This window comes from Cetorhinus maximus, chromosome 7 (genome assembly GCF_964194155.1).
Source record: "Cetorhinus maximus chromosome 7, sCetMax3.hap1.1, whole genome shotgun sequence".
NCBI lineage: Eukaryota > Metazoa > Chordata > Chondrichthyes > Lamniformes > Cetorhinidae > Cetorhinus > Cetorhinus maximus.
In genome coordinates this window covers 69475442-69619620 of record NC_135885.1, presented here as the reverse complement: position 1 = coordinate 69619620, position 144179 = coordinate 69475442, and positions in this window count along the sequence as shown.

Below are 144179 nucleotides of genomic sequence, written 5' to 3'. Positions count from 1 at the left end.
TGGCCCCTGATCAAAATCTTATATACAGATTGTAAATAGTTAAGGCCCAAATAATGATAATTGCGGTACCCCGGTTAAAATTCAATGAACAATGGCAATTTTTACCGATAGGGAAAGAGAAAATAGGATATAAACGTAAAACCTGCCAATATACCCTGCCAATCCAAAAAAGACCCATTTATTCCTACTTTTAGATTTTTGTCTATTAGTCAATCCTCAAAACAGATCAAGTAGCTGATTAACTAATACCATGGGCAGAATTTTCTGCCCACCGGGCGGGCGGGCCCAACCCAATCTCTGGCAGGTGGGGAGCCGATCTCCGCCCGAGAAGCGGGCCCCGTCGCCATTTTAAGTGGGCAGGCCAATTAAGGCCCGCCCAGCGTGACATCCGTCGGGAAGCGCTATGCGTTTCCTGTGCGGGCGGGGGGGGAGTCCCCAAAAGCGAGAGTGCGTTCTTTCACGCATGCGCATGAAAGAGCGCACATCTCCCTGAGGCTAAGTGCTGCCTCAGGGAGATCGCTGAAAGTTGTTCACACATTAAAGATAGAAAAATTAAAAAATCCTTAACGTTTCCCCTCATGTGACAATGTCACACAAGATGGGACATGTTAATAAATTTCAGTAAAACTTTATTAAAGTTTTTTAAACCCTACATGAAACCTCATCCCGCCGGTGGGTGAGGTTTCATGTTTGTTCAGAAGTCTGCTGGGGCTCCTGGCCTGCCCACCAAGGTTGGACAGGCAGGTCCTTTAATTGTTTTAATGATCCTGTCGATGGCCTCAATTGGCCATTGATAAGTCGGCGGACCCGCATCTGATTTCGCTGTGCCCCCACCTTGCTGAAGATTTAAATGGGGCGGGATGACATCGGGAGCTCCCCCCGACATCATCCCACATCATTTTACGCATCGGCGAGCGGGCCCCACACCCTGCTCGCCAATGGCAAAATTCAGCCCCATGAGTTTTAATTTTGTGTAATAATTGCTTGTGTGGCAGCTTATCGAATGCTTTTTTGAAAATCCAAATCCACTATATTCACTGGTTCTCTTGATCCATCCTGCTAGTTAAATCCTCAAAAAACTTTAACAGACTTGTCAAACACAATTCTCCATTCATAAATTGATGTTGACTCTGCACTATCATATGATTATCTAAGTGCCTCATCATTATGTTCCTAATAAATTCTAATATTTTCCCTACAATTGATGTCAGGCTAACTGGCCTTTTTTCCTCCCTTCCTTCTTCCTGGAAAAGCAGGATAAGTTTGCTTCCTCCCAATTCAAAAGGACCATTCTAGATACTAGCAAATTCTGGAAGATCAAAATCAGTACATCTTGGTAGCCACCTCTTTTAAAACCCTGGGGTGCAGGTCCAGGGAATTTGTCAACTTTTGGTCTCATTAATTTATTCAGTACTATATCTTAACTAATATCCTTATGTTTCACTTTTTACTTGATCCTTAGTTCCCCATTACTCCTAGAATGCATCTTCTCTCTTCTACCATGAAGATAGGTACAAAGGGCTAGATCGTCAAAGTCGTGTCAGGAACCTGACACCCAGGTGAATTCTGGGTCGCGACCCCAGGCCTCAACTCACGTTTTTAAATTTAAATGCCCTAATTGGCCAGTAGGCAAGCTTGGCACCCAACTACTGGTGCCAGCAGATGACAGCTCTGTTGAGGGCAGAGAGCAGGCTGCTCCTCAGGGTGCCAGCAGCATAAAAGAATGAAATGGATGGTGACTTGAGCAAAACTGAGGTAATACGTATCCTGGCGCACAGGATAATTTTAAACATTTTTAAAAACCTTTTCCATCAACCTGCAGCGAACTTGACAACTGTGCACTCATATGCAGACTGTTCAGTGAAATTGGAATTAAAAATTGCAGTACCGAATTCCCCAGCCCATTCAACAAGTTCCCAATGAACCTTAATGGGCCATTAATTTGGAGACGAACATGTTCCCCTTTCCCTCCACCTTATCAGCATTCTAACAATTGAAAACTGTCCCTGAAGCATCAGGGTCCAGAAATAATCACCAAGACCATAATTTTTGAATGGCACCCACACTGTGTCCATACCCAACCAGATTTGAAAATCCAGCCCAAAGTATTTGTTTAATGTCTCTGCTGTTCCTTTATTATCTGGCCCCACCTCTAAGGAATTCATGTTTACTTTCACCAATCTCTTCATTTATTTATTTATAATAATGGTTATGAGCTGTTTTTATGCCTCTAATTAGTTTATGCTCATACCTATTTTCTCTTTCTGGATCAATTTTTTGCCATTGTTCATTGAATTTTAACCCTAGCAACGGCTGTCAATTTGGGGAAGACCGTGGCTCACTTCCCTGGTGCCCTGCCTCCATTTCCACCCTCCCCAACTGCGCACCCCCCCCCCCCCCCCCCACCCCCCAGCTGACCCCGGCCACTAACTGGGTGCCAGACTCATCTCTAGAATCATTAAGTACCGACCCCAAGTGTTATGACGTGGCAAATTATATGCGCCAGGCAAACTAAATCCACAAGGGAAACCTGGGTATGCTATCACAATGGTTTTGCAATTTGTATTTATTACGAGAAGATTTGTGCACTGAGTTGAGAAGTAATGAGTCCACCAAGACCTTTAAAGATTTTAAAAATTAAATTATTTGTCAACAAGATGAAACATTTCAAGCACATGCATAAGACTACAATTACTTAATACTATAATAACTCCTAAAATTCCTAATTAACCTGACTCCCAGTTACACACCTCGTTTAAGGCAGCGGTCCAAAATAGATTTTAATTTTTTTTTTAAAAGCCTACAAGTTACCACAGCACATACTTACCAGTGGAATTCCAAATGGTTTTCTCCAACTTAATTTACTGGACACAGCAGACTTATGCACAAATGGCTCGAGGCTTCTTCAAGACTGTTTCACAAACTCCTGATGTATCTTACATGGCCCCCCAACATAGCCTTTCATTCTCCTTTATATATGTTTCTCTCTCTTAAATATGTAAATTTCATTGTTCCATAGATCTTTGGAACTGTACCTTCCCCATAATATAGAAACTTTCACGTTGCTGATATGGTTAGTAATCTTTGGTAAAAATAAACACACTCCTTAATCTTGCCTCTCTGGTTAGTTGTAAGCAGACTAACATCCCTTTGAAATCCAAAAAATCCCTTCACTTATCTAAAAATGCAAATTCCCTTCCCACCTTACATGTTAAGACCCCATCCATGTTTACTCATTAGCATTTCAAGTACATTTCTACACCTAGTTTCTTTTGGTGATTTCAAGCTTGCAGTCTACCTGACTCCAAATGTAATTAAATCACACAGACAGAACCATCTACACTCACACCCATAAACCTGCTTTACAACAAACAATAGAAACATTATGAAAATGATTATACTTTTGTAACACATGAAAATCACACTTCACGGCATGTTGGAGACGAAGACGGATTTGCAACCTGGAATCAAACTCATTTCCCAATTCTCGCCTTCAATGGGAAAATCCTTCCCAGGAGTACTCCACCTTTTAGTCATATTATAAACCACTTCTTTTCATTGAATACTATCTTTAACCTCTCTTGTTAATCACAGTTGGAACATTTTTTCTGTAAAGTTTTTATTCCTTAAGGGAATGCACAATTGCTACAAATTATGAATTAATTCCTTAAATGTTTGCCATTGCCCATCTACTGACAGATCATTTAATTTAGTCTCCCCACCTTGCTCCTTAGCCAATAAACCCATCATACCTGTGTGGTGTGTTTTGTTCAGATTTAAGACCCTAGTTACATGCTTAACTAAATCACTCTCAAGCTCAATATACAAATCTATCATATTACAATCACCTTTTCCCAGAGGATCCTTTATCACACGGTTATTAATTAACCCTGTCTTATTGCATAAAACTAGGTCTAATATAACCTGTTAATTCCTTGACATACTGATCAAGGAAACTCCCAAGGTGCCTCTGAGTTAATATGAGGGCCATTGTGTCCGAAGTTAGTTCTTTTAGTTTTTAAGGACAAAGTGGTTCCACAATATGAAAGCACAAAATACAGTAGCTGATAGATTACTCTTGCAATTGAATTAAGGGTATTCATACTGAATGAAGAAAATAATAATAGATTTCTCTGGCAGTGAAATGGCTATATTTCAGAAGTACTTCATTGGCTGTGAAACACTTTGGATATCTGAGATTGTGTAAGGCACTATATAGATGTCTTTCTTCTTTTCATAATATGTGTATGAACATGTGCAAATGCACAGTGCACAAGCCCCAATAGTGCATATGATGATAACGAAGAAGCCAAATGCATCCACTTGTAATTTTTCATTCACTGTCTTCACAGATCACAAACAGAATCCAGTCAACCACATCCAAAGAAATTACACACAAACTATCACCACCCTGACTTAAAAACTTGCACTGGAACAGTCCACTAGATCTGTGTATTAATGAGAAAGCATAGAATGAGAAACTAAGCACTGATGAAGGAAGGTGGCAATGGTAATGATTGATGAATGATCAGCTGGGCAAAAACCAATATACTATATAAGCCTCCTGATTTATACTGGAACATGAATCTTAGCAGGCTTTCTTTGAAATGGAGCACTACAGTAACAAGACAACACTGAAGACTCATTTGTCTGCCTGCACATAGTTTTGTAAGATGGTTTGGGTAGTTTAGAAGAGTCTAGCACTACATATACCATATATAAATGGAAGTCTTTCTTTAGAGGTGATGTTCTGGAGCAATGGTTGTCTACACTAAAGTTTGTTGTTAGTCACAGCATCAGTGGCATTATTAGCAGAGATTTCAGTTACTAACAAAAATGGATGCCTTTCTAATGGATTCTTATGCTTTTCAACTGTGGTCAAAACTCTAAGGTGCAATTGTGGCCATTTTCAACTTGATTGGAGAACAGTTAGTGGCAGTAATGACAGAGATACCACAGAAACTCAGTTGGCAGAAATTTTTCAGCCCCGTCGTGGTGAGACGGGGCCGTAAAATGATGTAAGCTGTTCAAAAGTCCATTGACTTCGGCAGGACTGGAAAATCCCATCAGGAGGGGCCGTAAAATTCCGCCTGGTGTTATTTGCTTCTTTAGATTAGTGAACATTGTGAATAGGTGCCTCACATCTGTGGTGTGCATGGAATAGCACAGGTGTAGTTAATTGTCACTCATGCAGTGATAGTTTTGTGCTATCATGTAGCCAAAGCAGAAGTGACAAAGCACAATCATTAGTCCCATAATAGTTACAGGCCTAGAAACCACTCACACTTATGGAGTTTCTTCTAAAATGTCTCCTACTACCTGGCTGAAACCAGTTAGCTCAGAACAAACTAAGAACATTCGTGGGCTGGATTTTCCCCTCCCACACCTTCCCAGAAATGAGTCAGGAATGGGTAAAATGAGGCCCGAGTGCTACCTCTCCATTACCAATGCACGCCATCTTCACCAAGAACGGTAACATGCCGGGTCGCAATCCCACATACATGTCCAGACACCTCAGGGTCCCCATTATAAAGACCTAGAGGAAATTTGAATTTCAACCTTGATGGGAGAGATTTGGAAACCAGTGGGAACCTCCCACCAGGTAAGTCAGTTTATGAACCTTGGGGGAAGCCTGCTCAGGAGATGGGAACAATTTGACAGGTAGATTTAACAGGTGTTACCAATGCCCCCTCATATCCCCGTGCCGTTTCATATGCCCCAAGTCTCTTCCGTGCCCCCTTATATCCCCTTCATACTTTCAACACACCACATTGCTCCTATACCCCTTCCATGCCCCTCATGCATCTTCCATACTCATTCGTCCAGTAAGTACCATGTACAAAACGATTGAGTCATATAATAAGTGGCAAGTCTTTGAAATGTTTGCGAGACTGAAACAATAAGCAAAGAGTTTTTAAAAATCTCCTCTGCAAAAGAAAACTGCTCCTCTTAAAAACCCTTGAAAGTGCCAATCAAACATAGCCATCTGGCAATTGCATGAACAGGGGAGTGCTGGCTATGTTTGATTAACAGCTTTATGAAGTTGCAATAAATTAGTCTTTCTTTGATGTGTTTTTTCTATTCTGTTTGTTTATTTAGACAAGATTAAGAGGTATTAAGAGGAGTAAAGCTTTATTCAATGATACTGCACAGACAGATGTAGTTTGAACTTATAGCCAGGCATCTGTTTTTCCACATAACCTCATTATGAATACCTGACTGAGCTCCAAAAATGGCGTGTGAACCAAGCTCAGCAGGTGTTTATTTATACAGCTAGCAAGAGAGTGCTGACTATGTTTGATTGACAGCTTTATGTGGTTCTGATAAGCTTGTCTTTCTTTGATGTGTCTTTTCTATTGCCTGTTTGTTTATTTGGGCAAGATTAAGATGTTTTACAAGCATTGCAGCTATATTCAATGATACTATGAATGGTTGTGGTTTATTGACACTCTTTGAGGTTGTAAGAGGAACAGTTTTTCAAAACCTCTTTGGTTATCATGTTGGTTTCAGGTGCAATTCAATGACTTATCAGGCTTGCCAATGGCTCATTGGATCTGTACATAGTGTATACCAGGAGAGTGGGTATGGAGGGTGCATGGGGTCATGGAGGTAATTGAATGGGTATGGAAAGGGCATGGAGGCATGGAGGGGATATGAGGGGGCAGGGAGGAGGCATGGAAAATATGACAGACATAGTGGTGGGTGGGAGGGATGAGGGCTAGGAGGCCTAATGGCCATGCACAAGACTGGGATAATGTTCGAGTGAACTGAACCTTCTAAGTAGCCTGCCTCACTCCCCACACATCTCCATTACTGCATTGGGCCTATTTCTGGAGGCAGCTGACCCAGCCTCAGCCCAACCCCAATTCCTGGAGACCAGTGAAGTTCCCTGACTTTCATAAATCAACAATGTGACCCAACCAAGGTTCCCAACTCTAAGGGGGAAATCTGGTCATTGGTATCCATTCTACATGATGAATTCTTAGGACATATAATTTTTGTAGGTTTAATAGGGTGATATCCAAGGTTTAGGTTCAAAATCATTTCCACATGAATGTATTACTTCAGTACATTCTTCTAAATCATCAGATGTACAGCAGGTTAACACAATAATGCTGAGATACAACATCCCTGATACAACTCCCGGTTATTTATAACTTATATCATCAATGTAAAATAACCTCATTGCAAAGTTGAAATACTACTTCTTTGATACTGTATAACTTTGCTGTCTTCTTAACGAAGAAACCAAACAAAAACTTTTCTGTACAAGGAGAAAGCTCAATATATTTTGCATGGTTTTCAACAGCAGAAATTCCTGTTTTTGGGTCTGTATGTTCAGCAGTTATTTTAACCAAAAGACTGCTGTTCTTCGTTATTGTAATAAGTTTGGAGATTGGCTCCAAATGCATTTATAATTGACATACGTAATACAACTACTGAACAACAAATCCTCAGAAGACTTAAATAGAATTTAGAGGTTCTCAATATTTCAAAGTGCAGGTAAATTATGACTGACAATAAGAAATTATAATTTACACTTCCAACCTATATAATGATTATTTTCACAACCTAATGTCAGTGCTATATATTAGAGCTGGTTTCCACCCTCTGCTGCCTTTGTTGTAATTATTAGACAGAATTGATTGCATGTCATTGCGCTAGAGCTTCAGAACGAAGCAGTGTAATTTAATTTCCTGCATCATTTCTGAGTTCTGCTGGGTGATGAAAGCAGGCAGCAGAATTAACCTCTGCCTGGTGGATGGTTGCACATTGATATAGCAACAAAGAATTGCACACCAGGATTCTCTTCACTCAGTTGGAATTGACAAATCTTTAAATTTCCACACATCAGGTTCGGTAAGTGAGATCAGAGGTTGTGATGGGCTGGGAGATTTGTGAGGAGACTGCCAAAGTCACTTAAATTAATTCTGGAAGTTGGAGGTAGAGGGGGGTCGGGGGTGTGGTTGGGGGTGGGGCGGGGCAGAATTACTGACATAAACTGAGCTCATTTTCCTAGGAGAATCCAATATTGTAAGGTGATGAAAAACCGTGCTGTGTTCTCACTCCAGCAGTAGTCTTACCCATGTACAGGCCTAATTAGATGGTGTATCAGAGTAGCATAAAAAGATCACTTCTGAGAATGCATGCTGAGGCAGCAGGGGCCTGATAAAGCACTTTCACTGGATACTGGCTTCGCAGGTCTAGAAAAGGATTGTTCCTGTGGCCACATGTAATGGGTTGCCAATATTATTATCAATTAGTTGATTTCAAAGGCAAATGATCCAAACTGGCAGCTCACTGGTTATCTTTCCAATTGGCTAAAATAGCCAACTAATTTTTAAAGAGGTAATGTCAGGATTTTGATAAATATGACTAATTGTTTTTTGCTTTCTCATTCTGTCCTGTGTTTGTTGCTTTCTCATTTGCTCCTATCACTCAGTCAGTATCTGATATCTAACTGCATTCAGTATAAACAATATTTCTAACAAATTTACATGGAAAAGCCATGACTTTTTTTGGAAGGAGTGTTATGACTACATCTGATGTTATTCACTGAGCAAGCCAGATCCCAGAGGGAAACTTGTTTTACTGAACACAACATTTTTTCTATTTTGAAAATGAGGGTAAAACTAATACTTCCAGAAGCATAGAATCCCAGAAGCATAGAATTCCAGTAGCACTTTTAGGATTTTGAAATGTAAAAATGTATTAACAAGAAGAAAAAACTTAAATACACAAGTTTAAAATTACACAGTTAAAACAGACTTACAATATATTCCCCGCAAAAAACCCACTTGGTCAGAACACACAAGTAAACTACTTGCCAATAGTTCCCTTATGGATTTTAACCATAAAAATCCAGCAATATTACCCAAGGCAAAACTGCTGTCACTTTAGAAAAGGTATACCGCATAATTTCTCACTCTCTTCCACTCTGCTCTGTAAATTCAAAAGGAAAGGAACAGGCTGCTTTCTGAAAACAAAGGCTTTTCTGGCTTGAAACCAGACGGCTGCTTTAAATTCATAACTTTTCTCAGCACAGAGCTGGTCTCAGGACATCTTCCCCACACAGCCAATGTAACTCAATATAAACATCTTTCCTTAAATATCTTTTTCCTCTTTGATCTTAGATTCCATTGTTCTAAGCACCTCTTTAAAATCATTTTTTTCCAAAATATAAAAATCTTTCATGTCTCCCTATTGCCTCCACTTTCGGGTAAAATAAAATTTCATAACATTCCCTTTTTTACTTATGAAAGCTTTGAAAGTTGTAAATGTCCTCTGTTACTTCTAAACTCCCTTCAAAACTTAACAGCTGAAACATCAAGTCCTTATCTATCATCTAATGCAAATTTTAAAACCCAACTTATTTACTTGTAATTCCACTTCACCATAGCCTCTCATTACAAATGCAAACAAAATACAAAATGCAAAAGGTTGTACCTTTGTTCCAAAAGGGATAGACAGAATAGTTACAGATCAGTCAGCCTGTCCTCAGTGGTGGGCAAATTATTGAAATCAATTCTGTGGGACAAGATAAACAGTCACTTAGAAAGGCATGGATTAATTAAGGACAGTCAGCCTGGATTTGTTAAGGGAAGGTCGTGTCTGATTAATTTGATTGAATTTTTTGAGGAAGTAACACGGAGGATTGATGAGGATAGTGTAGTTGATGTAGTCTACATGGATTTTAGCAAGGCTTTTGACAAAGTCCCACGTGGCAGACTGGTCGAAAAAATAAAAGCTCATGGGATTTAGGGGAATGTAGCAAGCTGAATACAAAATTGGCTCAGTGGCAGGAAACAAACGGCAGGATTTTTCAGTCAGCGTGCAGGGGCCGACAAGTAAAATGACGCATGATGACGTCGGGCATGCTTCCCGACATCATTGCACTATCTCGCAATGCTTTGTTAGGTGGGCGTGTGCTGGAGTTGGCTGCGCGCCTGCCGATACACAAATGGCCTACTAAGGCCATTAAGGAAGTGATTAAGGTAATTGTTAATGCTGCATGTCCAACTTTAATGTTGGCGGGCAGGCGAAAAGGCCAAGCAGCCTTTGCGTTTTTTAGGAAACCTCATCCACGAGCGGGCTGAGGTTTCCCAAAGCTTTTATTAATTAAATTTTTTAAATTTCCGAAATATAAAAACATGTCCCATCTCATGCGACACAGTCACATGAAGGGACATGTTTAAATAAATTTTTAATCCATTTATTCATTCATTATAATAGTGATTCAATTTCCCTGAGGCAGCATTGCATACGTAAAAGAGTGCTGGCCCCAACTCTCTCTCCTCCTTCCACTCGCACAGGTAGCACTGAGCACAACGGCTCGCGTCTTATGCCAGGCGGGCCTTAATTGGCCCGCCTGCCTAAAATGGTGGTGCAGAGCCAACCGCGGGCAGTGAACAGCTCCGCAACCGTCCCCGCCCGCTCCCGCCGAGCCCGCCCGCCGCCTGAAAAATTCAGGCCAAAAAGTAATTGTTGCTGGGTGTTTCTATGACTGGAAGGCTGTTTCCAGTGAGTTCCGCAGGGCTCACTACTAGATCTCATGCTTTTTGTGTTATCTATTAACGATTTGGATGTAAATGTAGGGGGAATGATCAAGAAGTTTGCAGAAGACACAAAAATTGGTTGTGTGGTTGATAGCAAGGAGGATAGCTGTAGACTGCAGGAAGATGTCAATGGCCTAGACATGTGGGCAGAAAAGCGGCAAATGGTATTCAACCCAGAGAAGTGTGAGGCGATGCATTTGGGGAGGTCAAACAAGGCAAGGGAATGCACAATAAATGGGAGGTTACTGAGAGGTGTAGAGGAAATGAGGGACCTTGGATTGAATGTCCATAGATCTCTGAAGATAGCAGGGCAGGTTGATAAGGTGGTTAAGAAGGCATATGGAATTCTTTCATTTATTGGTCGAAGCGTAGAATATAAGAGCACAGAGGTTATGCTGGAAGTATATGAAACATTAGTTAGGCCATAATATGGGTACTGTTTGCTATTCTGGTCACTTCACTGCAGAATGGATGTAATTGCACAAGACAGGGCACAGAGGAGATTTATGAGGATGTTGCCAGGATGGAAAATTACAGCTATGAGGAAAGATTGGATAGGCTGGGGTTGTTCTCCTTGGAACAGAGGAGGCTGAGGGGAGATTTGATTAAGATGTACAAAATTGTGAGGGGTCTGGATAGAGTGGATAGGAAGAGACTATTTACATTAGCAGAGAGGTCAGTAACTAAGGGGCATTGATTTAAAGTGATTGATGGGAGGATTAGTGGGGAAATGAGGAAATCCTTTGCCACCCGGAGGGTTGTAGGGTCTGGAACTCACTGCCTGAAAGGGTGGTAGAGGCAGTAATCCTCAATTCATTTGAAAGGTGTCTGGATATGCATCTCAAGTGCCGAAACTTGCAGGGCTACAGACCAAATGCTGGAAAGTAGGATTAGGCTGGGTGGCTTGTTTATCAGCAGGCACAGACAGAATGGGCCAAGTTGTCTCTTTCTGTGCCTCAAACTTCCTATGATTCTATATTTGTGATAAGATTACATTGTAGCATCAGGTCTCACAATTATTTCACTTCAGATTAGCTCTGAAATGTCTTCCAGTAATTGAATTTGGATTCATATCTGAAGTTCTAAAATTGCTAAATCAAGACAGTTGAAAACTTGTCTCTCACACACATCTTTCTCTTATGGGATAGGATTTCTTAAAGAAGTGAAAAATCTACAGTAGTGAAGGAAATCCTAATGCAGTTTAATATTTAAGCTGACCTAGATTGACTGTATTAGATGTTGGGATCAATACAACACTGACCCCTAGTGTTAGGTGGACCAGAGGCTCTTGGTAAAGGTGTGGTAATATGTCAAAAACTAAGACCTGAAGTTAATTTTTTGACAGAGGAGAACATTTTTCCTCAGTATAAGCTAATTTTTGATATGTCAGGAGCAATCATCTTCGGAATTTTTGTTTTGTTGATCTGATCCACAAATACTGACCCAAGACAAATAAGACAGAATTGGCTTTGAAGTATTTTGGGAAATGCAATTGACTCTCAAATTAAAATCCAAGTAAGGTAAAAATGGTTGTGCTCACTTCTGAAATAGGGGCATATGCACAGCATTACAAAAGGTGCAACTTTAAGCTCCTTATTTGGTTTAATACATATGAAGATTTGGATAAATGCACTATACTCTCAGTTCAAAAAAGTCTGTAAAAATATTTGAGCTGGGAATAAAACATGAAGCAAAAGTTGTCAAGAACTGTATTTTGTTGTGAATATTTCCAACAAGTTGCAGATCCTTTAGTGGTAAGCCAGCTTCACAGTACCATGGGAGTGCATAGTTGCATAGAGGCAGGGGCTGAAGAAAATGATTGAAGAGTAATAATGATAGGAAATTTGATAATGAGGGGAATAGGTGAGTGCTTCTGTGGCTGCAGACGTGACTCCAGGATGGTATGTAGCCTCACTGGTACCAGGATCAAGGCTGTCACTGACTGACTGCAGGACATTTTGACAGGGGAGGGTGAACAACCAGAGATCGCAGTTCATATAAACACCAGTGACAGAGACAGAAAGAGTGATGACATCCTTAAGGCAGAGTATAGCGAGCTAGGAGAGAGATTGAAAAACAGGACTTTTAAGGTGGTAATCTAGAAATAACTCCCAGTGCCATGTGCGGCGGGGCACAGAAACAGGCAGATAGAGCTGATAAATACGTGACTGGAGAGATGGTGCAGGAGGAAGGACTTCAGATTCCTTCAGCATTGGCTCTCTTGTCGGGATGGTGAGATCTCTACAAGCCAGATAGGTTGCACCTCAACACAGCTGGAACCAATATCCTCACTTAGGAGTTTGCTAATGCTATGATGGAGAGTTTAAAACAGCTTGGCATAGGGAGAACATAAGAATATACAAAATAGGAGCAAGAGTAGGTCATTTGGCTCCTCCAGCTTGCTCTACCATTCAGTAAGGCCCCATAGCTGAACTGATTATGGCCTTAACTCCACTTTCCTTCTTGTCCCCCATAACCCTTCACTCCCTTGCAGGTCAGAAGTCTGTCTAAATCAGCCTTGAATGTATTCAATGACCCAGCCTTCACTGTTCTCTGGGGTAGAGAATTCCAACATTCACAACCCTCTCAGAGTAGAAATTGCTTCTCATTTCTGCCTTAAATGGAAACCCACTTAATTTAAAACTGTGCCCCTGGTTCTAGTTTTCCCCAAAAGAGAAAACATCCCCTCAGTATCTACCCTGTCAGGCCCCCATATATCTTACATGTTTCAATAAGATCACCTCTCATTCTTCTAAACTACAATGAGTATAGACCCAGCCTGCTCAACCTTTCCTCAGACTTGTCCGACTTTAATCCCATTTGTTTTCCCCCTGTTGGGGGGGGGGGGGGGGGGGGGGGGGGTGTTGTGCGGGGGTGGGCACGAACCCAATCAACGCCCCTAATCAGGGCCTGCACTGCCAGTTTACGTGGGTCGGCCAATTAAGGCCCGCCTACCGTGACGCTCGCCTGGAAGCGCTGTGCGCTCCCTGTGTGGGCAGGAGGGGATTCCCTGAGTCGGGGCCGGTGCTCTTTCGCACATGCGCACGAAGGAGGGCAGAAATCTCCCTGAGACAGAGTGGTCCCTCAAGGAGATATGTTTGATATTTAAAAACTGAAATCATTAAAAACTTTTAAAACATGTCCCTCATGTGACAGGAGCTGGGACATGTCAAAGAGTTATTTTAAAAACTTTTATTGAATTTTAAAACACTTCTTGAAACCTCATCCCGCCCGTGGACGAGGTTTCATGAAAAATCCGAAGGCCGCCTGGGCTGTTCACCTGCCCACCAACCTTAAGGTTGGACAGGCAGCTCATTTCATTGCTCAAATTAGCTCTTAACAGGCCTTTGACAGTTCAGTGGGCGCGCAGCCAAGTTGGCTGCGCACCCGCTGAACTGGAAATCTAAATGACACGCAGTAACATCAGGACGCCCGCCCGACATCACCGCGCGTCATCTTACGCGCCAGCGAGCGGGCCCCGCCTCTGCTCGCCAACTGGAGAATTCAGTATTTTTTCTCTAGTGATAGTAATTGTTTGAAGTTGTTCCTGCCCTATTGACCCTTGATTTACTCCTATTATTATTGGTATGTTTTCAGCACATTCTACAATAAAAACAGGTAAAAAATACTTGTTCCGAGCCTTTGTTATTTCCTCATTTCCCATTAATAATTATCCAGCCTCATCCTCTAAGGGACCAATGCTCACTTGAGCTGCTTTTCCTTTTTGTATGCTTGCAGAAGCTCTTACCATCTGTTTTTATATTTCTTGCTAGTTTAGTCTCATATTCTAATTTCTCCCTCTTCATTATTTTTCGTCATCCTTTGCTGGTTTCTAAAGTTTTTCTGAACTTCTGGCCTACCACTAATCTTCACAGCATTGTATGCCTTTCCCTACAATTTGATACCATCCTTAATTTCCTTAGTTTATCACAGATGGTGCATCCTTCTCCTACAGTCTTTCCTTCTCAATGGAATATATCTTTGTTGAGAGTTATAAAATATTACCTTAAATGTCTGCAACTTCTTCTCTACCATTTTATCTTTCAACCTATTTTCCTAGCCCACTCTAGCCAACTTTGTCTTCACACCTATGTAGTTGTTTTTATTTAAATTTGAGACACTAATTTCAGATTCAAGCTTATCACCCTCAAATTGAATGTGAAAATCTATCATGTTATGCCTAGATGATCCTTTATCATGAGACCATTGATTAATCCTGCCAAGTCTAAACTAGCCTGTTCCCTGTTTGGTTTAAAACACATTGTTCTTAGAATAAATTTTGGACAGTTTCTATGAATTCATCCTCAAGGCTTCCTGTACCAAGTTGGTTTGTCCAACCTTTAGACAGATAAAAATTGCCCATGATTATTGCAATATGTTTCTTGCAAGCATCCATTATTTCTTGACTCCATTGTTACTTCCAGCAGTGACTTTGTTCCCTTGCTATTTCTTATTTCAACCTGTTTCTTATTTCAAACTGATTATGGATCTTGATCTTCTGAGTCAAGATCATTTCTCACACTGGACTGATCTCATCCCTTATTAACAGAGCTACCTCACATTTAAACACACTCACATTTGTTTCCTTTCTTCCTGTATTTTCAAAATGTCAAAACTTTTGAATATTCAGTTCCCAGCCTTGGCCCCCTTGCAACCATGTCTCCGTATTGACTATCATGTCATATCAATTTATTTCAATTTGTGCCCTTAATTTACCCAACTTAAGACTGCTGTGTGCATGCAGATATATAACCTTTAATTCTGCCTTTTTACCATTTTTCCTTAGGCTGATCCTACTTGCTAGCGCATTCTTAAGTCTGTATGCTCTGTCCATTCCTGTAATACTCTGGTCATTCCCTGTATCCTATCCTGCACTATAGCCTTGTCCTTTCTTGTTAACTTTTTAAACCTCTCCTCACATGAACCCTTGCCACCATTAGTTTAAAGGCCTCTCTGCAGCCCTACTTATACAATTTGCTAAGACACTGGTCCCAGCCTGGGTCAAGTGAAGATCATTACAACTCAGCTACGGCTCAGGTACAGCTCCCTCTTCCTCCAGCACTAGTACCAGTGTCCCATGAATTGAAACCCATTTCTCCCACATCAATATCTGAACCATGCATTTAACTCTTTGATCTTATTTATCCTATGCAAATTTGATCATGGCTTAGGTCGTAATCCAGAGCTTATTACCTTTCCGGTTTTGCTTTTTAATTTAGGCCCTAACTGCTCAAACTCCCTTAGCAGAAAGCTTTCTCAGTCCTACCTATGTCACTGGTGCCCACATGGACATGACAAATGGATCCTTCCCCTCCCTTTCCAAGTTTTTTCTCCATCCCCAAGGAGATGTCCTTAACCTTGGTACTGGGCAGGCAACACAGCCTTTGAGACTCGCACTATCAGCTGTAGAGAACAGTATCTATATTCTTAACTATACTGTCCCCTACTACAACTATATTCCTTTTTACTACCCTCACTTGAATGGGCCCCAATACCATGGTGCTGTGGTCAGTTTGCTCATCTCCGAGCAGTTCCTGCTTTCATCCACATGGGCTACATAGATGTTAAACTGACTGGCCTATAATTGCCAGATTTATTCTTCTCCTTTTTCATAAACAAGGGTATAACATTTGCTGCACTCCTTTGGCATCACCCCTGTATCTAAGGAAGAATGAGACATTGTGGTCAGCATCTCTGCAATTCCAACCTTTTCTATCAACCTAGGATCCATCCTTTAAGAAGAATATCTCATAAGACATTTTAAGTTTGTTCCAGAAGTAGAAAATTGAATATTCATAATAAGCCCTAATTAATTACTGACTTATATTGCATCAAAGCGGCTGACCGTCTAATTTATCAGTGAAGATGCTATGAGTGAGCAGTTCGGTTGATTATCAACAATGAAGAGTAAATGAGTGTTTCACTGTGGCTGATTGTGTATCCAATCCAATTCAAAGCAAAAAACTGAAAGTGAAGAGAAAAGATATTTTTACCTCAACTTGATGACTGGTTCTTTGTTAAAGCAGAAGAACACATCATGATGTCATGGCAACAAGGACATGCAGAATATACTCTTGTAGTGCACATTTTACCTGACTACATGAGTGGTTTTGTAGTTGTTTCCTTTAGTTAACATTTTTCCCAACTTCTCTCCCCGCCTGTTTTTCTTTTGAAAATGATCGCCTCAATTTTCTTTCGTTGGAAAAATCTACACAAAAAATGACTATTGGTTGGATTTAAAAATGATTAATTGAAACTTAACACAAACACCCAGGTTTGCTATATCATCTTATTTTCATAATTTACCATACAGATTTAGGTGTGACCTAGGAAGTATATGAGTGTTGATAGTGGAATGTGTGAAAGTGAAATTTGGACTGAAAAGAACAATTAAAGGGGAGTGTTACAATAAGGAGAACAAAAATTGTGAAAGGCTTTGAAGAGTCTCAGAGGCATTTACACCCATTTGCCAAACTTCAAGCTGCAGGGACTAAGAACCATCAGACATAAAAGAAAAGAATCTGCAGATGCATCCTTGATTCTGCAGGCCAGTGAGAGTGTCACACGACTCCTTCCCCTTATTTAACTGTTTCCTGCTAAAGTGGAGATATATATGTGTATGAATGGATGTGGGTGTACCACTCCATAGCACTATCCTTGTATGATTGCAGCATGCAAGCAAGATGATGGAACAATTTACAGACCACAGCTGTCACTGTCATAGAATCATATAATACACAGAAGGAGGCCATTCAGCACATCGTGTCTATGCTGGTCCTGTGAGAGAGCAATTCACTTAGTGTCACTCCCCTGTCTTTTCCCCATGACCCTGCAATTTTTCCTTTTCATATAATGATCGAATTCCCTTTGAAAACCTCGATTGAACCTGCCTCCATCATAGTCACAGGCAGTGCATTCCAGATCCTAATCACTTGCTGTGTCAAAAAGTTTTTCCTCATGTTACCATTCCTTCCTTTGCCAAATACCTTAAAACTTTGCCCTCTGGTTCGTGATCCTTCCACCAATGGGAACAGTTTCTCCCTATTTACTCTGTCCAGACCCCTCATGATTTTGAATATCTCCATCCAATCTCCTCTCAAACATCTTTTCTCTAAGGAGAATGGTCCCAACTTCTAAAGTCTCTCTACATAACTGAAGTTATTCATCCCTGGAACCATCCTTGAGAATCTTTTCTGCACTCCTCTAATACCTTAACATCCTGCCTAAAGTGTGGTGCCCAGAACTGGATGCAGTACTCCAGCTGATGCTGAACTACTGCTTTGTATATTGCAAGCTTATGTGTATGAGGTGGGGCTGGGAGATGGATGGGGGTTTTGGGTCGGGCTGGATTTTGTCAGGGCAGTGGGGGCAGTTCCACTCTAGGACTTATTGACCAAGGAAGGAGCATTTGTGATGCAGTTCAAGAGGTTGATAATCAGCCTGCTAATCCTTCCAATACTTTCTCACTATTCTCCAAAGGGAGAAAACAAGTACATGTAGAGATACAAAACAAACAAACCAAGGTAAGTGATGTTGGAGGTTTGCCAGGGCCAGTCAGGCAGACCCTGGTGAGGTGTGGTGGGTTGGCTGGTGAGGGCAGGAGGGATGATGCTGCAGAGCAGCCATTGCCACCAGGGAGCACTGGCCAATTAGGAGATGCCCCACGCTGCCCCTCTCAAGCTCACAGGGAGGCCACCAGTGTTCATCAAGCAGTCTCCCCGCATGATGGCAGGTCCATTCACTGCTGCTAAAATGCCAGCGGGAAGAGGCCTATAATTGGCCACTTACGTGGTACAATTTGCTTCCAAGCTGAATGGCCATCCTCCATGTTCCCTGTCGCTGGCAGAATGCAATGGCAGCAGCAAGATAATGGCCCCTCCTCCCCTGCGAACTCTCACCTCCGCCCCCACACTCCAACCCCACACGCAACCTGCTCCTCCTCCATAGGTTCTTCTATTCTTTAAAACATGTCATTGGGCAGTAAATTCCCATCAGTGCCAGTGATGATGCTTCAGCTACTATAGGTCTCATCCACTGAAGAATGGGCCAGCCATAAAGTGAGTGGGAATCTGGGAGGATACTTCTGCCATTTCCTGTCTCCAGCTGTCTGAATCCTGAGAAATAAACAAGGCTAACTGAGGACCTCATTCGGTGGTTTTACTTTTTTTAGTGTATTTGCCCTTTGTGAAGATCCAGTAACCAAAATGTTGACTCATTCAAAACCCATCCATTTGCACAGAGTTAAAATCAGGCCCAGTGAGGCTGGACGTATATTTATTTAGGCCAAATCTTGAAGCAGTTAAGTAAAGATAGAGAAGGTTCATGGCATTCTATCAATGAAGTTTTTTTAAAATAATTAATTGATAAAAAATCTTTGCTTATGAAATGGCTGCTTATATTAAAAATTGTACCTTGACCCATATGGGTTACTTCATACAATATTTCAGACTTACTGAACCTATGAACATTGTTGCTTATGAAAAGTTTGTTTTCTTAAAGGTTAACGCTTGTGTTTTCTAAGACACTTATCAGGACCCTTAATCTGGCACTGATTCCATTGCTTCATGTATGTTGTTTGTATTGGTATGAAGCTCAATATGATCCATAATTGCCACTTCATCATTCACTGTTGACAACTTATTTTCTTGTTTCTGGCAAAGCAATAGACAACATAAGATGTTTAAGTAGAGGGAATCTAAAGAACTAGCTGTTTATCAAAAGGACAATTAAGCAGGAAATAACAATTTACGTTTCAACAGACTGTATCAGATTTTGATTACCCAGTATGTCTTTCCACCTTGAAGTATTATATTCATATGGAAGACAGGTAGACATGTCTGGATCCCTTACCTCCAAAATCATAACATTGAACTCTGCTTCTGGTCATATCAGAGGTAAATAATCACAAAAGATTTCACTAGCAGTTGGAATGCAGTTATTGTTCAAACTGTGGAGTGCCAGTGATGGATATTTTACTTAATTATCTGTTGCAATCTGCCATCAGCATCTATACTGCCTTTGTCCACAACTGGTTTTTGTTGTAATGTGTTTATGTTTTTATAAATAGTTTGTGTTAAAAGGATAAGATGTAAAGAAGCATGGTGTCAAAAACTGTAGTTCTTATGCATTTTGTCATTTATAATTGAATCAGAAATGTTTAGAGAAAATGTCTGCATTTTTAACATCAAAGGGATAATTATACAACTATCACTGGAGGTTTTAAGCAATGTTTTAAGCAGTGTGGCAGCTGGCTTGGATTTAGAGGAATTTAGTTGTTATAAATTACTTATTTCAATTGCTGTTTTATTCATATGCTGTTTAGTTATGTTTGTGTTTTTCATAACTGGCTTGTGACTAAAGACTGAGTGACAGATGGTTTGTTATTGCTCTTGGACTCACCCTAATGAAATATTTTTTCTTTCTAATTCTAGTAATGCAGGCTATTTAACATCATTATTATTCAATAGTTATGACTTTTTGAAAATTTGTAGCACTTGTCAAATCAAATACATGTATTATATCAAACAACATGTTCCTCTGAAATAAAGCAGAAAATGCTGGAAAAACTCAGCGGGTCTGGCAGCATCTGTGGAGAGAGAAACAGAGTTAATGTTTCAAGTTCATTTGACTCTTCTTCAAAGCTAAAGGGAAGTAGAAATGTGTTTAAGAGAGGATGGAGCAGGTGGAGCAAAACAGGAGGTCAGGGATAGGTGGGAGCTCAGGAGAGATTGACAAAGGTGTCATGGACACAAGACAAAGGCAGTGTTTTGGGAACTAGGGATAGTTTAAGTAAGTTATATTTGTATTTGTGGGTGTTAGGAATGAGTTTTAGCTTTAAGTTTAAGTTTGATTTTTGTTTCTGTATTGGTGTGTAAAGAAAGGGAGGAACTTGAGTTTTGGTTTCGCTTTACAAGGTGCTTGCATTCTACTGAGATTTCATGACTCTTGAAGGGAAGTTAAAACAAGTACAAGGTAGAAAAACTGTGCTGTTGCCTAGCAACAGGGTCCAGAGAGAGGGACCCACAGAGACAGAGAACAACAGAAAAGCAGTTTTAGTTCCATTGAAACCAGGGGCAGAATCTTCTGGTTGGTGTGTGGGGGTAGGCCCTACATGCCGGCGCGTAAAATGATGTGCGGTGGCATTGGGCGTGCGTCCCGACATCACTGCATGTCAGTCCAATCTTCAGTTCAGCGGGTGCGCACCGGAGTCGGCTGCATGCCCACTGAAGTGTCAAAGGCCTGTTAAGGCTATTAATAAACTAATTAAAGTATTTGTCAGTGCTGCCCGTCCAACCTTAAGGTTGGCAGCAGGCGAAGAGCCCAAGCGGCCTTCGCATTTTTCATGGAACCTTATCCACGGGCGGGATGAGGTTTCATGAAGGGTTTATTAATTTAATAAAATGTTTCATGTAAATTCATAAACATGTCCCAGCTCATGTGGCAATGTCACATGAGGGGACGTGTCTGAATAATTTTATCTTTTTATTTTTCACATCTTTATGACTTTTCTTAATTTCCCTGAGGCAGCTCCATGCCTCAGGGAGGTTTCTACGCTCTTTCGCGGGTGCAGGCCCGACTCAGCCTCTTCCCCCCGTGTGCACAGGGAGTGCTCAGCACATCTCGTTAGATGGGCCTTAATTAGCCCACCCACGTAAAATGGTGGTGCGCAGCCGATTGTGCGCGGCGATCAGCTGTGTGCCCATCCATGCCCGCTCCCACCCAGCCCGCCAGACAGGGAGAAAATTCTCCCCCAGGGGCCAGGAGCTGCTGGACAGGAGAGGGAACTGCAGAAAGCAGATTTCCCATAAGAACAGAGAGAATGACCTGAAAACCAGGCAGCAGTTCCTAAAGGAAAGAAACAAAAGTTCAAAGAAGACCTTCTAGTCAAAGGAAGAATTGGAAGCTGGAAAGGATCCTGTTAAGTGAAGTTAAGAGTGAGGAGCAGAGGAAGGCTCCAACTTAAAAGGAGAATGCTGCAGGATGCAGAGTTAAAGCAAAGTAGGCTTGTGAGAAGCCAGAAGATCCAAAGAGATAGCTGAAGGTCTGTGACTCTTTATTATGGGCATGTGAAGCAGTTGGCATGGCTGAACATTTGAGAGAGAATGCGTGGAATGCAAAGTTTGAATGTACATGGCAATCCAGGAGAGGAACATCAGAAGGAGAGATCAAAATCCTGGACGTGGACCCTTGTGGAAGACGTCCAAGTGAAAGCATCATTTGGGAGAAGATTCCAAAGTGAGTTCTTCGAGAGTGGAGATTGGAAACCCTCATGTGAGTTCAGTGATAATGGTTGGCTCACGGTGTAATAAGCATCTGGGGGGAGTTGATGAGAGATCCATAGCATCTGCCTGGGGTGGCATCTGTCACTTGGTTTCATAGTGTGGTGTGTCTGACCACAGGTCACCTATTGTTTACATGGGCTGTGTATTGCTGTGAACATTAGAGTATAAGATAGCTTTTGTAACTTATGTTATCCTTACAAATCTGTATATATCTGTAAAGGTATAGTTGTGGGTGGAGGAGCATTGTAATATAGTTCATCTTATCTTACTTAATAAATGTTTTATTCTTTTATTAAAAGTTCATCAGCGGACTCTTGTGACTCTGTTCAGTAGCCGCCCTCCACATTTCTAAGCAAAAAATAAAAGCTAGGAAAACTAGGATCTATCAAGCCAGGTTCCAATCTGGGATCTGGCTTCTCCAGTAGTAAAGCCGGCTGGGATCATAACAACTGTTAATGGTAGTGTTAAAGACTAAAGAAGGTATTGATAGTGGCATAAAGGTAAGATAGGGGAATGCATTAATGGCAGAACAAGGGTCAGTATTCTGTGAAAGCACAACATAGAAACAAGTGACAAGGGGGTAGGGGTGAGTGGTTGGTGGTGGTTGGAAAAAGGATAAAAAAATGATTAAATAAATACATATTTTTAATAAAAATTTTAAAAATGGATTAAGAAACGGGTAACGCTGGAGGAGAGGGATCATGGTCTGACATTGTGGAACTCAGTATTAAGTCCAGAAGGCTGTAAAGTGCCTAATCAAAAGATGAGGTGCTCTTCCTCCAGTTTGCGTTGGATTTTACTGGAACACTTGACAGAATGTGGAGTCACTGGCAAGGCCAGCATTTGTTGCCCATCTCTCATTGCCCTTGAACTTGAATGGGCAGTTAAGAGTCAATCACAATGCTGTGGGACTGGAGTCACATGTAGGTCAGATGGGATAAGAATGGCAGATTTCCTTCCATAAAGGATGTTAGTGAACTAGATGGGGACTTGCTGGGGCAAGGCTGACAGGGCCCGATGAGATAGGTGGGGGCATGTTGGACAGGGCAGGGGGGTGGTGGGGAGGGAAAACTGTGGGCAGAGGCCTCCGATTGGCACTGGACTAATTAGATAACTCTTTCAACATGTCAGCATAGGCACGATGGACTGAATGGCCTCCTCTATAGGAGTCTATGATTCTTTGAAAGAATAAAATTATGAATGATGCAGTTTTTATGTTTTGTCATATTTTTACTATTCAATTTTGGCCACAGACTACTCAACTTTTATGTCATGGTCAGATAGCTTGCCAACTCCTACCATCTAGGCACAAATGTGAAGAATGGCCATTTAGCCATGTTTATTGTAAATCATAATCATATGCTAATTATTGATTTGCCTGATCATCTTTTGTAATACAATCACATGATAGTTTAAGTAGATCTGATGTGATGTTATTCCACTTTTGGAGACTGTTAGTCATAGAAAGAATTCGGATAAATTAATTTTAAGCCATTAGCAGCTGGTGTTTATTTCCCAGCTACACTATTACCTAGATTCTAAAGTAAGAATAACAAACTCAAACGTTATGGGAAATTGGACTCAACCACAAATTAGCTCTGAAATATAAAAGCTAAAATAATCTAAGGTAACATGTTTAAGACAGACTCAAAATGTGATGAGGAAATATGCAAGAATGTTCTTAAGACAAATCGTTTTTTGTGTATAAGGATGGAGACTTGCAGATCAATTTCATCATGACATATGGCAATGTATTTTGATGATATTTCCATGATCCAAAACAAAAAAGGTAAGCAAATGCTTTTTCATAAAGGCAGTGCCACTATCATGTAGATCAAGTCATTAAATAAATCTTAATCCGACATCTCTTGCTTACAAATTGTAGACTTGAGCTTTTGGTCAGACTCATATACCGTACAAGTAGAAATATTGAAAAACAACTCATGGATTTTCCAAATGTTCTGTGCTTTGACAGACCTTGTAGCGTCCCATTATTTATTTGTTGTTTATGCAATGAATGAATTAATACCCCTATTTTATAAAGATACTGGGGAGGTAATAAGATATACATTTATTTACAATAACCTAACATAACCGCAACACCTTGTATTTCTCGAGACACAGCAATTCAAAAAGCAATCGGAAACTCTAGTTACCCTATGGCATTTTCTTCACTCCTTCTGTATTTCATCTTTGTATTAATTTCCAGGTCACTTAACATGGCTCTGTCAATTGTAAGTAATCATTTTCCCATATTTGTGGGAAGAGAAAGTGTGAATTCAAGGTCTGAGTGCTATAAGATGCTTTCCCTGAGGAGAATGCTAAAATAAGGCACACATAAACGACAAGCAGCACGAAACATACCTCATGTCAGTACAGAGTAACCTAATGCACCAAGGCAAAAAATCACCTTTAATTTTCTGGTAGAGCGACTAGCATATCTTTACACCTCCAGAGAGAATTTGGCAGAATTATTAATCATTTATATGTGTGTTTTTAGTATGCCATTTCTTTTTGGTAATTCTGAACTGTAAATAATTGTATGTATAAAGTAAGAATTCTGTGGATTTCTCAAAGTCTTGAATACCAATCCCACAAATTCTAAGTTACTTTAAAGAAATAATCTAGCAATAATTATACAGAAAGAAAGTTATAATTTATCAGTGATAGGTTCTTGTGTTAATTTGACTATAGCAGAGGACAAATTTTTGCAATTGTTAAATACATAACAAAGTAAAAGTAGAATGTGCGCTAAATAAATATTCGTGACTTTGTCTTAATATTGTAAGATTATATAATGTGCCCCTATAACGTACTCAATTATCTCTATACTGACTCAAATTATCTTTCCTGCCCGGTCAGAATAATATTGGTGATTATAGATGCTCCCTCAGTTCTAACTGGGCTTTACATCAATAAAGTGCATGGAGAAGAATTTTCACAAAACAAATGTGCAGGCTCTGAACTATAAACAGATACTGCTGCAAACATACTCCGGGTTATTCAGTGTCATTTTTGAGAAATTTGAGCTGAAACAATACATTTGGTGGGGTAAGGAGGTGTAAAGCAAAATTTGGGGAGAAATGCCAAATCTTAATCTAAGAATTCCAATTTTCAATCAGATACATACACCATAATGTAACAATGAATGTTTTCCTTTCAGTGTTTCAATCATCCCATAATAGCCATTGTTAGTCAAAAAATACGTGACTAGTATAACTGAACTAATGCAAAGCATTTATTTTACTTAGGGGAGCATTTTACGGTCCCCCACCATGGCTACCTGTAGGTAGGGGGAAGGGATGCTGTAAAATTTTCTAGATGGCCTTTTCGCCAGCCTCATGCCTGCCCCCAACCTATCGACAATTATGTGGGCAGCGGACGTGGCCAAGGACAGATACATTCCCCACTGACTCTTCAGGAAGTGGGCTGGGATACCCCACCATCTAAAAAATCCTGCCCTCTGACTCTGTAAAATTTAACAAGTTTTGGTTAAGTTGTACTCCACATACATAATGAAATATGAAATATTAATTCCATAAATTTTTCATTCAGGTGGTGTGCAATTGAACAGATGTAATCAACTTAAGCATTGTTTTTAGCATTTTTTATAATTGTTCACTTTTACTCAATTTCATGATAGCAAGAATGCAAGTCTCATTGCATTGCAGTTCTGTGTTACAGGGAAACCTGCCCTGTTGCTATGGTATGATCTTCTGTTTCTATTGGTAACCCAGACACATGACTTCATTCCAGGACTGTTATGTTAGTGCTATTATTTGTGTTTATTGATTTTTAATTGCATATTTGAACTGAAATATATAGATGGAATAATGTCATATAAAATACCAAAACAAGTAGGGGAAAGAAAAATCTGTAATTTCATTGACATTCCCCAGTATTTTCACTGAAAACTCAGCTGTGCATTTTTAAAAATCCATTTTACTATTTGCACCTTCACTGTTTATCACAGCTTCCTTAGTGCGTGTGCCCAGACTTATTTCAGACATTTCTTTTCTCCCCAATTTTCCCTCCTTCTGGATGTATTTTTTTCATGCTTGCAGTAATGAAGATGGGTCACATGCTCACACCTAATGCTATTCAGGGATTGTAACTGGATACATTGGAGAATACACAAATGCAGATTGTTTTGTTATAGAAAAATACACCAACCCAATTCTCCAGTGGTTTATTTTGCATTATTATGGATCTTATACTATGAATGTGTGTGCAGCACACTTGTTTTATTAAGTTAACAAACATCCTTTGACCATAGATGTTTTCTCAATTGGATGGATTGAGTGAAGTGGCATTTTTAAGAAAACATTACTGAAATCATGGCCCCGAATTTTAGACCTTGCCGGGGCCAGGAATAGAAAGTGGGCAGGCTCTAAAGATAGCGCCACTGGGCTGCATTCTGGTTCCCCGGCTCCATGCCACACCCGGGGCACTTTTGCAGAGTCGGATGGGGGAGGCGACAGGAATACCCACCCACATATGGCAGCTAGCCGATCAGGCTCATTAAGGGCCATTTAAAAGAGCCGGCTGGGATATTCCAATCGGCCTTCAGGTTCCTGCAAGCAGGAGGATATTTTAACCTCCTAACAGTAGGCCGAGGAACCAGTGCTCTATGCAGGCCTGGAGGCCTTCCCTGCCCACTTGGTTGCAGCAGCAACTGCAGGCTGCCCTGTCGAGTGGAAGGTCTGTAATTAGTCTTCCAGCTGTGAGAGCCAGTCTGCCAGCTTGCCACCCCTAATTGTCCAGCAAGGCTGTCCTCTGGCCACTAGTTGGCCCTCCAAGGAAAAACACAATAAGTGACTATTACCCACAAAGCGAAGGCTACTGGCCCATATTTAAGCCTGACAGTAGGGTTCAAAAGCCTCAGGGAAAATCCAGCTCCATGTCTGGTGCTAACAGAGGATAAAAATTGTTCTGTTTGAGTACATCACACAACCAGTTCTTTGTTCCTCTAGTCCCCCTTGTCCATCTGGTATATTTAAACAGCTTTTGAACCGACAACCTCAAGGCACCTCAGCTCATCTTCATCGTTTGACACAGAAATTGCTGCTGACTCTATACCACTACACGTCCAGCAATTTAGAGTGTTTTTGGCATTAGGTAGCTTTTGTTTCACTCTCAGGCAGGTTTATTATTGCTAAAACTCAATGCAGCCACTCACGGAGGGACATAGTCACTCCTAAATTGTGACATATTGTGTTATTACAATGATTTAATACCATTGGCTTAAAATTATAATTGCATCCTTCTCCGGCCCGATTTTTATGATTTTTTTTTGTTTGACTCTCCCTTGCTTACTATTGATCCATCCTACATCCTGGTCACTCACCTTTCCGGACTCGTTACTAGTTACTAGTCCTCTCGACACACTGTTCCACACACTGTACTGACAACCTATACGCTACAATCTCACCATGAGGGATCTGTCTGCTTACCAACTCTTTACTTCAGCACTAGCTTGGCACTGTATCTCCAAAGCTCTTTTCACAGTCACCATGCTGCGTTTTCAACACTTATTTCTGATGCTGTACCTTTGTTGCGGTCTGATCAAACAGTCGAAGGTTGTCTCATGCTGTGTAGCACTATCTAAGGCTGTTCACCATATCATAGCTGTGTTTAATCTTGCTGCCACCTGTCTTACCACAACTTATCACCATGTCGTGTTGTTATAATGATATAATACCGTGGGCTTATTTTCTGCACAAAACACAAGGCACCAATCACTCAATATGGAGGGAAAAATTAGAGTATGAGAGAAAGCTAGCTAAAAATATATAATCACAGAATCACAGAGTGCAGAAGAGGCCCTTCGACCCATCGAGTCTGCACTGACACGTGAGAAACACCTGACCTACCTACCTAATCCCATTTACCAGCACTTGGTTCATAGCCTTAAATGCGATGACGTGCCAAGTGCTCATCCAGATACTTTTTAAAGGATGTGACGCAACCCGCCTCCACCACCATCCCAGGCAGCGCATTCCAGACCGTCACCACCCTCTGGGTAAAAAGTTTTCCCTCAAATTCCCATTAAACCTCCTGTTCCACACCTTGAAGTTATGTCCCTTTGTGACTGACCCTTCAACTAAGGGGAACAGCTGCTCCCTATCCACCCTGTACATGCCCCTCATAATCTTGTACATCTCGATTAGGTCACCCCTCAGTCTTCTCTGCTCCAACGAAGACAACTCAAGTCTATCCAACCTCTCTTCAAAACTTAAATGTTTCATCCCAGGCAACATCCTGGTGAATCTCCTCTGCACCCCTTCCAGTGCAATCACATCCTTCCTATAATATGGCGACCAGAACTGCACACAGTACTCCAGCTGTGGCCTCACCAAGGTTCTATACAACTCCAACATGACCTCCCTACTTTTGTAATCTATGCCTCGATTGATAAAGGCAAGTGTCCCATATGCCTTTTTCACCACCTCACTAACATGCCCCTCCGCCTTCAGAGATCTATGGAAACACATGCCAAGGTCCCTTTGTTCCTCAGAACTTCCTACTGTCATGCCATTCATTCAATACTTCCTTGTCAAATTACTCCTTCCAACACTTTTAAGGGTTAAATTCCATCTGCCACTTATCTGCCCATTTGACCATCCCGTCTATATCTTCCTGTAGCCCAAAACACTCCACCTCACTGTTCACCACCCAGCCAATATTTGTGGGATCCGCAAACATACTAATCCTACCCCCCACATAGTCACCTATGTCGTTTATATAAGTAACAAATAATAGGGGACCAAGCACAGATCCCTGTGGTACACCACTGGACACTGGCTTCCAGTCACTAAAGCATCCTTCTGTCATCACCCTCTGCCTCCTACAACTAAGCCAATTTTGAATCCACCTTATCAAATTACCCTGTATCCCATGTCCATTTGCCTTCTTTATAAGTCTCCCATGTGGGACCTTGTCAAAGGCTTTGCTGAAATCCATATAAACTACATCAACTGCACTACCTTCATCTACACACCTGGTCACCTCCTCAAAAAATTCAATCAAATTTGTTAGGCATGACCTCCCTCTGACAAAGCCATGCTGACTATCCCTGATCAAACCTTGCCTCTCCGAGTGGAGATAGATTCTCTCCTTCAGAATTTTCTCCAATAGTTTCCCTACCACTGATGTGTGACTCACTGGCCTGTAGTTCCCTGGCTTATCTCTACAACCCTTCTTAAATAGCGGAACCACATTAGCTGTTCTCCAGTCCTCTGGCACCTCCCCTGTGGCCAAAGAGGAATTTAAAAATTGGGTCAGAGCCCCTGCGATCTCCTCCCTTGCCTCCCTCAGCAGTCTGGGACACAAATCATCTGGACCTGGAGATTTGTCCACTTTTAATCCTGCCAACACCTCCAATACCTTGTCACTCCCTATATCAATTTGCTTAGGCACCTCGCAGTCTCTCTCCCCGAGATCGATACCTTCATCCTCATTCTCCTGGGTGAAGACGGATGTAAAGTATTCATTCAACACTCTAGTGATGTCTTCTGGCTCCACCCATAGATTGGCCCCTTGGTCCCTTATGGGCCCTACTCTTTCCCTGGTGATCCTCTTCCCATTGATATACTTATAGAATATCTTGGGATTTTCCCTACTTTTACTAGCCAGAGCTTTCTCATATCCCCTCTTTGCTCTCCTAATTGCTTTCTTAAGCTCCACCCTGCATTTTCTGTACTTCACTAATGCCTCTGCTGATTTGCTTCCCTTGTACCTGCTAAAAGCCTCTCTTTTTCTTCTCATCGTAACCTGAATATCTCTGGTCATCCATGGTTCTCTGGGCTTGTTACTCCTTCCTATCACCCTAGAGGGAACATGTTGAGCCTGTACCCTCCCCATTTCCTTTTTGAATGCCCCCCACTGCTCCTCTGTAGATTTCCCCACAAGTAGCTGTTCCCAGTCTATCTTGGCCAGATCCTGCCTTATTTTACTAAAATCCACTCTCCCCCAATCCAAAACATTTTTTTGCAACTTGTCTATTTCTTTGTCCATAACAAGCTTAAACTGTACCATGTTGCAGTCACCTTCACTAAAATGCTCCCCCACCACCACCTCAGCCACCTGTCCGGCTTCATTCCCAAGAATTAAGTCCAGCACCGCGCTGTCCCTTGTTAGACCCTCTACATATTGACCTAAAAAGTTCTCCTGTACACATTTCAAGAAACCCACTCCATCCAAGCCCTTAACACTATGTCTATCCCAATTAATGTTGGGAAAGTTGAAATCACCTAATATAATTACCCTATTGTTATTGCTTTTACACACCTCCGCAAATTCTGCACATATTTGCTCCTCAATTTCCCACTGATTATCTGGGGGTCTATAATAAACACCCATCAATGTGGCTGCTCCTTTTTTATTCCTAATCTCTACCCACAAAACTTCATTCGATGGCCCCTCCAAGATATCATCTCTCCTTACTGCAGTAACTGACTCCTTAACTAATAATGCAATGCCTCCTCCTCTTTTACCCCCTCCCCTGTCTCGCCTGAAGATTCTATATCCCGGAATGTTGAGCTGCCAATCCTGCCCCTCTCTCAACCATGTCTCAGTGATGGCTACTATATCACAATTCCACATGTGAATCCTCATCCTTAACTCATCCGTTTTACCTGTGATATTCCTGGTATTAAAGTAGAGGCCATCCAGCCTTGCCTTACTCCCTCGAAACTTAATGCAGCTGTACTCCCTCCGACTTGATTGTTTTACTGTATTATGATGTGTCCCTATTCTGCTAACATTCTGTGTCCCGTCGCCCTGCCGAATTAGTTTAAACTCCTCCCAACAGCATTAGCAAACCCGCCTGCAAGGATGTTAGTCCCGCTCTAGTTCAGATGTAGCCCGTCCCGCTTGTACGGGTCTCACCTTCCCCAGAAATGGTCCCAGTGATCCAGGAATTTAAAACCCTCCCTTCTGCACCAACTCTTAAGCCACGTATTCATCTGCACTATTCTCCTATTTCTGAGCTCGCTAGCACGTGGCACTGGGAGTAATCCAGAGATTATAACCTGAGAGGTCTTGCTTTTTAGTCTAGAGATGGATAGTAAGATTTTCTATCAATACTTAAATAAGGAAAGAGTTAACAAAGTAAGTCTGGGGAATTAGTAATGGAAAGTACGGAGATGGCAAATGAATTGAATAGGTATTTTGCATCAGTTTTCACTATAGAGAGTACAAGCAAAAACACAGAAATAGCTGTAAATCAGGAATTGGAAGGGAGGGAGGAACTCCAGAAAATTACAATCATCAGGGAAGTTGCACTGAGAAAATTGTCGGAGTTGCAGGCTGACAAATCCCCTGGTCCTGATGGACTTCATCCTAGGGTCTTAAAAGAAGCGGCTACTGAGATAGTTGATGCATTGGTTTTAATTTTCCAAAATTCCCAAGATTCAGTGTCATGAAGGGATATTAATGTATATAATGTTATTGGAAATCATTTTTTTTTAAAATAGAGGTTTAGTCTGTGTCTGTGAGTGTGTGTGTGGGAAGAATTATCCCCCCGTCGGGGGGGGAAGTGCGGGTGGGGGCAGGCGCGCCTCTGATCGGCGCCCCCAATTGGGGGCGTGCCACTATTTTATGTGGGCGGGCCAGCATGACGTCCACCAGGAAGCACTATGCACTCCCTGTGCGGGCGGGGGGAGGGGATTCCCTCAGCCGTGAGTGCAGTCTTTCGCACATGTGTGCAAAAAAGCGCACTGATCTCCCTGAGGCTAAATGCTGCCTCAGGGAGATCGGCTCCAAATGTAAAAATATTAAATAGACAGAAACAAAATTTCCCTGACATGTCCCCTCATGTGATACTGTCACAGGAGTTGGGACATGTCCATAAATTTAAGTGAAATATTTATTAAATGTTTAAAAACCCTCATGAAACCTCATCCCACCTGTGGATGAGGTTTCATGCTTTTTCTTAAGCCCACCAAGGCTCCCGGCCTGCCCGCCAACCTTAAGGTTGGACGGGCATGTCCATTAATCATTTTAAGTAGTTTTTAAATGGTCTCAATAGGCCATTGACAGGTCGGTGGACGCACAGCTGATTCGGCTGTGCCCCTGCCGACCTGAAAATGGAAATGATGCGGGGTGACATCTGGAGTTCCGCCCGACATCATCCTGCATCATTCTATGTGTCAGCGAGCAGGCCCCACCCCCCGCTCGCCGACCTAAAGATCCTGCCTGTGTGTTAATTGGATTAAAGCTAGCTAGTCTGGGTGCTTTGGTGTATAGTAGTTTTGAGATGTTAAACAGTAAGGAAGTTAAGGTAAAGTTAGCATTTGCATTTTGTTGAATATAGTATTCAAAGACAGGGGAGTGAAATCTTGTGCCTAGCTAGGAGACACCAAGCAATATGTTTATATTACTAATAAAATTGGTACGATGAAAAGGGCTTTATTGTTAGAAGAGGCGGGGTTCAAAAGGCCTGGTGATACCATGAGAATTTATGTTCAAAGGGGAATGCTGGGTAAAACAGAAAGGAATTTGCAGGTCAGAGGCATGTAAGATCTCAGCCTGTAAGCCTACAACTTTCTGCAAAGGAACCAAATTGAAAGGAACCTCATTTTGAATTTGTAAGGTGTAAAATGCTTTGCCTGGTGTCTGTTTATGTCAAATGGTTATCGTTGCCTTGGTGGAGATTAATTTGGGAATTTATTAAAAGTTATGATTGTAGTAATTCACAGCCATGTGTATGAGTTTAATTTGTTGTAAATTCATAAATGTTTCATTTATTTTGATATAAAACCTCTCGAGAACTGGTGGCCTGATTCCTGAATTTAGAGCTGCAACTCAAAACATACCAATTGAAAACAAAAATTGCTGGAAAGCAGCAGGTCTGACAGCATCTGTGGAGAGGAAGGCAGAGTTAACGTTTTGTGTCTCTTTTGCCCTGTTCACCTTCATTGCTTTCCACTTCTCTCCTGGCGTTTGACAAGGTGTTTACTAAAACTCGCTTTCACAGCCATATTTCCATCCTTAGTGACCGTCTCCATCTCTGACTTACCCCCTGTGGATTCCAATTGAATTTCCATTCTTCATGTTTTGAACCCACCCAGGATTACAGGTATCTCCGGGACATACAATGCTCCTCGGACTGCTGCTCTCGTCGTATCCTGAGATCCACACTCAGTGCCATGCGTCGCTATATGAACACACTCGACCTCTCCCTCCAGCAGCACTGACTCACCCTATCTCTAAGCTGTCCTTGCCCCCAGTTTCATTTTATTCTTCATCTCATCCGACGCCTTAACAAGAAACTTTGTCTCTTTCTTCAGGTTCAAAGGAACGCAAGCTCCAACAACTCATCGACACCAACACCAACACCCATCCAGGACCCTCCACCCCTGCCCATCCCTCTGTCCCCATCCCATCTTCCAATCCCAGCCCTAGCCATGTATTCACCATACCCCCTGACCTTCCCCTCTCTGATACTGATTGTTCAGTGCTCAGCAAAGGGCTCAGTTTCATACCCTGGCACCCTTACCTCAATGAATTTTGGGCTCGGCATGATGCTGAACTCTTCTTCCGCCGCCTTCGTCTCCATGCTCACTTCTTTGGGCAGGAGTCCTCCCCCCGTTCAACGGATCCTTTTACCCACCTCCAATATTCTCCCTCCACCTGGACCCCTCCCTCTGGATTCTTACCTTCTCTTGATCTTTTCATTGAGAACTGTCGGCGTGACATTAGTTGTCTCAATTTCTCTGCTCCACTCACCCATTCTAACCTATCTTTTTCTGAACTTGCCGCACTCCATTCTCTCAGGTCCAACCCTGACTTTGTCATCAAACCTGCTGACAAGGGTAGTGCTGTTGTTGTCTGGCGTTCTACCTCACAGAGGCTGAGTTCCAACTCACAGTCACTTCCTCCTACCTCCTCCCATGACCCCACCACTGAACATCAAGCCATTGTTTCCAGGACTGTCACTGAGCTCATCTCCTCTAGAGATCTTCCCTCCACAGCTTCCAACCTCATAGTCTCTCAACCACGGATGGCACGCTTCTACCTCCTGCCCAAAATCCACAAACAGGACTGTCCCGGCAGACCGATCGTGTCAGCCTTTTCCTGCCTCACGGAACTAATTTCTCCCTATCTTGACTCCATTCTCTCATCCCTTGTCCAGTCTCTTCCCGCCTACATCCGGGATTCCTCTGATGCAGTACATCATATCAACAATTTCCAGTTCCCTAGCCCCAACCGCCTCCTCTTCACCATGGATATCCAATCCCTCTACACTTCCATCCCCCACCGGGATGGTCTGAGGGCTCTCCGCTTTTTCCTTGAACAGAGGCCCGAACAATCCCCATCCACCACTACTCTCCTCCGTCTGGCTGAACTTGTTCTCTCACTGAACAATTTCTCCTTATACTCGTCTCACTTCCTCCAAATAAAAGGTATGGCTATGGGTACCCGCATGGACCCCAGCTATGCCTGTCTCTTTATGGGGTATGTGGAACATTCCTTGTTCCAGTCCTACTCAGGCCCCCTCCCACAACTCTTTCTCCGGTACATCAATGACTGCTTCGGTGCCACTGCATGCTCTCATCTGGACCTGGAAAAATTTATTAATTTTGCTTCCAATTTTCACTCCTCCATCACTTTCACACGGTCCATCACTGACACTTCCCTTCCCCCCTTCCCTTCCTTGACTTCTCTGTCTCAATTTCTGGTGATAGACTGTCCACCAATATTCATTACAAGCCTACTGACTCCCACAGATACCTCAACTACAGCTTCTCACACCCCGCTTCCTGTAAGGACTCTCAGTTCCTTCGCCTCCGTCGCATCTGTTCCATCTCCCGCACATTCGCCCTCACACTTTCCTCTCCCTCCCAGAACCATGATTGGGCCCCCCTTGTCCTCACTTATCCCCCCACCAGCCTTCGCATTCAAAGGATCATCCTCCGCCATTTCTGTCAACTCCAGCATGATGCCACCACCAAACACATCTTCCCTTCACCACCCCCCCACCCCCCCCCCCCCCCGCCCCACTGTCAGCATTCCCTAGGATCCGTTCCCCCTGGGACACCCTGGTCCACTCCTCCATCACCCCCTACACCTCAACCCCCTCCCACGGCAGCTTTCCATGCAACCGCAGAAGGTGCAACACCTGCCCCTTTACTTCCCCCCTCCTCACCGTCCATGGGCCCAAACGCTTTCAAGTGAAGCAGCACTTCAGACTTACACTTCCCTCAATTTAGTCTACTGCATTCGCTGCTCCCAATGCGGTCTCCTCTACATCGGAGAGACAAAATGCAGACTGCGTGACCGCTTTGCGGAACACCTTCGGTCTGTCCGCAAGCATGACCCAGACCTCCCTGTCGCTTGCCATTTCAACACACCATCCTGCTCTCATGCCCACATGTCCATCCTTGGCCTGCTGCAATGTTCCAGTGAAGCTCAATGAAAACTGGAGGAACAGCACCTCATCTTCTGATTAGGCACTTTACAGCCTTCTGGGCTTAACATTGAGTTCAACAACTTTAGATCATGAACTCTCTCCTCCATCTTCACCCCCTTTTTGATCCCCCCTTTTCTAATAATTATTATATATTTTATATATATATATATTTTTCTTTTCTCACCTATTTCTATTTTTAAAATTTATTTCCATCCATTGTTTTATCTCCACCTTTTAGCCTATTTCGATCCCTTCCCCCCACCCCACCCCCACTAGGGCCATCTGTCACTTGCTCATCCTGCTTTCTACCCTTAATGTCACCATTAGCACATCCTTTAGCTGATATCACCACCGTCAACACCCCGTTGACCTTTTGTGTATGATATCTTTAGCAATATCTCCTTTGCCTCCACCTATCACTGGCCCTCTATCCAGCTCCATCTGTCCCACCCCCCTTAAACAGCTTATATTTCACCACATTTCTATTTCTCTGTGGTTCTGATGAAGAGTTACATGGACTCGAAATGTTAACTCTTTCTTCCTCACCACAGATCCTGTCAGACCTGCTGAGTTTTACCAGCAATTTTTGTTTTTGTTTCAGATTTCCAGCATCTGCAGTATTTTGCTTTTACCAATTGAAAATATAGGCTATGACAGTTGTTTAAAGTTTCCCTCTGGGATTTTAAATAACTCAGCCTTTAACAACTGCTGTGTCATAACATTCAGGAAAGCTTCCATTAGATTGTAAAATAGCAAATGTAACTCCTTTATTCAAAAAGGGAGGGAGACAGAAAGCAGGAAACTACAGACCAGTTAGCTTAACATTTGTCATAAGGAAAATATTAGAAGCTATTATTAAAGATGTTATAGCAGGCAGGGCACTTAGAAAAATTCAACGCATCTGGCAAAGTCGGTATGGTTTTGTGAATGCGAAATCATGTTTAACGAATTTATTGGAGTCCTTTGAAGGAATCACATGTGCTGTGGATCAAGGGGAATAGGTGGATGTACTGCATTTAGTTTTCCAAAAAAGCATTTGATGAGGTGCCACATCAAACGTTATTGCGGAAATTGAAAGCTCATGGTGTAGTGTGTAACATTGGCAAGGATAGAAGATTGGATAACTAACAGGAAGCAGAGAGTTGGCATAAATGGGTCTTTTTCAGGTTGTCTGGATGTGACGAGTGGTGTGCCAAAGGGATGAGTGCTGGGCCTCAACTCTTTACAATTTATATAAATGACTTGGATGAAGGGACCAAAGGTATTTTTGCTAAATTTGCTGGATGACAAAAATATAGATAGGAAAGTAAGTTGTGAAGAGGATGTAAGGTGGCTATAAAGGGACATAGATGGGTTAAGTGAGTAGGCAAAGATCTGGCAAATGAAGCATAGTGTGGGAAAATGTGAAATTGTCCATTTTTGCGGGAAGAATAAAAAAGAAGCTTATTATCTAAACAGTGAGCGATTGCAGAGCTCTGAGATTCAGAGAGATCTGGATATCTGAGTGCATGAATCACAAAAGGCTTGTCTGCAGGTACAGCAAGTAATGAGGAAAGCTAATAGAATGTTACTGTTTATTGCAAGGAGAATTGAATACAAAAGTAGGGAGGCTATGCTTCAGTTATACAGGGCACTGGTGAGACCACATCTGGAGTACTGTGTTCAGTATTACAAACATACGAACGAGGAGCAGGAGTAGACCATTCAGCTCCTTGAGCCTGCTTCGCCATTTAATAAGATCATGACTGATCTGATAGTAACCTGAAATCTGCATCCAACCTACTCTGGATAACCTATTACCTCCTTGCTTTCCAAGAATGTATCCACCTCTGCCTTAAAAATATTCAAAGACTCCGCTTTCACCGTCTTTTTAGGAAGAGTTCCAAAGACTCACAGTGTTGAAAAATTTCACCTCATCTCTGTTTTAAATGGGTGACCCCTTATTTTTAAACAGTGACCCCTAGTTCTAGATTCTTCCACAAGAGGAAACATCCTCTCCACATCCACCCTGTCAACACCCCTCAGGATCTTATATGTTTCAATCAAGTCACCTCTTACTCTTCTAAACTCCAGCGGATACAAGCTTAGTCTGTCCAACCTTTCCTCATAAGACACCCCCCCATTCCAGATGTTAGTGTGGTGAACCTTCTCTGAATTGCTTCCAACGCATTTACATCCTTCCTTAAATAAGGTGACCAGTACTGTGCACAGTACTCCAAATGTGGTCTCACTAGTGCTCTCTACAACTGAAGCATAACCTCCCTACTTTTGTATTCAATTCCCCTCGCAATAAATGATAACATTGAATTAGCTTTCCTAATCACTTGCTGTATTACTTGCTGATACATCTGGCACACAATGTGACATGCATATCTTACAGAAGAAGGAAAGACTTGCAGTTATATAATGCTTTTTGTGATGTCAGGACATCTCAAAATATGTTACAGCCAATTAAGTAACTTTGAAGTGACATCACAATTGTAAAGTAAGCAATACAGCAGCCATCTTTTGCACAGCAAGACTCAAAAAGTGCAATCTAATAATGACTAGATAATCTGTTTTTAGTCATGTTACTTAAGGGATAAATATTGGCCAGGACACCGGCAGCAGCTCCCCGCTCTTTTTCAAGACAGTGCCATGGAATCTTTTAATTGAGAGGGCAGAGGACATTAGTTTAATGTTTCATCTGAAAGAAGACACTTCTGACAGTACAGCACCTACATCAATCTACATTTTGTGCTCAAGCCTCTGAAGTGTGACTTGAACATACAACTTTCTAAATGAGAGGAGTGAATGCTACCAACTGAACCACAAAATCCATTATGGAAACTTCCTCCATTTTAAGCTGAGAAATGTTGGTCATTAAATGCTTTTTAAAAATAACCTGAGAAACTAAAACATGAACAAAATATTGTCCCCGGCAAATGCAGATTGTTCTGCTTTCTAACATCAGCTCTGATGATTAAACAGGTTTCCGTGTTGAACCAAAGAAGTCTGACATGAACTCTACCATCCAACACATTGTCCTGTTTGAATATGGAAGCTGGACACTGTATTCACTTGAGCTACATTAAAATGGTGGTGCCAAGCAAAAAGTTTAAAAGTGAACTTTAATTTCACTTCACATATGACAGGACACAGGCCCATAATTAAATAATTTAACTTTTGACAAAGTAATAGTACACACTGTGCACTTAAATGGAAACAGTAATGAACTAGCAGATGTGTAATATTGGTGAGCTCCAGTGTTCATATTAGATTTGAGCACTCAGCTTCACTTTTTATTTCAGACTGATACTGGCTGACATTATTCAGTAATGCACAATTTCTCATTCATTATTTGTTAGATGTAATTTCCATAGAAACACCGTCAAGATGATGATTTAATTACAACTGAATGGATGGGTCTGAAAGGTTATCTAAATTGGATGTTATTGTCAGCTTTGCCATCAGTCTTGCTACGACTCCCTCTATCTTTGCTTTACATGCTTGAGAGTGCAGGTCTCTTGTGGCCTGACTAATTAATTCATACCATGGTGAGAAAAAAGTAAGCATTTCTAAATTATTGACTAAAGGAACAGGAATTTCTCTTTAAAGCTTTTAGCCCTTCAATCAGCAGTTGCTGCAGCTTGCCAGAAACAATGGTGCTACTTCTGTTAATTATTCTGCTATGATTATTCCACCTCTATCAACAGCATTCTTTAGAACCATCAGATGTTTAAAAGAATTGAATCATATGGGGTTTTGCCATTATGAGTTCTAGCCTTTTCTGGCACAGCAAAATCAATATGAATCTGGTACAAAGTGTGGAAATCTGCTTTTCCTCCTCACCTTTGACCTATATGTTGTCCCATACTACTACATCTTGGCTAAAAGACATAATTACAGTGTGTAAGTACTCCATCCCATTCTCTCAGTTCCCTCGCCTCCATCGCATCTGTTCTGATGATGCTACCTTCAAAAACAGTTCCTCTGACATGTCCTCCTTTTTCCTTAACCGAGGCTTTCCACCCACGGACGTTGACAGGGCCCTCAACCGTGTCCGGCCCATCTCTCGCGCATCCGCCCTCACGCCTTCTCCTCCCTCCCAGAAACATGATAGGGTCCCCCTTGTACTCACTAATCACCCCACCAGCCTCCGCATTCAAAGGATCATCCTCCGCCATTTCCGCCAACTCCAGCATGATGCCACCGCCAAACACATCTTCCCTTCACCCCCCCGGCGGCATTCCGTAGGGATCCTTCCCTCCGGGACACCCTGGTCCACTCCTCCATCACCCCCTACTCTTCAAGCCCCACCTATGGCACCTCCCCATGCCCACGCAGAAGATGCAACACCTGCCCCTTCACTTCCTCTCTCCTCACCGTCCAAGGGCCCAAATACTCCTTTCAAGTGAAGCAGCATTTCACTTGCATTTCCCCTAACTTAGTCTACTGCATTCGTTGCTCCCAATGCAGTCTCCTCTACATTGCAGAGACCAAACATAAATTGGGCAACCGCTTTGCAGAACACCTGCAGTCTGTCTGTAAGAAAGATGCAAACCTCCCTGTCGCTTGCCATTTTAACACTCCATCCTGCTCTCTTGCCCACATGTCTGTCCTTGGCTTGCTGCATTGTTCCAGTGAAGCCCAACGCAAACTGGAGGAACAGCACCTCATCTTCCAATTAGGCACTTTACAGCCTTCCGGACTGAATATTGAATTCAACAACTTTAGATCTTGAACTCCCTCCTCCATCCCCACCCCCTTTCCGTTTCTTCCCCCTCCCTTTTGTTTTTTCCAATAATTTATATAGCTTTCTCTTTTCCCACCTATTTCCATTATTTTTAAATCTATATTTTAATGCCCTGTCAGTCTTTCCAACCCACCCCACTAGAGCTGTACCTTGAGTGTCCTGCCATCCATTCTTAATTAGCACATTCGTTTAGATAATATCACCACCTTCAACACCTCTTTGATCCTTTGTCTGTGACATCTTTTGATTATCTGCTCCTATCACTGCTTGCTTGTCCCTACAACCACCACCCCCACCAACTTCTCTCCCCCCACCCCACCCCGACCTTAAACCAGCTTATATTTCACCCCTCTCCTAATATTACTCAGTTCTGTTGAAGGGTCATGAGGACTCGAAACGTCAACTCTTTTCTTCTCCGCCGATGCTGCCAGACCTGCTGAGTTTTTCCAGGTAATTCTGTTTTTGTTTTGGATTTCCAGCATCCGCAGCAGTTTTTTGTTTTTATAATTACAGTGATTGTGGACACTGCATTATGAGTTAGGAACCATGATATGTAAGTAGCTGAACATACACTGTCAGGCTATGAGGAGTTTAAGTGTTAGCAAGTCAGTCAAGCAAGAGGAAAAGGTTTTGAGCCACTGCCATGGTCAGAAACTGAAGCGGGCGTTTGCTAAAAAGTGTCGCCAACATACATGGCAGTTCCCCGGCTACATCTGCTCCTGGCCAATTTTCCCAGAGGTTGAACGGGGGAGGTAGCCAATTAAAGTAATTATTGGCCTGTTAAGGTACGTTATCAGAGGCCGATTGGGATTTCAACTCGGCCTCCAGATTCCTGGAGGAGGCAGGGATGGATTTGGCTGCCCGGAGACGACTTCTCAGAAGCAGAACAGGGAACAGCACTCCAAGCAGACTTCGAAGCCTTCCCTCCCTACTTGAGTGCAATAGCAGCCACATAATACCCTATAGAGGGCTCCACCACACCCCCACACACACCCCATCCCTCACCAAGTGGTGGCCTAGCAGCAATAACCATTTCTTATATAAACTTTAAAAAAAGTTGCAGAGAAGGCACATTCATTTTGAAGCACTCTCTCCCTCTCTGACCTTCCATTGCTGCAGCCTGCTGCTTGCATTCAAGCTGTAGGCCTCGGGCTGTCCAGCTTCAAGAACCTGTCTGCCTTCCTTAATTGTATAGCAAGCCCACCATCTGTCCATGGATTGGTCAATGTAGTATATTGCAGAATCTGAGCATTTTAATATATTGCCCTCCCTGTTGTGGAGGTGTAAATAAAGTTGTTCAATAATGGCAGCCTGCAGTTGAGGATGTATTAATCTCATTCAGCGCAATACAGAATAGAAAGTTGGTGTCAAGGCTGGGATGGAACTTTGTTTTATGTTTCATTTGAGAAATTAAGGACTGGAGAACATTGTAACACATTTTTGGAAATCCTAAAGTTGATTTTGAGGAAGTTTGAGTAATTTGAACTTGTGCACATTGTATTCAGATACACAGTGAGCCAGCATAGTACGTAATTGAAAAAATTGCACTGAAGACTTATTTGGGGACAATGAGGGAATTCCACCCTAACAAAGGGGGCTGGTGTAATTACAGGTGAAGGTTTCACATTTGGCTGAAATTGAATAAAAACAGGAGATGAGAATAAAGTAAACATTTTCCTCACCATGATGCGGCCAGACGTTTTTGATGTAGTTTTTAATCAATGTTATCCGAGTGACCCCATTTCAATGGAATATGCTGAAATGAATGAAATCCTGGACTCATATTATGGCACAACTAAGACTGAGATTGCACTGAGAATTACATTCCGTGAAAGGGAACAGTTTCCAAGCGAGGCTGTTGCAGATTACATTCTCTAATTAAAGAAGCTCTGTCATCACAGTTGGTATGGTGTGAACTGAGAAATCAACCTTAGAGATGCATCTGTAGGAGACCTAAAGAACAATAAAATCCAGGTGAAGCTTTTTAGCAAAGACAATAGGTTGATGTGGAAGGAGGCCTGTGATGTGGACACAGCCATGGAACTGGCAGAGAGTGTAGCAGATTGCAAGGGAGTTATTCTCCTGAGCCAACGGGAGAGATGCCACCAGGTTTCAGTGAGATCCAGACCACAGCAGCCAGCTTCACAGTCTCAGAGTCAGAAATTGAGATGCCACCATTGCCATGATAGCCACCAAGCATTTAAATGCTCTCATTTCTAGTCAAAGTGCTATGCCTGTGGGAAAATCATCAAGGCAGCATTTGACCGAGGGTGGCATCAGGGAGCCCTAGCAAAACTGAGTCAATGGGAATCGGGGAAAAATCTCCGCTGGTTAGAGTCATACCTAGCACGAAGGGAGATGGTTGTGGTAGTTGGAGGTCAATCTTCTTAGTTCCAGGGCATCACTGCAGGAGTTCCTCAGGGTAGTGTCCTGGGGGCAGAATCATTCCAGATTTGCACTGTTTGTAATGGCAGGAAAACTTTTTACCCACTGGCCACAATAGCGGCTTTTCACACTGTATTGTCCCAAACCTGCCGCATTAATTATGCATTCCTGGGATACACACCATTTCTGATTCACCTTGCTTCTTCATCACGCCATGCACCACATTTAAAGTACAGCCGCACTCAATACTTCCAGCCCAGGACTGCAGCAAAGAAGACTAGGCCCCGAAAGGCAAGAAAACTGCAGACCTTGAGCACCTTTTGGATGCCATGGAAGCCCACTGTGATGTCCTCTACCCCACTCTGGCCGCAGGAGGGGCAGCAACATTACCACTCCGGCTTGGAAGGCAATGGCAGTGGTGATCAGTTCCAGTGCTGCACAGAAGAGGTTGGCCATCCAATGCAAATAGAGGATGAATAATCTCATCCATGCAGTCAGGGTATGGCAACCAACTCATCACTCTAAGCTCACACACTCAAGCCCATCACACATTCACTGGCATCTCACTCACTGCCAGCTCTAGGGACATCACCACCCATTCTCACACACACCCTCACATGTCCATCTGGCCTCATCTCCTCTGGAGACTGCCCCATTAGCCCTCACCATCTTGAGGCCACTCGCGCATATCTACATATGCCCCCTCACACACTCTGGGATACCCTCCTTCTGCAGTGCAGGCCTCACCCTGCAACCTCTTCCCTCCCAGAAGTAAAATCCAGTAAAACTTGGGAATGACTCATACTGGTCCAAACTGGAGTTACATTTTAAGGTATACAAGACCAGTTCGGACCAGCACCAGTCATTTTCAAGTTTTATTGTTTTTTTTTTCCTTCTGGGTTGCCTGAGGCCACTTCTCCCCCTTCCCCAAGCAAGCCCTAGCCCTGCAGCCATTGAAAAGTAACCCACATAAGGCTGATCTGGTAGGTAGAGACCTGCCCGTGCGTCCCTCTAAAGGTGATGTGGTGCTGTCTGTGAAGCCTGGCGCTTGTGACTGCGAGTGCTGAGCAAAACAAGGTAGACAAACAAACCTTGAAGTCCCAAGCAAAGTGCAGCCCGCCAAGTGTACGCCTTATATATGGAATTGTGAAATACGTCGGCGTGTTCTCCCGCCGACGTGGGTGGATGATCCGGTGGGGTGGGGGGGGGAGATGTTGGCGGGGGTGTGAATACACGATTCTGATGGACTGGCCTAATAATGATATGCAGATGTATTACGATGAGGTTCCCGACGTCCAATGGTGCAAAATGCGGCCCACCATTGGAGGGCTGAGCGGACGATCACAAACTGGTTTCACACCGTCGTAAAACTGATTGCGCCATATTGTCCACTTATGCCACCAAACACAACTGACAAGAATGGGCACAGAAACTCCCGGCCCTAGGCCCAACCATCTTCAGCCGCTTCATCAGTGACCTTCCTTCAGAAGTGGGATTTTTGCTGATCATTGCACAATGTTCTGCACCATTTGTGTTCTTCAGATACTAAAGCAGTACAAATGCAGCAAGACCTGCACAATATGCAGGCTTGGCTTGACAACTGGCAAGTAACATTCACGCCACACAAGTGCCAGGCAATGACCATCTCCAACAAGGAAGAATCTAACCATCGCCCCATGACATTCAATGCATTACCATCACTGAATCCCCCACTGTCAACATCCTGGGGGCAACCATTGGCCAGGAATTGAACTGGACTAGCCATATAAATACCATGGCTACTGTGGCTATAAGAGTATACTGGGTCTACAAGAGCAGGTCAGAAACCAGGAATCCTGCGTCAAGTAATTCACCTCCTGACACCATCTACAAGGCAAAATGGCAGGAGTATAATGGAATACTCCCCACTTGCCTGGATGAGTGCAGCTCCAACAACATTCCAGACATTCAACACCATCCTGGACAATGCAGCCCGCTTGATTGGCACCCCTCCCACAAACATTTACTCCCTCACCACCAGTGCACAGTAGCAGCAGTATGTACCATCTACAAGATGCACTGCATGAACTCACCAAGGCTCCTTAGACAGCACCTTCCAAACCCACGACCGCTGCCATCTAGAAGGACAAGGGCTGCAGACACATGGGACCACCACCACCTGGAATTCCCCTCCAAGTCACTCACCATCCTGACTTGGAAATATTTTGTCATTCTTTCACTGTCGCTGGGTCAAAATCCTGGAACTCCCTTCCTAACAGCACTGTGGGTGTACCTACACCACATGGACTGCAGCGGTTCAAGAAGGCAGCTCACCACCACCTTCTCAAGGGAAATTAGGGATGGGCAATAAATGCTGGCCCAGCCAGCGAAGCCCACATCCCATGAATAAATGAAAAAAAAATAGACAGCATGCAGGAGTAGAGAAACAGTAATGCTTCAGATCATGATTAAGCTCCAAGTTGCAGCCCTGCAACAGGTCAAGGTTGTGGTAGATCTGATGTTAGTTCAGGAACTTGGAAATCATCAAATGTGCATATGATAGATCGGGAAATGGAAGTTGATGTTATACAAGATCAATAAGATCAAAATTAGAGAGCAAGGAAAACAGAGTGATTGCAGAACTCTGAGGTACAGAGAGATCTGGGTGCTGTGGTACATGAATCACAAAAGGTTAGTACGCAGGTACAGCAAGTGATTAGGAAAGCAAATGGAACTTTGGCCTTTATTGGAAGGGGATGGAATATAGAAGGAGGGATGTTTTGCTACAGTGAGACCCCATTTAGAGTACTGTGTACAGTTTGTGTCTCCTTATTTAAGAAAGGTCATAATTGCATTAGAAGCAGTTCAGAGAAGGTTCATTCGACTGATACCTGGGATGGGGAGTGGGGGGGGAGCAGGACGGTGGTTATCTTATGAGGAAAGGTTGGACAGGATGGGCCTGTAGTTTAGAACACTGAGAGTCAATCTTATTGAAACATATAAGACTCTGAGGGGACTTGACAGGGTGGATGCTGAAAGGATGTTTCCCCTTGTGAGAGAGGCTCCTACTAGGGGACACCTTTTAAAAATAAGGGGTCTCCCATTTAAGACAGAAATGAGAAGAATTTTTCTCTCTCAGAGTTCCGTGAATCTTTTGAACTCTCTTCCCCAGTGATCAGTGGAGGCAGGGTCAATGAATATTTTTAAGGCAGAGGTAGATAGATTCTTGATTAACAAGGGAGTCAAAGGTTATTGGGGGTAGGTAGCATGTGGAGTTAATCTTACTGAATGGCGAAGCAGGCTCAAGGGGTTCAATGGCCCACTGCTGCTCCTAATTCAATGTTCGTATGTAGCACATCGTAGATGAGAGTAATCAGGTTGAAGGTAAAATTCTAGCATCCATAGTCGAAATGAAATTTGGAGATTCACAACTTACTTTCACCGTTGAAACAGCTGCAGCCATTTCTGCATTGGGGTTAGAGTTATGGTTAGGGTAAATGCCTGGTATCCCTTATTCTCTTATGCAAAACCGTTGTGAAACTGACCAGTTATTCCAGTAACAGAATATGATGATACATTCTATTACTTGCCATTGGGAGTGCAGGAAGGAATAAAGTCTCCCTGATGGGAAGGAATTGGCTTTGAAAATACAGTTAAACTGGGCTCAGTTATTTACAGTAGGATCAGAAAGAGTACGTTTGACATTGAAGAAGTCCTAAGAAAGCACAAAGTGACCTTTGAGCTAGGAGGACCAAATGATAAAATTAGGCATCACACGGCTGAAGTCAAGATAAATGTAGATACAATGTAGAGCTGGCATTTGGTAAGACTAGGCCAGTCACTTGTGCACAGTATTTTTTTAGCGTATCTTCACACAAACTTTTTGTCCCCTTTGGGGAATAGTGGACAGATAGTGGAAGGACTTCCAGCTGATTATCAGTCCTTCAAAAGGTGCCATGAACACCCTTTTCTCAGCCAACAAGTCCTGGAATTTGAACCTGAAGCTTCTGGCCCAGATATAGGGGCATTACCACTGCACCACAAGGCATCCTGTGCACAGTTAGAAGCAGTAAGTAAAAAGATGAATAGATTAGAAAGAAAAGGGGCAATTAAGGAGGTGATGAGCAATGAATGGGCAACACCCATTATGATCGTTCAAAAACGGATGGGTTAGGATTTGTGGAGATTATAAACAAATCCCAATAAGCAATTGTTTCCCACACAGTCTGGGCTTCTGACCCACATCTGAACCTGACAGAGGGGAAAATCCTGCCAAAGGTGTGGGGATCATGATCAAGGGTCAGGGGTGTGTAGTGTAGGGGGATGTACTCAGAATTCTGCCAATGTAGAAACACAACTTAGGTTTCCACCTTTTTTTAAAAAATCTTAATTTATGGGATGAGGGCATCACTGGCTAGGCCAGCATTTATTCCCATCCCTAATTGCCCTTGAGAAGATGGTGGTGAGCTGCCTTCTTGAACCACTGCAGCCCATGTGGTGTAGGTACACCCACAGTGCTGTTAGGGAGCGAGTCCCAGGATTTTGACCCAGTGACAATAAAGGAACAGCAATACATTTCCAAGTCAGGATGGTGAGTGGCTTGGAGGGGAGCTTCCAGGTGGTGGTGTTCCCATGTGTCTACTGCCCTTGTGGTTGTAGATGGTAGCGGTCATAGGTTTGGAAGGCACTGTCTAACCTGTGACTGCATCTAACCGTGTCCAGACAAAGGGCCTGGGCATGGTGTCTTTTAGAGTGGGCAGTGTTGTGAGATTACTTTAAGAGGCTGTAAGTGAAGAGTCATTGAAGTAAGTGATGCCACATCTCACATGACCGAAGAGTTGTGGGTGTAGACTGACTGAGTAAGAGATGTCTAAATGTGCTCCTGTACTTGTGGTGTGTATGTAAGATCCAGCTCAAGTTACAACAAATTACCAATGAATTCATGGCGTAGTATCATGGTGTATCAGTCACACAGAAAAGGAGCAAATAGCAGGAGGCCTGATGCATTAGCACTTCCCATTCTGTTGTGGCAGGGCCAAGAAGAGAGGTGAATGAATCAGACATTGGATTCTTGAAATACATGAAATAACTGCTGAGAGGAAGTGTTCACCAGTTCTTAAATTAGGTGCTGCATTTCCTGCATAACAAAACACTCAAAGAGTACTTAAAACAAAGCACTTTGCGATGATCTGAAGTCATGAAAGGCCCTATGTGCAATATTTACTTTTTCGGAAGCTTCATTCTGGTGTCTGTGTCACACCTTCAGGATGCAATGTGGCTAAGGAACCCATAAAAGCTGGCGCGGGACCAAGAGGGCGATTTTGAAGGAGGCAGGCAATAAAGTGGCTCCGTCCAGGAGCCCTGTCCAATTAAGAACAGTGGGTAGTCTCCTAAGTCCGAAGTGCCAATAGGAGCTCTCCAGGAGTCAAAGATCAGCAGCCCCAGCATCAGAGATGGATGCAACCGAAGTAAATTTGAGAACCAGGATGCGTCTCAAGGTTGAGGTGCTCTCTGCAGAATTTTTGCAAGGCGAAAACTATTATTGTGGAGGGGGAACTCTGCAGCCACAGCTGTGGCCCTCTGGCAATCGCAGGGTTGTGAGGGTTAAATTCAATGAGGCATCGGTAACCTCCAGCCTACGGCCGAGAGATCACTTGAATTCATTGGCCAGGCTTTGACATCAGTGGGGGCCCACCTGCTGTCTGGTAAACTCTAGGTGGCTTCTGATGAATGCTCTTAATGAGCAATTCAATTGGCCCAACTGGCTACCCATCACTGGTGGGTGGGTAGCCATCAACTCCCTAACCACCAACCACCCAGCAGCCCCAATGCAATCTCAATGCAAATAGCCCAGAGGTGGAAACATGACGGCAGACTGATATGTGGGCAGGGAGTGGAAAATTGCGGGCTTGCCCGCCTCTGGTCTTGCCTCCACGTCCCAATGAAAATTCAGCCCATAACTTCCAGAGACCCACACATAGGGCAAGTTTTCCCGGTCGGCGAGCAGGTGACAGGGCCCGCTCGCTGACATGTAAAATGACACGGGATGACGTCGGGTGGAACTCCCAATGTCACCCCACGTCATTTCAATTTTCAGGTCAGCGGGGCCTCAGCCGAATCAGCTGTGCACCCGCCAACCTGTCAATGGCCAATTGAGGCCATTGACAAACTCATTAACATCATTAATGGACCTGCCCATCCAACCTTAAGGTTGGCGGGCAGGCCGGGAGCCCTGGCGGATTTCAGAGAAAGCATGAAACCTCATCCACGGGCAGGATGAGTTTTCATGTAGGCTTTTAAAAATTTAATAAAAGTTTAACTAAAAGTGACAGACATGTCCCAACTCATGTGACAGTATCAATGTGATGAGGGGAAAATTCTGCCCATAACTTTAAATTTGCTTGGTTGCCTGTGGTTCTTTCAATCTTTATCCACCTACAACATTTGATGTGTGTGCAATGGAAACACAAAGAGATTTATTCCTCCTTTTATTCCTTTTCCCACTAACCATTTACAAAATGATCATTTATGAGTAAATATTGCATCCAGAAAAGGGAATCTTCATTTTCAGGAATTTTGCAAATTTGCTGGGTCTGGAAAATTGAGATGACTGTCATGAATACTCTATAAATTATATACAACAGCTTTGAATATTTTTTTCAATGTCCATAAGAGTTTGAAATGTCTGCTACATTGGATCCTGATAAATCTGGAATGAATGTATCGAGAAGTACAACGAGTGGGTCAGATTTTCTTTAAGCATTCATTCATTCAACAATTCAAATTGAACAAAAAACACTGAAGTATAATATCTTTGACAGAAAAATGCATTGTTGTGCCCCTGGTGAAATTTGACATTGGATTTATGGTGCTTAATGTGTTGAACATTCACATTCAGATAATTCTGTAATGTTTGAATTAAGCATTTATCTTTGTTACACCTCAATTAGAGATTTTGTACAATGTGAGCTATATTTTAATCCTGGACCAAATTTGTATTTACGGAATCTATTAAATCTACTTTTTTGACCTGTCATATACAAGGATTTTCTTAAAACGAGCCGAAAGATTGGTTTCTAATTTTAAAATGATAACCCTTGGATATTAGACTATGAACACCAAATATCAAATAAAATAAGCTTGACTATTAGTCTTACCCCATTCATTTTACAAATCATTTCACAAGGATCATAACCGCTTGTCAGTTTTTTGAGGAATACACTCAGCCATTTCTCAGATAAATCTCTTTCTGTTTCCGTTGCACACACATCAAATATTGTCCCATGCCTCTCCCGCTCATGCTCTAAAATCCAGAATATGTCTTTAATTGTACAATATCAAGGCAAACTCCCCCAAGAATTGTAACAGCTCTCTCATTCTGTACACCAGCTACTAGAAATCTACCATATGGTGTCACCATATGATTCCCCTCTCTGTGAAATGTTTTCTTATCGGACTGAGACTTAGGGCTGAATTTTAACTTTTCATCCCCCTCACAGTAGGGGAGGTCAGCAGCGCATCAGCAATCCGGAAGTTTCAGCAGTGCACTTGTTAGTAGCTTTATAACATAGCCACGGCATTTGCATCGGACTTCTGGATTTCCCTACCAATTGACTTGTGCAGGTGTGATGATGACAATTGGCAGCATGTTTCAGCTGAAATATTTAAAGGGACCCTATGTGTGTCAGAATGGAAGCATTCCAAAAATGTCAGAACTAAGCCAGCAACTGAACAAATGGAGGGCCAAAGCTGAACCATGGTTCTCAAATGTGCCCTTGGACATCATTTTGCAGGCAGTAAGGGTTGGTAGGGTGGTTCTATTCCTCGAGGATGGGAGGAAGAAGGGAGCCACAGAGAACAAGCAGGTATAGCTGGAAGTGACCAAGGAGGTCAGTAGCAGGAAAGTGGTGCCTTAAGATGCAGGACTGTTAAAAGCTTAATGACCTGATCAGGGCAGGAAAGGTGAATGTCGTTCACATTCAAGTGCACAGCCTCTCCTGCACATCATCCCTCAGACCAGCACACTTTGCAGGTGCACCCATCCCTGCCTGTTGAAGCAGCTCCTCAGAACCCCATCTGACCAGCCACCACTGACACTCACCCTTAGCTTCATACAATGTTACATCCAGTGATCCCCACAGTGATGTTCCACAAATGTTGTCCTTCCATCCTCTCAACATATTCCACAGCTCATACTTATAGGAGTCTTCTTCCTCTCCTTGTAGATGAAGAGAGCACAGAACACCAGGGAGGTCACAAAACCAGGCTTGGCCCTCCAGTCATAACCACCCTGCCAGCAGCAGAGTAGAATGCCACGAAGAACATCTGGGTCTCTGTATTCCTGGCTATTGGTGGTGGAGAGATGAAATCTCCCAGCTATCTAGTGACAGAGTTAAATATCACACAAGCACATGATGTACTATGCTCACTCATGCAGAATTAATGTCACCAGCCACTGAAATATGATGATCTGCACAATGATGAAGTAGAACCCTTGCACCTTATCAGTTCTAAATCATGTCTTTCATCTCCCACAGGTCCTGCAAGAGCCCTTGAGCGGCTGCTGCAAGAAAAGGATGGTAATTCCTCAGGCGAGATCACTCACTCTGAGGGAGTACCATCACACAACTCACATACACCCTCTAGCAACTCAGATACACACACCTCAGTGGTGTCACCAAGAGAGGTAGTTGGATTGTCACATGGTGAAGGGCATAATACATGTGAGTGGTGGAGACTATTCCAGAGCAACAGTAGAAAATGTGTGAGGTTTTTTCACCATTTCCAGTGTTGCTGTGCACAATTGAAGAGAGATTGGAAGTATCCATCTCTAGCATAAGTGCCATGATGTCTCAGGCCTTTGTGCTGAAGTCTGCATCGATGGAAGAAGTTGCCACCTGCATGGAGCATTAGACACAGCAGTCTACCGAGTGCACACTGACCCTGACAAATGGTCTGAACACTCAGTCTGCCAGCTTCACTGAATAGAGGAAAGCCTTGCCTTGAGGTGCAGTGAGGTGCTCTCCAGCTCTTGGCTCACAGGGAAGTGTGACTGGGCTATGAGAGGGAAGATGTGGAAAGGCAGATGTGAATGGGGACTCTGTTCAAAGTGCTTCTACTCCTTACTTCTTATCCCCACCCCGTCCCCACCCCAGTCAGAACCTCATAAACTCATTGACGTTTACAGCACAGAAGGAGGCCATTTGGCCCATCGTGTCCGAACTGGTCAACAAAGATCTGACTACACTAATTTCATTTTCCAGTGCTTGGCCCATAGCCCTGGAGGCTATGGCAACGCAAGTGAATATCTAAATACTTCTTAAATGCTATGAGAGTTTGTGACTCAACCATCCTTTCAGGCTGAGTTTCAAACTCCAACCACTCCATGGGTGAAAAAAATTCTCCTCAACTCCCCTCTTAGTTTTTACCTCTTACCTTAAATCTATGCTCTCTGATTATTGTCCCCTCTACTAATGGAAAAAAGTGCCTGCCTATCCACCCTATCTATGCCCCTCATAATCTTATACACCTCTTTCAGGTCCCTTCTCAACCTTCTCTGCCCCAAGGAAAACAGCCCCAGCCTATCCAATCTTTTGTCATAGCTCAGACCCTCCAGCCCAGGCAGCATCCTGGTAAACCTCCTGTGCATCCTTCCAGTGCAGCCACATCCTTCCTATAATGTGGTGACCAGAATTGCACACAGTACTCCAGTTGTGGCTTAACCAGCATTTTATACAGTTCCAGCATAACATCCCTGCTCTTATATTCTATGCCTCATCTAACAAAGGCAAGTATCCCATATGCCTTCTTAACCACCTTAACTACCTGCCCTGCTACCTTCAGGGATCTGCGGATATGCACCCAAGGTCCCTCTGATCTTCAATACTTTCCAGGGTCCTACCATTCATAGTGTAATCCCTTGCCTTGTTAGCACTCCCCAAGTGATTTTTTGGGTTGAATTCCAATCGCCACTGCTCTGCCTACCTGACCAGTCCATTGATATCCTCCTGCAATTTACGGCTATCCTCCTCACTATTTATGCCCTCACCACCTCAGGCTCTTCCTCTTCCTGCTCTGATGAACTGGAGTGGTCATCAGCTTCCTCCTCCTCCCTGCTGCATTCTGTTGTGCAGTGGACACCCTTGTTGGTGTGTACTGAAGGGTGCTCGCATAATTGTCCAGGCACCTGAATCGCATCTACAACATTTGCTTAATGGCACTCCTCATGTTCATGTGGCTTCAGTTGTATCTTTGCTGGCTCCTTGTAGGTGTCATCAGCTGTACCCTTAGAGGGCAGCCCTTATCTCTATGGCACAACCTGCTTACTCTGCTTGGAGGTGTGAATATCCGTGGAAGGCTTGGGGTGGAGGCATCATGGTAGCTTCCTGAGTATGTTGCACAGACTTCATGATGATCTTTTGGTGATTGTATACCAAGTGAATACTGATAGAGTAGAATTCCCTTTGGTTGATTAATTTGGTTGGCTGGGAGACCTGAGGGCACCTTGATTTCACGTGCCCAAACTATAACCCACTGGACTTGTGGGAAGCCAACTAGTGCAGCAAATCCTAGGGCCCTCTCATGCTGAATGGCTCTAACAGCAGGTATGCGAACTTAACTGCAAGCCCTGCCAATAATGGCATTAGTCATTTGGGAGATGCAACTCCCAAGTTATTGGGAGATGCAGCAAATATCTCCTGCAGATCCCTGGAAGAAGCCAGAGGTGAATAAATTAAGTGCTGTGATTGCCTTGACAGCCACAGGCGATGGGGACCCACTTGGTGCAACTGGCAGGAGATCTTCTTCCCGGAGGATACAAATGTCAGCAACCACCAGCCTAGAAAGTCTGAGCCTACTGAGGTACTACTGCTCAGTCATGCTGAGAAAGCTAATCCTCTGCCTATAAACCAGATGTTGGAGGTATCACTTCCTGTGAGCTGGAGTTCTGTACTCACTTCCTCTGTGCTGTGGTTTTGCAGGTGGTTGAGGAGAAGGCTGCTGGTGCTGCTCCTGCTGGTGCTGCTCCTGCTGTTGCTGCTCCTGTTGGTGCTGCTCCTGCTGCCGCTGGTGCTGCTACTACTGGTGCTTCACCTGCTGGTGTTGCTCCTGCTGCTGCTGCTCCTACTGGTGCTGCTCCTGCTGCTGCTGCTCCTGCTGCTGCTGCTCCTGCTGGTGCTGCTCCTGCTAGTGCTGTTCCTACAGGTGCTGCTCCTGCTGGTGCTGCTTCTGCTGCTGCTCCTACTAGTGCTGCTCCTGCTAGTGCAGCTCCTATTGGTGCTGCTCCTGCTAGTGCAGCTCCTATTGGTGCTGCTCCTGCTGGTGCTGCTCCTGCTAGTGCTGCTCCTACTGGTGCTGCTCCTGCTGCTGCTGCTCCTGCTAGTGCTGTTCCTACTGGTGCTGCTCCTGCTAGCGCTGCTCCTACTGGTACTGCTCCTGCTGCTGCTGCTCCTGCTGGTGCTGCTCCTGCTAGTGCTGTTCCTACTGGTGCTGCTCCTATTGGTGCTGCTTCTGCTGCTGCTCCTACTGGTGCTGCTCCTGTTGGTGCTGCTCCTACTGGTGCTGCTCCTATTGGTGCTGCTTCTGCTGCTGCTCCTACTGGTGCTGCTCCTACTGGTGCTGCTCCTACTAGTGCTGCTCCTGTTGGTGCTGCTCCTACTGGTGCTGCTCCTGTTGGTACTGCTCCTGCTCGTGCTGCTCCTACTGGTGCTACTCCTGCTAGTGCTGCTCCTGCTAGTGCTGTTCCTGCTGCTGCTGTTCCTACTGGTGCTGCTCCTCCAATTCTCCTGTGGGCATTGTTGGTGTTGTTCATCTTATTCCTCAACTCATTTTTCTAATTTACATTTTCACAGTATGTGAGCATTGCTAGCTAGCCCAGCATTTGTTGCCATCCCTAATTTCTCTTGAGAAAGTGGTGGTGAGCTGCGTTCTTGAACCATAGCAGTCCATGTGATGTAGGTACACCCTTAGTGCTACTGAAGCCTAAGGTAGCTTAGATAGTCCATATGTGCCTCCAATTCTGCTGTAAATACTGGCAGCAGGGAAGAGCAGATCAAAAGCAAACATCTGCAAAGTAACAGAAATAACCTCCAAACACTTGGAAATAATTTCCAAAGCAGTAAAAGCACACTCTGAGACATGTCCTATAAATAAAAACCTTTCATTTAGGCAGGGAAACAGCTGTCTTATCTTTGTATCTAAAGGCTTTCTTGCCTTTCAATTTCACGGCCCCACCCAATCCAACTGTCCTCTCATCTTGTTCAGCCTGCCCAGTTCCAGGAAGCCTGAGAAACCTGTGTGCTCAGAGTTGAAGATGGAATCCATGGTTAAAACTACAGTGAATGCACGACTAACATCTTATTTGTCCTTCGAGGCAAAGATGACCATATGCATCATCTGAGGTAACAGAAATACCTGGAAAAACTCAGCAGGTCTGGGAGCATCGGCGGAGAAGAGCAAAGTTGACATTTTGAGTCCTCATGACCCTTCAACAGAACTAAGTAGAAATATTTTTTACTGGGACCAAAAAGTCACCAAACACCAAAAAGTCAAATTATTGACTTGTGTGCCCAACCTTATTACAATGAAAACACTTCAGTTTCCGAGTGTCACTTCTACCCTCAGCACCTTCCCTTCTGGTCTGAGAAAAAAACTTCCTGAGAATTTCCAACTACTCCTCTTCCTTGACTACCTTCCTTCTTTTATTTCACCTTCCCACTTTCTATCCTTCTCAGATTTAAAAGTGTGACAAAAAAAATGTTTAGGTCTAGGAACTAACTCATAATCATCAGCTATCTCTACTGCTTGCCTTGCGTTTTAACTCTTTGTTCTTCCACATGAGTTCTTACTACAGAAGGAACTGAATTTTTAAATTCTTCCAAAAGAATTACTTCTCTAAGGACTGCATATGTTGTCTGCACCTTTAATGCCCATATCCAGCAGTAAAAATTATTTTGTTTTACTCTCTCAAACCCAATATAAGTTTGACCAGGCTCTTTCCTTATATTCCTAAATTTCTGCCTGCACACCGCAGGACCCAACTCATGTGCACTCAGAATAGCCTTTTTGTACTATATCACAATCCACTGATACTTCTTCTAACAGTGAAGCATAAACCTCATGAGCTCTACCCACTAACCTAGACTGTAAAAGCAATGTCCAGTGTTTTTGTGGCCATTTCACCTGCTTAGCTATCTTCTCAAATGAAATAAAGAACACCTTTACATTCCTTTCTTCAAACTTTGGATGAACTTATACAAATTTAAACATCTCCCCACTGGGCTTTAGATTGGAAGTGGTAACTTCATCCTCAGAACCTCCTTCAGCCTCACATCTCTTTTTTAAAAAACTTCCAGCTTTATAAGCTGATATTCTCTCTCCCTCTCCTCTTTTTCCTCCCTTGCTAGTTTCTCCAATTCCAATCCCCTCTCCTGTTTTCTTTCTCTCTCCTGCCTTTCTGCTTGTTCACTTTGAAATGCCCTTTCTCTTTCCTTTTCCTCTACCTCTAATTCCAGTTTTTTTTTTTCATTTCAATTGCTTGTTCATGTTCAAGCTTCTTCATCTATAACTGAAGGTTCACTACCTCCAGCTGTGACTCACAAGTTTCAGGTATCCCATCCAACTCCAAATGCTGTGCTATCACTTCAATTATGTCTGCTTTCTTTGTCCCTACAGTTAATTTCAACTGCAACGTATCCACCAATTCTGCTTACTTACCCTCAGATACTTCTTGTAACTCAATCAGAGTTATGTCTTCTATTCCCAGAAAAGTCTTAGCTATGGATAAAGCCATTGTTGCAGTATCACCACTTTAAAATCCCTCAACACCAACTCCTGAGTTCAATGTGCTTCTCATACTCGTAGCCTTAAGATTCACCAACTCCAGGCCAATCAAGGAATTTCAAAAGCCCGCAAAGAGCCCTCAGTTTTGTTATGACGTGGCAGGTGATGTGTGCAAGGCAGACCAAATCCACAAGGGAAACTTGGCCATGCTATCACAACTGTTTTGCAATTTTTATTTATTATGAGAAGACGTGTGCATTGAATTCAGAAGTAATGAGTCCACAAAGACCTTTAGAAATTTTGAAAATTAAATTAAAATATTTATTAACAAAATAAAAGATTTCAAGCACATACTTAAGATTACAGTTACTTAATGCTATAACAAATCCTAAAATTCTTAATTAACCTACTCCCAATTGCACACCCCTTTAAGGCAACAGTCCAAAATAGATTTCAATTTAAAAAAAACGAAACAAGTTATCACAGCACACACTCATCAGTGGAATTTCAATTGCTTTTCTCCAACTTTCATTACTGGACACAGCAGACTTTTGCAAAAATGGCTGGAAGCTTCTTCAAGGCTTTTTCACATACTCCTGTTAGATCATACATGGCCCCCCCAACATGGCCTTTCATTCCTCTTTATAAAAGTTTCTTTCTCTTTAATCTGTAAATTCCATTCTTCCATATATATTTGAAAATTTACTTTTCCCATAATATAAAAATCTTTTATGTTGCCAACATGACCTCTTTCCTTTTGGGAAAAATAAACACACTGCTTAACCATGCTTTTCCTGCCAGTTGTAAAAATCCTACCATCCCTCTGAAATCCAAACAGCTCCTTCACTTATCTAAAAATGCATATTTCCTTCACATCTTATATGCAAAGACCTTATCCACATTTATTCATTAGCACTTCAAGTATCCTTCTACACCTAACTTCTTTTGATAATTTCAAGCTTGCAGTCCAGCTGACTCCAATTCAATTAAATCACACACAGACAGAATCATCCATACTCACCCCTACAAACCTACTTTACAATAAGCCACAATAATATTATGAAAATTTTTGTAGTTTCGTAACAAATTGGACTAGCCATATAAATAGAAGAATAATTCAGAGACTGGAAATTTGGTAGTAAGGAACACACCTCCCAGCTGTCCAGCAGAAGTTGGAGTGCAGCTCCGATGACACTCAAGAAGCTCAAAACCATCCAGGACAAAGTGACCTGCTTGATTAGCATCTTATCCACCACCTTAAACATTCACTCCTTCCACCACAAGTGCACAGTGGCAGAGTCTACGACAAGATTCACTGCAGCAACTTGCCAAGGCACCATTGACAGAACTTTCCAAACCTGTGACCTCTACCCAATGGGAGGACAAGTGCTTCAGACACATGGAACACCACCTCTAGCAAGTTCCCCTTCAAGTTACACACCATCTTTACTTGGAACTGTAACCCTGTTCCTTCACTGTTGTTGAGTCAAAATCCTCGCACTCCCTTCCAAACAACACTTTGGGTGTACCTACACCACGTGGACTGCAGCAGTTCATGAAAGCAGCTCACCAACGCCTTCTCTAGGGCAGTTAGGGATGGGTAACAAACGCTGGCCTTGCTAGTGATGCTCACATCCCATGAACAAGTAGAAAAAAAATCATCTCCTTCTTTGGCTTTTTATTGCTTTTTGTCTGATTACACTTCTGTGAAGTGTCTTGGAACATTTTTCTATTTTAAAGGCATTAAGCCTTGTTGACAAAGGAACTCTGTAGACTGCAATTAATCACAGAAGCTATGACAGTTGTGTCACATGCTAGAATCTGATATTCAAACTCCATCACAGGCAGTCACTGCTAGTGACTGTCAAAGCCACCAACACTATGCAACTTTCCTACCTCAGGCTTATTCCACAATGCCACGTGAGTCAATTTCCCAGTATTTAGGTGTGTTAAGCGGGTAAAAGATGCCTTGCTTGTCAGAATAAACCACTTCAATTGCTTTCCTTACAGACAACCAACAATATTTATGGATTGCAAGAATTTGTCCATAACTGATATACAGACAGGCAGACAGACACATACACACACACACACCACACACACATTATCCCACACGCCCCATAATACCACAGACACACACGCACACACACACAAATACACTTATCTTCACACACATTCAGTCGAGAATAATGGACAATGACCTAAATTTATGAACAAACCTTTAAAATGATAATCTTTCAAAGGTCTTGACATAGAATTACTGCTGAATACAGTCCATAAAGGTTTCGGATTCAACCTTTCATCTATTCTGGGTTAGATGATCTCAACTGGGATATGATGGTAGAGGCTTTATCATTGGCTGTAATTTGCCTAACTTACTGCCTTTGATATTTTGACAGTAATTGGTGCTGGTAGTGGATCTCTATAGGATATGGGGTGATGGAAGGATTGGACTCATTATAATGTCTTACCCAGTTAGTTACTCAACACGCAAGGGCTCATACATAACTAAAGGCAATTGGGCACAGTACAGAGGGTAACTATCCCCTTTTGTATTGTGTGCCAAATTGGCAGTCTATTCTTTGCAGAAAGAACAATGGAGGTGAAAATTAAATTCCAAATGAATAATTTTCTTTTGTCAATTAGAATGAAATTTCCATTGAAACCGATGTAAGAAGCTTGATGTGAATTGCTTGTCATTTTCTGCTGCAGGGAGAAACCCAGCAGATATTTGAAGTCTGGTAATTGAATATACCTCCCAGTGCAGAGGATAGTGTAAATGTTGCAAGAAGGCATTCAGTTCCAATCACCGTGATGGTAACAGAATGCCATCTTGTATGCAGCTTCTGATGACAGGTTACGTATTCAAGGTTATCAAATTTGACATTTCTGCACTCCAGTGATATTCTGACTTTTGTCAAATATGCCACAGGTAAATGAATCTCCATCAGGTTGGTGCTTTTTCTCATATTTAACTGTGCAGTTCACATTGTCAATAATGAAAACCATTCATTAATTCTCATGTATTTCTCTGGTTATGTCTCCGCTACAAAGGTTAATCTACAGCTTTGATTTCAGGGCAACAATGTCAGAAAGATTTGATTTATTGTAAAAGGGTTTGACAAATGAACATGTATTCAACAAAAGAAGATGATAGTGGTGAAGTCTTGTCTAACCAGTCTCAGATAAGTTAAGGCAGACGTGTTTATTTTATTGGTTTTGTGCTGAAAACGTTTGCATTTCAAGCGGATATTAAAACCCAAAAATAGGCAGAAGCTGACATTTGTCATCGTATTGTCAGCATTCATTAAGAAAGTGTCATTGTTGACATGTCTGATTTTCAGATATATGTTTGTTTTCAGACAAAGGGCTTCTAAACATTTGAGTCTAGGATCAGCTTCAATCTCCCCACTAGAATGGAAAAATACAAAAATAGATCAATACCTGAAATCCTTGTTATCATTTCAAGCTTTCAAAGTGTATGTGTTTTACACCAGGCAATATATAAGGTCAAGATTTTCCTGGTCACTTTCAATTCGATAGATACAAATATTATTGCTGAAAAAAGAGACATGTCTAAGTTTTTCGTCTTGCACTCATCAGGACACCTCACAAGAATATCAATATAAGGGGAAAACAGCAATTTATACTGCATGTGGAGAGAGTGCTGATTGGTTAGCAAGTGGCGTTGTCATGGAGAATGCACCAGTAATGGTGACTGACAGTTAATTGCCAAGCATTGTTTGAAATTTAAACCAGGCGGATTGAGTTTGATTGGTCAAAGCATTACCCTGAGGAATAAGTCAGTGAATGGCTGTTACTTATTTTGTTTAGCTGAAACAGGCATGATGTGTGTCCATGTTCTTTCTATCTGCAAAGAACAGGGCTCTGTGTATTAACATATGTAGCTTCCAGTGAAAATGCACCACATTGCAAGCCCAACGGACAATCTTAAATTGGTTGTCAGAGTAATTCTTAGCACACTGAGGATTATTTAGCAAATGTTGTTCAATCGTGGAATCAAAATCAGGTGGAGCTACAATTTTCCCCCACTCTAACAGTTTTCTGAAGAAACATGATTTTGTGACTTTTTGTTTTGGAGGGAATGGCTGACTAACAATTCCCTTTCCACCTCTTACTACTTGCTGGGTATAGGTCTGAAGCAATATGGGAAGAGTTTTCACCTTCGGCACCTGAATGGTAATCTGCTGGAGTAGATTGCACAACCATTGTAGAATGGGCAGACAACATCTTCTGCCAAGTTATGGTCCAGTCTCCAGTCCTTGCTGGTGGAAATTACCCCTTGTGTGCGGGTTGCATTGTCAGGGTGTCAGTCAATTAAATCTGGAAAGCTAATCTGATAGATTATTTTTCTTTTTAGGGGATTTGAGGCCAGAATTAAATTTAGGGTTCTATTATATATTGATATTGATGACTGAGTTGTACGAATTTTTAATTGCATTGAAAATCCTTATACCAGGCTTTGTCTATAGAAAAAAATGTAAACTGTCAAGATACACCTGCAGTACCAGTTACCTGTACCTGCTTTTCTAAGTGATAAATTCCCATTTAAAATGTGTCAGGGCAACAATAGGTAAATAAAGCAGGTAATGTAATGCAATTGTCTACTATTTCCAGTAGCTTCGGTTTCCTAGCTGAATATCAGTGTGACTCCTTGTCCATAAATTCAGAAAACTAGAAGGACTTTACATTACATCATGTTTTTTCAGAAGCCCGCCTGGGCTCCCGGCCTGTCCGCCAACCTTAAGGCTGGATGGGCAGGTCCATAAATCACTTTAATTACTTTTTTATGGTCTTAATAGGCCTTTGACAGTTTGGCGGGCGTGCAGCTGAATCGGCTGCGCGCCCGCCGAACTGAAAATCTAAATGACGCAGGGTGACATCTGGATGCACGCCCAACATCACCCCCCATCATTTTATGCATCAGTGAGCGGGCCCTGCACCCCCACTCGCCGACCGGAAGATACAGCCCCGTGGCTCAATTTTCACTCTGTAAGTGAATGGGTTTTTAGTAAATGTAAATTAAAATCTCGCTCCATGTCTAATATGGAGTACATTAAACACCTGAAAAATTAACTGTTTCTTATTGTTATTTTTGTGGCAATGACATCACGTAGACAAATCGTTTCTGCGAATGTTATTGTGTTTCAAGGGAACGGAGCATATTGACAATTCATTTCTGATCTGACAGCTAATGCTTGCCCAAAAACTGATCAACTTAATAAAATTTCGTCATAGATCTGAAATTAAAATGACAGAGACCGTTGTGTGAGTCCAGAGTAGTAATCTAATTAGGAGTTTTCACACAGGTTGTAGATCCCTTGAGATCTGGTGCCAGATTTTCGGGATGGAAAGGAGGTATGACAGAGAAAAAATAGTCACCAAGCAGTGTAGCTGGAAGTTCCACCTCCATTTCTGCCCTCTGCCATTTTCAGCAGTGTGGGAAATGACCTGGGCCTAAGAATAGACCATGCCTATATGTGGCTAATTGAACTCATTAAGGTCTTTATAAAAGGCCTCGCCTTCAGACCCAACAGAACTTTCTGGATGTGGCTGGGATACAGGAGCCCTCAGCAATTACGTCTAGTGATTGATGGTGTGACTGGAAATGGAGGCAAGTCAGAAAGGAAGAGTACTTTGTTGAAGCTGAGGGGAAAGCTTTCAACTGGCTGAAAGGGTTTACTACATGGACTGAGAATTTGCAGGAGCTCATCAAGGGAGAGGGCAGTGGTAGGGCTGAGGTCCTTGCCAACTCAGGGGCTTGGCAATCCTCTGGCATTGACTGGGCATTGGATCATTGAACTAGAGTAGCTGGGACATCACGCGATCAAGAGGAAGGATGCACCTGGAAATGGGGCCCTGCCCCATTTCAAACAGAAGTTATTGAAGCCATGTAGCAGAAGCATGCACACATAGGAAGGAACTCTGGGCATCTGAAGGCCACAGCAGAGAGACGAGGGCCATGCAAGAGAAGATACTACCCAGAGCACAGGTGTCTTGGAACAGGCAAAGCTACCTGGGCATGACCAGTGCAGAAAGAGACTGTGACTGTTGAGGCAACCAGTCACAGGTTTCTGTGCCCTCATCAATGAGGAGAGCTCACACCTCACTCCACTCCCTGCCAGTAACAGTCAAGATCACAATGGCCTTGAATTTCTTCAGGGCTCAGCTGTGAACCTCTGTTGACATCTCTCTGTCGGATGCTACATCCTTATGGTCACAGATGCCCTTTTAGACAAGACTACATCAACTTTCCCACTGATGAGACCTCCCAAGCTCAGGGGGTACTGGGTTTCAGTACAATTTTCAGTATCCCCCAAATACAGAGAATTATTGACTGTGCCCATGTTACCATCAGGGCAACCACTGGCAGACCAAAGAGTTTTTCATTATTCATTCATGGGATGTGGGCATTGCTGGCTAGGCCAGCATTTATTGCCCGTTTCTAATTGCCCTTGTTCAGAGGACATTTAAGAGTCAAACACATTGCTGTGGGTCTGGAGTCAAATGTAGGCCAGACCAGGTAAGGATGGCAGATTTCCTTCCCTAAAGGACATTAGTGAACCAGATGGGTTTTTACAACAATCAACAATGGTTTTATAGTCATCATTAGACTTTTAATTCCAGATTTTTTTTTAATTGAATTCAAATTCCACCATCTGCCGTGGCGGGATTCAAACCCAGATCCCCAGAGCATTACCCTGGGTCTCTGGATTACTAATCCAGCAACAATATCACTACATCACCGCCTCCCCTTCTGTGATCCCCATGAATAGAACCAAAAAGGCTTGACAATACAGCCACCTACTCACCAAAACCCTCATTGTGCAGTGCATTGGCCTGCTGAGGATGTGCTGTTGCAGTCTGGACTGCTCGGGCAATGCCCTGCAATACACACCTGTCAGGGCCTCTTGCATGGTCATGTTCTGCTGCATGCTTTATAAAATGGCCCAGAAAGGGGGAGTGAATCTTAAGGAGGTGGAGAGAGAGGAAGGTGTGAGGTCCTCTGAGCAAGAGGATGAACAGGATGTGGGAGAGGGTGGGGCAGGGGGTGTGGAGGGGGAGCTGGGTAATGTGGCTGGGTAACCATGAAGGTGGCGAGGCCTTGGGTGTCACAACAAGGTCTTTCCAGGCTGCCATTATTGGGAGGGACAATCTGGTCCAGCAACGTTTCAGCTAATAAGCTCTGTAGCCTGAAGGACTATCCGCATGTCTTTCAATGCAGCAAGCAATCGCTGGCACGGGGAAGGCAACCATGCATCGAACCTGTTCAATCTTATTATCACAGAGAGATGGACTACTGCCTCAAGTCTCCAGAGGCACTGGTGAGAAGCCAATGTTTTCTTTACTACTTTTACTACTGTACAGCACAAACTTTATAAAGTAATGCATCCCATTATAATAAAAGTGAGTTTATTTACAGAGTGAGCCTTGCTAACATGCAACATCTTTAGAACCACATAGTGCTCACACCAGCAGGGTGCCCCCCTTGGACACTCCTACATTGTTCTTGCTATCTCGGAGGAAGTGGAGGCCAACAGTTCATGTCTCTGCCTTTGCTTCGTTGGCATTCCTGCTGCCTTGAGGGAGGTTGCCACTGGGGTGCAGCTGGCATCCCCTCCAGCCACCTCTGGGCCACCTGAATGACTGACCTGACCGTGCTAGAATATATTCAATGTACATCAGTGCTCAGGTGCTGAACTTCCTAGTCTAGATACATAAAGCACCATTTATTCTGTGCACAGCAGTGCTCTGCTCCCGCATGCACTTCAGGTGCTGACACGTATGACTCTTCATGAGGTTTGCAACCCTCTCACTGGAGAAGTCAGGGCCTCCAAGCCCTGAAAAATGGTTGAGCTCATCTGTCCCATGGGCTCCACCATTCACAGTCTATAAGCCTACACAGCTTCAAGGAACTCTGACAGGTGGAACCGCATCGGCTCCCGCTTTTCCAAGTACTGACCCCCAATGTGAGACTCCTGAGGACTCTAATCACTGTCAAGCGGAGCATCACTATGACTGTATGGAGGCCTTACAGAATGGCTCCCTGCTGTGTGTCAAGGTTATTAAATGGTATGGGATGGTGTGAAGTCAGAAGTGCCCAAGACACTGTCCATTTGGTGGCCTCACATCTTTAGAATGATTACATAGGGCAATTGCAAGAGACTCTTTTACTCAGGGTCATAAGTGGGGAGAGGCCCCTCAGAGTGCCTGGTCTGCTCAATTGCAACACTTACTGTATCTGCTGCAGTAGCTGCACACAACAGTCTACACACACAGGCAAGAGGTCAGAAAGAATCTTAAGGACCATCACTGATGGTATTTGTAAAGGGGTTTGAGCCGACAAAATGCAAGTTCAAAACAATGGACCTTTCAAAGTTTTTAACAACTGATTTTGTGCTCTTAATGTAAAGCCAGTTTGCAGAAAGTATTACAAACAGGGGCCAGCAGAGAGAGGCCTCAGAACAATCTTTTGTCTTACCTGAAGGTCCTCTGCCAGCAGTTAAAAATGAAAGGGATGATTCAGGCAGAACACTGATGGCTGAGGTGTGTATTTTTATCCAGCCCACTCCGGAATCGACTCACCTCCATTTCCGCAGCCTAATCAGATGTCATTCCCTCACCTCATTAAGGCCCCAACCTGAGGAGGATCACTGCTGGTAACAGATTCACCATGGAGGTGGGTTCACAATTCAGAATTGAGCCCACCTTCTGTTTCCCATCTCCAATGGGAAAATCAGGCCTCTGGTCTCATAATACAGGATAACCCAAAATTATTACCTTCTCAACACACAAGCATCTGCTATTCCTTGTAGAATGATACTGATGCAGAACCACTACTGAAATGTTCAAAATGCTGGGCATTTCTTCCAGCCCTACAACCCTGCAAGATGCCAGCACTCCTCCAGTTTTGGGCCCTTGAGCCTCCCCAATTTTAATCACTCCACGATTGGCAACCGTGACTTTAGCTGCTAAGGCCCTAAGTTCTGGAATTTTCTCCCTAAACCTCTCCACCTCTCTAGCTCTCTTTCCTCATTTAAAATGCTTCTAAATCTACTTCAATATTCCCTTACATGGTTCAGTGTTAAATATGTTCGGTACTCCTATGATGCACCTTAGGACATTTTACTACATGAAAGATGTAATGTAAATGCAAGTTGTTGTTGTTGTTGGCAGGAACATGTAGTTTCGTCAGCATCAACACACAGCAGCCATATTAATTGCAGGATTAGTGCCATCTCATGCCAACTCATGACCACCCCACTCATCCATTTAGCCCCTCTTATAGCCCCTATGCTAACTTAGAAAGAATAAATGAGAAGCTTATTACCTAAATGGTGAGAGATTTTAGAGCTCTGAGATTCAGAGAGATCTGCGTGTCCTCGTGAATGAATCACCAAAGGCTAGTAAAAGGTACAGCAAGTAATCAGGAAAGTTAATAGACTGTTATCATTTATTGTGAGGAGACTTGAATACATAAGTAAGGAGGTTATGCTCCAGTTGTACAGGGCATTGGAGAGACCACATTTGGAGTACCATGTACAGTGTTGGTCACCTTATTTAAGGAAGGATGTAAATGCATTTGAAGCAGTTCAGAGAAGGTTTACCAGACTAATATCTGGAATGGGTGGGTTGTCTTATGAGGAACGGTTTGACAGGCTAGGCTTGTATCTGCTGGAGTTTAGAAGAGTAAGAGGCAACTTGATTAAAACATATAAGACCCTGAGGGCTCTTGACAGGGTGGATGTGGAGAGGATGTTTCCTTTTGTGGAAGAATCTAGAACTAGGGGTCACAGTTTAAAAATAAGGGGTCGCCCATTTAAGACAGAGGTGAGGAGAATTTTTTTTCACTCAGAGGGTTGTGAGTCTTTGGAACTCTCTTCCTGAAAAGGTGGTGGAAGCAGAGTCTTTGAATATTTTTAAGGCAGAGGTGGATAGATTCTTGGTAAGCAAGGAGGCGTGATAGGTTTCAGGGTAGGTGGGATCTAGATTTCAGGTTCCTATCAGATAAGCCATGATCTTATTAAATGGTGGAGCAGGCTCGAGGGGCTGAATGGCCTATGCCTGCTCCTTGTTCATATGTTCATAGTGCAACTCATGACCCTCCACTTATCACCAGAGCCCCTTGTAACCCCAATGCCAACTTAGTGCCACCTCATGCCTACCCATTCCCACACCCACCAGCCTTTGCTCTTACACCATCCATGTCAACTCACCCAGCATCCACCATAGGCAGACCTCAGGAGACAAGCTGAGATGAAACAAAATAAAGTTCTAAATACCTATTATAGAGTGCACTATTTTTAAAAAACTCCCAATTCATGAAAGTGTATTCAATACATTTAAATCCCCGCAAGTACTTATTCCTTTATAAAAGCAAACATTATATTCATAATCCCACACCAAAGGCAGCTAATCCTTCAATAACCTCTTTGAACTGTCAATGAAACTGAATTTACAGCACCGCCGCCCCCCCCCACCCCACCCCACCACCAAATGATGGGTTATGGAAAGCAGTCAAGTATTAATGCTATTATGATAATACTTAGGGTTCTGTCAATAAACAGCTATTGAAACTGCAAGAACAGATTTTTTCAACTCACAGGTACAGGCAGCTTTCCTTTTTGAATTTTAAAGGATTGGTGATTTGAATAACTTGACATCTTGACAGCTCTACATACCTTTTCCACCCTGCACAAATATTTACATCTCCACCATGAAGTCGTGGAATATACGCTGCAGGTTGAGGCCGTTCCTGGAGCAAAAATTGGATCTGCTTAACCAGGGCACTGAGTTTAAAAGCCCAGCTGATTCATAATTCATGCCTGTACACATCATACCCCACGATATTTCCCCTACCGGCAAAGTTCTGATGCACTGGAAATGGAGGCAAGACCTCCGGATCCAGGTTTCATCTGCCATTTTTAAATGTTCACAACATCTCCATGACTCCCTGAAAATCCTGGCCAAAGAGTCTGCAATGCGATAGGCAGGTTAAGTGAATGGGCAAAATTTTGTCAGGTGATGTGGAAAGATGTGAGGATATCCGCTTTGGCAAGAAGAATAGAAAAGCAGAATATTATTTAAATTGAGAGGCACTGTAGAATGCCGAGGTACAGAGGTGCCTTGACCATGAATCATAAAAAGTCAGCATGCAGTTACAACACGTAATTAATATGGCAAATTAATGTTGGCCTTTATTGCCCGGGAGGCGCAATATAAAAGTAAGGAAGTCTTGCTACAATTGTATAGGGCAGCAGTGAGAATACACCTGGAGTACAGGGTACAGTTTTGATCTCCTTACTGAAGAAGGCTTCTCCTTGCATTGGAAACAGGTCACTCAGCTGAAGGGGCTGTCTTAGGAGGAAAGGCTGAGCAGGTTGGCTCTATACTTATCAGAGTTTAGAAGAATGAGAGGTGATCTTATTGAAACATACAAAATTCTGAGGGATCTTGACAGAGGTAGTTTCCTCCCGTGGGGAATCTAGAACTGAAGGGCACAGTTTCAAAATAAGTGGTCTCCATCTTAAGACTGGGTTGAGGAGCTTCTTCTTTCAGAGGGTCAGTAATCTTTGTATTTCTCTACCCCCAGAGCAATGGAGGCTGGGTCATTGAATATATTCAAAGCTGAGTAAGACAGATTTTTGATCTACAAGGGAGTCAAGAGTTATGGCGGGGCAGGGATAAAAGTGGACTAAGACTACAATCAGATCAACCATGATCTTATTGAATGGCTGAGCGAGCCTGAGGGGGTGAAAGAGGGATCTACTCCTGTTCCTATTTCTTATGAGTTCATGAAATACCTCAGACTGAATTTAAAGCTGTTCTGTAGCATGTTGCATAACATGACAAGTGTATATTGTACTGTGTTCTTGAAATGTTCTTTATATGAGGCAATAGCGTAGTGGTATTGTCCCTGGACTAGTAGTCCAGAGACCCAGGGTAATGCTCTGGGGACTTGGGTTTGAATCCCGCCAGAGCAGATTTGAATTCTATAAAAAAATCTGGAATTAAAAGTCTAATGATGACCATGAAACCATTGTCGATTGTTGTAAAAACCCATCTGGTTCACTAATGTCCTTTAGGGAAGAAAATCTGTTGTCCTTACCTGGCCTGGCCTACATGTGACTCCAGACCCACAGCAATGTGGTTGAGTCTGAAATGGCCTAGCAAACCACTCCGTTGTATCAAACCACTACAAAGTCACAAAAAAGGAATGAAACCAGATGGACCACCTGGTATCGACGTAGGCACCGGAAATGACAACGGCAAACTCAGCCCTGCCGACCCTGCAAAGTCCTCCTTACTAACATCTGGGGGCTAGTGCCAAAATTGGGAGAGCAACAGCCTAACATTGTCATTCTCATGCAATCATATCTTACAGATAATGTCCCAGACACCACCATCACCATCCCTGGGTAGGTCCTATCCCGTCGGCAGGACAGACCCAGCAGAGGTGGCAGCACAGTGGTATACAGTCGGGATGGAGTTGCCCTGGGAGTGCTCAGCATCAACTCCGGACCCCATGAAATCTCATTGCATCAGGTCAAATATAGGCAAGGAAACTTCCTGCTGATTACCATAGTACCACCCTTCCTCAGTTGATGACTCAGTGCTTCTCCATGTCGAACATTACTTGGAGGAAGCACTGAGAGTGGAAAGGGCGCAGAATATACTCTGGGTGGGGGACTTCAATGTCCATCACCAAGAGTGGCTCGGTAGCATCACTACTGACTGAGCTGGCCGAGTCCTAAATGACATAGCTGCTAGATTGGGTCTGCGGTAGGTGGTGAGGGAACTAACAAGAGGGAAAAACATACTTGACCTCATCCTCATCAACCTGCCTGCCGCAGATGCAACTGTCCATGACAGTGTCGGTAGGAGTGACAACCACACAGTCATTGTGGAGATGAAGTCCCACCTCCACATTGAGGATACCCACTATTGTGTCGTTTGGCACTATCACCGTGCTAAATTGGATAGATTTCGAACAGATCTAGCAACTCAGCACTGGGCATTCATGAGATGCTGTTGTGGGCCATCAGCAGTAGCAGAATTGTACTCGAACACAATCTGTAACCCCATGGCCCGGCATATCCCCCACTCTACCATTACCATCAAGCCAGGGGATCAACCCTGGTTCAATGAAGAGTGCAGGAGGGCATTCCAGGAGCAGCACCAGGTATAGCTAAAAATGAGGTGTCAACCTGGTGAAGCTATAACACAGGATGACTTTCATACCAAACAGCATAAGCAGCAAGTGATAGACAGAGCTAAGCGACCCCACAACCAGCGGATCAGATCTAAGCTCTGCAATCCTGCCACTTCCAGTCATGAATGGTGGTGGGCAATTAAACAACTCACGGGAGGAGAAGGCTCCACAAATATCCCCATCCTCAGTTATGGAGGAGCCCAGCACATCAGTGCAAAATATAAGGCTAAAACATTTGCTACAATCTTCAGCCAGAAGTGCCAAGTGGATGATCCATCTTGGCCTCCTCCGAAGGTCCCCAGCACCACAGATGCCAGTCTTCAGCCAATTCGATTCACTCCACATGATATCAAGAAACAGCTGAAAGCACTGGATACTGCAAAGGCTACAGGCCCTGACAATATTCCGGCAATAGTATTGAAGACTTGTGCTCCAGGCCTTGCCGTGGCCCTAGCCAAGCTGTTCTAGTACAGCTATAACACTGGCATCTACCCAGTTGTGTGGAAAAATGCCCAGGTATGTCCTGTACTCTCGATCACCAGTAAAGTAATGGAAGGGGTCAACAACAGTGCCATCAGATGGCACTTGCTTAGCAATTACCTGACGCACAGCTTGGGTTCCACCAGGGCCACTCAGCTCCTGACCTCATTACAGCCTTGGTTCAAACATGAACAAAAGAGCTGAACTCCCGAGGTGAGGCAAGAGTGACTGCCCTTGACATCGAGGCAGCATTTGACCGAGTCTGGCAACAAGGAGCCTGAGCAAGACTGGAGTCAATGGGAATCAGGGGGATGGAGTCAGACCTAACACAAGGATGTGGTTGTTGGAGGTCAGTCATCTTACCTCCAGGACATCGCAGAGGGAGTTCCTCAGGGTAGTGTCCTGGGCCCAACCATCTTCAGCTGCTTCATCAATGCCCTTCCTTCCATCATAAGTTCAGAAGTGGGGATGTTTGCTGTTGATTGCACGATTTCAGCACCATTCACGAATCCTCAGATACTGAAGCAGCCCATGTCCAAATGCAACAAGACCTGGACAATATCCAGACTTGGGCTGACAATTGGCAAGTAACATTCGTGCCATACGAGTGCCAGACAATGACCATTTCCAACAAGAGAGAATCTAACCATTGCCCATTGACGTTCAATGGCATTATCATCACTGAATCCCCCACTGTCAACATCCTCGGAGTTACCATTGACCATAAACTGAACTGGACTAGCCATATAAATACTATGACTACAAGAGCAGGTCAGAGGTTCAGAATCGTGTGACGAGTAACTCACCTCCTGACTCCCCAAAGGCTGTCCACCATCTACAAGGCACAAGTCAGGAGTGTGATGGAATACTCCCCACTTGCCTGGATGAGTGCGGTTCCCATGACACTCAAGAAGTTTGATACCATCCAGGGCAAAGAAACCTGCTTGATTGGCACCACATCCATAAACATTCACTCCCTCCACCACCGACGCACAGTAGTAGCAATGTGTACCATCTACAAGATGCACTGCAGGAACTCACCAAGGCTCCTTAGACAGCACCTTCCAAACCCATGACCACTACAACCTAGAAGGACAAGGCCAGCAGATAGATGGGAACACCACCACCTGGAAGTTCCCCTCCAAGTCACTCACCATCCTGACTTGGAAATATGTTGCCGTTCCTTTACTGCCACTGATCAAAATCCTGGAACTCCCTCCCTAACAGCACTGTGGGTGTACCTACACCACATGGACTGTAGCGGTTCAAGAAAGCAGTTCACCACCACCTTCTCAAGGGCAACAAGGGATGGGCAATAAATGCTGGCCCAGCCAGCGAAGCCCACATCCCATGAATGAATTTTTAAAAATCATTGTTACAATCAGGTTAGAAGGGGTAAACTGACTATCCTCTATTCAACCATCTCGGTCAGTCACAACAAATGTTCAAGTTTCTTTTTTACGAGGATATGCCTTTTCCAGATCAGAAAGTATTTAATTATTTTAGCTGTGAGCAATATGGAGCCAATCAAACAAAGTTTGTTCAGTTAACAAAAGAGAAAATTTATCAACCACTAAATCTGAGAAAAATAATAAAAAAGCAACATCATGTATTTGGCCCTCATGCAGTCATTATTGCCCATAGATAGACATACAGAAGAACACCCACACACCCACACACACAGGCACACACCCACACATACACACCCACACACACACACACCCAAACACACACACCCACACACACAGGTACACACACACACACACATATCAAAAATAAGGAGAGTTAGAGTCCAATAAAAAAAGGTAAATGAATATATCATTAGGTTCCCTTTGCAAGTCCTTGAGTTGTAGATTTTGAATATTGTGGCTGATTTAGGTTAGCTGCTTTCTTGGATATGGTCAGATGAAGAAGATGTTGCAATTATTACAAGACCTTGGTTTGCTGGTAGGTTTTTGGAAGAGTCGGCTTCTCGAATTGGGTGACATGTTTATTCCAAAAGAAAGGGAAGGAGACAGCGAGCAGTCGTCAGCTTGTTTCTTCTGCTGAAGGCCTTCCGGACACCGCCTATGTCACTTGCAATCTCTCACTAGCAGCTGGCAGCCTTTCCTTAAAATACTTCATCCATTGTGTATTTCCAAGAGATTTTTGGGTACATCTGTCTGTAGCAACCATAGTATCAATATCCAATACTTGGTATTTTTAATGTCGCTTCCTTAGATAGTTACAAGTTTAGATGGAGGGTGATTTGTCGGTTTCCCACCCTCAGCTTGGAATGTGGCCTCGCATTTTTAAGCAGTTTGCTCTGTCTCAGTTCAAATTGCAAAAATTTCAGCCAATTGAAAGTTGAAAAATCATATTTTCAAAAATATAGAGGTATAGCTTCATAACAACATGGATATTGATGGCAGCTCAAAATTTGACAGCAGTGCTGTAATATAAATGAGGTTACTCTACTGGCTTTGTTTCAAAAGGCTCCTCGAGTGGCAATTGTAATTGGTAGCCACCACTGGCAACAGCAACCAATTTCTGTAACTAAGGACAGTAAGGGACTGAATTCAGAGGTGAGAAGCTTTGGAGTGTTGTGATGGAGATTACAATTACCAGGAATGATGAATTGTCATTGCAAAACCTGAGGAAGGAAGTGCTGAAGATACTTCAGTGCTTGGGGTGAGGTGGTAAAGAACAAGAATTTGCAAGGAGCCATGAGGGGCATAAGAAAGTGAAGTGCTTGAAAAAGGAGAAAGTACCAGAGGAGTACAGAGAGGGATAAATGTGTGATTTGGTGATAAGTGACATACCACCATAGTAATGTGGAAAGTCAAGCCAGACAGAAATACTTTCATATTGGATGAAGCTTCACCCCCAGTAAGCCATGAGTCATTCAAAGCCAGGATATTGCTACCATCATCCACAGAACCATCCCAAAAAGTACATGGAAAGGATTTCAGAGCACTAAGAATCATTGGCCATTGCAGAACCACTTCAAGGAAGAATATTTTGCAGTTTAAAGATGGTATGGAATTGGATCAGCAAACTTAATGAGAATAACTACAGTCGATCATGAAAAACAACTCAGTTACGCTTGCTATTATCTGTTATGAAGTACCAGATGAGCACTCATCAAAACATTCATATTTTTCCCACATCATAACAGTGACAACACTTCAAAAATATTTAATTGGCTGTGAAGTGCTTTGGGACATCCTGAGGCCATGGAGTGCATAATATAAAGACAAATTCCATCTTACTAACTATTTGGAAATTTGTTGTTATTTTTGATATCTCTACATTCGTCAAGTACAAAAATAGAGTCCAACTGCAAAGTTAAGAAATTAGCCTTTATATACATGCAGACCCAGTATCAACCCTGCATCAACGAGTGACCTTTCTCTTACAATGCATGGGTAATTGATTTATGGCTGCATAAATCATTTAAGTGAACATTTCCTGCCACTGATGCTTTCTAGACTGAAGGTCAATAGTTTGTGTCCCTTGCTCAGCAGTCTACAGTTTTTTGAGTCTATATTATTAAAACAAGTTAGCAAAGTAAAGGATTGTGTTAATTAAACTGAACCACGCTAATTGACATCTGCATTTAAAGACAATTTGAAATGAACCGTGTAAAGAGTCTTTCATCAGTTTAGCAGTTCAATAGTAAAAAGCTCGAAGCAAAAGAGTGTCAGTAGCATCTGTATCCAATTCTGCCTGGCTCCCAGATGGATGACTGATATCTTCTGCAGTAAAAAGTGCATCTCTATTCTGTATCATTAGCAGGATTTTCAAAAGTCAATAGTAGCAGGGCACTACATCTTGTAAAACATTTTTGCATGTTGTAAATTAGGCATTTTCTAATTCTGTCATCTGTCCAACATACCTGGCATGATCCACTGATAACACTAAAACTTAAAATGCAAAAAGCACTTTGAAGAAGCTTACAAGACTGCTGCAATGCATGCTGGGGAGAGAGGTCAACACTGCAAGTCAGCACTGGTCAGCATTGCTCATAGCAACAGTTCAAACCTAGTGGAAAACACCCTAGTGAGATAAAAGCACTTTTCCCTATACTTAGGATCTGGTACTGGGGGATGAGGTTTATCAAGTGGAACATGTTTCAGTAGGGGGAATTTAGGGGACAGTGATCATAATATCATAAGGTTTAGGTTGGCTATAAAAAAGGACAACAAGCAATCCAAAATAAAAATAATTAATTTGGGAAGGAACAATTTCAGTACGATGCGAACGGATCTGGCCCAGGTTAATTGAAATTCAGTGAGAGGATATTCACCCCGGCTGCATCTTCAAGTGCTCTCTTGGTCCTCGCCAGTGCGGGAGGTGGGTGGGGGGTGGGAGATGGCTGCGGTATCAACACTGCTGCTGTTCCCGACAGTGCTGTCCACAATCTTGGGCACCCTGAACCTTGGGCCACGCTGTACCTTCCATCTGACCGCCTCTCAGGTGTGTATGGTTCAAGAACAATTTAACAGCATTACATGGCATATTTTAGATTTACCTGTCCAGTCATTTGGGACATTCTATCGGGCAACTGGTTTCCAAGTGCTATAAGATTCACAAAGCTTCTCACCCTTTTTGATGAAAAGCAAGTTTCCTTAAACCTTTGAAATCTACTTGTGAGCATAAGGATCAGCTTAGGACTCGAAATCCACTTTTTACCGTATCTCATGTAGTCTACTGCTGTTTGATGGGATCCATTGCACCATACAGGACTTATGATCAGTTGCTGATGTAAAACTCTAAAATTCAAAAGATGTACTGTTGATTAAGGAATTAATTAAGTCAAACTCAGACAGGCGTTGAAGAATTAAGTGAAAAAAAAGTGCTACTGGTGAAAAATGAGCACAGATGTTCTGTAGGTGTTTAAAGAAGTGACGTTAAAACAATTCCATAGCCTCAGACCTGTCTCCAGTAAACTGTCAAATAAAATTCTTTCCTTGCCCTCTCCTCTCAGATAAATTAAAAATAACGATTTTTCCTTCCTTCACTCACAATGCAACATGTTCTGCAGGGACTGGGCACATATGAGGGGTTTGGGGGGAAGGGGGGCGGAGCACACACTGCTGATTGACAAACGTGGCCAATCAGTAAATGATTTTTGCTAAAGCTAGCCAATCAGGGTGTAGTAGACTGGACCTCCTCCAGCTGTGTTCTCTCTCCAGCCCTGCGGGTCGCATTACTCCTTTCACTGGCTTCTGGCCATTTTGGGGCCGCCCTCATTGTCTCCCTCCCACTACCTGGTAATGGCTGACTCCCTCCTGCTCACGGGTAACAGCAGCTCCTGCCTTCCCCATTACCATGGAAATAGTTGATTGTGGTAATGGGCTCCAGTATTAGATACTATACGGCACTCTCTACTATATACCGGGGTCACCTGACCTGGGGGCTGAAGGTCAGATTGCACATGTTGGAAACTGTCTTGATAGAATTCAGCTACTGCAGATGCGTGTTCACGTTAGGAAAATGTGTCATCAATAAAATTAGCTCAGCTACAATGTCGACAGCCTGTGTGCATCATTGAAACAAAAAAACACGACATGGTGTCAGAAGTAAACCAAACACAAAAATCGAGGTTCTGAAACCACCGACAAAGCTCAATTTGGAGGGAAATCTCACCGAAAACTGGAGGAGGTTCCGGCAGCGATTCGAGCTGTACCTAACAGTAACGGGCACTGATAAAAAAGACCCTCAGGTTCAGTCTTCCATCTTTCTTCACATAGCAGGGGAAGAAGCCCGAGAAGCCTATAACACATTAATGCTTGAAAGTGATGAGAAACAAAATGACTTGAAAGAAATAATGGAAAAATTTGAAGCCTACTGCAGCCCTAAGAAAAACATCACATATGAAAGATACCAATTTTTTATGCGCATGCAAGGCAGTAACAACATTAGTCAGTCCATAACTGAGCTGAGAAAACGAGCTAAATTGTGTGAATTTGGAGAGCTTGAAGAATCACTTATCCAAGATAGAATAATTTGCGGAATCACAAATGGCACTCTGAGAGAATGGCATTTGAGAGTAGTTGAGAGTAGTTCTCACACTGGAGAAAGCAATAAATATCTGCAGAGCGGCAGAGACAATGGAATGCCAGATTAAACAGATGACATAAGATGATAAGCCGCATACGGTCAAGCAGTTCAATGCAGTTAAACAGAAACAGCCCGGGGAAAAAACAAATAGATAGTCTGAACGTAAAAAGAACAAAACTGCTATTAAAACATTTAAATGCAGCTGATAAGGGACAGAGCATTTACCATGTAATTGTTCAACCTATGGAAAGCAGTGTAAGAACTGTGATAAACTAAATCACTTCGCTAAGATGTGTAAATCGAAGAAAGTACACACGATTGACACAGACACTGAAACTGAACCTTTCATTAGTACAGTAACAACAAATTCCTAAGAAGATGAATGGAAGGTTGATTTAAAAATTGGCAACATGATGGTGAACTTTAAGCTTGACACAGGTGCACAAGCAAATGTCATTCCCATAAGCATGTATCATAAGATAAGCAAAGAATAACAGCTAACTAAAACAAAAGTGAAGCTGTCTACTTATACAGGTGAAAAAATTGCAGTAGAAGGCAAGTGCACACTTAAAGTAAACTACAAAAAACAGTCTCAAGCACTTCCATTCATAGTGATGAAAACTGATACAAAACCCATTCTTGGAATCAAAGCTTATGAAAATCTGAAACTAATCAAGAGGATAACAACAGTCACCACTGATGACATCCTGAGCTAGCATAAAGATGTATCATGGGGGATTGGTTGCCTAAAAGGAGAACACACCATCAAGATTGACAAAACTGAGACACCCAAAATACACCTGCCCAGGAAAATATCAGTAATGCTGAGAGACCGACTGAGAGCAGAGTTGTACAGAATGGAGAAACTTCACATCATCAAGAAAAATTGAAGAACCAACAAAGTGAGTTAATCCAATTGTAATTGTAAAAAATCAGATGAGGATGTCTGTATCCCAGAGACCCAAACCAGGCAGTACAAAGCGAGCATTACCAGCTGCATACAGTAGAAGAGATCACATGTGCTGATGCTAAATACTATTCAGTCTTGGATATGAGTTCAGGATTCTGACAGGTCAAGCTGGATGAATACAGCTTCTATCTCTGTACCTTCAATACACTATATGGGCAATACAGGTTTTTATGCTTACTTTTTGGTATTAATTCAGCTCCGGAGGTGTTCCACAGAACAGTCAAGCAGCTGTTTGAAGGGTTAGAGGGCGTGGAAACCTATATCAATGTACTGGTCTGGGGAGCCTCATGAGAAGAATATGAACACAGACTGCGGCAGAGCTAGAGAAAGAAACCTCAAGTTGAAGATGGAAAAGTGCAAAATAGGTCTTCATGAAATCAAGTACTATGGGCATGTGCTAACAAGTGAGGGACTAAAGCCGGACCCTAATAAATTGGAAGTAGTCGTGAACATGCCACCCCCAGAATGTAAGAAAGACTTGGAGAGGTTTTTGGGAATGGTGCCCTATCTTGGGAAATTCATTCTGAATATATCAGACCTGACAGCACCTCTCAGGGAACTTCTACAAAATGATGTGGAATGGCACTGGGAACAAAGTCACCAGGAAGCTTTGACCAATCTGAAGATAACACTGACCCAGGCATCAGTGTCAGTCAGCCGGTCAAGATCTCACTGGACGCTTCAAATACTGACCTGGGAGCTGCCCTCTTGCAAAATGAGGCACCAGTGGTACACGCTTCAAAGGCAAAGATTGAAACACAGCAGCGGTAAGCCCAAATAGAGAAAGAAATGCTAGCATTGGTGTTTGGCCTAGAACACTTCCACTGGTTTGTCCTTGGCAAAGACATGGAGGTAGAGTCTGATCATAAGCCTTTGGAAGCTATATTTAAAGAGCTCGTGAACTCTGGACCACCGAGAATCCAAAGATTACTAATGCATCTGCAGAAGCACCAGGTCAGAATTAAATACAAACCGGGCAAGGAAATGTACACCGCAGACATTCTGTCACGCACCTACCTACCCATCATGGAGGAAGAGGTTAAAGAAACGGAAGCACAGGTTCACATGCTGACAAAGAACTTACCTGTGGCTGTAACCAAACTGGATGAGATCAGGGAAGCAACCAAGAACAACGCCACCCTGAGAAAACTGCAGCAGATTGTGCAAACTGGCTGGCCCACACAACAGAGCGGAGCCCCTTCTGCTGTACAAGTATACTGGAACTTTCATGTGGAACGTCATGTAGCAGAAGGAATACTTTTCAAGGAAGAAAAGATCATAATTCCTCCAACACTGAGGAAAGAAATGCTGCAGTGCATTCATGAAAGTTACCTCGGCATAGAAACATGCAGGAGAAGAGTTCGAGATATAATGTTTTGGCCTGGAATAGGAGCACAAATTGGTGAAATGGTGAATACTTGCACAGCGTGCCAGAAGTACAGTAAATCACAACAAAAAGAACCACTTCAAACACACAGTGTTCCAGAGAGGCCCTGGCAGAAAATTGGAGTGGACTTGTTCACATTTGACAACAGTGAGTACTTACTAGCAATAGGTTATTACTCAATGTTTTTTGAGTATATGCTGCTGGAAAATGATAGTAAGAGCATCACTATACTAAATTATTTAGCATCAATTTTTGCTCACCATGGCATACCTGAAGTGCTCATCTCAGATAACGGTCCACAATTCTCAGGCACTGAGTTTCGCAAATTTGCACAGTGCTGGGAGTTTTGTCACATTATGTCATGTCCCAAATATCCATAATCCAATGGGAGGTGGAAAGTACCGTGCAGACCTTAAAACACCTGTTGAAGAAGGCAAAGTCAGATGGGAGAGACCCTTACCTGGCTCTGCTGGATTTCAGGAATACTCCATTAGACGGCATTGGATCATCTCCAGCACAGCTCCTGATGGGGAGAAGACTAATAACTAAGCTTCCAACTGTGCCCCAACTATTATTTCCACAGACAGTGAGCTATAGCATGCAGGACCTGCTCAAACTGAGACAGCAGAAGCAGAAACAATACTTTGATCAAGGGGCCCGACGTCTGGCTGACCTGAACATGGGAGAGACGGTGAGGGTTCAGCATGGAGGGATCTGGAATCCTGCTGCTGTCACAGGAGTCACAGGAGAACCAAGGTCATACATAGTGCAGACTCTAAACAGCAACAGTACAGGAGAAACCAGAAATTCCTACGGAAAACAAATGAAACGTAACCCTGCTGTGAATCAGAAAGTGTGCCTGAAGATCAAAAACCAGAATGCACCAGTGAAGCAATAGATAACCAGACAAAGCCTGAGGGTCCTGAAAACTATTCAAGGGGTGATGATGACACAGAGCTGGAGAAAGCCCCTTGTCCTTCAAAATCACCTCTGTCACCATTCATAACATCCAGTGGAAGAATTGTGAAAAAAAAGAGATACAGAGATGAGTAACAGACAAAACAGACTGATCAAAACAGAGTGAGAAAGAATAGATGAGACTTTGTGTACTTGAGTTGTATAAAAGTTTTTTTCTTAAAATGTCATGATGATAGTTGATTGTGGTAGTGGACTCCAGTATTAGGTATTATACAGTACTCTTTACTGTATACAGGGTCACCTGACTAGGGATTGAAGGTCAGATTACACATGTTGAAACCTGTCTTGATAGAATTCAGTTATTGTCGATATGTGTTTATTTTAGGAAAATGTGTTATCAATAAAGTTAGCTCAGCTCCAATGTCGACGCCCTATGTGCATCATTGAAACAAAAAACAAAACACCCAGCACTCAACACTTCCCTCCCATTCTTGTTTTGGCCACTCGCTCCTGCCTCGATAGTCACCTTGCCCTCCCTGGTACTCAGTCCCTCCCTCCCAATGCTTTCCAACCTCCTCCCAATTGCCGAATCTATTGAGGGGCTGCTCGCCGTCCTTCTGAATGCATCTTTCACGAGCTGCTCAATCTTCCCCAGGGCTCAGGCACTGCAGATGGTGAGTGGCCCCATAAGAGATTCAGCGATCAGGATGAGGCCGGGAAGCAGCAGGAGGAAGGCGTCATGTGCGGGGGGAGAGTGAGGTCTGGGGCGGGCTGGAATAGCCATAAAGAGGAGGTTGGAATCGAGTGCTGGGGAGGGCAGTCACGGATGTTACCGGCGAACGGAAACAGATGGACCATAGAGGGAAAGGTATTTGGGTAGAAGGGGGTATCTTCCCCTCTTGTACTTATATATATATTTCTTTTGTCCATCTCTTGTATTTGTATGTTCATTTTATTGTGTTTTGTTCCGTTTATGTCCGCCAGGTTTTCAACTCATGCGGCAGAATTTTCCTGCCGTTGGGGTGGACGTTTAAGAGCAGGTGCGTAGAGGCGCGCCTCCGATCGGCGTTCCCGATTGGGGGCATGCTGCCATTTCACATGGGCGGGTCAATTAAGGCCTGCCCAACGTGACGTCTGCACGGAAGCACTGCGCGCTTTCTATGCGGGCGGGGGGTGGAATCCAGAAACCCAAGAATGCCCTCTTTCGCGCATGCGCATGAAAGAGCGCACTCATTTCCCTGAGGCTATGTGCTGTACATTAAAAAATATTAAAAATAGAAAAAAAAATTCCCTGACATGTCCCCTCATGTGACACTGTCACATGAGTTGGGAAATGTCCATAACTTTTAAAAACACTTTAATTAAATTTTTTAAAACCTACATGAAACCTCATCCCGCCGGTGGATGAGGTTTCAAGCTTTTTCTAATGCTTGCCAGGACTCTCGGGCTGCCTGCCAACCTTAAGGTTGGACGGGCAGGTCTATTAATTACTTAAATGACTCTGTCAATGGCCTCAATTGGCCATTGACAGGCCGGCGGGCACACAGCTGATTTTGCTGAGCCCCTGCCTTCCTGAAAATTTAAATGGGGCGCGGTGACGTCGGGAGTTCCGCCCAACATCACAGCGCGTCATTTTACGCATCGGCAAGTGGGCCCCGCCGCCCGCTTACTGACGGGAAAATCCTGGCCATGCTGTTAATTGTTGTCCAAAAATATTTTATCATTATCCATTCCTAACAGGGGTTGTCAAAGAATGTTAGGTTATTTCCTAATCACTTTCAAGAGGGTTAAAGAATGTTGCCATTGAGTTATGATTGACACCATATAATGACAACTAAAGTACTTATAATGGCAATGGTTACTCCTATAATGGCTTTTTTCATGCTTCTCAATGAGAAAAATTCTTTTGATATTTATTTCCTATCCTGAGAAGTTTTCAATATAAAGCAGTTTATGATTTGCCATTATGTGACCCATTGGATGGAATTGTCCTAGATTTGCACTAAGTGTGTTAGCGGGAAGGAGAAAGGACATTTGACCCGTTGGCCACAATGGTGGCTTTCTGTGCCGTGTCATCCCATCTTGACTCAAAATTATGCAATCACAGGAAAAATGCCCTCCTGCTGGCGGGCGACCTCGAATTTGCCTGCCACACCATTACCTCGCCGCTTCCTCATTCAAGGCACCATATTTAAACTGCAGCTGCGCGCATACTTCTCAATGCTTGCAGCCCAGGAGGGCACCGGTGAAGACATGGCCCTAAAAGCCAAGCAGAGTGCAGCCCCCCAATTCATTGATGTATCCCTGGGATGCCTCTGGATGCCTTGGAGGCCCGCCACAATGTCCTCTACCCACACCCTGGCCATTGGAGGCCCATCAGTCTCACTGCTCCAGCTTGGAGATAGTGGCAGAAGTGGTCAGTGCTAGTGCTGCACACAAGAGGTCAACCATCCAGTGTAGAATACAGATGAATGATCTCATCCATGTCGCCAAGATAAGGCAATCATCTTTTCACTCTAAACTCACACATTCTCAAGGCCATCACACATTCACTGGCATCTCAAGCAATAGAGCTCAAGGGACATCACTCTCTCTCACAAACCCTCACATCACCATCTGGCCTCGTCTCCTCTGGAGACTGCCTCCTCAGCCCTCACCATATTGAGGCCACTTGCACAGATTAACATGTACCTCCACACACATACTGGGATATCACACACCTTTCTGATAATTCTAAGTTGTGCATGATCAAGAATGAACATCAAGCAGCCTGTTAGTAAAAAAGGACAGCTGATCATTTATGACACACCCGCCTTCCCCTGTACAGCCCTCACCCTGCTGCCTCTTCCCATGTCTGAAGACATTTTTCCCCCTTCCCCAAGCAAGCCAATGCAGCCATTGAAAAACCACCCCCACATTACTGCTGGTCTGCTAGGTAGAGGCCTGCCCGTGAGCCCCCTAAAAGTGATGCAGTGCTGCCTGCGAATCCTGGCGCTGATGACTGCGAGTGCTGCCCAAAGATAGGCAAACAAACCTCGAATTCCCAAGCACAGTGCAGCTCGCCAGATGCACGTCGCTTATCTACAGTCGTGAAACACACAGGCATGCAGTCATGCTGACGTGCCCAGATGATTTAGTGTGGGGGGCTGATTCCAGTGAGCAGGCCTTATAATTAGATGAAAATGTATTAAAATGATGTTCCCAACATCCGGCGGCGGGAAACGCGGCCCCGCCATTGACGGGCGAAGTGGACAATCACAAATTGCTTTCACAATGGCATAAAACGGATTTTTGGCCTTCTCGCCATATTGTCCGCTCACAGCCACCATGATGCCTGCAGCCAACGGGGAGAGAAAAATCCTGGCCTTTGTGTGTGACTGTACTCAAAAAAATCCAAAATCTTGAAATGGTTAAATGCGCAGCATTAATAAACTTGCATCTGTATAACACATTCATATTTGTGAGGTGAGAAGCTAAATATCATTGTGATCTTTGTAACATGCTGTAATCTTAATGTGAACATGTGTGCTGATGTGTCAATGCCTTTTTGCCTTGCACATTTACTACGGCAGTCTTTTATTTTAAGTCAATCCAGTTGGCTTCAACTGGCACAGTTTCCAGTTCAAAGAATCATGGAAGCAGCTACATGGCAACTACACTTAATTCCAACTGGCTCCAATTTGCCTACCAACTTATCTCAGAGAAGTCAACTGGTTCCAGTAAGATTCAAATGGTTACAACTGAAGTCAACTGGACAAGTGGTATCACCACTTGTCTCCCACTGTAAGTGTCAGTTATTCCAGTTGTGTACAGTTGAACCAATAAAAAAGTCAACTGGTTCCAATGAGATTCCAATGTTCCCGCAGTTGGAGCCAGTTGGGAATACCAGCTGGTTAAAGCTGATTTCTACTGAAGATGACTGGCCACAACTGGTTTTAACTGAATGTAGCTGGACAAGGACCAGTGCATAGCTATTGAAGCCATCCTGAGCAAAGAGATAAAAGCACAGAGAAAAGAACATTATAGACACTTTGGCCAACACCCACTATGATGGAGCCAAGCAATTTGGTTTAACAAAACAAAATTATCATATCCCTACGTAAGTGGTTGCATTCATTGTATTTTAAAGAAGATCTAAACTCTAATTTAATTCAAATTATACTTATTTAGAGCATTTTCTGAAGAAATCTGAATGTTTCTGAATGTTAAATTAGTCAAATTACTTTTTAAGCATTCAGAGTATTTGTTTCTCTGTTGAGCACTGTATAAGTTAAAAGCAAAAAACTGCGGATGCTGGAAATCCAAAACAAAAACAGAATTACCTGGAAAAACTCAGCAGGTCTGGCAGCATCGGCAGAGAAGAAAAATGGTTCATATTGAGAGCTTTGATATATGTTAAAGCATCATCTGAAACATCCAGATTATTCTGGAAGTTAGTGTTTCGGCTTGCTCTCTTTACTAGGCATTCAAAAACATTAACCAATAAAAATGTTTATGTTCCCCAATGAAAGTCAGAACTTTCCAGAAGCTTTGTCGTAAATAATTTGGCTAGCTGCACTGCATTTAACCACATTCCTCACAAGCAACTTGTAAATATTTGCATAAACCTTACATTATGCTAAGAAATGTCATGTATTTGCTTGGCACCATTTTGAACTTCTCTTAGGCTGTATACACTACTTCAATGGGCTTGCACTATATTATTATAGAAATAAAAAATAAATTACTTTCAAAGTTTGCTGAACACTGACATTCTCATCACTCGGATTCACTGCCAGTTTTTTGTTTGTTCAGAAAAAACCCCATAAAATTTGATTAGTGGAGGTTCAAGTGATCCATCTTGTTCAGAAGTCCATTTTACTTTCATTAGACAGGAAAAGAGGAAAGGAAATTATGCATTCAAAATTATGTTTCAGCAGGCATCAACATGTAGACTGTCAGCTGCCAAGCGATGCATATCTAGGTAATTTCTGCACTTACCCTCTGAGGCTGAAATCTCCTTTGAGGTTGGCTAACTGATGAAGAGCTTTCAGCAAGTATCAGACAAGCTCATAATGATTGTGTTAAACTGACACCAGCTGCTGTTGCCTTACAGCAATATTCTCGCTGCTTCAAGTCATTTGACACGTTTTGTTTAAGGTTTTTACTATAGCTTCACTCAGTGGAATGCACATTTGACACATCATACATATGAATAAGCCTATGCAATTTAAGATAGTCCTACAAGGAATTGTCTTTCTTACTGGCAAAAAGAATTTAAGCTCCTCCATTTAATTTTTCATATCTTTTCAAAATAAATAATGAAAACAGATATTTCCGTGGTTTAGAGAAGTTAGAGATTTGTGACTCCTGATGTCATGCCTAACTCACATCTCCTAGCTATTTCAATATTGCCATGGAAATTAAATAAATAAAAGTACTCTTTAATTTGTTCATCAAAGGCATATGCTAAAAAACACAAAAAATGCTGTCATAAATCCTGGTGATGTCATGTTACCCTTCGGGGGCCAATTTATACAATCTTGAAGCCTTGGAGTCTTTATCTTTTGCTTTGCTTGTGAGGTGCAGGAATGCTCCTTCAGGCCCTACAGGAAAAGTTTAGGCCTCCTCTGTGCCTGGCTTCCCACCCTCCCCAGACAGTAAGACTCTCACAAACCTCCTACCAATCACTTAACTGAATGCCAGCGACCATTTCTTTTGTCTCCTGCCACCTGACATTCCACCCCTGCTAGTTTTGGACAAGAGAGCGATTGGTCTATGCAGATGAAATCCAGGAATTAAAATCTCTTAGGTTTTATACTGCTTCAGCCCGGCACCCATCTGCATGACGACTGTCCTATGTTAAAATTGGGGCTAAGGTCAAGTTAAAAATCTTACCAAGTTGCAAGCATTAATCTATCAATAGCACCCTCTATTTTTGACATCACAAAGTAGTCTTTGCATTGGTCCCCAAAAAAAAAAACAGGCCCTATGTCTGCTTTTGTTTCACACGAAATTCAACATGAGTACCGTAGAATGCATCTTCTTAGGAAGAGACTTCAAATATTCTGCCAAGACAGCAGTAATGTTGAAAAACAGCGCTTATCCAACTTCTGTGGGAATTGTTCTGCAGAAAATGATACTGTATTAAAGTGGGATAGTGTGCCCATCATCCTTTGATCATTTAATTTTCAGCACAACTCACTATAGAGGCAATTGTCTTAACAAAGAATTTTCAGTACTATATAAATCAATATGACAATGAGCATGAGAGGATACAATGGATGCATTTGCTTTTCCTCAGATAGATAATTTGTGTACCTTAATGCACTGTGGTTTCTGCTTTCTAATTTTCTTCATTATGTGTCACTGTCATATGGTTAAGATTGGAGTAATCTACAAAAGCTGAGATTTTGTGGTTCACTACAATCTCAAATTCTTTTTAATATGCCTCGCACAACCAGAATCATTTGCTAAGGGCAGACGTAAACAGATTGTACAGGCAAAAGGCATAACTGACAACTGTAACAGAAGTTATGACTTTTCGATAAAGAAAAAACATGTGAAGAAATCCAAATAGCCAAGTGCATTGACAACTTACTGTTCAGCAAATTGTAAACAAGCAAATATTCCAGAATGTTTGATCTCCTTTAACACTTCCGTTGTTAAAGATGTAAGATGCTGTGGATATATGTAAACATATCTTTTCCCTTTACTTGTGAAACAGGAGAGACTGAAAAAAGTAAGAAAATGGATGATGCTGGTGACAGTGTGAAGCAGCATTAAGAGTGAGGCAGCATCAGGAAAAAACAGAATAGCGTAGGTACTCATTGTGGAATAGGGTAGTTGGAATATCAGAGTTGGGGGCAAATAATTGGGATCGATGTGAAACAGAAACAGAGGGCAGTGGAAGGAGTGAAGGGCAAGGACAGTATATATATCATCAGAGATGTCAATGCTTGCATTTATAGCTGAGTCATGAGGCTCTATTTTTAGGAAATTTGTTCAAAGGATGGATTGCAATAAAATGTTAATGTTAATGTCAGACCTTAATTCATTTGATTATAAAATGTGTGATCTCCTGCATTGAAAATCCTGTCTCTATGTAACTTATAATTATATTGTTATTAGAGATAGCATATTAATGAAGCTTGCTACTTGAACTCAATTTAATGTGCAGATCTTGCTTAATGAAATCATAATTATCTTGTAAATAAACAAGATGAAAACTGATCACACATAAATTCTCTCCACAATAATGGTAGGTTATAACAAGGGTGTCCAAGGCCCCAAGGCCTCATGCGGTCCCAGGCATTTTTTTTCCTTGAAGCCCAGGCGGCTTAATTCTATTTTCTTATTTGTTGATTTTTTCTGTTTGAATTATTTTGGGCCTTAAGATTTGGGAAGAGCTGTGCTCAATGCTAATGCCTCTTGTGCGTAGTGGTAAATTCTTCATTATTTGAGTGTATCCAATCTCTAAGTGACTTCATCATCTTCTGTTGGTCCTCTCATGACTGAAGTGTCCAATGCGAGATCAGCATAGATGTCCACAGAACTGGCAGTTCATGTTGTCATTATTGGTTCTTGGGGAACTTCTACAGCTGCACCATCTCTGACCTTCCTCTGAGCACGTTGGTTGGGACGCGTTTGGCGTGGATGGTTTCCGAAGCATGCTGAACCAAATTTCAGGTCTGCCTCCACATGAAGTGGCCAGCTGCAGGCTTTTCCCAAGAGAGGTGGTCTGCAATGCAGTAGTTTGTAAGGCTCCTTTTTAGGAAGACCTTCTATTGTTTGTACTGACCACCTTGATGTTGTTTGCCCTGAGACAGGTCCCCTTAGAAGATCTGTTTGTGGATTCTGTAGCCATTCATGTGGGAGACATAGTCTGCCCAAAAGTTGAATTTTCTGGAGGGTGGTCTCCGTGCTGTTGAGCCCAGCATGATGAAGGATCTCATTGTTTGTGATTTTGGCCTGTCATCAAATTCTTGTGATGGACCTCAGGTCCATCATTTTTGTTGAAATGTTCCAGAGCTTTGATGTGGCACCTACATTAAACCCAGGATTCTGCACCATTCAACAGGGTGGCAAAGACAATGGTGGGGTTGAATTTTTCCGGTGGGTAAATCCTTAATCGCAACGCTTAAGATCCGTTAGTTATGCTTGAGCAATATGCATTTTAATATGAACATGACATCATTCTATTCATTAATGCAGTCCATGAAGAAAAACACTTGGGCCAGGATATTACGGCCTCTACTGTCCCACCAAATTGAACGGAGATTTAAATGGCTCGCCGCATCCGCCGGGAGGAGAGAGGCTGCAGTGGGGCCTTAAAATCCCGGCCTTAGTCACCCTTATATTTGAAAACATATATGACTGGAAGTTTTCAATGGGGAATTAAGAACTGGTGAACTTATTTCATGTTTCAAATGTATGTCAAACAATAACAAATTGATGTTTACTATATACAAACTATGGCAGACAGCAAAAAACCCTCTGGTCCATCCATCTTGCACTGCACAACTGTGATACCTTATGTATCACAACGTATGCTGTCCTCCACCCCACACAAAAACTATATGATCTCCTCTGAGAAATAAAATTAATCCAGGAGATCACCCTGACCCTGAATTCTTTGTACTACATGCCTTTGTAAGAGTTGATCTCTGCCCCATCCAGAAACAGGTTGAGCTCTCATTTGATGAATCCAGTGAATCAGTGTGCAGTACACAAGCTAGCTGCCTACCACAGGTCCACTTCTTATTAAGTTCTCTGTTCAAAGGCAGGTCTGACCCAAAGCACCACAATCTGCACCACAGATAGAAAAAGGAGGCAGGTCACAAATCCAATGCAGCCAGCACAGGGATCGAACCCCATGCTATGGCAGCAATCTGATCCACACCGGCTTCCCAGTTAATGGAGCAAACCACAGCCCCTCCCCCCTCCCACGGTATCTGGCAACTTTACCATGAATGTTGTAGCCTGGAGCTATGGATGGTAACGGTAGAGGCTCCAATTTATTTCCGTCAAATGAGTGACATTGGCTTGAGGTCACCAGATGTCTTTTCCAACTGTTGAACTCTCTTTTCTGCCATCTGGTCATTTCTTTTCTCCTCTGCTTTTCTCACGTCCTTCCTGACTGTTTGTCTCCAGGCACTCCGGTCAACAGCAAGGACTTCCCATGCAGCGACTCCGATCCCGGTCAACTTGAAGGGTCACTTACAGACATCCTTGTGTTGGACTCGTGCCAATAGCAATCTCACCATAGAGCATGTCTTTAGGGCTGTGTCTGTCATCCATTCGTCACACATGACCCAGCCAACAAATTTGTGGCAGACTCAAGAGGGCAATGCTGGGGATCCCCGCATACCTGTGTACATCCATACTCGGCACCCTGCCTTGCCAGGAGATGCCCAATATTCGTCTGAGGTAGCTGAGATGAAAGCTGTCCAGCTGCTTTTCTTGGCTTGCTTAAGTTGTCCATGCCTTGCTACTGTACAGGAGGGTACTGAGAACACAAGCCTAGCATACACAGAGCTTTGTATTTTCTGTTAGTTTGCTGTCAGTCTATGCTCGACTTCTCAACTTTGACATGACTGCTGCAGCCTTGACAATCCTGGTGCTGACTTCAGCATCAAGGGGCAGGTTTCTGGTAATTGTTGATCCAAGGTCAATGGCCTCTCGAGTGAGGTTATTGATGTTGATGAAAGGTGGAGTATCTACATCCTGGTCCATAAATCTGGTCTTCCTAATGCTGATTATCAGTCCAAACTTCTTGCAGGCCCGTGAGGATCAATGTATAAGCTGTTGTAAGTGAACTTCAGAATGGGATGCCAGCATGGCATCATCAATGAACAGCAACTCGCGAACTAGAATATTACAGGCGCTTTCGTCTTGGCTCACAAATTGAACAGTTTGCCGTCAGCTCAGGCATGCAGGTAGACACCCTCATTTGAGTCACCAAAAATATACAATAGCAGCAGGGAGGAAAATATGAAAGAGTGATCATTGTATTTTAAGGTCTGGATTCATAAAAAGGAACTAGGGGTTGCCTTTAAAGAGGAGATGTTTCTGGTGCAGCTGATGTACATTTCCACAAGGGGGGAAGGTCAGACAAAACCAGAGGTCCTTGAAGATAAAAGAGTTAAAGAGTAGGGTGAAACAGAAAAAGGGGATGTATGGCAGATATCAGGTTGATAATACAATTGAGAACCAGGCTGAATATAGAAAGTTTAGAGGAGAAGTGAAAAAGAAAATCAGAGAATCAAAGAGAGAATGTGAGAATAGAATGACAATTAACATAAAAGGGAACCCAAAAATCTCCTACTGGCATGTAAATATTAAGCAGATAGTACAAAATATGGTGGGGCCAATTAAGGACAATGAGAGTGATATATGCTCAGAGGCACAGGACAAGGTTTGAATACTTATTAAGTACTTTGTGTTGGTGTTCACAAATGAAGAGGATGCTGGCAAAATATTGGTAGAAGTGTAGATAATAGAAGTAATGGATGAGGTGAAAATGGATAGGAAGGGTGAACTGGAAAGACTGGCTATGCTTAAAGTGGATATGTTGCCTAGTCTGGATGGCTTACATCTCAGGTTGCTAAAGGGAGTGAGATTGGAGAATACAGAACGACTTGCCATAAACTTCTAATCTTTCCTAGATGCAGGGGAGGTGCCAAATGATTGTTTGTGACACAAATATGACACCACTATTTGAGAAACGAGGAACCTTTCTTGTAACTACAGGCCAGTCAGTTTAACATCAGTTTTTATTAAAGGTTTTAAAAATAGTAATGAGGGAAAATATCACCAAGAACTTGGTTTAAGTTAATTAAGAAATACCAGCATGGATTAGTAAAAGGCAAATCATGCTTGACTCATTAAATTTTTTGATAAAGTAACAAAGAATTTTGTTGAAGGGAATGTGATGGATGTTTTCGAAAGTGGATTTTAAGAAATCATTTGACAAAGTGCCACATAAAAGGTTGGTTAACAAAAGTGAGGCTCATGGAATAGGGGCTCAGTGTCAGTTTGCATTAAAAAACTGGCTTAAGGAGAGAAAACAGTGAGTCATGGTAGATATTTGTTTTACAGACTGGATGATGGTAGCCAATTGTGTTTCCCAAGGTTTGGTGCTAGGACCACTGCGCTTTTTTGATATTTTTGAATTACTTGAATATTGGAAGGCAGAGTAACATTTCAAAATTTGCTGATGATACCAATCTTGGAGGTGTGGCAATCATCAAGGATGATACCAATAGGCTTGAACTTGAAATAGATAGGTTAACAGATTGGGCAGACAAGTGACAGATGGAAGTTAATACAGAGGAGTGTGAGGTGATGCATTTTGGCAGGAGGGATAGGAAGAGAAGGCTGCTGCTGTTGCTGCTGCTTGTAGCTACTCCTACCAGGAGATTTGGCTACCATGGTATGTCACACCCGTCTGTCTTCCGCTATTCTCATACATCCATTGTAGCTCGCCTGCAGCCACTCTGTGACATCTGTCAACAACTACACCTAGGTTAGCTTCTCTTTCTGCTGTCCTCCACTTTGCCTTCTAGAAGAGATTGGTTTGTAGCTCTGCTCAAATGGCCAGAATACTGGCATTTTCTTTTCTGGAAGTCACTTTTTAGAGTTCTTTTTGTCCTTGCAGTTTCAAGTGCCTCTTCATTTGTCTTATGATCTATGTATGGAATTTTTAGCATATGTTTTAGTCTTCACATTCAACGGCCTCTATTTTCATGTACAGATCTTTATTTATTGTCCAGGTTTCTGAGATGTCCGGGAAAGTAGATAGAATGTAACATCTTATGAGTTTTTTCCCTTGTAACAGTCTTGAGTTTTCTTGCTGTTAACACATCTTTCATCTTCACAAAATTACTGTTGGCTATCTCTATCCTTCTTATAATGTCAGCATTGCATCTACCGTCTTCTGTTATCATTTTTCCTTAAATAGACAAACCTATCTACTTGTTCCAGTGTGACACCATCCACTTCAATCTTCACTCTAGTTTCTTCCAATGTATTCCTTCTAACTACCATTGTTGTTGCCTTTTTGGTGTTTATATTCAATTCATATTCTAAGCTTCTAGATTTTACTTGATCTATGATATTTGAAGGGCCTCTTCTGATTCTGCAAGTAGCTCTGTGCCATCAGTGCTGTGCAAAAGGGAGAGGCAGAATAGACTAAATGGCATGGTCCTAAAGAGTGTACAGGGACAAAGAGACCTTGGGATTCATGTAAATTGATCTTTGAAAGTGGCAGGACATATTGAGAGAGTAGTCAACAAAGCATATGAGATTTTGAGCTTCATAAATCCTGGGCAGTAATTTTATGCCCTCCTCCATAGCACGTATGGAGGTGGGGAGGGCATTTATTCAGGCAAGTTGGTGGCAGGTGGGGGCCCTGCCTCCTTCCACCCTCCACATTGATAATTCCATGGTGGGAAGGCCCGCGGATGGCCTTCTTACCTTGCTGCCAATTCAGGTTCATAAGAGGTAATTAATCCCCACCTCAGGGCCTCTTCCTGTTGCCACTGGTATTAATACAGAGGCGGGTGTGCCTGTTGCTATGCAGGGAGCACAACATGCAAGACTATGCGTGTTTCTTCTGGTCCCCCGGGGAGGTCCCTTGTTCAAAGTTACTCAATGCCTGATTGAGGGACCCAGCCTCGAGTGCTGAGAGCCACCATCCTGCCCTTGCTGCCTAAGCCCCTACACCTCCCTTCCCCATGATCCCATGCTGTAAAACCCTTCCCACCATTGTTCACCTCTGGCCTGGGTCACTCCATGTTCATATGCCTCCAGTGGGTGTCATTCATGTAGCAGCCACTGCCACCCTGGTGGTGCTACTGAGCAAAAGAGCTGCCGGCCTCTGATTGGCCAGCAGCTCACAGTGGGCTGGTCTTCCCTCCCTGGTACCTGATCCAGTCAAAGGTCCACTAGTGATCTTCCAACTGACTGATAGGCGCTTAATACCAGCTGGTCTTTCAGGTGGAGGCAACACGGGTCTCTTGCCAGCTCTCCAGCCAACAGCCAAGGCCCCATTGCCTCCATAAAATTCCCCCTAGGCAGGATTTTCCCCCCATCGGGGGCGAAGTTGAAGGGCAGGCGCGCACAGTCGCACTTCCATCGGCACCCCCCAATTGGAGGTGCAGCACCATTTTACGTGGGTGGGCCAATTAAGACCCGCCCAGCACGACGTCCACATGGAAGCGCTATGCGGGGCGGGGGGGGGGGAGGTGGGGGGTGGAATCCCAAAATCGAGTGTGCGCTCTTTCACGCATGCGCACGAAAGAGCGCACTCATCTCCCTGAGGCTAAGTGCAGCCTCAGGGGGATCGGCTGTTCTGTGACAAATATGAAAAATAGAGAAAAAAAAATTCCTGACATGTCCTCTCATGTGACACTATCAGATGAGTTGGGACATGTCCATAGTTTTTACAAAAACTTTATTAAAATTTTTAAAGCCTACATGAAACCTCATCCTGCCCATGGATGAGGTTTCATGTTTTTTCTAATTCCCGCTGGGGCTCCCGGCCTGCCCGCCAACCTTAAGGTTGGACGGGCAGGTCCATTAATTACTTCAATGATTCTGTCAATGGCCTCAACTGGCCATTGACAGGTCAGCGGGAGCACAGCTGATTTTGCTGCGCCCCTGCCTACCGGAAAATTTAAATGGGGCGCGGTGACGTCGGGAGTTCCGCCCGATGTCACCGCGCGTTATTTTATGCGTCAGCGAGCGGGCCCCACCTCCCGCTCACTGACAGGAAAATCCTGCCCCCTGATTGAGTAAAAAAACGGAGAACTTAGGCTGAACCTGGATAAAGCTCTAGTTAGGTAGATTTTAATTACAAGGTTAGGTTGGAGAAGTTGGGGCTGTTTATTGAAGGTATCAGGACAGGTGGGGAGAGCAGTTAATAAAGCATATAGCATCCTGGGCTTTATTAATAGGGGCATTGAGTACAAGAGCAAGGGGGTTACGCTGAATTTATATAAGATACTTGTTAGACCTCAGCTGGAATATTGTGTATAGTTCTGGGCGCCACATTATAGGAAGGATGTGAACACATTGGAGAGAGTGCAGAAGAGGTTTACAAGAATGTTTCCAGGGATGAGAAACTTCAGTTACGAAGATGGATTAAAGAGGTTCAGACTGTTCTCCTTGGAGAGGAGAAGGCTAAGAGGAGATTTGATAGAGATGTTCAAAATCATGAGGGGGCTGGATTGAGTAGATAGGGAGAAGCTGTTCCCACTGTTAAAAGGATCAAGAACAAGAGGGCATTGATTTAAAGTGATTTGCAAAAGAAGCAAATGTGATGTGAGAAAAACCTTTTCACACAACGAGTGGTTTGGGTCTGGAATATACTGCCTGAAAGTGTGGTGGAGGCAGGTTCAAGTGAGGCATTTAAGAGGGCATTAGATTATTATTTCAACAGAAACAATGTGCAACGCAATGGTACTAGGTCATAATGCTCATTTGGAGAGCCGGTGCAGACATGATGGGCTGAATGGCGACCTCCTGTGCCTTCAAAATTCTGCAATTCCTTGAAGCAAGGAAGATTGAGGGGAAACTTGATAGCGATGTAGAAGATTATGACCCAGGTGCAGGCCAGCCTGGAAAATCATGCACTTGGGAGGCATCAGTAGCTTCCGACATTTTAAATTTTTCATGGCGGGGGGGGTGGGGGGTGGGGGGGGTAGGAGGGGGAAGCGGCAAACCACACACCTCCAATTGATTGCTTGTTGAGCTCATTGTAGAACTTGCTAGGAGTAGGGAGCAACATTTCACAATGTTTAAATGGCCAGCATGGGGAACACACAGGGTCTGGGACATGTTTGACCTCAGCCGCTGGGAACAGAGTGGGGAGCTATTGTTGCTCATAACTGCAGTGTGAGGAAGTGGTATAAAAGGGGAGAATGAAACTCAGTTGCTCATGCAGTGGCACAGAGTTGCCATTGCTAGATCTGCGAGACTTTATTTTAGTGAGGAGAGACTGTTTAGACTCTTGAGAGGAACGGGAGGCTGCTGGTATCCATGGCTTTCTCTAGTCACACCTGTTTGGTCCGGCTTGCAGGAAATTTGCTTCCAGATGGAGGATTTCTGGGACTCAAATCGGGCCAGATTGGTGGCAACATCATGCATCTCAAGCCCCTTGTCGTCTGTTCTCAGCTTGAGAAATTTTTGTGAGGTGGGAGGAAACAGTGACCTGTGAACTCACGCACACTCCAATTCAGGCCAATTAAGATAGCTAATGGCTTCAAAAGGGCCATTTGCATTAACTTTATGGATTTACCTGTGGGCGGCTATTCAGCAACTGTCTGCCTCAGGCCAGCTGAAGACAGGTGTGGACCATGTCCGGAGGGTGGGGGGGGGCGTGCGGGGGGACATGGAGGCCTGGGGTGGCTGTCCACACAAACAATGGCCCTCTGCTCCCCCTGCTTATTCATTTGCAGATGCAATGACAAACCCAATTACGGCTTCCGCTTGCCTTTTAAATTATCCCTCCCTGTCCAGCTCCCGCCTCCTGCCTATGCCTAATACTCCAAATTGGGCACCGAGCTCAACTCCGGGGCAATTAGTGGCTGCCACTTTGAAAGTTGCATCATGCCATTGACATGGGGTCGGGACATGGAAATGCTCTCGGTTTTGGGTTTCCAACCACGGAATGAAAAGTGGCCCCTTAATGTCTCAGATTCACACAATGGACTAAATTCGCGAAAATTTCCCGCTGTAGACAGGTGTCACAAATTTGGCCAAATGGGATTTTAATTATTAGGCAAAACTGAAAATAAATGCAAATTATCTTACTGGATAATTGTTTTTATGTAAATTCAGAGTAACTTTTCTTCTAAACTAACAGCATTTGAAAAACTGAAAGATTGACAGATCCTATTTACTTGCATTGACCTTCAAAGTAATTTGCAAAAATCCGGGCTATGATGACAAAAAGTCTTCGAATGTCATCCACACCTGATATTGGTTTTTGCTTTAAATGTTCACACTATCTTCTGATAAAATTGATCCAGCACCAGAGCCAATTTTTGATGCTAAATCGTCTTTTGAGGACCATTTTTCATAATCCCAAACCTAGGCCAAGCATAAATATTAACAACAAATTTCACGGCGAGAAACAATAATAAGTTAATGATGTCCACAAGGATTTTAAAAGTGGAATTTCCTCACTGGTCACAAACAATGAGAAAAAAAGTATCCCTGGAAATATTTTCATCAAATTATTCTGATCAGTAGCCCTGAACTTAAAGATGTAAGCTTGCATAGATTGTTAAAACAGACAAGACTTTTATCCCACTTGCCTGTAATAAGTCATTCAAATTCACGATCAATGCCCTGCAATGCCAGCAAAATTTTGGTTGATGATTAGCACTCATGAGCAAGCAGGTATGGCCACACAAAGCTCTGAAACAGAATATCAGCGTAAAAAAAATTATGATGGGGCATTTCTGGGAGGGAGGGATGTCAAAGTCATGGGCGCAGAGTAGGACTTTCTGTAAAGCATAAATTTAACTTTGTGACTTAAGGGGATCCAATACAAGTACTGCTTGTGGGCAGAATCTCGTTGAGGCATCTGGGATTTTGTCTGCAGCTGATAAAAGGTGAGACACCCATAGTGCCTGTGGTGATTGTTGCTTTAAGGCCAGCCTTACTGACTAAGGGTCACGTGGTCAGAACAGCCAATCAGCACTGAGCGCGGGGAATCTCATAAGGGGGTGGAGTTTTTCTAGCCTGGGGGAGTGTATTGTAGCCTTGCTAGAAGCAGGCAGCTGATCCAACAGCTCTGTAAATAAAGTTTGTTGTTCAACTAAAGAAGCTTCTCTCTAGTACATCTCTACATCTGGCAACGAGGATAAATGATCCTGGCACTACCCCTCTCCCTACAACTTTGAGTATTTTGTTTCAAAGAAGGAAAGAAAGAAAAATATATATACTCACGAGGTTGCCTCTTTTCTGGAGGATCGACTCATTTGACTCCTCCACTGAGGACTGGAGTTAATATATCAAGCGCCTTGAGTTTTATTTCCAGGCCAACAAAATAAGGGAGGAGGCAAAGTGCAAAGCAATTCTCTGGAGTGTCTGTGGGAGTCATACCTATAAACTTATTCGCAGTCTCACAACCCCAAGCATGCCCATCTCCAAATCGTTCCGTGAGCTCATGGATTTAGTGAAGGGCCATTTTCAGCCCAAACCATCGATCATTATGCAAAGTTTCAAACTTAATATGAGGGTGAGGGCCCCAGGAGAATTGATTGCAACTTATATTGCTAAGCCGAAACAATTGTCAGAGCATTGTGATTTTGGAGTGACCTTGAAAGACATGCTATGGGATTGGTTAATTTGTGGGGTGCACAACGACACCATTCAGTGGCAATTGCATGCAGAAGTCAATATAACTTTTAAACGAGCAATGGAGATAGCGCAGGTCATTGAAGGCACTGAAACCGATTCACAGGAGCTACAGAGTTTGCAAATGGCGCTGTTTAACAATTAGGGTGGGAACTTGCAGCCAGGCGTGGCACCAAAACCGCTCAAGCAGCCGTGAAGCGGGAATCATTCCTAATCGCCCAGAAATAAAAAATATATATACTGCAGGCAATCAGACAGTGATCCTGAAGTTGAAATTTTACTGATGTGGGGGCAAGCACATTCCTGAAACATGTAGATTTAAGGAGATCGATTGCTATTACTGTCACAAAAGAGGACATTTGATAAAGCAGTGCAGAGCTAAGTCCAGACTTCCAAGTAACCAGCCAGCAAAGATGTTAGAAGTACATAACGTGAAAGAGCCTGAAGTAACTGATTTGGACATTCACTCTCTTTTTAATTATAAAGCAGTCAAGGCACACCCTATTACTGTCACACTCTATGTGACCAGGTAGCCTCTAGTTATGAAGGTGGATACAGGGGCATCAGCCACAGTGATGGGTGAGCACATACTTGAGTATCTGAAAGAAGGTGCCAACCCTTGAGCCTGGAGAGAACTTCTGCCGAGTTGAAGACTTACACGAGAGAAGCAATAGAAGTAAAAGGCACCGCCATGGTACCTGTGAGCTATGGGCAGCAGTCAGCCCAGCTCCCGGTAATAATAGTGACTGGGGAAGGACCAAGCCTTCTGGGCCATGATTGGCTAAAAGAAATCAAATTAAATTGGTCCGAGATTTTTCAATTGCAGGCTGGAGAACTTTGTTGATAAAATACAACTGCATCTTTCGCAACAAATTAGGAAAAATCAAAGGCTCGCAAGCCAAGATTTATGTTGATCCAGGAAAAAATGGATGCTGAGTTAAACATGTTGAAGGGACTAGGCATCATACAGCTGTTTCAGTTTTCACAATAGGTAGCACCTATCGTCCCCATACTGAAACCTGATAATACCATTGCATTTGCAGCGATTATAAGCTAACAGTTAATCAGGCTGCCAAGTTGGATAAATATCCAATTCCAAGAATTGAAGACTTGTACACAATGTTGGCAGAAGGTCAATCCTATGCTAAGTTGGATATGAGCCACGCATACCAGCAACTCTATAACTTAGATAATACATCCCAGGGATATATCACAAGGAACACACACAAAGACCTATTCTGCTATACTTGCCTCCCTTTTGGCGTGTTCGGCATGTGCAGTATTTCAAAGAATGATGGAGAGTCCGCTCCAGGGACTACCACGGGTTGTAGTATACCTTGACAATATCTTCATAACTGGATCAACAGAGGCCGTGCATTTAGCAAATTTAGAGGAGTCATTAAAAAGATTTCTGGAAGCGGGAGTTTGTCTAATAAAGGAGAAATGCACTTTCCAAGTCACCGAGGTTACCTATCTGGGGCACCGTGTAGATGCACAAGGATTACACCCCATGGAAGAAAAGGTGAAGGCAATAAAAGAGGCGCCTTCTCCCACAAATATCACCGAACTCAAATAATTTTTAGGAATGGTAAAATACTACGGACGATTTTTACCCAACTGACCTCCTTGCACATACTGCTGAAGAAACACCATTGTTGGTCCTGGAAGGCTCCACAGGAGGCAGCCTTCAACAGAGTAAAACAACTGTTGCACTCCTCAACCTTGTTAGTGCACTTCGACCCATGTAAAGAATTGATGCTGACCTGCGACGCCTCTCCATATGGCATTGGTGCAGTGTTGTTCCATGAAACAGATGACGGCTCTGAGAAGCCAATAGGTTCCGTATCAAGAACCTTCTCAGTTGCCGAAAAAGGTTATTCGCAGATCGAGAAGGAAGGACTGCCAATAGTATTCAAAGTTAGAAAATTCCACCAGTACTTACATGGCAGGCACTTTACTATCGTCTCTGATCATAAACCGCTTTTGGTCCTTTTTGAAAGAAGATAAGGCTATCCTGCTGATAACCTCAGCAAGAATTCAGTGATGGGCATCAATTCCATCTGCCTACGAATACACTTTCAAGCACCGACCTGGGATACACATAGCGAATGCAGACACTCAGCCATCTACCCTTGTGAGAAAGCATTGTGTGTACTCCTTACCCCAAGAAATCATCCTTGCATTGAATCTTAGACACATTGCCTGTCTGCATGAAGCAGATCAGAACTGGACCAATCAAGACCCGCTTCTATCCAAAGTGAGAGACCTGATATTTACAGAATGGTTAAGTGAGCCAGTTTCTGAGGAAATGGAACCATTTTTTACCCACAAATACGAATTGAGTTGTCAGGATGGCACCATACTCTGGGGAGCAAGAGTAGTCGTTCTTGCACCAGGCAGACGACTGCTCCTAACCAAACTACACAGCACTCATCCTGGCATTTCTAAGATGAAAATGCTTGCCTGGAGTTATGTGTGGTGGCCTGGTATAGTTGCAGATATCGAGAAGCTAGTCAAGCACTGTCAACAGTGCCAACTGCAGCACAAGTTGCCAGCTGCAGCCCCACTACACCCTTGGGAATGGCCTGGCTGGCCATGGGTACAGATCCATATAGACCATGTGAGTACATTCCTAGTCACAATGTTTTTGCTTATAATCGACGCACACTTAAAATGGATGGAGATTTTTGAGGTGAAATCACCTAAGTAGCATGCTACCATCGAACGGTAATGCCAATGCTTTTTGACTCATGGATTGCCCTAAGTTATTGATTCTGACAATGGAGCCGTACTTACAAGTGCTGAATTTCAGAACTTCACTAGTCTAAACGGCATTAAACACATCTGAACTGCGCCTTACCACCCAGCATCAAACAGAGTAGCTGAGAAGGCCATCCAAACTTTCAAGTCAGGACTAAAAAAATTGTGGGAAGGAACCTTGAGAACCAAAATCTCATGCTTCCTTCTTAGCTATTGTACAACTCCACATGCAAGAATGGGAGTTCCACCAACAGAACTGCTTATGAAACGTCATCTCAGAACGAGACTGAGACTCATATTTCCAAATTTGCCAGGGAGGGTGGAAAAGAACCAAGGTAATCAGGAAACAGGTCACGATTTGCATAGTAGAGCCCGAAGATTTATGGTAAATGAAGCAGTATATGTAAGGAACTTCAGTAGCAGTCCAAGATGGATCCCAGAGATTATTGTCTGTGAGATCAGACCCCTTTCATACCAAGTAGACATGGAAGGCTGGATAGTTCGTAAACACATGGATCGCCTGAGGACCAGGAGACACTTCCACAGTCAGTGTTGCCACCTAGGAACGTTATCAAACTCATAAGCACTGAAGTACCTGATCAACCTGTTATAGACATAACTGATCTCTCCATTGAATCAAATAGTAATGAAACTGCCTGTGCCAAAAGCGGTATCCGTTATCGCAGTTCCTGTTAGTGTCAATCCTGTCGGAGAGCCTCAGGCATCAGAGTTACGCCACTTTACCCGAAACAGAAAACCTCCTCAACAACTTGGTTTGTAATTGTTGGGCCTATGTATACAAGCGTATAATCTGAATTTATGATAAAGTGCAAGTGTAATTATTTCTAAGATTTTTGATATTATCTATTCACCTGTATAAAGTAATTTGTGTAAGGAAGGTAAAACAAGGAATTAAAGGGGGAGGGTTGTGGTGATTGTTGCTTTAAGGCCAGCCTTACTGAGTAAGGGTCGTGTGGTCAGAACAGCCAATCAACACCGAGCACGGGGAATCTCATAAGGGATGGAGCTTTCCTAGCTTGGGAGAGTGTATTGTAGCCTTGCTAGAAGCAGGCAGTTAATCCAACAGCTCTGTAAATAAAGTTTGTTGTTCAACTAAAGAAGCCTCTCGGTAGTAAATCTCTACAGTGTCTCTTTTTGGGAAGGCCCGTTGAACCACAAACCAGACAGTGGCGAGGCCACCAGCAGGCCCTTCCCTCGAATCAAGGACCCGGGAGGATTAAGTTCTGCTCAGCAGCACCATTGAGAAGGCTGTGGCTGCTGGAAGGACACATCTTGGAGTCCCAGGATTGCAGACCAGCCAGACAACGGGTAAGTCATGTTGGGGGACGGAGATTGGTGCTGCGAAGTGGAGGTCATGGGGAGGGGGGTTAGAAGCAAGGGCAGCAGGTGGCTTTCATTGGGCTGCCCCTTCCTGATATTCAGTCCCTTGACCAGGCTCTGAGTGCCTTTGATTGGGGGACCCCCATCCCCCCAGAAGTGGCAAACAGTCCGCACAGTTTCACCTGTCATGTACGCTGTATGGCAACTGTCCGCTTGCAGCAGGGTTAATACTAGCGGCAGTGGAATGAGGCCCTATATGGTCATTAATTTGCCACTTGGAGGCCTCAATTGACGGCGGAGCGGGGAAGTTGATCATGGGAACTATTTTTTGATATGAGATTATCCTGAATGCTACAGCAAGTGACTCCTTTAACATAGCTCTAGGCACAATAAGATGCCAGGTAAAGTGGACTGCAAAAAGAAAGACTTTGCTCTAGAATGTTTCATCAAGTTCATAGTTTTGCCTCAAGCAGTTCATGGATCAGCAGGTTTGAATATACATTAACTGATCTCAACTGGAATTTTAAGTTGGGATATTCAAGGTCACTGTTGACTGACATTGATGCTTAAGCTTTACTTCAGTGTTTCCATTGCTGTGAATGTTGGCAGGGACAGCACCAACCAAGATGAAGCATTTCTCTGTATCCGCATTGACAGTTTGTGTACCATTTGCTGTACAACATGGATATGGTTATGCAAAATACTGAAAAGGGGCAGAAACAAAATGGGGAAAATATTGGAATATATTAGTAGTGCTAGGCAGATGGGAATTCATTCTGAAGTATCAAAATCTCATTCATCATGAGTGTAAGTGAGCAAGAACAGCTTTTCGTATGAGTAGAAGCAAAATCTCATAATACACTGTCAAATGTGCAATGTTCTATGGTATACATGACATATTTCAGAATATACTTAAATGCGACAAGAAACAGTTAGTGACTGAATTATAGTCAGTTTTCATTTGAGTTACTTATCAATGTTGCACACTGGCTAAAAATTTGTTTCCTATTTGTGATTCAGTAAAAAAAACCTAATGAGATGAGGTCATGTTAATTGCAATATTATTTTTGCCTGCAGCTGAAACAAGTGTAGTGTTATTTAGGTTAATAAATAAATAGTTAGCTTTTTAATTCACTTTCAAAGAAAACATTAACTTAAGCAGCATTGATTAAGTATTAATACGCGTAATTGAAAAATATTTGATATTGCTAATATTGTAATCGGCTAAATTTGGGGTTGACTGTTCCAGCACTAAACATAAGGGGCTGAATTTTCTGGCTGATGCGCACGTGGCGGAGCCTGCACATCAGCGCTTAAAATGTTGCACGCTGACGTCGCGCGAGCGTCCTGACGTCAGCGCGCGGCATGACGATATTTAGGTGGGCCGGCACGCTATGCAGCCATTAATTAAAGGCCTTGTTAAGGCCCTTAACTTGGCAATTGATGTCGATTTTGATGCGCCCGTGCTAACTTCGGCTCGGCGCACAGGCCCAATGCACAGGCGGGTAAGTGATTTTTTAACAAAACTCATCCACGGGCGGGATATGTGGGCTCAGAGGGATTGTTCATGTTTTTTTCTGAAATATTTAATGCAGAAAGTGTTTCAAACTTACCTGTGTGATTGTTAGCAGTTCAGATCGATTTCCAACAGCTTTCTCTGCACTTTGAAGCTTCAGCTCAGCAGTCTGCAGACAGTAATCTTCATTGGGCCTGCAGCTTTCCGGAGGCCTCCATTTAGCCTGGGTATGGGTTCTGACATCTCCACTTGAGGCAGCTCCTTTGAGGAGGAAGGGAGGGATAGAATAAGGAGGAGGCCAGGAGTGGACAATCAGCCTCCAGGGGAGCCACCTTTGGGAGGCCAGGTGCAGGCACAAGGGGCACAGGCCAAGAGGTTGTCCAAGGTGCAAGGGGCCGCAGAAGATGCCACTATCCTGTTGCAAGTGTATACAGGTGGCGAAGCAGCTACCTCAATATGACTGAGGTGCAGTGCCGAAGGAGGCTCCGTCTGTCAAGGGAAACAGTCAATTTTGTCTGTCAGATGATTGGCCTTGAGATCTCCAATAACTGTGTGGGTGGACACCCCATGCCAGCGACTCTCAAGGTCACAGTTGCCCTCCACTTCTATGCATCTGGCTCCTTCCAGGGCTCGGTGGTTGATCTTTGCGGTGACTCCCAATCAGTTGTCCACACTTGTGTCAAGCAGGTTACAGAAGCTCATCCACTTCCGCTGTGACCAGGCAAGTCAGGCACAGCGAGCCAGAGACTTCATGCCCATTGCTGTCTTCCCCCGCGTCCAGGGTGCTATAGACTGTACACATGTGGCCATCAAGGCGCTAGCAGGTGAGCTCGGTGCCTTCATCAGCAGGAAGGGCTTCCACTCCATGAACGTGCAGATAGTGTGTGATCACAGGATGCAGATTCTGCAAGTTTGTGCAAGGTACCCAGGCAGCTCCCATGACGCCTACATCCTCAAACACTCCCAGGTGCCGAGGCTCTTCAGTGCTCCGGCTCGGCTGGATGGTTGGCTGGTGGGTGACAAGGGCTATCCCCTCAGAAGGTGGCTCATGATGCCTCTCCGCCATCCAAGAACAGAAGCTGAGGAGCGCTACAATAGGAGCCACGGCACCACAAGGGCTGTGGTGGAGAGAGCCATTGGTCTTCTCAAGATGCGCTTCCATTGCCTGGACCGCTCGGGATGCACTCCAGTACCCCCCAGATCGCGTCTCTGTGATAGTGGTAGCACGCTGCATTCTGCACAATCTTGTGCTGGAAAGGGGGGATGCAGTTGACGATGAAGACCTTGACGCAGTGGATGAGGCTGCACATGATGAATCCAGCAGTGGCTCAGAGGATGAGGAAGCACAGGGCGATGATGACGGGCAGCACGCTGACCCGCTACTACACCAAGGAGGCAGGGACATCCGGAACACTTTAATCCAACAAACCTTCAGCTAGCTCCACACACATGGATCTGCAGGACCAGCATTGCCTGGAACTTCCACACGTGGCACTTAGGTGCTACATCTTCCACCTCATCAGCTGCAGCTAAGGGCTTAGTACAGAAACATCAATGTCCACTCAAACACTCATGAGATGTCTGTGAAACATACAAATGCCGCACAAAGGAAACACCCTCAGCCATAGTCAGAAAAGTGGACTTTATTCAGTCCAAAATAAAACACAAATGTCGCTCAGACGTACATAAGTATTTTTTCACTAATCTAAGGCCAACACAAAATCACCAGTGACAAACCCACGGAGTGCCTAACGTGTCTTATGCTTTCGTTTGTGGGTGCTACATCTAGGTGCCACTCCATCGCTCGGAGTGGGTTGTGAGACAGCCTGGCTTCCAAAACTGGCACCTCTCCAGTTGTCACAGCCTCAACGGATGCAACGGTCACTGGCAAAGGGGCGGAGGAGCTGCTGCCCTCATCCAGAGCACCCTGAGAGGAGCTCGCAGTGACGACAGGCAGCTGCTGCGCCGACGTGAGGTCACATTGGACCTCCCTGCTCACTGCAGATGAATGAGCACCAAGCGGCGACACTTGGTGCCCAGAACATCTCCCATAATGCCAATGACCACCTGTGGCCATTAGCGCTGCGTGGGCTTGCAGGTCAGAGTGTAACCCAATCAGAAGTGTCTCAATCCGACTGAAGCTCCTCTCCATGAGAGTCGCCAATCTCTCAATGGAGGAAGCCTGAAGCTCTGTCCTGAGGTTCACGCCTTCATTTACACTCTGCCTGGATTCCTCCACCACAGAGACCAAGTGAAGCACACCCTCATGCAACCCTGCCAAATGCTCCCGCGCATCCTGCCGCTTGTCCTGCAGCTGCTGCATTGATGACATCTCCAGAGGCACATCATCACTGCCGGACTCAGCATGTGCCTGGTCCCCTGCAGTCCTCCGGCTGCTGGCACCATCGGCACTCTCTGTCCGTGCCATCTCCTCCAGCGATTGTGAAGTGCCATCTCCACTGTGACCCGGGACACTAGCCAACATTATATTCCCCACCAACGTGTTTGTCGCTGCACTGGTACCTGGCTGGCTGAAATGATGTGCCGCAAGTTGCAAGTCTTGGCCCTCAGGTGTAGAGAGGGGGCTCCGGACATGTTGGTGGCAGTCATGGGTGGTGATGCTGAAATTAACAACAAGGACAGTGCATCAGTTAGCGTTCAGTCAGTAACACCTTTCATTCCTTTCCCCCCCAGCCTCATAAGTCGCTCATCCTTCAAGAACCTAAGGAGACGAACATTGGTGGGGTGGTAAATAGTCAAGAGGATGCCCAAACATTACATGCGCATACAGACAGGCTGGTCAGATGGCCTAAGGAATGCCACATGGAATGTTATGTGGATAAGTGTTCGGTTAAGCACTTGGGCAAGACAAGCAAGGTACGGGAATACATGAGTAATGGTAGGACCGTGGGAAGTCACGACGATTACAGGGACCTTGCTGGGAAGACTTGTTAATGTAGCAGAACAGGAACATAAGGCGTTTAACAAGGTCAAAGCCAAACTTGCCTTTATTAGCCGAGGAATAGAATGGAGGAAAAGGGAGGTCACGTTTCAAGTGCAGAAAACACTATCGAGGCCACATCTGCACTTCAGCGTCCAGTTGTGACCTGCGCTTCATGGGAGGGATGGCATTGGAGTGGGGAGAGTGCAGAGGTTCCTGACCTGGACGAATGCTGGCCTGGAGAGTTGGAGTTATGAGGAAATATTGCAAACACTTGCAACATTTGCCGTGGAGCACAGGAAATTGACAGGTCACATTATTGACCTTCATACTGTTATGAGGGGCATAAAACGGATAGACACAAGGCAACCTTTCCCCTTGGCACAGGGATGACTAACGTGGTGGCATTTATTTAAGTTGAGTACCATGAGGTTGACAGGTGAGGTGCTCAGGACCTTTTGGACAGAGTAATGTGGGGCGCACTGGCTGAAAGGGTGGTGAAGGTACAAACCCTCCTAAGATGCAAAACGTCTTTGGCTGTGCAGCAGCGATGCCATGTCATGTTGGGCCATGGGGATAGTGGTCATAAATGGGATAAGGCGACTTTGGAAGGTGCTAGAGACGCGCATCCTCAAGGGACATAGGGACCTTTGTGTATGACCCACATGTCTGACTGTATCAGTCTGTGAATGAGCAGTGTTGCAGCCTTAATGATTGCAGCAAACATCAGTGCTTTGGAGAGACAGAGTGGATGAGACTGTGGACCTTAAAAACCCGGCCGCTGCACCCCAGCCTCGCCAACACCTGCTGCCCTGGCCACCTGCCTCCTCCCCACTCAATGGCCTGCTCCTCATACGTGGTGAGGCGCTGCAGCACGGTGTGCCCACCACCAGTCCGCTGGCGCTCCCTCATATTGTGTTCTGTTTGTGCCTGCAGAACAGAGAAGAGCATTTATTGGGGCTGATCGCTCATGTACTCTGCATGTGCATGCCGCACCCCAACCACAGTGGCCCACCTGAGGCCTCCAGCGGCTCCTGTCCACACTACTGGTGATCAGTCCCCAGAAGATAGTACGGCTGGTCCCAACCCCCTCCCCCAACGGACACCTTGGACACATTCGGCGTCCATCACTTTGAATAACACACGGGTCTTAGCGCCCATGGCAAGGAGGCGCAACTAGGTGCGGCGCCGAGGCCAGCAGATGGCTCTTGGCCACCACACCTTGAGGCTGCCCTTCCACCATCTCATCACCATCAATAAGACATATGTTGGAGTTCTGAGTATGTGTCTAGCTGCCTCCCCTGCAGGTTGCCCCCAGACTACTCAAATGCGACAAACACCAACATATGCTGCAGGGAGAACCCATCTTCTCCTCAACCACTAAGGCTGATGTAAGCATGGTCACTATCTGTTTGCCCACCCAGCGTGCGCCAAATGCCCAATGCAGTAATGACACTAAGATGTTGGGGGCGGGGGGACAGTGGCAGCTCAATGGTTAAGGCTACCTGCTGGGTTAAATGGCCAAGGCTGACATGGTACTCACCCTTCCAGAGCGCAATAAATCATTGAAGCGCTTGTGACACTGCGTCCCGGTGTGCCGCACATCGTTATGGGTGCTTACAGCCACCGTCACCTCGTGCCACGTCTGCCTGGTGACGTGGGGGGCCCTCCTCCTCCCATCCTCTGGATACAAAATATCCCGATGGTTGGACACCTCTTGAAGGATGTCAGCGAGGCAGGCATCAGAGAACTGAGGGGCACATTGGCCCCCCGCTGGCCTACCCTGTAGCCTGCACCTCCTCCTCCTCCTCCTCCTCCTCCCCCTCTGCCCTCAAACCAGCATGTCCTTCTCTATGAGTGGCCATGGTGAACAGCCTAAAGAAGGCTGCCTGGTCGCTCTTTATACAGACTGCCGGTCCCCCATTGGAACTGGCGGTCTGAACACGCCCATCACCGATTCGATTTTCCCGTTGTACACGGGAGTCGCAAACCCGCTGGGCAGGCCTTAATTGGCCCACCCACACAAAATGGCGGCACGGCCCGTTTCTGCATCGGCGATCGGCTGCCCGCCCACCGCCGAGTCGGTCGGGCCCGCCCGCCCATCAAGGGCAAAATTCAGCCCATGATTAGGCATTGCTATATCCTTTCTTTTTCTCTGATAATAAATGTACAGCCTTGTTCTTAAGTCCTGCTGTCATCTATATCCAAATACTTTGAAAGTATCTTCTTTTAAGACCTATTTAAGCAACATCCTAAATGATTTCTGAAGCTACAAATACATTTCTAAATAAACGGATATTGTTCTCAGTGCATAACACATAGGGTCACATTTTGCTCTTAGATGGATAAAAAGCCATCATTTGCACTTGCCCTCAGACTTTCTATGGGATTTTCCACTGGAACTTGAGCCAAGACAATGTGATGCCCTCTACAGGGAATCTGGGGCCTATGTGAACAAGGCAAGCAACTGTGTATTTCACTAACCAATCAGATTGAAGAATCGTTAATCAGCAGCACAGAGTCCAAAAAATGTCTGTTAGAATTTTTAATCCAATGTCAAATCAGGTATAACAAGTGAGATATAGAGAGGGAAAGGAAAATGTGAATGTGTAATAGAGATGAAAATGGAAAAAATAAATGAAAAGGGAACAAAATAAACCTTTTTAATTTTTTTTTAATTTTAATAATCTCCAACAAAGATTAAAACCTGAAGTTCCAGAGAGGTTGTTTGGCAGCAATTAAGACTTATCACACAGCTAAAAATTTACATACATTGGAATATGCAAGCCCTATTTTTTTCAGGCGAATTTAGTGTGATTTAGTCATATAAGTAGAGCAACTTTGCACCATGTGATTCAATGCCAAGTCTCCCAGTGTTACAGTTAAAGCACAAATTTGAGAGCAGAGCTGCAACTCGGACAACAGCTTCCTAATTTCTGTGTTAATCGGTGGCTGTTGCCAGAAATTTGACACTTTAGTAGCACTTATCATTGTTCAACACACCATTCTTTCTACAGAGAAATCTGGTCCATAATCTTTATGGACTGACCGAGCATGATGGGGAACACTTTAGCCGAGAAATCTTTGTTGCCTATTTAGTGAGCAAACACTTAATGACTTTGTGTGATGTTTAAAAGAATGCACTAAAATGGTGCATTATTTTATGCATGAAAATAGCAGTGTTCACTAAGTGCATTAAACATTCATGTGCTTATAATTGTTAATGTGATCTCCACATTGTAGATCTCTCACCTTTGGGCCTGTGCCAAAATCCACTTCGGTAGGAGGAATGAATCTCGGCGACTGTAAGGTTCCAAATGAATGAATTTAAAAGTCTTTATCCACCTTTGTGTGCCAGCAAAATTCATAAAAATGCTTTTCATCTTATTAAATGGAAAACTACATTCAGAAGATAGTTTTTGTAAATGATTGAAATAGTAATTTGCCTGACCTATGTTGGTAAGACTGAAAGTCTACTGCTGTAACATTACAGGCAGAATTTTAACTACCAAAGGTACTTAGGTTTGGGTGTGGGTGGTGGTGTTAAAGCCCAAACTGGTGTTTGGTCAGGAACTAAATATGAACTTCTGGAGTTAACCCACCCCATCTGCCCCCACATCTCCATCCCATGGAACTCGGTAAGTAATTTGAATATGTCCCCAATTAATTGAAGATTTAACCCAGAATTCTGGCTTTAACAACTGACACACAGGTTTCCCAAGCTGTGTGGAGATCAACAGGGTCAACCAGTTGAGAGCACAGTGGGGACTGCTTCTTAAGTGAAACTGACAAGCTGGGAAGCCTTCATGCAGTGAAACTGAATAGCTGCAGCTCTGTCTAGGTGAGAGGCTATTGCTCAAGTACTTCTCCTGAGAACGCACTTTTACTGCTGGACAGGTGACATACAACTTCTTGGAAGTCAGTTCACCTGCCTTGAACTTCACTCATCTTGACTGCAGGAAGTGGAATGAATGATATTTGTGGAGGATGACTGTAAGGCATGGCACAAAGATGAGGGTGGTGGGGGCTGCAGACAATGGCTTTGGCTTTTCCAATGTTCTATTGGAGGAAATTTCAATTCATCCAGGACTGGAACCAGTGCCCATTGTTCTCTTTGGATATTTATTTTTAATCCATTTCCATGGTATTAGATTCTAAGTCAAGTTGGCTCCTGGCTGGTAACCTCGCAGAGTAGATCTTAAAATCAATGGAACAAAAATCAGGCAACTTCTACAACAGACAAGTAATCCACTCTACTCTACCAGTGTACTGTCCAGCTGGCAAATCTCTTAGGACACTCTGTAAGATCACAATGCCCTTTTAAAGAAAATTGCTGCCAAAAGGATTTTTTTATGGTCCCCATAGAGACCAATAACTTTTAAAGAGATATTTGAATTTCCAGTGACTGACTGGAAGGATCACATGACAAGATTTTAAGACTTTTACTGTAATAAGCAAACATTGTCTAAATATAATTCAGTAGCCAAATTATCCTCTAAATAATAGAAAAGAACCCCAATTTAATTTTTAAATAACTGAAAATCCCCTTCTATGGTTCTACTTCACTCTGTCCCTGAAGTGGACACTTCATTCTCCAAGAACCACTCCAAAGCTATTCTCAGCTCCCGAGAGCTTGCTTCCATAGAACCATAGAACCATAGAAAAGTTACAGCACAGAAGGAGGCCATTTAGCCCATCTTGTCCACGCCAGCCCGAGGGTACCCAGGTGCCCTTTCTAATCCCACCTTCCTGCACCCGGCCCATAGCCCTGCAGCTTACAGCACTTAAGGTGCGGATCCAGGTACTTTTTAAAAGCGTTTAGAGTTTCTGCCTCTACCACCAACTTGGGCAGCGAATTCCAGACACCCACTACCCTCTGCATAAAAAAAGTTCTTCCTAATGTCCCCCCTACACCTTCTGCCACTTATCTTTAATCTATGGCTCCTGATTCTATAATTCTCCACCAAGGGAAATAATTTTATCCTGTCCACTCTATCTATTCGCCTCATAATTTTTACACCTCAATCAAGTCACCTCTCAGCCTTCTTTGTTCTAAGGAAAATAACCCCAACCTATCCAATCTCTTCTCGTAACTACACTTTTCTAACCCTGGCAACATTTTTGTAAACCTCCTCTGCACTCTCTCCAGAGCCATTACATCCTTCCTGTAATGTGGTGACCAAAACTGCACACAATACTCCAGTTGTGACTTCACCAGTGTTTATACAATTCCAGCATTATATCCTTACTTTTATACTCTATACCTCTGCCAGTGAAGGAGAGCATTCCATATGCCTTCTTTACAACCTTGTCTACTCGAACTGCTGCCTTCAGGGACCTGTGTACATGTATGCCAAGATCTCTCACTTCATCTACCCCTCTTAGTGTATTCCCATTTATTGTGTAATCCCTGTAACTGTTTGACCTCCCTAAATCCATGACCTCACACTTCTCTATGTTAAAATCCATCTGCCACTTTACTGCCCACTCCACCAACCCATCGATGTCGTTTTGGAGATTATGGCTATCCTCTACACTATCCACTACTTGGCCAATCTTCGTGTCATCTGCAAATTTCCCAATCGTGCCTCCCACGTTCACGCCCAAATCGTTAATATATAACACAGAAAGCAAGGGTCCCAACACCGAGCCCTGTGGAACACCACTTGAGACAACTTTCCATTTGCAAGGGCATCCATCGACCATTACCCTTTGTTTCCTGTTACAAAGCCAACCTTTTATCCAGTTTGCCACATTATCCTGAATCCCATGGGCTGTTACTTTCCTGACCAATCTGCCATGTGGGACCTTGTCAAATGCCTTGCTAAAATCTATGTGCACAACATCCACTGCACTACCTTCATCAACCCTTCTTGTCACTTCCTCAAAGAATTCAATCAAATTTGTGAGGCAAGACCTTCCTTTAACAAACCCATGCTGACCATCCCTGACTAGTCCATGCCTTTCCACATGACAGTTAATCCTATCTCTCAGGATTGATTCTACTAATTTGCTCACCACCAATGTAAGACTAACTGGCCTATAATTGTTTGGTATTTCCTTTGATCCCTTTTTAAATAATGGAACTGCGTTTGCATTTCTCCAGTCCTCCGGTACCTCCCCTGAATCTAGTGAAGATATGAAAATCATCCTCAGAGCATCTGCTATCTCCTCCCTGACTTCCTTCAACAGCCTCAGAAACAATTCATCTGTCCCTGGTGACTTATCAACTTTCAAGGATTTCAACCCTTTGAGTACTTCCTCTCTCTTTATGACTATCCCGTCCAATATCTCGCAGTGTTCCTCCTGGACTACTATATCTACACCCTCCCTTCTCTTTGATTTGAGCTTGAGCTCTTGCCCAACATTCTGTGTGGTGAACAACAGAGACTGTCTGCCTCTATCTCTATGCTTTCTCTTTCTCTCTCATTTCCCCTCTCTCTCAGATTCTTGCAGACTTACCTATTTATGAGGTTCAGGGATATCTTGAAAACCATGTAAGCCAACACTACAACGGCTTTCTGTGCCCTGTTCCCCCCTCAAAGTCCAACTTTGTGGCAACATGAATCAGATGAGTCTTGTATCCAAGTAGAAATGCTGACTAACTACATTTTAAACCCCCAACCCCGTTCTATGTTGTAATTAAATAGACAGTTTAAAGCACAACCATTTACAAACCTGACATTCCTAAAAGTCAATCCACTACTAGTACAGCTGCTCTGGTTATTGTTTGCACATGTGAACATCTTGTACCTTCTTCCCAGTAAGAGAACCCGTGCTCCCATTCCCCCCCACCACCCACCCCCACCCCACCTTCTCCTTCATGCCTTCTACCCCCCACCACTTTCATTCCCCCCACTACTCTGGCGTTAATCTTTGACAACTGAGCCACCTAAGCTTGTTGTTGGGCAGAATTCAGAACAGGTCACATGATACCTTCATCCCTCCATTTTACCCTAAATTAAAGAGACAGTCCCAAACATAACAATCTTATAAACTTTGTACTTGTAACAATCTTACAATGTGAGTACAGGTTACTCACTTTAAAAATGGAATGTGAGAATTATCTCCTTAGGATAGAATTGTAGGTCACACCAAATATGCATAAAACTGAACCTTATACATGGTGTGTTGATAACTGATTGCTCATGTCGATTCTCTTTAAAAATGCAAGTATAGCCTTTATTGCCTGCATCGGCCAAATAATCTAATCTGAATGGATCATGATAGCCCAAATTAAGAGTAAAAAAATAAAAAATTATAGACTAATGTTGTAAAAAACAATTGTATTTGTTTAGATATTTAGCTGAACCACATTTATTTTCCCAAATAAAAAAAACACACCCACCTGTCCTCTAAAGGTTAGCTGTCAAAATTTAAATTTTCTTATTTTCAGAATAAAAATATCGAGAATTTATAACAATTTCCTTTGCTCTTTGCTTCATGGTATTTATTTTTAAAACTGTATTCCTCCACATTGTGCAGTTGTATGCGTATTTGGGTAAATCAGAATGAATGCTGACAAACTTTTAACTGAACTTGACAATTTAATTGCCCTGTTGAATGATTATCTTTTGTGCCTTGGAAGCTCATTTGCAGCTACACTTTGTTCACTATCCTTGAAACTGTAGGTCCCTGTCATTACTGAATTCCACCCACAGAGATCACAATAGAAACCTGAAACATGAGACCTGTAGGCATATTCTTTCCTGTTTCAATGAAGGATCATTCCAATCCCTGATGTGCAGCATCACTGTGATTGACAGGCTGCAGTGTGAGCAGCACAGAGATAAAAAAGCGATTGTTTAAATTAAATTCCACAATATCTCCAGTAACAAAATGAATTTAACATGCAGTTTACTGCAACATCATATTTCTGAGTAGTCACATTAAAATTCATACATTTTTAGTGGGTATAGATTTTGTTATAGAAGATGCATGCTTTTATCTTTATTGAAGAAAGAAATCACATATCTAAGGCTTGAAATGGATTTGCGACATGTCTGTGCAATTCAGATCAAGGAGGCCAACAATTAATATATGTTTTTTTTTTAAATTTGGTGTGCCCATCTCATCTAAATGTGGTAGTTGGTTTGAGAATTTAGTATCAAGTAACTAAGCAAAAATTTAGTGCCCCGAAAATGACATGGGCCCTGATTCCAGCAGTTATGCCAGGATCATGCTTGATTGTGAATCAAACTGGCACTAAACTGGCATTAGCAGATAGGCATCTGATTAGCATTCATCAGTAGGCACCCATAAAATTCTAGGTGTACCTTGGGTGCCCACCTATCCCAATCTGTCAGGGAATTAGGATTTCTTTACAAGGTTCAAGCTATTCCAGAAACTGTCAGTACTGGCCCCAAATAGCCTCATTGTAACGTGACCAAAGTAAATGCAGTAAAATAATTTACCTGTGCAAGCTGACTTTAAGAATTCAAACCACTTCTCTGGTCTGGATCCGATGGTAGTCTCCATTTACATCATTGCAGTATGCCTTTTGAACTCAACAACATGACCTCCAATGTTATGCCAGGCCCCTGTGAGGCTAAAGATACGAGAGCTCCCAATATGGGGTAACCTTGTCGTCTAACATAGGTAACCCTGCAAAGGAGAGACCGAGGTTCTGCCCCTTACAAAAATCTTTAGATACTGACAGAGCAGGCTGGGGCTGAGTATATCTGGGGTCCAGTCTACTTTCCAGTCCATCTCCCGTGCACACAATAGAGCTCAATTTGAAGTTGAGGCCCAAAGTGTTTTCTGCACGAATTGCATTCTAAATGATTAATTCAGTACAATTTTGTATAATATTTCAGAATCACAACTTGAAATAAAGTAAATAAAAAGTAAATAAGCCAGCTTCCAGTTGCTAAAATGTTGTGAGGAGAATCTTGCTGTGCAAATAATCATTGATTATTACAAATTCCTGTTAGTTTTGTTGCTGAAAATAAAACACTGAAGATGTTTTTTTTTTAGTTTATTTGAACAAGCGTTCATTTTATCTTGTTAGGATTGACTTAGAATTCATTTCCAAGCCATTTTCAAGTTAAAATAATGTGACATTATTGCCAGGATAAAATATTATTTAAACAAGCTGCCACTGTTCATGTAGTTTCCATTGAATGTGGGCTAGCTCAATAATCTGGTGCAGCAATGGTTTCATTTCCTGAAGCAAAATATCTAAGCCCAATGAAGATCTTTAATGGACAGAGTAATTAGTACTTTGAAGAGCCAGTAGTTGAGTTTGAATATAGTTTGAAATGCCATTATCCATCCAATGTGCAATTTTAGTAACAAAGGACTAATGTCCTTTGCAGACACAATCAAACCTTTCTGTGTATGATTTTCATGTATTAATGTTATCTAAAGAACATTTTTGTATCTTGGTAACTGTAACATTATGTTGAATGCACAAAAAGAACACTTCTGATTAAATTTCTGGATCAGCCCAGCATAGCTGTGAGTTTACTTACGATACTTTTTTTCTCAAGCAATGGGGCTGCTTCTTGATTGGAGCAGCAATCTGTCCTATTTGTGTAAATTGGGAGATGTATCTGGAAGACAATGTGCAAAGGACATGATATGTATTAGCATCAGTTGAGGGAGTGGAATAGCATTATACAACAATACCCTCACTCCCTCACTCCCTCCTCACTGGTTCCTGCCAGCCTCGCCCCCACGAGACCCTGGATTTACTGAGTAACTTAAAGTCCGGGCTCCATTGCAGCTCTTCTTTGGGACTGGCTGCAGTCCCAACCGTGGTCACCATTCCTGGTGGTGCTGCTGGGCCCAGAGAGCTGCCCACCATTTGATTTGCCAACAACTCTAGGAGGCGGGACCTCCTTCACAGATGGGGCCAGAAGGCCCACTTCAAGCCAAAAAACGGCTCAATGGCTGTTGAGCTAGCCAAGCAGAGGCAAACCCACCCCCAGCTTTTATGCTGGGTGGGGGGGACAAGAGGATAGACTTGCTGTGTGACCTTGTTCTCAACCTAAAGAGTAAGATTTGTCTCTGATGAGAAAAATTTTCAACAGTACATCAATGGTTAAGCTTTGTTAAAACATTAGCCCAGGTGGTTTTTGCAACATCTTTATCCTGTTAACGATGGTTCATAGCTTCAAAATAATGCCCATCCCACTATGACAGCATTCTATCACCTAAAAATAAAGAATAATGCAGATTGGTATATGATTCAGAACTGGGAGCTCATATTGACAGATTATCCTCAAAATTCTTAAAGAAAACAAATGAATTGACAGCCCAGTGGACCTAACTAGAAATGTGGTCTAGGCAGAGATCAAAGCTGCTATAGAGGAAAAGAAGGTGCATCGAGTAAGTGAAAAGAATGTTGAATAACTTAGGGACAGGGAACTATGGAGATGCATGTTGCAATGACTTTTTTAACTCTGGGATCTGGGATTCAATCTACCCCAGACTTATGTACTGTAAATCCAGAAAACCCATAGCCAATCCAATATACTCACAATGTAACTCCAGCAGGAGTATCCATGAACAGCCAGAAACTGGATTGACCTGGATACATCAAAGTATTTCCAGAATTATTATTTGTGGGAAAAAGAGGCTTGAATTCTTGGCAGAAATCATTTTGCAAGCATAATATCTTTTCCCCAGTGTCAAATGTATTTTTATGTTCAGGGTTATCATGATTTACTTTATTTCTTCAGTGCATTCTTTTTGACCAAATGTAATACCATCTGGTGTGTTATGCTGCCAATCAGTCAAACACACTGTTAATTAGAAGCAACACTCCTGGAGTAGTGACAAGTTTTTGGAGAATATTTCAGAGTTGTCACCATGCAAAAAAATCACTAAACTGGACTTTTAGGGTAAATAACAATGTGGAATCAATAAGCCATGAGAAAACCCATTTAGCACTACTGTAAGGCTTAATAAGCAACCTCAGTCGCAGGTGTACAGCAAACACTTTTTTAAAGTTATGGCATTTCTTTTGAGACTTGTTGTCATTTGCCATTTCAAAATGTCACAGAAGTGCCTATAAATCTAGTTTCTTCAACAATATTTTGATAACAGGTAGTAGAGTAGTACACTGGCCTAATCAGATTTAGCCATGACAGTTTGCACACTTATCAATTCAGTTATCAAAAAGTCGGCAACCGCTAATGTGACTATGAAACAGTCAGAGTTTCATTTTAAAAAGCTGCTTGACCAATACTCTTCAGAGAAGTAAATCTGCCACCCTGACCCAATCTGGCCAATCAGTGCCAGCGGTTCCATGCCGATAAGGTTGAATATGTGAAGCAAATCAATCAACATCAGAAACAATTTAACATTTTGGAATTATCCACCAGAAACATGGATCAATCAATTGTCTTTCAGTTGCTGCCTGACAGGCTGTACATAGCCGCTGCTTTCTGTTTTTAGCTGAGATTTCCAACATTTGTTAATGGATGGGTGGGGGTTCTTTTCTGTTGCTATCAGGAAAGGCAGGAATCACATTAAAATCATGCAATAGGACAGGAGCTAGTCCTAATTCAATTCTATTTACTTCAGGATCAACTAAAATGTGTCTTGATGACTAAAATAGCTTCTTTCCAGGTCTAATTGTTTTCTGCAATTGCAACTGAGTTGAGTCTATTAGTTTTGATTATATTCTATATGACCCCAATGAACTGCAATACTTGTCTTAGGCACAATTGTCTATGTTTGTTCCAATGTATTTTTTTCCTATCATAAACAAGGAGGCTAGGCGTGAGAATTTCCTCACTGTAGTGCCCCTCTATGGGTCCTAGTGGCATTTTACTGTGATGTGCTGTGTCACCAGTTGCTTCCAGTGCAGCCTGCATAATGCACCTATTTGAGGAGTGTACCCAAGTGGCCATCCCCAGCGTGTGTCAAAAACCAGTGAAGGAGCACCATCCTGAATTCAGACAGCACAACCAGCTCAGGCAACAATCTTATTGAATGGCGGAGAAGGCTCAAAGGGCAGTATGGCCTACTCCTGCTCCTAAGTCCTTTGTTCCTATGTTCCTAATCACAACTCTTCCAAAACACTTGAGAGTACTTCCAGCTATTTTGTAATGGCAGAAGGATGCTAAATTTATACCACGCAGGTCCACATAATTTACCTGTCACTCTGCAAACAACAAATGTAAAGCTGCAAGTTGGGCCGTGCACTACTCTTCCTTAAAGGGCCAGGCTCCCTAACTTGCAGATAAATCAATTTTTAAGAACTTATACTATTGCAAAATGTCTGAAAGTATTCTAGAGTGTTTTTACAGAAAGTTTTTCTGCATCCTGACTTAGCACAAAGCAGTGTTTGACTTGTCCACTCAAAGGTTGCAACAGGTATGGAGGCAGCAGTGGCAGTGCCTCTGCATGGATCTGCAACTCAGCAGGGAGGTAACACAGAGGCTGCAAAGAGGGCAAGCTCTGGACAATGACCTGTGCCAACTTGGAGCCAGACTCTCCATGTGCTTTGACAATGACAGGAAGCTGCCTGACAGGCCATCAAATGTATTCAGCATCCCAGTGTACATGTCGATCGGTATGCTTCTGCATCACACTTCATCGAGGTCCTCATCTGAATCCTCTGCAGAAGAACTCATCTGCAACCTTGACCTCCTGTGAACTGCTAAGTGAACCACTCTTTCTCCTGGCCTGACTGCAGCCCACTTGTGCCTGGATGACTTACAACCTGCTAATCCTAACTCTATACTAGCCTCAAAGGTGCGTGTAATGCCAGTACATGAGCTGCTGGCTGCAAGTATTAGATCAAGTGCTGGGGTCTCTTCATCAGTGCTTTGTTGTTGCTCTCTCTCTCTTCCTCTTGGGGCGGCTGTGGCTGGAAAGATGTCAGTTCTTGGGTGTTTGAAAGGAAGAAATCTGTTTTGTTGTGTGGTCGGGGTCTAGACACACCAGCTGGAAGCTGTGTTCTCAATGTCCTATGCATTAGTAACTTTAATGGTGAGAACCATTTTGAAGTGCTGAGGTTCGATAACTTAGAAGAGCTAGATTAAGGTCCCTATTGTTCTTCAATAAATCTTTGATGGTGTGTACCTGTTATGACCAGGTGAGAAGGGGCGAACTGGCTGCCTTCTATTCAACCTCCTTGGTTGGTCACAACAATGGATTAAGTTTCTTTTTCACGAGGGTATGCCTTTTTCAAAATCAGAACATATTTAACTATTTAAGCTGTGAGCAATAGGGAACCAATCAAACAAGGTTTTCTTGAGTCAAAGAAAGAGCAAATTTATTCACCACTAAACCCCAAGAAAATAATAAAAATGCAACGTCAAGTATTCGGCCCTCATGAGTTAGAGTCCAATGAGAAAAGGTTAAAGCCTATATGGTTAAGTGTTCTTTGGTTGTCCTTGAAGCATAAATTTTAAATGCTGCAGCTGATTTGGCTTAGCTGGTTTCTTGGATGCTGTCAGATGTAGATGTTGCAATTATAATGAGATCTCGGTTCGTTGGTAGGTTTCTGTTGTCCTAGCTCTCGAATCGGGCAACACTCTTATTCCAAAAGAGTGAGAGAGCGAGTGAGAGAGAGCAGCCTTCAGCCTGTTTCCTGAGTGGAAGGCTTTCTTGACACTGCCTGTGTCACTTGCAATCTCTCTCAAGTGGCTGGGCAGCCTTGCATTGAAATACTTTGTCCATTGTGTATTTCCAACAGGTTTTGGGTGTGTCTCTCTGTGCAGCCAATGTTTCAGTATCCAGTACTTTGCATTTTTAATGTCTCTTACTTCCTTAGACAATTATGAGTTTCAATGGATGTCTGGATTACAGGAAATGCCTCTCTCTTCACACTCCCCTGAGGGTGATTTGTTTGTTTCTCACCTTCACCTTGGGATATGGCATTGCATTTTTAAGTAGTTTGCTCTGTCTCAGTTCAAATTGCAAAATTTCCAGTCAGTTGAAAGCTGAAAATTCATATTTTCAAAAAATAAAGGGACATAGACATGACACACCTCTCCCTCAGCTTCTCCATTTGCTTGGGGATAGCGAGGTGAACTGGTTAAATGAACCAAGCCATATTTGTTTGCAAAATTCTGGAATAGCTCACTAGCAAATTGCAGCTCATTGTTGGACACTACGATATTGGGGATGCCATGTGTTGCATAAATTCTCGAGGGATTGGATGACTGCTTCTGCTGTGAGGCTATGCAATCTGTTTACTTCAATCCATTGCGAGTAGTAAACGATGACAATAAGGAAGGTTTCCCCATAAATTCAAATAAGTCCATTCCCAGGAGCTCCCACATCCTTGTTGGAAAAGGGGAAGGTAATAATGGTTCTTTTTGTTCTTGGGTGTTTACAGCACAAGACAGGCAATTAGTAATCATTTCTCCTATTGAGCAGGCAATGCCTGGCCACCAGACTGATTGCTGTGCATTTGCATGGCATTTTGCTATTCCTAGATGGCCTTGGTGAAGTCTTTGAAGAATATCAAACCGAAATGCTCTCAGTGTGACTATTCTCTCATTGAAGACTAGTAAGTCGTCAATGACTGGGAGGTGCTTGCGCTGGTCAAAGTACTGCCATTGTATCGGATGTGGTCTGCCATCCTTCCAGACAATATTCTCAGATTTGGAGTCATCCTTCATCTCATTGCTGGGACTGCTTTACTTCCTGGAACATTTTTTGCAGTAGCTGGTAAGTGCTGAGTGATTAAGGATATATATGCTTCAACCTCCTCAATGAAATATAAATCTTTTCATTTGGTTCCTACAGATGGCAGTTGTGACAGTGTGTTTCCGTTGTTTGGTACTTGCCTTGCACATATTCTGTGGTGGAATCATGTTCAGAAGGGTGGCTAGTGGCTTACGGTCTGTTTTGATTTTGAAAAGCAATCCCATAACAGAGTCTGAAAATTTTTCACACATCCACATCGCAGCCAATTCTTTTTCCATTGTGGTGTAACATTGTTCCATTTCTGTTAGTGATGTAGAGGCATAGTAGACTGATCTACCCTTGTGAGTCTCTCTTCACTTGAAATAAAACTGCCCCCAGACTTGTAGACGATGCATCTGCTGCTACGATGGTTGGTAATTCTGGATCATATTGTGCCAAGATTTCCGAAGAGATTAAAAGTTGCTTAATCCTTTCAAAAGCATTTTGCTGGTCCACATTCCAGCATCACTGTTGACCCTGTCTCAACAGCTGTGTTGACAGCTCTTCAACCTCTGCTAAATTTAGTAAGAACTTGCCTACTTGATTCACCATCCCAAGGGATCTTAGAAGCTCATTTATGTTCCTGGGTCTTAGAAATTCTCTGATTACTTTCGTTTTTTGTGGATCAACTGAGATTCTAGTGCTTTGTACTCTGTGACATGGAAACCTGATCATAGGTTTGGCAAACACACATTTTCATTCAATGTTAGGTTTGCATCCTATATGACTGTCAGGGCTGCTTTTCTCTTGTGGAGCCATGCATAACTATGTCACCTATATGGAATTTTACTCCCTCTATGTGTTCTAGAGTGTGATACATTGTTCTTTGGAAATTGGCTTGCATTAGCTCATAGGGTGATACGGTACTTGGTCTTTAACATCCCTAGGCCTGTAAACAATTCTGGAAACTCATTTCAAAATGTACTGCTGTGGTTCTCATCAGCAACTTCATCCACGTTATAGATTAATTTCAGTTTCAGGCATGCCTTTCTGCTTAGCAGGGAGCACTCTTGATCTTGAGTGACATAGAGATGTTCGAGGATTTCTCAATCTTTATATTTCAGCTTTTCCATGAGTTGGCCTTTGACTTTTAAAGTTGTCCCACCAGGACCCTGTAATTCTCTCAGTCTGGAATGTGTCTCTGTCCTTTTGAGACAGTGTGACAGTCTTGGAATCCGTAGACCAAGAGTCAGGTGACCCTCAGTGGCCAGCTTTGTACGGCCCATCAGTGTCCATTTTAAAAAGAAAAGTCAGTCTCAGACGATTCCATACTGGATATAGTTTGTGTTTTAAGAGTTATGTATATAACATGCATTTACTGAGCTTACAACAGACACAAATGTAATTTTAACAGGGGGATTGTCTTCTTGAAAAGGAGACAGGTAAAAGGAACTATGTATCATGTGTGTCATAGGAACTTTGGGTAGTGATACACATTGTTTAGTTAGGATTTATATTGCAACATCATGAAAAGAACAAAATATGTTTCCAGCAGAGAAGGAAGCCACTCTTTTAATCGTCCCTGTGCGAACTCTCTACTGGAGCAATCAAAAACTAATCACAATACCCTGTCCTTTCTTCAGAAATGTTTGTCTTCCTCTGCGTCAAATCTTTATCTTAATACTTCACATTAAATAATGTAACAGTCTTTTCTGTGGTAAAGTATTCTATGCTAGGACAACTCTCTAAATCAAGAAACTTTTTCTCACCTCACACATCACAATTTTAAACTGACGATCTCATCACTGATTCCTAACCAGAGGTAAGCAAAAACTGTCTTAATTTAAAAAAAAGCCTTATTTACACCTTTGTTAGCTTCTCTGCTGGAAATGTACCTATACGGGACTGTGTCAGCCCACAGCCCCCTCCCCCTCTGTCTCCCATTACCATTCCCCCTCCCCCTCTCTCTCTACCCCCTCCTCCTCTCTTTCTCTCTCTCCCTCTCTGTCCATCCCCTCCCTCTATCTTTACCCCTCCGTCCCCCTCTCTCTACCCTCCTCCGTTGCCCTCTCTCTCTACGCCCTCCCTCCCCCCTTTCTCTTACTTCCTCTCTCTCTGCACCCTCTCCATCCTTCCCTGTCCCTCTCTCCCTCTCCCCCTCTTTCTAAACCCTCCCTCCCTCTCACCTCTCTCTCTCTCCCCCTTTCTACCCCCTCTCTCTAACTCCCTGGCTCCCCCCTCTCTCTCCAGCTCTCACTCAACCCCCTCCCTCCCTCCCCCTTCTCTCTCTCTCTCCCAACCTCTCTACCCCCTCCCTCCTTCCCATTCCGCACTACCCCTTCCTCCCCCTCTAACCCCCCTCCCCCTCTCTCTCTCTCCCCCTCTCTCTATCCCCCTCTCACTAACTCCCTCCCTCCCCCCTCTCTCTTTTCACCTCTTGCTCAATCCCTCCCTCCCCCTCTCTCTCCCTCACTCCCTCCTTCTCTACCTCCTCTCCCCCTCTCTCTATCTCTCTCTCTCTACCCCCTCCCTCCCTCCCCAATTTGTAACTCTCTCCCTCTCTCTCAACCTCCTCCCCCCCTCTCTACCCCTCTCCCCCTTCTAACCCTCCTTCCCTCTCTACCCTCCCAACCCCCCCCCCCCCCCACCCCCCGCCCGCCCTCTACCCCTCTAGTCACCTATCCTAATATCTCTGTATGGAGCTCAGTGTCAAATTTTGATTGATAATGTTCCTGCAAAACTCCTTGGGAGGTCTTAAAACATCACTATATGAAGCAAGTAATTGTTGCTGTGGTTCTAGGCGGTATCAGGTGATGCTTACCACACTAGCCAGCTGCTCACTATTGCATTATTCAGCAGGTTTATGCAATTAATATCCTCAATAGATGCAGTTAAACAGAGATAGAGAAGGCTACCTAGTTCTACAGACTGACAGGGTACTCACATGTACCAGGAGCACTTGACAGAGTGCATGTGACACACAAATGCCCTAGAAGGCAACCTGCTCAATCTTATGCATAGAAAAGGCTCTCATTCTACTAATGCCCAATTATTGTGCAATGTCAACCACCTTTTTCTATTGATTAATGCTCAATATCCAAAAATATGCTGTGATAATTTAATCTTCCACTATACCAACTTTCATGACTCGCAACAAAGCACCTGGATAGACTCAAAGAGGGTACAGACACAGGGGTCGGGATTTTCCGTGCTTGCTTGGGTCAGGCGTGTTCGGTGGCTTGGCCACAATGTGGCGCAATCGGTTTCACAATGGCATGAAACCAGTTTGCGATCGTCCGCTCAGTCCGCTGATGGCAGGCCAGGTTCCCCACCATCGGATGCCGGGAACCTCATTGTAATACATCTGCATATCATTATTAGGCCAGCCCACTGGAATCATCACCCCCCCCCACCCCCGCTGGATCGTCTGCCCACGTCAATGGGAAAACACACCAATGTGTTTCAAAACAGCATATATAAGGCATGCACTTTGCGGGCTGCATGTTGCTCAGGACTTCAAGGTTTGTTTGCCTACCTTGCTTCGGTCAGCACTCGCAGACATCAGTGCCAGGCTTCACAGGCAGTACCTCCACATTACTTTTGTGGGGGGCTCACAGGCAGGTCTCAACCTACCAGATCAGCCACATGTGGGTAGCTTTTCACTGGCTGCAGGGCTAGGGCTTGCTTGGTGAAGTGGGAGAAATGGCCTCAGGCAAGGGAAGAGGCTGCAGGGCGAGGGCTGTATTGCAAAAGGAGGGTATCCCAGGGTGTGTGTGTGGGAGGGCACGTGTTGATCTGTGGCCTCAAGATGGTGAGGGCTGAGGAGGCAGTCTCTAGAGGAGATGAGGCCAGATGGACAAATGAGGGTTTAGGGTGCAAATCTGGATGATTCTGCCCAGGGAAGGGTGAGGTTATGAAGAGATTTAAACATAAGGATAAGAATTTGGAAGTGCAAACTATCAGGGAACCAGAAGACGTGTAAAACAGTAGGACAGGAGTGCTAGTCAAACAGGATCTGGTGTAGTATAGTATATGGGCAGCAGAGTTTCAGGTGAGATGAAGTTCACAGAGCATGGAGGATGGGAGGATTGCCAAGAGAGCAATGGATTAGCAGAGTCTAGGGATTATAAGAATGTATTTGGGATTGCAGCATTAGTCGACTAAGGCAGGATTGGAGGTACGTGATTTACAGAGAAGAAAATAGTCGTTATGATGGAGAGTGGAAGGAATCAAATAGGATGCCTAGGAGCGAACAATCTGGTTCAGTTTGAATCGCAAGCCCACTTTCAATGGAAAATAAATAAATGTGTAATAATTAGTTATTTTAAATTAAGCTCCTAATATTATGCCCACTGCTGTGTTAATATTTAAATAATACTGTATTAAATAGGTTCATATTGCATCCTTTGCTTTAAGTGGAATCATGTTGCATTCAATGCCCATTTAATTTAAGATTCTCCAGTAAATCTCAGTGCAAATAGATCATTTGTATTCATACATTCATCCTTATTAAATTTTATAATGAAAACTCAATGTCCCAGGCAATGCCACACATGAACAGGAAGATTAAATGATTTTGCTTGTTATGTAAATTAGATGTTCACTAAGCATTGCATCCCTTGTGTACATATTGTGTTTAAATATTATTACTATTGCAAAATTGTTTTCAGGAATTTTCTTAGTTTAAATATTTTTTTTTCTTTAATTGACATTGAGTTATCCTGTACATAATATTTCTTTAGTGTACTCTCAAAAATCTGTTTTAAGGGCGGGAAGTGTAGAATCAGGATGGAAGGCAGGTGGATGGAGTGACTGTTGTTCTCCTGACACCCTGCAATTCACTCAGGTATGGGGAGAGGTCAAGGGTGACCTTCCAGAGGCCAACTGAGGCTCATACATGGCTAATAAAAGACCAATTAAAAGCCTCATTCTGCCGTCGCTGGTATCTTACCAATGGAGCGAGGTGGAGGGTCAGGGGGGTAGGGAACCTACACCATGTGGGGAGGCTGCTCAGTAAAAGCCAGCGGCATCTTTATGGTCATGGGGGTAGGGGGGGCTCTCCTGATCGGGTACTCGATAGCACAAAGAGGGCCCCCATGGCAATAAGAGCCGCCCATCAGAAAACGCCCTTTTTATGTTCATCTTACATGTGCTGTTTTTCTTGCTTTCTGACTCAATACAACTCTTGGCCTTCTTGCTCAATAACATCAACTTTAGTTTCCACATTTAGCATATGCACATTCAAGGATTTCCAGACTCCTGAACTATCTTTGGATCTACCACAACCTCAATCTGGTACATGTTTGCAACCTGGAACTTTAACATGACCTTGGGCATTACTGTTCCCCTGCTCATGCATGCTCTTTGGATATGACTGACTTTCCCACAGGCATAACATTTTTACTGGAGACAGGGGCATTTAAATGGTTGGTAGCTACAATAGCAATGGTAGTAACTAACTTCCTGTACCTGGGAATGTGAACGTGGCTGCTGTAGCCTGGTTACTGAAACCTGGTGGGATTCTCCTGCAGTCTCAGGAAATGAACTACCTTGCAGTTTGCAACAATCACTTCCGGACATTTCCATTGCTGTGGCCTTATCTCAGGCCTCCTTCCACGTCAGTTTATTGCCTTTGCTCAAAAGTTTGGACTGGATTTTATTGTTCTACGAATATGTTTCTAAGGTTGATTTCTAAGTTTGCGCAATATCCACAGTGATGAGTGTTTCTTTAACTCAAGAATGTAATCTGCAACAATCTCACTTGGTAACTATTCCCTTTCATGGAATGTAACTCTCAGTGAAATCCCATTCTTATCCATGCCATAATCTCATTAATTTCAGAATAGTCCATAGTATTGGGGTCTGGTGGGCAACATTGGTTAGACATCATCTCAAAAGCATTTGGCCCCTTCTATCTTTTTAGAAGAAAGAGGCCCAGCATGTTCAGCCTTTCCTGAAAAAAATATGTGCTTTTAATTCTGATATCATATTTTTGAATCTTTTTTTGTACATTCTCCAATGTCTCTAAATTGTTTTCATAATATGGAGGACATAACTATACACCGTGCTGCATGAGTGCTTTAATCAAGGTTCAATACAAGTTTAACTTAACTTCTCTGTTTTTAAATTCTATCCTGCTAGACATGGCTCCCAAGGCTTTTTTTATATGACCTTAATAGCCTGCATTGTTGCTTTTAGCGATTTGTGAACAGCCAATTTAGACACTTTCAAAGAACTGATTTCAACTCTCTCAAAACCAACTCAGTTACACAGAATTAAAATCAGTCAATATTATCTAAGCATATGTGGCCACTTTATTCTTGTGACCTAAATGCACCACCTCACACTTATCTGTATTGAAATACATTTGCCAATTACATGTCAATTCCGGAAGTTTATTAATTGTCTTCTTACATTTTGTCCCATTGTTCCTTTGGTAGCTACATTCTCTAATTCCTTTTGAAAGCGGTATTGTCCCTTTTTAAGTATAGGAATCACATTTGCTGTCCACCAGCCCTCAGGCACTATTCCCTTTTTCCTAACTTAATATGCATGACTGCAATCTATCCGGACCAGGGATCTTATCATTTCTAAGTTTGATTCATCTATCAATTATTTCTCCCAACCTTACTAACATAAAATTTGTTGTATCGTTTTTGATCTCTTCTCCTAATGCCATGTCCCACCTTGTCTGCCAGTCTCTCTGGTAAATATTAAGGCAAAGTCTATAATCAATACTTCCATTTACAATCATTACCTGTGAGTTTGACATATGCATCCCTTTGTGGCCTGATTTTTCTTTTGATATTCATATGCCTGTAGAATACTTTTATTTTTAAATTCTTTGCTAATTTAATTTCATAGTTCCATTTTACTTTTGTAATTCTTTTTTTGTAACTTCTTCCCTAACTTCTTGATAACCCCTTTTGACATCCTTTCTTGGGTTGTCTTTCTACTTAGAGTAAACCTTTTTCTTTATTTCATGTTTACCCTTATATTTCTATAATCTAAGGTGTTCATTATTGGTGAGATTATAAAATATTATATATTCCTCCAGAAATATTTTTTAAAAATTCATTCACAGGATGTGGGCATTGCTGGCTATGCGTGCATTTATTGCCCATCCCTAATTTCCCTTGAGAAGGTGGTGGTGAGCCGCCTTCTCGAACCCACAGTGCTGTTAGGGAGGGAATTCCAGGAATTTGACCGAGTGACAATGAAAGACGGGTGATATAGTTCTAAGTCAGGATGGTGGTTGACTTGAAGGAGAACTTGCAAGTGGTGGTGTTCCCATGCATCTAATGCCCTTGTCCTTTTAGGTGGTAGAGGTTGTGGATTTGGAAGGTGCTGTCGAAGGAGTCTTGGTGAGTTGCTGCAGTGCATCTTGTAGATGGTACACACTGCTGCCAATGTGGTTCGATGGTGGAGAGAGTGAATGTCTAAGGCGGTGTATGGGGTGCCAATCAAGCCAGTTGCTGAGTCTTGGATGGTGTCGAGCTTCTTGAGTGTTGCTGGAGCTGCACTCAGCCATACAAATGGAGAGTATTCCATCACACTCCTGAATTGTGTCTTGCAGATGGTAGATAGGCTTTGGTGAGCCTAGAGGTGAGTTACTTGCCACAGAACCCCCAGCCTCGGACCTGTTCTTGTAGCCACAATATTTATGTGGCTGGTCCAGTTCAGTTTCTGGTCAATGGTAACCCCCGGACGTTGATAGTGGGGGATTCTTCGATGGTAATGCCATTGAATGTCAAGGGGAGATGGTTAGATTCTCTTTTGTTGGAGATGGTCATTGCCTGCAACTTGTGTGGTGCTAATGTAACTTACCACATATCAGTCCAAGCCTGAGTGTTGTCCAGGTCTTGTTGCATATAGACTCAGACTGTTTCAATTTCAGAGGAGTCTTGAATGGTGCTAAACATTGTGCAATCATCAGTGAAGTGAACATCCCCACTTCTGACCTTATGATGGAGAGAAGGTCTTGATGAAACAGTTGAAGATGGTTGGGCCGAGGACACCACCCCGAGGAACTCCTGCAGTGATGTCCTGGAACTGAGTTGATTGGCCTCCAACAGCCACAACTATCTTCCTTTGTGCTAGGTATGACTCCAATCAGTGGTAAGTTTTCCCCCGATTCCCATTGACTCCAGTTTTGCTCTGGCTCCTTGCTGCCTTGATGTTGAGGGCAGCAACTTTTACCTCACTTCTTGAGTTCAGCTCTTTTGTCCATGTTTTTAATGAGGTCAGGAGTTGAGTGGGTCTGGCAAAACCCAAGCTGAGTGTTCGTGAGTAGGCTATTGCTGAGTAAGTGTTATTTGATTGCATTGTCGACGATACCTTCCATCACTTTGCTGATGATCGAGAGTAGACCGATGAGGTGGTAATTGGCTGGATTGGATTTGTCCTGCTTTTTGTGGGCAAGATATACCTAGAAAACTTTGTACACTGCTGAGTAGATGCCAGTATTGTAGCTGTACTGGAGCAACTTGGCTAAGAGCACAGCTAGTTCTGGAGCACAGGTCCTCGGTCTTATTGATCACCATTTTAAATATTTTTCACTAATGTTCCATTTCTAACCTTATCCCCATAAAATTAGCTTGATTCCAATCTACTAATTTGGCCTTGCCTTACATGTGTCTTTTACAATCATAATTTAAAATATATTATGTTATGAACACTATTGCTGATATATTTCCTAACACTTCTCTTATCTGTTCTGGTTCATTTTTCATAACTAGATCTTTTCTCTTTGTACTTGTCATGAAACTGGATAAGAAAGTAACCCTTTACACACTAGCATATCTTTATTCTCTTAGCCCATTTTTCCTAACTTGTTTTTTTAGTTTCCTTTTATTAATGATATTTCCTGTGATTATTACTTGCTGTCTTTTCATGTCATATCATACCTTAACCTTTTAACTTGCAGGGAATACAACTCTAATTTAGTTAATTTCTCCTCATAGTTTAACCCTTGGAATCTAGGTATCATTCTAATAAATAGGCACCAAGGTCTGTCCAAGGCCAAAATATCATACCTGAGGTGCAGTGCCCAAAACAGCTTACTGTACACCAGCTGTTGTCTAATCAGGGTTTTCTATAGCTGAAGCATGACTTCTTCCCTCTTATAATATATTCCTCTAGCTATAAAGGCCAGCATTCATACAGCCTTTGTGGCTATTTTCTGTACCTTTGTTACAATCCCAGCTGATGTTAATACTGGAAAAGTCAGATCCCAGGGTGAAATCTGGCTTGATAGATCCTAACTGTTTTCAGAAACTGTAGAAGAAAGTTACTGAACAAGTTCACAAGAGTCTGCTAATGAACTTCTAACCCCAAAGAATAAAATATTTATTAAACAAGACAAAATGAACTATATTACACCAGACAAAAAGGCTGGAAAGATCTCAATACAAACACAAGAAAATGATTTAAATATTCACTATTCCTTCACCCCAGGTATATCCTTACAGACACATACAAATTTGGAAAGATAAAACATCTACCGTATCTATCTTATAATCTAATATTCAAGGCAAGTATGCAGTACATGTGAACCAACTGGTGAGCTGTGGTCAGACATACCACACTCCAAAGTAAATGACAGTTGTGACCAATGCAGATTATATGGATTTCTGAACAACCCACTTAGACACTTGTCACACCGTGAGCCAACTGGTCTTACTGAAGCTCTGTCTTTCTCACAACGGTTTCCAAACTCCACATTTGAAAGTGCTGGCCATGGAATTCTCTCTCCAAATGTTGCTCCCACTCAGGCAGCTTCAACAAGGTTTCACATCCAGGGTTTCAATCTCGCCTTCTAGGATTCCTTTCCCTTGGATCTCCAAGTATACTCATGCTTCACCTTCCAAGCTTCGGCCGTGCCAAGCAGAACACCACTACTTCAATTGCCCTTATGGTCCACAGCACAGAGTCACCAAACTTTAGCTGCCATCTCGGATCTTAAGGGCTTCTCTTGAGCCCACTTTTCTTCAAGTCTGCTCCCTACAGCTCTTCCTTTAATTTGGAGACTTATTCTCTTCTCCTGTTGTTTATCTTGACTGAATGGGATCTATCACTGTTCCCTGTCTTTGTCCCTGTGGTAAATGTAATATTTCCAAGTTTGCTGACAACACAAAACTAGGTGGGAATGTGAGTGGTGAGGGGGATGTTAAGAGGCTTCAAGGCAATTTAGACAGGTTGAGTGAGTGGGCAAATACATGGCAGATGCAGTATAATGTGGATAAGTGTGAAGTTATCTATTTCCGTGGGAAAAATAGAATAGCAGAATATTACTTAAATGGTGATAGATTGGGAAATGTTGATGTACAAAGAGACCCGGGTGTCCTTGCATACCGATCACTGAAAGCAACCATACAGGTACAGCGAGCAGTTAAGAAGGCAAATAGCATGTTGGCCTTCATTGCAAGAGGACTTGAGTATAGGAGCAAGGATGTCTTACTGCAGCAGTACACGGCCTTGGTAAGACCACACCTGGAGTATTCTATGCAGCTTTGGTTTCCTTGCCTAAGAAAGGATATGCTTACCATAAGAGGGAGTGTAGTGAAGGTTCAGCAGACTGATTCCTGGGATGGCAAGGTTGTCGAATGAGGAGAGAATACCCTGTATTCATTGGAATTTAGAAGAACGAGAAGGGATCTCATTGAAATGTATGAAATTCTGACAGGGATGGACAGACTGCATACAGGGACGATATTTCCTCTGGCTGGGGAATCTAGAACAAGGTGTCACAGTCTCAAGACACGGAGGAGGCCATTTAGGACTGAAATGAGGAGAAACTTCTTCACTCAGAGCATGGTGAACCTGTGAAATTCTCTACCACAGAGGGCTGTGGAGGCCAATTCACTGAATATATTTAAGAAGGAAATAGATTTATGAACTCTAAAGGCATCCAGGGGTATGGGGAGAGAGCGGGAGTATAGGATTGAGATAGATGATCAGCCATAATCATATTGAATGGCGGAGCAGGCTTGAAGGGATGAAAGACCTACTCCTGCTCCTATTTTCTATGTTTCTACATATTGATAAGCATATTGGTATTGTATGGTGGTGGATTTTGATAAAAGCTTTGAAGGTGCCTCAGGCAATAACAGATGATTTATCAAAAATATTTAAGAACAGACTTCCAGAGACACAAACATAAACAAGGAGTTCTGCAGTGAATGGTCATTTTAAGAGATGAATGACTTATACTTGAGCTTAGAGAGGTGATGATGTCAAAAGCGTTGACAGATAAAGAACGACTTTAGGATGTAGTCATCAAGCATAAGAGATGGTGGGGTCAATTTGTGTCTCTGTTATGGTTCTTTAACAACTGTGCATTGGATATATTGAAGGGAAAATTGGGTAGAGATCTATTATGACTGGGACTAAGATGTAGTTATTCATCCATTGCACTTTAAGAAGATTGATCATTGCCTGTACAGAGCAGATGTGATTTGAAGGAGGTTGATGAATGTAGAATGGATTTATAAGCAAAAATTCCTTATAAATTTGATAGGTTTGAAGTGGTTAAATAATGGAAATAGAAATAAAGCAGGTGAGAGAATGGATCCTTGCAGAAACTTTAGGGCAGTGGAGATTTGAAGGTTGGCAGCAACTCCTATAATCTTAGAAAGTAACAATGCTAGTATAGTTTTGTTAGCTTTTTAAAATTCATTCATGGGATGTGAGCTTCACTGGCTGGGCCAGCATTTATTGCCCATCCCGAGATGGCCTTGAGAAGGTGGTGGTGAGCTGCCTTCTGGAACCGCTGCAGTTAACATAGTAATTTGATGGATGTGGGGATTCCCTTTTTTAAGGGCAGGTATGAGCAAGTTTGGTAAGAATTTGAAGAGAAAGCAAATGCATATATGAAGTTCTTACAAAACAATTGTATTAGAGATTATGGGCACTTTATGATTTTACCAATTTTGAGAAGTAAACATAATCTAACTACTGTAAATACATATTGCATGACTTATTTGTCTGTTTAATATTCAATAAATGTGCCAGCTAAAGTCTACAAGATTCATTGTTACTCTGCCAGTTCTCAGAACATGAGAAAAATTCTATGGAGGCACAGGATATATATCCAAAATAGACAGATTAAGTGAGTGCACAAAACTATGACAGATGAAGTCCAATATGGGCAATTGTGAGGCCATCCACTTTGGAACCAAGAAAGATAAATTGGAATATTTTCTTGATGATGAAAAACTAGGAACTATGAAGGAGCTAAGGGATTTAGGGGCTCATATACACAAATCACTAAAGGCTTCTGCACTGATGCAACAACTATTCAAAAAGGCAAATTGAATATAAACTTTCATCTCCAGAGAGCTGGAATAAAAAGGGATGTTTTCAATTGCACGGAGCCTTGACCCTTCTGGAGTACTGCATTCTGTTTTGGGCATCACATCTCAAGAAGGATTATATTGTCCTTGGTAGTGCGCAGGGCAGATTTACTTGAGTGATATCAGGGCTTAAATGGGACAGATTGCATAAATCTGGATTGTATTCTCTTGAGTTTTGAAGGCTGCGGGTGATCTATTCAAGATGTTTCAGATGGTAAAGAGATTTGATAGCATAGGTATGACAAACTATTTTAAACTGAAATCCAGAACAATGGCAATCTGATCTAACATTTAAAGTGAAGCTATTTATAAGTGAAATCAGAAAGCATTTTTTTTCACACAAAGGATAGTGAAATTCTAGAACTTGCTCCCTTAAAAGGCTATGAATGCTGATCAATTGAAATTTTCAAGATTGAGATTGATGGATTTTTGATATGTAAAGGTATCAAGCAATGTGGATTAAAGGCACATAAATAGAGGTACAGGTTAGCTATGATCTCATAGAATGCTAATGCAGGCTTGAGGGACTGAATCGCAACATAGATGGAGACTCAGGTGGGGGGTTAAAATTGTCAAATACGTCATACATGACTCTAACCTGCCATGAACATGCCTGTTTCTGTTTTTACAGTGGTGGGTATCAGGGCATACGAGTATCCTGCTGTGGAGAGGCAGGTCCATCAGGAACATATTTAAATGAGGCTCTGACCATATAATTTTGAGAGTGGCATGGAATTAACTAATGTCTGCTGCATGAGTTTCCTGTCATTCAATAAACTCGGCAATGAAACTGATGCAAAAATGACAGTCACTACATCTGAAAAAAAGAAAGACTTGCATTTATTTAGCACTTTTCAATACCAAAGGATGTCTCAAAGCACTTTACAGCCAATTATGTACTTTTGAAGTGTAGTCATTTTTGTAATATAGGAAACGTGGCAGCCAATTTGCATGCAGCAAGCTCCAACAAACAGCAATGTGCTAATGACCCAGATAATCCCTTTATGTATTGATGATTGAGAGATAAATATTGGTGAGAACAATAATCATTGTATGCTTTGTTCTGTACCTGTGAGAACAGCAGTGAGAACTGGAGGTGCTAGAGGAACAAGCTGCTGAACACTCCTCAGCTGTTGAGAATTCCAATGGAGAGCAGGAAGAAGAGGGAGATGAGGCACCCCATACCAGGCCAGCTGAGCACATTGCCATTCAGAATATCAGGGATGCCCTAAAAGCTCAAACATTCAGTTTGTTCCTCACACTGGACCAAACTATTACTTTGGTACTTAATTAATGTCAAGATGACTTAGCCTTATAGGAGATGGGGGTCAGAGTGATTAATTCTGTCACCCTGCAGCAATGAATTGCAAGTCTCACCATCTCGAAAGATCAGGGAAGTTGAAACATTGCTTATCTTCTAAGTGTCTTGGTCGAAGTTTGTGAAATTCACAATCTGTGCGGGTTTGCTTCTGGTCCTTTCTCTTCTAATATATGCTTACTTCTTCTGTAAGGGGTTTTGATAGAGCAATGAGTTGTTTTAAGGCATCTGTGTGTCCGATAGAATTCAGTGAGAGTGATTGTCAGGCAGGTACATCATCAATGTCACAGGCATAGATTGAGGACATGCGCTGAAAATTGGGGGAGCTGACCGAGCTGGAGTTTCATTACCCAAGGATTGCAGTGAGTGGAAGTGATGTAAAGTGGAAGGGGGAGGTGAGGAAGTGCCTTGAAATGTAACGATGGGTGCTACTGAAACTTACATCAGCATGTGGAGTTATGTAAATGGACTATGTATGACAAGAAATAGTGAGAGGAGATTGTCTGCAGGATGTAGGTGAATTTGCAACTTTGCCTACCTTTCCTGACCATGATTAAGTCATTGAAATGCTTCCTACGCTGCATCCATGCCCTCATGATAGCACTCCCACTGCTCAACTCTCGCGCCATCTCCAGCCATCTTTTCTTTGTTGTGGCTAGGGAAGAGTGCCTCCTTCTTCACTGTTGTAATACCGCTTTAAGAGTGGTGTTCCTTTAAGAAACTCAACGTACAGATCAGCCAGGTACCTGTATGCCTTCATGTGACCAGGAGCCACGGTCTCTCTCTGCACTGTCGTACCCGAGACAACAGGATGTGTCTAGAGGTTGCGCTACTGCTTGCACTGATAAGTCCCACCAGAGACCCTCTAGCAAACAGAATCAACATACTTCACTTGTGTTACATATAGATAGCACAAGGATATCACTACATTCACCTTCACTGCACCCAGCAGTATATCCTGGGGCACCTCATTGAATCTGGGTCCAGTCTTTGGCCTCCTTGATGGCATTTCTCACCTTGTATTTAGCACAATGAACAGAACTCTAAACCTCTTCCACCAATGTATCTGTGAAGTATGTCTTTAAGTAGTCAAGACGAAATTGCATCATGTAGGTCCACATCTTGCCAACTCACATGCAGTGAAGATGCAAAAATCAACGTAAAACAATAATAAGGCATTTCTACATCCTAGGGTCTTATCTGTCACCTGCTATCGCCAAACCCCTGGCTCAGATCCATCTCCAGACTAATATCAAGACCTTTATATTTGTTATCTTTGGCGTGCTACGAAAAAGCTTGCCTTAATATCAAAGCTTCTCAGGCAGATACTTTTCAGGCAGAAACAAACTAAGATTTGTCTACCAGTGCACATCTGAAATATCAAAGCCAGATTTCCTAAAGCAAATAGGGCAGAAAATGCCTAAAAACATGGCAGCAGGTTCTTTAGCAGGGCAATTGAAATGCAAGTTGGAGGGGGAAAGGAAGAAAAAGAATTAGCTTTCTCTTTAGAAGACGTGAAATTATAACATTTTAAAATAATACCATTGAACCAGAATCACAGCTGGTGATTTGAATACTAATGGAATAAAAACCATTGGTAGCTTTTAAATCAAGGTCCAGGATAAAATTGAACAAAGATGATTGCAGAGCAATAATCATTGGCCAGGATTTTCGAGCCTCCCATCGTGGCAGGACATGCCACAGGAGATTCAGCAGCCCAGCCAAAAAACTTTCAGTGGGATCAGACAATCCCAGCGGCGGTCAGGGCCGGAAAATACCGCCTATTGTGATTTTATAGCATCATATTTCCTACTTCGAATGAAATCGGCATAAATATTCTGTAATTAGCTTTTGAACACATTGCTTTGAATATTGAATGAATATTATGCCTTATTTTGCTAGCATTTGTCCAGACATCAGTAAAATTTGTGTTTAAAACAATTACATTATAGCACCCGATTAAATGATGGTGAAAATTCAATTAAAAATTACAGCCTCAGATTTTCCCAATGTGTGTAGCGCCAAATGGGAACTGAATTAAATTTACCCAGTTGTCTTCCAGACTTTTGTGCCTAATCATAGACAAGGGGTGAAGTGAGATTTATGTTTGCCGGTCGTAAGTATAGCAGCTTGTCTTTATATAAAAGTATTAAAATAGAGAAATGCCCCAAGACATTTTAAGAGGCAATAAGAAAAATGTGGATCATAAACCACAGAAAAAGGGATTTGGGGAATACACCAGCAAATTCTGAGCACAGGCATCAATAAATTAATGTTTATCTTACATCTGTGTAGAGTCCCAAAGGAGGAGTTTGTGACCACATTGTTCTTTGCCTTTATAAGCCTGGTAGATGAAAGTGATGTTCTTTTCTGGTAAGGACCTCAAAATGTACAGAATAGTTAACACACCATTTGAATAACAAATGGTGTTTAAATCCTTGCAGGTAATGACATAGATTGGATAGTAGATTCATCGATGGTGTATCAGCTTTTTCCACTGTCGACATAAATCAGAAATTTGCAGACACGTTGGCACAAGTTTTCATCCATTAATTTTAGCCTTTGTGACAGGTTGAGCTCTAACTCTGGATTTAGGCTATATTTAGACTATAGCTGTAGAGTTGATGCAAAGCAAAAGCACTTCACACCAATACTAAAAGTGTAGTGCAAATGCACTCTAAAACAATCTGATTGTCAAATTGACCTATTTTTTGGTACACAATCTACTGTCACAATTCAATCATGTTACTAGCAATCACATGAATTCACAACCATTTCCCACAAGTTTAATCCCAATACATGGGGGCTTCAGATAAAGATGTATTTAACGATAAGACACACTAACAATTGATCAGAATTGATATTTTGGCTTATTTATATGCTGTTCCTAGGTTGAATGTTCTAGGAACATAGGAGCAGGAGTAGAATAGTTAGCTCCACAAGACTATTCTGCCATTCAATGAGATTTTGGCTGATCTACAACCTAACTCTACATACCCGCCTTTGTCTCATGTCCTTTGGTGAACAAAAATCTATCAATCTTTGTTTTAAATTAACAGTTGACCTAGCAACCATTGCCTTTCATGGAAGAGAGTTCCAAACATCTACCACCCTTTTTGTGTATCAGTGCTCCTAATTTCATTCTTGAAAGGTCTGCCTCTAATTCTTGGATTATGCCCACTAGATCTACATATTTGATCAAATGGAAATAGTTTTTCTATATCTCCCCTACCTGTTTCCCTTATTATCTGGAATGCTTTGATCAAATCACTCCTTAAGGGTTCTAAATCCCAGGGAATACAAGCCTAGTTTGTTTAATCTTTCCTTATAAATTAACCCTTAGGGTTAAGATATAATTTCAGTAAATCTATGCTGCACTCCACAACAACCACATCTGCAGTATGTGTCTACTGTTCGAGAAACTTCGGCTCAGAGTTGATGAGCTGGAGTCCGAAATTCGGGCACTTCGACACATCAGGGAAGGTGAAAGTTACTGGGACACTTTGTTCCAGGACACGGTCACATCCCCTGGGTTAGGTACTTCAGCTTTGGTCCATGGACAAGAGGCTTTGACTGTTAGTGAGACAAGATTGAGGATCCAAAAGGTAGCATTGGAGGAACCTCAGCCCTTGCAATTGTCCAACGGGTTTCAGCCTGTGTGTATGAGAACAGGGACTCCAGGGGGATGAGTAAATTGACCACAGTACCATGGTACAGTCAAGGCCATTCAAGTGGAGGATGGTAAAAAGGAATGTAGCAATGGTAGTAGTATGGGACAGTATAGTCAGAGGGATAGATACTGTTCTCTGCAGTCAAGAGTGTGAATCCCAAATACTGTGTTGCCTGCTTGTGTCAGAGTTAACAACATCTCCTCGAGGCAGGAGAGGGACGTAGGGTAGAATCGTCCCAGATTTGCACTAAGTGCAGTAGTGGGCAGAAAAAGGATGTTTTACCTGCCGGCCACAATGGTGGCTTTTCACACCATATTGTCCCAATCCTGCCTCATTAATTATGCATTCCTGGGAAAGACACCAGGTCGCTGGCAAGGAAGCCTCCAATTTGTCTGTCCTGCCGTCAACTCAGGCTTTCAGTAAACCGGGCACCATGTTTAAGGGCCGCTCCTGCACAGAGTTAGTACTGTTCAAGCGATCGGAAGCTCCTGCAAAGTCATGGCTGCCAAAGGGAGGAAATATGCAATCCCCAAATTTAACGATGCCTCCCTCGAGTGCCTACTGGATGCAGTGAAGGCCCGCCATGAAGTACTCTAACCCGCGCTCTGGGTGAAGACCAGAAAGTAAGGTCACCAATCCAGCATGGGAGGCAGTGGCAGTGATGGTCAGCGCCAATGCCCTGCAAAAGAGGAGAGCCACCCAGTGCAGAAAGAGGATTCATGATCTCCTCTGTTCCTCCAGGGTAAGCCACTCTTCTCATCATTCTCATCTCACATACTCACAAGCCGAACACCCATCCGCAGGGATCTCACTTACTGCCAGTTCAAGGGACATCACCATTCATGGACCCCATGAAGTCTCGTGTCATCAGGTCAAACATGGGCAAGGAAACCTCCAGCTGATTACCACGTACCAACCTCCCTCAGCTGATGAATCAGTGGTCCTCCATGTTGAACATCACTTGGAGGAAGCACTGAGGGTGGCAAAGGCACAAAATGTACTCTGGGGGCTGCAATGTCCATCACCAAGAGTGGCTCGGTAGCACCACTACTGACTGAGCTGGCCAAGTCCCAAATGACATAGCTGCTGGACTGGGTCTGTGGCAGGTGGTGAGAGAACCAACAAGAGGGAAAAACATACTTGACCTCATCCTCACCAACCTGCCTGCTGCGGATGCATCTGTCCATCACAGTATAGGTAGGAGTTACCACCACACAGTCATTGTGGAGACGAAGTCCCACCTTCACATTGAGGGTACCCTCCATCGTGTTGTGTGACACTACCACTGTGCTAAATGGGATAGATTTCGAACAGAAAGATAAAAACAAAAAGCTAAAAGCTACTGCGGATGCTGGAAATCCAAAACAAAACAAAACAAAAACAAAAACAGAATTACCTGGAAAAACTCAGCAAGTCTGGCAGCATCGGCGGAGAAGAAATCAGTTAACGTTTCGAGCCTTCATGGCCCTTCGGCAGAACTGCAGCATAGTTTCAACAAGGGAGAAATATAAATTGGTTTAAGGTGGGTGGGGGGGGGAAGAGAGACACATTGAGGGTGTGGTGTGAGCAGATAATCAAAAGATGTCACAGACAAAAGGGTCAAAGAGGTGTTGAAGGTGGTGGTCTTTGTCTGAGAGAAGTGCTAATTAAGAATGGAAAACAGGATATTCAAAGTACAGCTCTAGTGGGGGTGGGGTGGAAAGACTAAAGGTTTTAGTTTTAGATTTAAAAATAATGGAAATAGGTGGGGAAAGAAGAATCTATATAAATTATTGAAAAAAAAAGAGAAGAGAAAAAGAAAAAAAAAAAGCGGGTGGGGGGGGAAAAGAAACGGGGTGGGGATAGGGGGAGGGGGAGTTTAAGATCTAAAGTTGTTGAATTCAATATTCAGCCCAGAGGGCTGTAAAGTGCCTAGTCGGAAGATGAGGTGCTGTTCCTCCAGTTTGCGCTGGGCTTCACTGGAACAATGCAGCAAGCCAAGGACAGACATGTTGGCAAGAGAACAGGGTGGAGTGTTAAAATGGCAAGCGACAGGGAGGTTTGGGTCTTTCTTGCGGACAGACCGCAGGTGTTCCGCAAAACGGTCGCCCAGTTTGCGTTTGGTCTCTCCAATGTAGAGGAGACCGCATTGGGAGCAACGAATGCAGTAGACTAAGTTAGGGGAAATGCAAGTGAAATGCTGCTTCACTTGAAAGGAGTGTTTGGGCCCTTCGACAGTGAGGAGAGAGGAAGTGAAGGGGCAGGTGTTGCATCTTCTGCGTGGGCATGGGGAGGTGCCATAAGTGGGGGTTGAGGAGTAGGGGGTGATGGAGGAGTGGACCAGGGTGTCCCGGAGGGAACGATCCCTACGGAATGCTACGGATTCCGTCCCTACGGATCGTTCCCTCCAGGACACCCTGGTCCACTCCTCCATCACCCCCTACTCCTCAACCCCCACTTATGGCACCTCCCCATGCCCACGCAGAAGATGCAACACCTGCCCCTTCACTTCCTCTCTCCTCACTGTCGAAGGGCCCAAACACTCCTTTCAAGTGAAGCAGCATTTCACTTGCATTTCCCCTAACTTAGTCTACTGCATTCGTTGCTCCCAATGCGGTCTCCTCTACATTGGAGAGACCAAACGCAAACTGGGCGACCGTTTTGCGGAACACCTGCGGTCTGTCCGCAAGAAAGACCCAAACCTCCCTGTCGCTTGCCATTTTAACACTCCACCCTGTTCTCTTGCCAACATGTCTGTCCTTGGCTTGCTGCATTGTTCCAGTGAAGCCCAACGCAAACGGGAGGAACAGCACCTCATCTTCCGACTAGGCACTTTACAGCCCTCTGGGCTGAATATTGAATTCAACAACTTTAGATCTTAAACTCCCCCTCCCCCCATCCCCACCCCGTTTCTTTTCCCCCCCCACCCGCTTTTTTTTTTTCTTTTTCTCTTCTCTTTTTTTTTCAATAATTTATATAGATTCTTCTTTCCCCACCTATTTCCATTATTTTTAAATCTAAAACTAAAACCTTTAGTCTTTCCACCCCACCCCCACTAGAGCTGTACTTTGAATATCCTGTTTTCCATTCTTAATTAGCACTTTTCTCAGACAAAGACCACCACCTTCAACACCTCTTTGACCCTTTTGTCTGTGACATCTTTTGATTATCTGCTCACACCACACCCTCAATGTGTCTCTTCCCCCCACCCCCCCCCACCCACCTTAAACCAATTTATATTTCTCCCTTGTTGAAACTATGCTGCAGTTCTGCCGAAGGGCCATGAAGGCTCGAAACGTTAACTGATTTCTTCTCCGCCGATGCTGCCAGACTTGCTGAGTTTTTCCAGGTAATTCTGTTTTTGTTTTGTTTTAGATTTCGAACAGACCTAGCAACTCAAGACTGGGCATCCATGATACACTGTGGGCCATCAGCAGCAGCAGAATTGTACTCAAACACAACCTGTAACCTCATGGCCCGGCATATCCCCCACTCTACCATTACCATCAAGCCAGGGGATCAACCCTGGTTCAAGGAAGCGTGCAGGAAAGCATGCCAGGAGCAGCAGCAGGCATAGCTAAAACAAGTCAGCCTAGTGAAGCTATAAAACAGGACTACTTGTGTGCCAAACAGCATAAGCAGCAAATGAAAGACAGAGCTAAGTGATCCCAGAACCAACGGATCCGATCTAGGCTCTGCAGTCCTGCCACATCCAATCATGAATGGTGGTGGACAATTAAACAACTCACTGGAGGAGGTGGTTCCGCAAATATCCCCATCCTCAATGATATGGGAGCCCAGCACATCAGTACGAAAGATAAGGCTGAAGCATTCGCAACATTCTTCAGCCAGAAGTGCCGAGTGGATGATCCATCTCGGCCTCCTCCGGAGGACCCCACCATCACAGATGCCAGTGTTCAGCCAATTCGATTCACTTCACGTGATATCAAGAAACGGCTGAAGGCACTGGATACTGCAAAGGCTATGAGCCCTGACAACATTCCGGCAATAGTACTGAAGACTTGTGCTCCAGAACTTGCGGCGCCCCTAGCCAAGCTGTTCCAGTACAGCTAATCACTGGCATCTACCCGGCTATGTGGAAAATTGCCCAGGTATGTCTTATACACAAAAAGCAGGACAAATCCAACCCGGCCATTTACCGCCCCCATCAGTTTACTCTCCATCATCAGTAAAGTAATGGAAGGGGTCATCAACAGTGCTATCAAGCGGCACTTGCTTAGCAATAACCTGCTCACTGATGCCCAGTTTGGGTTCCGCCAGGGCCACTCCGCTCCTGAGCTCCATACAGCCTTGGTTCAAACATGGACAAAAGAGGTGAACTTCTGAGGTGAGGTGAGAGTGACTGCCCTTGACATCAAGGCCACATTTGACCGAATGTGGCATCAAGGAGCCCGAGCAAAACTAGAGTCAATGGGAATCAGGGGGAAACCTCTCTGCTGGTTGGAGTCATACCTAGCACAAAGGAAGATGGTTGTGATTGTTAAGAGGTCAGTCATCTCAGCTCCAGGACATCATTGCAGGAGCTCCTCAGGGTAGTGCCCTAGGCCCAACCATCTTTAGCTGCTTCATCAATGATCTTCCTTCCATCATAAGGTCAGAAGTGGGGGTGTTTGCTGATGATTGCACAATATTCAGCACCATTTGTGACTCCTCAGATACTGAAGCAGCCCATGTTCAAATGCAACAAGACCTGGACAATATCCAGGCTTGGGCTGACAAGTGGCAAGTAACATTCGCGCCACACAACTGTCAGGCAATGACCATCTCCAACAAGAGAGAATCCAGCCATCGGCCCTTGACGTTCAATGGAATTATCATCACTGAATCCCCCCACTATCAACATCCTGGGGGTTATTATTGACCAGAAACTGAACTGGACTAGCCATATAAATACTGTGGCTGCAAGAGCAGATTAGATGCTAGGAATCGTGCAACAAGTAACTCTCCTCCTGACTCCCCAAAGCCTGTCCACCATCTACAAGGCACAAGTCAAGAATGTGTTGGAATACTCCCCGCTTGCCTGGATGTGTGCAGCTCCTACAACACTGAAGAAGCTGGACACTGTCCAGGACAAAGCACCACATCCACAACTATTCACTCCCTCCACCAACGATGCACTGTAGCAGCAGTGTGTACCATCTACAAGATGCACTGCAGGAATTCACCAATGCTCCTTAGGCAACACCTTCCAAACCCATGACCAATACCACCTAGAAGGACAAGGGCAGCAGATAGATGGGAACACCACCACCTGGAAGTTTCCCACCAAGTCATTCACCATCCTGACTTGGAAATGTATGGCTGAGTCAAAATTATGGAACAACATTCCTAACAACACTGTGGGTGTACATACATCACATGGACTGCAGTGGTTCAAGAAGGCTGCTCACCACTGCCTTCTCAAAGGCAACTAGGGATGGGCAATAAATGCTGGCCCAGCCAGCAAATGAAAATCCCATGAATCAATAAAAAAGCTCTCTCACACACACCTACATCTGCCCTGCGGATCGTGTCGTCACCCCGCCCATGGCACCACTCACCACACACACATGCCAGGCATCCTTCTCATCTGGCCTGGCAGGCATCCTGCTTACACTCTTCCCATCTGACTTCATGCAGGACAAGCTGGCACACAACAAAAGGGAGAGGTTGCAGACTGGTGGAGGAATGCCTGACATCAAGGTCCTCACAGACTTTGAAAATCCAGCTGGCCAGTGAAGATCTGGACCATTCCTGTGCTGATGGTGAGGTTGGCACTGCTCAACCAAGTGAGGATCCAGCAGTGTAGCAACCATCAGACAACCATGCTATGAGTCAGTTCCCCTGTTCTGCAGTCCCCTGCCTTGCACTGATTATCTCTACTTGCTTTCGTAGGCACGTCTGGGAATCAGCCAATGGGGTCCACAACCCCAGTCCTCGACTCAAGCCCCAAAGACACCTTGGAAGAAGAATCCGAAGACACCCTCACTGAAGACACGTGACGGCACTCACCCGCACACTCTGCCAGTGCAGAGAGCCACACCTCAGTGGGACCTGACTCTAGAGGAGCCTTGGGGCCACAAGCTGGTGAGCACACCACACTCCCTGATCCATTGCTGTTGGCTGCAGGGTCTTCCCAGGTTGCCAGCACTCAGAGGACTGCTGGAGACCAGAAATCTGCTGAGTCCGAGTCAGATGACAAGCCTCTGGATTCGGTCATACCTCAGTTGCAGGAGCTGTAAAGACAAACTCGGGAACATCAGGAAGGGATGTCCGCTACACTCCTCAGATTGCAAGGCACAATGAAGGAGTCCGTCTGCCTTCAGCCTGAGGTGATAGCGTTGGCATGTCAATGCACCAAGGTCAACACTGGTAGGATAGTAGCCACCTTGGAGACCTTGGTCCAGGACATTGTCCCTGCACTGCTGTGCGGGCTGAACTCCAACGCACCAGAGCCTCATTTTCAACATCCCGATGGTTTGCTCCACCAAGATGCAAGTTGCAGCATGAGCCTCATTGTACCTTCTCTCTGCTGCAGTCTGAGGCCGCTGCATGGGCATCATCAGCCACATCCTCTGTGGGTAGCACTGCAGCTTCTCTGGACCCTTGAAGACATCAGGGGTCTGAGACCTGAGAATATAGGAGTCATGGGCACTCCCTGGAAACCGTGCACAGACCTGCAGGATGCATTTCTGATGGTCGCACACCAGCTGTACATTCAGCAAGTGCAAGTCCTTGCACCTGACCTAGTGGACTGCAGGTTGCCATGGAGATCTGAGTGCCATGTGAGTGTAGCTAAGGGCACCCTGCACCTGTGGAAAACCTGAGATCTACGCAAATCCCAGCACTCTTGCATCCTGGCTTTCCTGATCCCAGGTGAAAGGCACAAAGTTGTGTGCCTTCATGAAGATGGCGTCTGTGACCTCATGGATGCATTTGTGGGTGAAGTCTTGTGATATTGCACAGAGGTCACCTGTGGAGTGTAAAAATTGAGCACCATGGTCACATTCACTCCACGAGCAGTGAGTGCACTCCATGTCCCTGTGGCACCAAATCGTGCAGCAGATGGCAGATATGACCAACCAGTTTTCAGAGTGTGCGCAGTCTTCAGCAACACTGGTTCTCGGTCATCTGCAGGAATGACAAGTGCTGTCTAAATACCCTGGGACTAGCTAAGCGCCGACCAGCGATGGCT